The sequence below is a fragment of the Rattus rattus genome, chromosome 1 (assembly GCF_011064425.1).
Source record: "Rattus rattus isolate New Zealand chromosome 1, Rrattus_CSIRO_v1, whole genome shotgun sequence".
In the NCBI taxonomy this organism is placed as follows: domain Eukaryota; kingdom Metazoa; phylum Chordata; class Mammalia; order Rodentia; family Muridae; genus Rattus; species Rattus rattus.
In genome coordinates this window covers 163,982,155-164,126,333 of record NC_046154.1, presented here as the reverse complement: position 1 = coordinate 164,126,333, position 144,179 = coordinate 163,982,155, and the positions used below count along the sequence as shown (strand labels likewise).

The 144,179-nt window shown below is 48.2% G+C and overlaps 1 protein-coding gene across 1 annotated transcript; it reads right to left on the bottom strand.

Moving 5' to 3' along the window:
• Positions 1-53,269: 53,269 nt before the first annotated feature.
• Positions 53,270-123,162, bottom strand: Nuak1 (NUAK family kinase 1). The gene is made up of 7 exons (XM_032910486.1): positions 122,564-123,162; positions 90,531-90,651; positions 74,342-74,493; positions 72,366-72,431; positions 60,729-60,848; positions 58,108-58,240; positions 53,270-55,950 (listed from the first exon to the last, which is right to left on the bottom strand). Exons 1-7 carry the CDS (start codon positions 122,804-122,806, stop codon positions 54,800-54,802), a joined length of 1,986 nt encoding a protein of 661 aa, XP_032766377.1. The 5' UTR covers positions 122,807-123,162; the 3' UTR covers positions 53,270-54,799.
• Positions 123,163-144,179: the final 21,017 nt, after the last annotated feature.

Sequence of the window (144,179 nt, the reverse complement as noted above, 5' to 3'; positions counted from 1 at the left end):
CTTAACCCTGACACAACAGTGTTGAGAAATGGGGCCTTTAAGAGAAAGGACTCTGCTTCACAGCAGCGTGCACAAGCTATAACATTGCATGCCCTAACCTTTCAAAGTATCGGGAGGGGTAGCTCAATGGCTTGGAGCTCTTGCTGTTCTCAGTGCCCATGTTGGATGGCTCACAAATACCTATACTCCAGTTGCAGGAGATCAAGTGACATATTCTGGCCTCCTCGGATATCCACATACATGATATCCCCCGCCACACACAATTTTTTTTAAAAGTGATTGAAATGGTATATTTTATACTATGTAAGGCTTGTTTTGGTTTGTTTTGTCCTTATAATAGTTTTCCCCCACACTGAACGTTGAGTTCAACAAACAAACACAACAAAGTAACCTATGTTGGGTAAAACAGGAGTTTATCTGATGGGAATGGTGGTCACTATGGTGGTTGCATAAAGAAATGCTCAGGTATTCTGTGCCTGGTTTGGTTCCAAGTAAAAGAAAAACAACTTCAGCAATAAAAGACCATGATACACGTACGTAAATAGTTTACTGGACATGATTGGTTCATAGGTATAAAATGATAAAATATACCAACACGTTTGTTTGCTAAACCAAAAACTTTTTTAAAAGATAAGATCTCTCTATGTAGCCTTGGCTGGCCTAGAACTCGATGTGTAGCCGTGGATGGCCTCGAACTTACAAAAACACTGCATGCCAAAAACAAGTCTTTCCAAAGGCTTCCAACACTTCGCTGCTTCTCTGCCTCAAACCACGATGATAACATGCTCACCTTCTGAAACTGCAATCCTCGATTAAATGCTTTCCTTTGTAAGAGTTGACTTGGTCATGGCATCTCTTCACAATAATAGAACAATGACTAAGCAAATCGATGGCCCTGTTCGGCCTCACCAACACTAGGCATTTCCAGTGCAGAGGGAGCACAGGGTATATTCCCACCCTTAACCCAGCCACTGTCCCTTTCTCAGTTTGTTTTTGATTCCCCCACTGCCAGAGCAGGGGCAGAGAGAGTTTGTATTCAGTTAGCACCAATGTACCTGACACTGTTGGATGGAGACACCCCAGTGGTTATTAGACACTCTGGATACTTTGCTGTACGTGGCCAAGGCAATCCACCAACACACACTGATTGCCGTCTCTCCCTACATCCCCTCCCTGTTCCTCAAGGTTCCATAGGAGGGATGGCTCATTCTGGGATAGCCTGACATGAATCCTCTATCCCTTGTCTTCCACTGTGGCCCCCGCTCTGTAATCCTGACACGCCTTTCCAGCCAGCTACCCGCCTTTATAGTCCCCAGCCAACAATCCTTGGGTCTCCTAAGACACCCAAGCACTCCACATGTCTGCTCCGAGTATGCTCGGAGCCAAACTAGTCAAGATCTGCAGCCTCCGAGCTTGCACAGTGTGTCTCGCATGAGTGTTGAGAAACCACACTTGCTGCTTTGTCTTAGCCCAAGAAAAGGGACAGGAGGTGACTTAGGGTTCCTTACACGGAACAGTGGTCCTCAAGGGCAACACCACCTCTCTCTCCCTTCCTAGGATCCTTTGGAAATGTCAGGAGATAAACTTTCATTGTCACACCAGGAGATCTAGGTGGATGAAGGACAAGGTTATTGTTAAATATCCCACAACACTCAGCACAGTTGATGGGGCTTTAATATTCATCCCTAAACCCGCACTCTGGAAACTCAGACCCTAATGGCAGAGTGTTGAGGTCTTCAGGCAATGAAGGCTGTGAGGGTTCCGCCAATGTCAATAGATGAGTGTGGCTCTGTTGAAAGTGAGGTTTTTCCTCTAGAGTGGGATTTGCCCCGGGGTCTCTTGTCCTTCTCTCCCACTGCCCTTCCACCTCCCCCCATAGAGCAATGTAGCTAAAGGACCCCCCTCAAGTTACTAGCACCTTGACATTGGAGTCAATGGTTTCTATTCTTCTGAAGTTGTCAGGTTGTCGTACGCTGTTATGGATGAAGATGACTGACTGTCCTTCCTGATGAAGAACCATTGAGTCTTCAACATTGACAGGGAGGGGCAAAGCTGAGAACCTCAAGACGACAGCTTCTTGGAATATGATGAGGAGAAGAGGGGAGAGGTGCCTAAGACCATCGGACCTCAGCCAAGAACAGAAAATGGTCCATCGGAACGTCTGCATTTCTTTCCATTAAGAATGTCTGATAGAAGGGGTTGGGGATTTAGCTCAGTGGTAGAGCACTTGCCTAGCAAGCGCAAGGCCCTGGATTTGGTCCTCAGCTCCAGAAAAAAAAAAAGAGAGAGAAAGAGAATGTCTGATAGATGTGACCCCAAGCAGAATTAGCAACAGCTTTGGGCATCTACAGGAACTCTTTCCTGGGCTTTGTTCTCACTGTGATGCCTGGCTATGGAGGCTGGCTTTCTTCCTGTCCAACACATCTATCAGTCCCTATGTAGGACATAGTACAGAAAAGGATTCCAATCATCTCTCTTTGTTGTTGTATATGCATGTGTGTACATTGTCTGTGCTTGAATATTCTCATGTAGGTAGGCACATGTGTATGGACTAGTACATATGGGTATACATCCGTGTGGAGACCAGAGGTTGACCTTTCTACATTATAGACTGAGACATATTCTCTCACTGAATTCAAAGCTAACTTCCTCACTCAGTCTGGCTATCCAGCCTGCCCCAGAGACACTCTATCTCCCTCCAGTGTGCTAGGTTCGAGCCTTCCACCAACACTGATCGCTGGCCACATCTGAACTTGCATGTGGCAAACAACACAACTGTAGTGAGATGAGAGAGGATATATGTGCACGGGAGAACCACTGGACCCAGTTGCTGGCATGTTCAACTTGCAGGGATTTTTTGAGTGAAGATTGTCTTAGTGGAGGATGCTCCTGACAGATTCTTTCGTTGTTCTGTGTCTAGCGCTTGGCACCAGAAAATCCAAAAGCTGTCAAGAGGGGTGGACTTTGGCATCTTCTCCCTTGATCTGAGAACAGGACACGGGCACAGAGATCAGACCCAACCACAGGCCAGTGATCTAACCAGTCATGCCTCTACCATGAAACCACAGCAAAAATTTTGAACAGTGCCGCTGGTGGGGCTTCCTGGTTGGTGAACATATACTCTAACTCCATAGAGCATAGGCTTCCGTGCTTACGAGCCCTCCAGGCCTTGCAGTATATAATGACACGATAGGATGTGATGTGATCATGATATGATATGATAAATAAAATAATAATTAAAATGATCACTAAAAAATGCAATGGTTTCTGAGTGCTCTGACCTTCTCTGGTGTTGCCCTAGCCCTTGGCCCCTCAGGATGGTCCTTGGAAGTAGAGCGTAAGAATATTCAAAGTAGGGGTTGGGGATTTAGCTCAGTGGTAGAGCGCTTGCTTAGCAAGCACAAGGCCCTGGGTTCGGTCCCCAGCTCTGGAAAAAAGGAAAAGAAAAAAAAAGAATATACAAAGTCAAAGACACAGATTCTGAGAGTCAGGTAAGAAGCAGAAACAGACAAGTTTGTTGTGGATTTAGGGAGTAACTTTATACCCTCTGCTCTGGCCCCATTGGCTGATGACCACTCACCCCATGCAGTTGGCACCATCTGATTGGTTGTTCCGGTCACGTGCCCTGTCATTTGTCTCCGGGTATCAGGCAGGCTTTAGGGTTTGCAGGCACAGAAGCTACCATTACACTTGCGTGGGCCAGTGTGGGCCTCCAGTCAGGGTTTGCTGACTCACTCCTCCTACACTCTGCCTAATTACCAAACCTGGAGGGAGCGGTGGTGATGGGAGACGATGCATTCGCACCCGAGTTTGACAACAGTGCAAGACGTGACCCTGAGAGCAGCTAAGGGCAGCCGCTGAGGATGTTGTCCTTTTCGGAGTCTGAGGCCGATTCCAGGTGGTCGTTACCTGACTCCAAGCATTTATAGCTGGTGTCTCTGTTAGTCACGATTACGTGTCTCTGGCCAAAATACCTGACTGACGGGGGGGGGGGGGGATCCAGACTTAAGTGAGGGAAGATTCACTCTGGCTCACAGCATGAAAAGGATCCCCCCCCCCCCGGAGCTGGGGACCAAACCCAGGGCCTTGCGGTTGCTAGGCAAGCGCTCTACCACTGAGCTAAATCCCCAACCCCCATGAAAAGGATTTTAATCTTCACAGAGGGGAGGATGTGAAGGTGGTGACATGGTGGCAGAAGGTCACATGGAAATGACCCAGGAAGCAGACTGGACACCAGAATGTGATGTTTGGCTAAAACCTTTAGTGGCCCATCCCTAGAGTTCCTGTCTTTAAACCAGGCCCCACCTCCAGAAGGTTCCACAGCATCCCCAAACAGAAGACAAGCATTCCAAACATGAGCCTATGGGGAATATTTTTTTTTTATTAAGGCCGAAAAACATTCCGTTCTCTAAAGGCTCCTCGAAATGCAGAATGCAGTCAAACATGAAGATTCTCATCGCCTTAAGAGCCCAAAGTTCAAAGTATCTCTTGAGACTCAAGGCAAACTCTTAACTGCGAGCCCCAGTAAAATCCAATATACGATTGGAATGTATATTGGAACTATACAATGGAACGTTCCAAAAGGGGGCGGGAGGGGAGGCAGGGGAATCACAAGGAAAGATTGGACCAAGGCTGAATCCCAGCAGGGGAAACATCAGATCCTGCGGTTCCCTGTTCAGCATCTGGGGCACACAGGGTCCTGATGCGAGCTCCAACAGGCTTGGGCAGCCCCACTCTACAGGACCGCCACCTGCAGTACACATGGTCTTTCTTTGAGACTGGCTCTGCCTCAGTCGGGAAGCTTTTCCCTGCAGACATCCCACATGCCCGGCATCTCCAACACTGGGGTGCTTCCAGAGCAATGCGGGTTACACATCCAGTTTCATAGAGGTCCGGTTCAGGTAGTCTCTCACAACTATCCAGTCCTGCTACACACTGCCTGACCTCACACTTTGTTTTTTTTTTTTTTTTTGTTTTTTGTTTTTTTTTTTTCCAAAATCTTGATGGTTATTTCCGTGACTGCATGCGTGCCTGGAAGACCAGTGCCACATGAATAGCCTTGTGTTTGGCCGCCAGTTTGAATGTAGCCACGCCCCCTTGGGCCATGGCTGTCTCTGAATGCCTGTGCGGCTGAACCTGGAAAGCAGTTCCCTAAGGATCCTTAGTCAAGGGGAGCATCCCTGCAATTACGAAAGTCTTTCCAATAAGAGTGCATTTTCAGGGCCCGGAGCCTTGCCCTCCAGACAGCTCTCCTATTGTCCCAGTGTAAAGTGGTCTGGTTCCTTTTAACACTGTTAATCTCTTGACGGGCGGAGGCTACTTCGTCTACACTTGCTTTGTGCACAGGTTTCCATTCACTGGGACTCCCAGACTGAGTATTTAGTAGATCTTTCTCTTCAGCTTTTAGCTCTGAATTCTCACTGCAGACCTGGCGAGAAATAGCCAGCAATAACCATGCTACATACAGGCTGAGCACGATTCTGTCGTGAAATGTCCCTCATTTACATAAATTACCCTACTACTATTAAAGCCCGCCTTTCTCAAATTTGCTGAACACAGACAAGCTATAGGAAGTTCTGCGATGGAATGTAGCATATCCAATTCCCTGGAGACTCACTTCCTTCTGAAACCTCAGGAGACAGACCTCCACCGTCCACATCTTTTTCAGCTTTCTGACCTTCCATATGTACATCAGAGTCACCATTAAGAAGAGATTACAAGGCTCTGGCATTTCTCCACCCTGTATCTCCAAGCCCTTCCGCATTCCCCCTACAAACCACTCCCAAAGGCTTACAAACCACATGCCCAGGTTTGATCTCAGTGACCTATCACATCTCTATTACCAATGTTCTGTATCCGTTGCTTTTGTGTCACTGTGACTGACAGAGACAACCCCGGGGAGGGGAGGTCTGTAGTTCAAGAAGTTTGTAATCCGTTTGAAAGGACACGACAAAGTGACTTGGCCCATGGTGGTAGCAGTGTGAGTAGCAACTGTCTACATGGTGGCAGACAAGGAAGCAGGAAAGACACTAGAATGAGGGGGTGGGCGGTAACCCTCAAAGGCCCATCCTGGGGGTCTGCCAGCCAGACCATCTCCTACAGGCTCCATGGCGTCCAAAAGACACATTCCTGGGAGATAAATTAAATTTAAACCATTACTGTGTCAAACCTGACATCCATTGTGGGGAGACTGGCTTTAAAATGTGTTCCTGGGCTGGAGAGATGGCTCAGCCATTAAAGGCTAGGCTCACAACCAAAAAAATAATGTGTTCCTGCATGTATAGTGGTATCGTTATAAGACAATCACTATACCCATTTAACAGATGGGAATGTAGATCGAAGAAGCTTGAACATTCTCAAGGTCGCATAGTAGAATGCAGTGGAGCCCAAATCCGCATGGATTTGCTTAAGGGTGACATACAGTTCAGCCCGTTGCCAGGGTTCCTCTCCCTGAGCGTGCGAATGAGACCTTTAGTGTTGGGAAATACAGATTCCTGTCCTTCCTTCCCAGGCATTCCCAGCCCTGCCTGATCACCACAAACCTGAGACATTTATTTAAAATGGGATTTTGCATGCCCCTCCTTCGAAAAGCCTAGTGTAGACAACTTGGGGCAGGTCCTGAGGATTCGTACATCTGACATGAGCTCCAGGTGATTATGAGACTCGGGCAAGCTTTGCAGATTGCCGTGTGCCTGCTCTTCCGGCCTCCTTATTTGGGTTATGATTATTACTCCGCCCTAGAGCCCAACCCTTTTGCTATGTCCTAGCACTGGGAGCATCTTATTAAGGAACATTCTTGCGCAGATGTTCTACACGGCTGGATGTAGCTGCTTCCTAGTCATTCTGCTGGGATTCTATCTGTCGCTTGGGGAATATCAATGGATCCACCAATACGACTCCAACTCCAAGTCCAGAAATGGACTCCTCCGAGCCCCTTGTTCTCGGGTCTTCTTTCTCTAGCCCACTACCCGCCAACCACCCCAGTCTTTGACATATCTACTCCATTTCCTTACTGATTCCACATTTATTCATGGTCACTGACTGACGAGTTCTGGTACTGTTCGTTTGTGTTTTGCTTTGCTTTTGATATAGAGTCTAACTCTAGAGCCTAGGCTAGTCTGGAAATCACAGTGTAGCTCAGGTTGTCCCCAAGCTCTTCATCTTCCTGCTTTGGTATCCCAGGTGCTGGGGTTGGAGGCATAAGCTGCATCAGACCCTCATCTTCATTCTGTTTTAGTATCAATACTTATATCAATACTTTCCCTTCCCATTCCCCATCCCCTTGACCTATAAAAACTACAAAAAAAAAAAAAAAAAAAAAAAAAAAAAGCTACAATTACGTCCCCTCTGGAGTGCTTTTTAGGAATGTTGCAAGCAGTGGGGATTCACTCCCCTTTCCTAAATATGGGTTCGCATTCCTGACTATTTCAACTCGCAGAGCATACAGAAGTCAAACCACATGATTTCTGAGAGCAGTTCCTAAAAGGCAGTTCAAAAACCACCTCGCCCATGATGCTGCTCACTCCGCATCTCCAAGCTGCCGTGCGAGCAGCTTCTTCCCTAGAGCGTCCTGCCGGATGAAATCTGAAGCTAGTCTCCACCCAAAGACCAATTAGAATGACCCAATACTTGCAGAGAGAAAGAGAGAGATGTCCACCAAGCCCTCACCAACGCTAGCCCTTCAATGTCCAGGCTATGCCTACATGGAAAGTACTAGACCAGCCCTATCCACATCCTCCATCTAAAGAAAAGAGAAGATAATAAAATCGTGGTTTTAGGCCAGAAGATTATCGCGTGGGTTTTAATGCAGCAATAGGCCCCCTTAGGTTGAATACATTTAAAAAGGTTTTCTTTGAGCTAAGACGGATTCATGAAGGGGGCTGCGCTCAGAAATAAATAAATAAATAAATAAATAAATAAATAAATAAATAAGCAAGCGAGCTCTGCGTCACAGCATAGGTTGTCAGCTGACCAAAATAAAAAGCACAGATAACTTGACCAATTACCGCAAGGTGTTTCTCGTTGGGGGCGTGGCCTGATGGGCGTGGCCTGTCGCTGGCTGCAATCTAGCTACTCTTAAAAAGTTGCACTCCTAAATTAGTTCCTATTTATTTCCTACTAAGTTAGGTTGCAGTTTGTAAACTTAGGCTGACCTCATGGCCGCCTGCTTCCCGATAGCTCACTGAAGCAGAGAGTAAGTATTTAGAAGCTTTTGACTGCCTGAATGGCGCTACATAAATCTAATCATTAAAAAACAATCAAATAGATTAGGTCTTGTCTGAATTTGGAAAGACCTGGGGTGGGCAGATACTCTCCTAGCAGCAACTGCCTTAAGCTGGCAGGATGTAGGGGGAGAGGGAGGGTGTGGAGAGGAGGAGGGAGGGAAAGGATGTGGCGAACTAATGTGACAAAGCTCGTCCTCACGTGGCTTTAGACGGGGTTTCTTAGATATTTTCTACTTGCGACCCCTTTGTACCTGAAGGTATGTACCCTGGGTATGTAGGTACATGAAACAGATATACAGTCAAACATCTTAACAAAAGGAATCTTAAACCAATGACTTCATGTACATGAGTTTGCCACTCATTAACGATGAAGGCAAATTTGCATGCTAACGAGATGAATGTGCTTTTTTTTTTACTTTTGCATAAATCTGAATATTTAATACTGTGGGATGCAGGGTTACCTCCCATGTTTTTCAGAATTGGTTGACATTTCGATTTTATAATTATCAACGCTGAGAACGTCGCTTGATATAAATACAGAGTATAAAATGTTTAAGACCATCTTGGGAGTCAAAATCTCAAGCTACCTGCAAGCAAATCTTCTTCTCAATGAAACTCAGATTAGCAATCCGAAGGGCAATTTTTAAAGTCAAACACTCCAGCACAACACGGTCGAGAGGCAGGCTGATTTGATGGCCATGCACTGAGTAGCAATGGCGGAGAGCACTGAAAGTCCTTGCCTGCCATCACTAAGTGGTTCTTTTGGCCAATGGTTGAAAATAACATGGCTGGAGAGATGGCTCAGCGGTTAGGAGCACTGACTGCTCTTCCAGAGGTCCTGAGTTCAAATCCCAGCAACCACACGGTGGCTTACAACCATCTGTAATCCGATCCGATGCCTTCTTCTGGTGTGTCTGAAGGCATGAACAGTGTACTTATACACATACATAAAATAAATAAATAAATCTTTAAAAAAAAAAAGAAAAGAAAAGAACGGACATTGCAAGGCATAACATAAAATGTCTCCAATCTGAGCAGAGGTCTTGCAGGCAGTGTTTGCTGATGCTCTGCGGTCTGGTGGCACATACAGTACAGTGTTCCTGCTGCATGTTCAGACCCAAAGCTGCAAGAAAGTCTAAAATGCAATGTGGGCGAGCCTTGCCCAATGCACCTGAGATTCACTGCATGCTTCATTTTGAATTAATTTGCAATTGACAAACCTTCCACAATTAGCACTTTTTATAATCACACAGATGCCATATGGAGTCAGGTCCCGTGGTTTCCTAAGCTAGGTTTTACACGAACTGTGGCTTATTTTCTCATCGTATTAAAATATCACTGGGTGACTGTTTGGTCTCACAGAGTGTTGCAGGGGTGGTCAAGAGGACACGAAATGAATTGCAGTACATGGGACGGGTGAAGTAAGGAGTGTATTAGGAGAGCTGTCAAAACCGTGAGGACAAAGATACAGAGAAACAGCAGAATGGTGAGGGCTTCGAGGTGAGTACAGCCCTGGTGCCAGAGACAATGGCATGGTCTCTGAATTCTCTCTCCAGAGACCAAATGGAAGAAGTAGGAGTCTGGCCGGGGCACAGGGCCATTTCACAGCAAGAGCAGCAGCCACTCTCTCCGATTCCCAGTCAGGAATCAGGGAAGGGAATGGGAACAGAATGGGTTAGGCCGACACCCACTCTGATGCTAACTCAATCCTCAGGTGAGAGCCCTGGCACCAGGGTGTCTGTGATTAGGGACTCAGGGACAACTGGGAGTGGGAACTCTTGGTGTTTGTGAGAGAAAACACGAGCAGAAGCTGGACCTAATACTACTTTCTTACAGTGACAGTCCTGTCATCCTGGGGACCAACTTCCAACTTCCATCCCTTTGAACGTTTTCACCAAAGTCACACGGGAAGAAGGCCATGCTGCCCTAGGGCAGGATAACCCTGAAGGCTGTGCTGTGCTGGATCTCAGAGCCCAGAGGAGCATTAAACTCCAGTTGTCCGTGGGCAGTCGTACTAATTCGCTCTTCAATGGCTTCTTTCTTCCTTGCCTCATGTTCTTTTCTTTTACGTTTCCTCTCCCAAATAAACAGCGTGTGTTCTGTGGGGCTCCTGTGAGGAAGACAGAAAGCACCACGCGGCGATACCACAGGCTAGGTGGGTGGAAACTTGAGCAGACAAAGGCAAGGCCTTGGCTAAGGGACACAGCGAAGAAGTGGGTGTACAGAATTACGCTGTGCCCTCAGGAAAGCAGATCCGGCTGCCTCAGGAAGCTGCCAAACAGCAACATCTCTGCTGTCACTGCTGCCGATTAGACTATGTCCCCACAACCTGCGTGTACTCAGTGTCAGGAGTGGGGGAGCTCAGAGAGAGGTATCCGAATTGAGGGCCTCTACCATGAAGGAATCAACAACATCTCCTCAGAGAGAGTGAGCTCTCGGCCTGTCTGAACCCTGAACTGGACCAGTTTCTAGAAGTGTAAGCTGTTTACACAGCCTGGCCATCCCTAGTATTTTGCTTCTTTCACACTTGCTAATTCCCCCCCTTCACTGCCATGCCCTGAAAACCTCATCAGAATCTGGTAGATGCTCGCACCGAGCTCTTGGGCCTCCCAGCCTCCAGATTTAAGAGCCTAAGTAGATGGCTTTCACCAAAATACCCAGTGTCCAGCATTCTGTGATAGCAACAGAAGGTGAGCGAAGATAACCACAAATGTGGTAACCTCTCCTGCAAACAGTTTTGGTGTGTATGTATGCGTATATATTTATGTGTGTGTGCATGTCTGTGTCTGAGTGTCTGTCTGTCTGTCTGTCTGTCTGTCTGTCTGTCTGTCTCTCTCTCTCTCTCTCTCTCTGTGTGTGTGTGTGTGTGTGTGTGTGTGTAGATGTTGAATGTCTTTCTCTACTACTATCGCCCTTATTTTTGAGGCAGGAGTTCTCGATGAACACAGAGCTCATCGAGTGGGTAACCAGTAAGCTCCTGGAGTCCACCTGTCTACTCCCCCCAGTGCTGTAATTAGGGACACATACTACTCTACCCAGCTTTTCCGTGGGTCTTACGAGTTCAAACTCAGGTCCTTATATATTGCAGCAGGCACTTAACCGACTAAGCCATTGCACTTCCCAGCCCTAAAAAAAAAAATCTTAATGAAATGATTCTCCACTCGAAGGAAGGATTTCTCCTGATGCCTTATGTCCTAGAGCTTCCTCCTATGAAGGAAAGCCACCTGGGAACAGTCCCCATGGTGGAATTCCAGGATCAAAAACAAAACAAAAAGCCCCACAGGATCTACAAGTGTTTGTCTAAAGACCACCCCACCACCACCACCAAGCATCTCTCCAGCAGACACATCCATGGTGTTTAGTGTGAACAAGGGCCATTTCTTTCGTTTCTCTATGACTCCTCTGGAAATCTATGTTCTAACAGTACTGCCTGTGGTGGTTTGAATAGGCTTGGCTCCCATAGATTCATGTGTTTGAATGCTTGGCCTCAGGGAATGGCACTATTAGTGGGGAGAGTCCTTATTGGAGGAAGTGTGGCCCTGTTAGAGGAAGTGCGTCACTGTGGGGGTGGGCTTTGAGATCTTAAATGCTCAAGCTATGCCCAGTGTGAAGCACATCCATTCTCCTCCTGGCTGACTTCAGATTAAGGTGGAGAATTCTTGGCTCCTCCAGAGCCGGGTCTGCCTGAATGCTGCCATCATTGATGATAATGGACTGAACTTCTGAAACTGTAAGCCAGCCCCAGTGAAACGTTTGCCTTTAGAAGAGTTGCAGTGGACATGGTTCACAGCAATAAAACCCTAAGACACTGCCTTTCAAATCGCTTCAGAATACAGTGCCTAACAGGAAGGTGTACCTAGGTTCTACTCATCAATAGCTCATCCCCTCCTCTCTTCCCACACTCTTTCACAACTCTGCGAATGGCCAAATAACCAATTCCATCAAACTAACGTTTTGCAGCCCACTTGCTCCTCATGATTATGTCTGTGAGGGTTATACCTCATTACAAAAACACTGCACTCTAATAGCAGTGGGGCCATAAACAGAGGCCCAACTCACATAAAACCATTATAATCATGGCCCAGATTTAATCACTGGCTAGTGGGCTCCCCTGTGGTTTGACCAAGAGCCAGGCAATAGTCAAATGATCAAACTTCAGATGCAGAGCCAAATTGGCTTATGTGTTAAACAGTGGCAAAGTCTTAGATTATAGTGGGGAGAACGGAGAGATGTGGACACACAGAGAGGTAGACTTCCACAATGTCAGAATTTCCCATCTGTGGCTTCCCTGGTTAATTGGTCCATAAAATAACCAGGCTTGTTAATGGATAATAGACTCATTTCTGAGAGGCCCCTGGATCAGGCAGTCACTCTGGGATGCTGGCTATGTATTTAAAGCCAAGACAGATCCTCAGGGTGACATGAAGGTAGGGCCACTGTGACCTTTGCCTTACTGATTACTTCCAGACACTCAGCTGCTTAGAAAAAGGACCCATGTCACTGGATCAGTCAAGAGGGAGGTCTGAAATTCTCACAGTCTGAGGATCCCTCTCTGAGGAAAACTTAAAACGACACTTCGTATAAAAACCAGTGCTATCACTACTGTGGTTTGAGTATCCACATTGAACCTAGTACTGCAGTGTCAGGCGGTGGAGCTCAGTGGGAGGTTTCTGGGTTGTGTGGGTTTTGCCCTCCACAGACACGCATGCAGGCAAAATGCCAGCCCACATGAAACAAGTAAGTCTTTAAAACAGAATAATAAGGTAGGGAGGCTGTCCCAATTAAGTAACTGTCCTTTTGAGAGACCACACTGGTCACTCAATCTCCATCATGTGGAGACAGAGTGCCGGGAAGGTCTTCTATGCTGGAGATCCAGGAGACTATGGCAGACCTGTACGGCCTGCTACCCATGCCTGCATGTTTAATGCAAAAGACCATCAAGGCAGCTTTGCTGTGAGTGTGCTCAAAGCACCTTTGAAATAATTCTCAGCGGGAACATTGGTAGACTCTGAATAGCAGTTTCAGCGAGAGAGAATAATTAGAAGTCTTCTGTCATCTGATGGGCAGTGTCTTAGGCTAGTACCTCCTCTCCAGTGTTTGCTCCAGAGAGAGATGCACTTCCCCTGCTCAGGGAGGGGTAAGATGGGAGGAGTCGGCACCTATATGCAGACCAATGGGACAATTCCCACTTGGATCTGAAGAGTATCTAAGCCCTGTGATTTGTGACTGAGGACCACAGTTCCTAGGGGAAAACATAGATCCACATGTTGCTAAAAAAAAATCCCAGAGCAAATGCAGGAAAGCCACTGCAACACGTCACCTGCACAATTTGGAAGCAAGACGCTAACATTGGATGGCATTCCTTCCATTTTCATCTGTAGAGCTTAAACAGACAGGAGCATGAAGCCTGAGAGCAAGAGAAGGGGACAGGGCAGGGCCAACTTTTCCATGTTGTCTTATCTGGAGGGACTGAGACAAGAGAGAATTTTACGAGAGTCATTTTCTCAAAACCACACTGCCAGATCTAGGCCTTGCCCTATCTGCTACTGCCTTTCCCAATTTTATCTCATCTTGGCTTTCTGGCCACAACCTCCCAAAAGCCCGCTCTCTCTGTTTCTTTTTCTTGCTGTGATAAAATACCAGAGCCAAGTCAACTTAACAAAGAAAATGTTTAATTTGGCTTATAGTTTTAGATGGTTGAGTCCATGATGGCAAAGTGGAGGAACAGCTAGAAACTCACATCTTGAACTCCAACCTTGAGGCAGAAAATAAAGCACTGGGAATCTCATGAGTCTTTTGAAGTTCCAAAGCCTGTCTTCAGTGACACACTTCCTCCGACAAGGCCACGCCTCCTGATCCTTCCCAAACAGTTCCACCTGCTTGGGACCAAGTATCCAAATAAATGAACTTATGGGGCCACTCTCATTCAAACCACCATACTCAGGAAGGCTGAAATGATCCTTAATGTGTCCTGGTCAGCTCTGCAATGAGCTACAGAAACGTCTTCAGTGGTCTTACCCAATACACAGAGATTCAAACACATATATACATAAACTCACATGTTATATGCATGTACATACAAACTATATTCTCAGGTACACACATGCAGATGCCCCATGTGAAGGCACATGCTCACCTTCATATACTGTGGGCATCAAGTCCAGACCCTGTCTAACTACACAACACTGTCCCTGAGAAGAATGCCTATAGGCCTACACTGAGCTGTGCCATCCGACTGCCAACTCCTGCTTCCTATAACCCTCAGAAATTTCCTCCATGATCCAGATCTATCTTGTTTCTTTTCAGTTTATAACCTCTTGGTGTCCTGAGATTAACAGTTGGAATATAATCTGTCACTAACATCTATATAACATCTGTAGAAAGGACATAACATAACCCAGTGGAAAGACAATGGAACTTGCTCAGTGTTCCCATAGGTGAACAAGGAACAAACACACATAGAAAGCCCCCCTCTACCTTCACTATGCTACATGCAAAATCCCCAAGAAAATAGGACTAGATCAGATGTAGCAGTATATTAAAGAAATGCCGGAATCCTGAAGTAAGGCACACGTAGCTATAATTTGTTGCATTAACTAATTTATTGTATTATTGGAACACTCACTCTTTGCCAGTATGGAGCTGGCTCAAATACAGAGCAATAGAACACAGAGGCGTAGGATTCAATGAAGCCTGCCAATGTACGCATGGAAGCGGACTTCAGAGACAGGCCTTTCGTAGGGGTGGGCTCTGTGATAAAGGAGTCCATTCCCATTAGAAGAGGGAAGGAAAGGGTTAAAGAGACGTCTTAGCCATTAAAAGCTAAGGCTTGCAGGAAGAAGAGGGGAGAAAAGATCCGCCAATATCACCAGTGTTCATAAAACTGTGAAAGTAAATGCTACTTCCTACCATTCAAAACGTTAAACCTTAGAGTTCAAGACAAAAGACAAAACTCCACACTCCACACTAGCACACTCGGCAGCAGTATGGCCAGTGGGTGTGGCTCTCCTCCTCAACACCGATCACAAGAACTGTCAGATTGTGTTCTGGGTCTCCCTTCTAGCAGTGTGCTGGGAATTTTTTTTTTTTTATGGTGGTAAGCTGTGGTGGTTTGCATATGCTTGGCTCGAGGAGTGGCACTATTAGGAGATGTGGCCCTGTTGGAGGAAGTGTGTCACTTCGGGAATGTGCAGTGAGACCTTCCTCCTAACCACATGGGAGTCAGTCTTCTCCTAGCAGCCTTCAGATGAAGATGTAGAACTCTCAGCTCCTCCTGCACCAGGCCTGCCTGGATGCTGCCATGCTCCCCCACTTGATGATAATGGACTGAGCCTCTGAACCTATAAGCCAGCTCCAATTAAATGTTGTCCTTATAGGAGTTGCATTGGTCATGGTGTCTCTTCACAGCAGTAAAACCCTAACTAAGACATAAGTCAAAAATGCCTTGAGAAAGAAGGCTTTCTACAGCAAGCCATAAAACTCAGGAACCAGAGAAGGGAAGACTGACAAACTACTACACCAACATTTAAAATCCTATCAAATTAAAGCTAACTCAGGGAGTGAAACGGTGAAGTGTTTTCCAGGAGGGAGCTCATTAATAATCATGGTTTAGATATTTACCGTAAGCGGAAGTTGGGCTCCGATGTCCTAAATAGGACAGAAGGGATGGGAAGATAACTCAGTTGGCAAAGTGCTTGCCTTGCAACCATAAAGATCTGAGCTCCAGTCTGAGAGTACACAGCTATCCATGCTGACTGATGCAGTCCTGTAACCCCAACATGGAGAAGAAGATAGGTAGACCTCCGGGCTTGATGATCAGGCAACCTAGCCTGCTAGGTGAATATTGAGCCAATGAGAGAGCATATCTCAAACCACAAGACGAAGACTGGGGAGCTCTCTCAGCGGGTAACACTGCTTGCTGCACAAGCCTGGTAACCTGAGTTTGGTCCCCAAAACCAATATTAAAGTCAGACTCGCTGGCACATGCCTACTCCCCACACTTTCCTAGAGAGACGGAAGGCAGAGATAGAAGAATCCTCTGAGAGTGTATGGGTTAACTAGCCTGGAGCATAGAACACAGTGGCAAGAAAAACCCTGCTGTAAACAAAATAGAAGGTGAGAGCAAACACAAGGGTTTATCCTAGGACCTCCAAATGCTGTCTGTGGTATATGGGTACCCTCGTACATGAACATACACAGATACGCATGCGCACACACCATACCCCCTACACACACATGTGTGTACACATACCATAACACACATAAACACACATACACACACATACTCACACAAACACACACATACACATACACATACACACACTCACACACACACACACACACATACACACACACACACACACACACACACACACACACACACACACACACATACACACACACACACACACACACACACACACACACACACACACACACACACACACACACACACCCACACATACACACACACACACACACACACACACACACAAACACACACCACACAGAGGGTGAGAGACAGAGAGACAGAGAGACTGAGAGACAGAGAGACAGAGAGAGATAGAGGGAGAGAATGAATACTGGGAAAGAACAGAGAGCCCAGAAGTAAACACACACACACACACACACACACACACACACACACACACACACACACACACACACACACAGTCATAAACACACTCATACATACACAGTGTGGGGACAGCAGTACCTGCCTCAATCGTAATAGCAGGACTGAGTCAAGAAGTTGCAACTACAGTTAAGGGCCCACAGTACGACCAGGCCTTGACAATACATGAATACCTACCCCTTAGTACATCATCACACTGACGTTTTTAACGGCCCCAGTGAAGGTAACTGCCTTGCATAAGGTCATGTTTTGTGTATGAAGAAACTGGGACCCAGAGAAATGAGGCAGCTAACGCAATGTCACAGAGCTCTTGCAAACAGAGATGGCAACCTGGATTTCTTCTACCTTCATAATAGCACCAGGTCGGCTGTCAGGCTTCTAGTGTTTTGTAAGAGTAGTGACGCTTACCCCAGGGTTACATAACAGCCCAGAATGAACCTGATTCCATCTCCAACACAGTCTCAGGACTTACTGAGCCAGGCCCCCTCCTCAAGTGCACCGTCTAGAGGCTTCCATCTTCCCCTGCCCGTGAGACAGATAGCAGCGGCTATTTCATCTGAGCAATAAATCTAGGATGATTTAAAAGCAAAAACAAACGAACAACAACAACAAAAAAACCTGAGCTGGAACCCCCATGCTGGAGACTCTAGGCAAAGAATGAGGGTCGAAAGAAGAGAGACAAGTACCACACACAGAGGGCTCATTGAAGCTCGGTGCCACACACAGTAGGGCTCACTGAAACTCGGTGCCACGCACAGTAGGGCTCACTGAGACTCGGTGCCACGCACAGTAGGGCTCACTGAGACTTGGTGCCACGCACAGTAGGGCTCACTGAGACTCGGTGCCACGCACAGTAGGGCTCACTGAGACTCGGTGCCACGCACAGAAGGGCTCACTGAGACTCGGTGCCACGCACAGTAGGGCTCACTGAGACTCGGTGCCACGCACAGTAGGGCCCACTGAGACTCGGTGCCACGCACAGTAGGGCCCACTGAGACTCGGTGCCACGCACAGTAGGGCTCACTGAGACTCGGTGCCACACACAGTAGGGCTCACTGAGACTCAGTGCCAGAAGCAGAGCAGACATTTAAGGTCAGGATTGGCAAACTTGCTTGTAGCTATGTGTGTAGTCTGATTTCTCTCTGACAACTCGGATTTTCAGCAAAAGCTCAAACACATGCAAACATCAGCTAACCCAGACTTACTATGTGGCAGGAGAAATTCTAGGAACTTCCACAACAAGCCCATAATAATGGTCCTAATCTTCTAGTTCAGGAAACTAAGGCATAGAGAGATTAGTTAAGTGGCCGGGTCTCAGAACTCGTAGGTGGCAGACAGGCAAGTCTGACCTCAGAGGCTCTGGTCACACTCTCTACTCTGCATTGTCTCCCAAATGTGCAAGGCGAAGGGAAGCACATTCAGAACAGAGAAGGAACTGGAAGCCGGACTTAGGAGGCTAACTTCCAGCCAACAATTCTAATCACAATTCTAGAGTAAAATCCCCCAGTCCAGTAGCCTCCACAAGCAAGGCCCCCACCCCCATGGCGGAGACACACAATGGTGGATATCTTAGTTGGGGTTTTACTGCTGTGAGCAGACACCTTGACCAAGTCAACTCTTATAAGGACATTTAATTGGGGCTGGCTTACAGGTTCTGAGGTTCAGTCCATTATCATCAAGGCGGGAGCATGGCAGCATCCAGGCAGGCATGGTGCAGGAGGAGCTGAGAATTCTGCATCTTCATCTGAAGGCTGCTAGGAGAAGACTGACTTCCAGGCAGCTAGGATGAGGGTCTTAAAACCCACACCCACAGTGACACACGGACTCCAACAAGGTCACGCCTACTCCAACAGGCCACACACCTCTAACAGTGCCACTCCCTGGCCTGAGAGAGCACAAACCGCTACAGTGGGGAAGAGAACCAAACAAAGGGATCCATTTCACCTCTGAGGTGCTGACTCAAGCTTCGGGTATAGGCTGAGGAAGAACAGGAGACGAAGCAGGAGGGTCTGCAGAGCTGAACAGTCCTGACCAAGACATGGCCTGCCTCGTCATTTCTGTTGTGGTTTTGAGAGGTGGCCGGAGGAAGAAGGCATTACCCCTGTCATGGCTGGAGAGCATCACTCTGGTTTCTAACAACAACAGAATCTCTGCTCCAGGATACAGTGTCTCTCATCACAGATGCAGTACTGCAGGGGCAGGGGCAAGGACAGGGGCAGGGGTCAGGGGGTAGAGGTTGGGAGTCAGGATGGGGGTGGGGATGGGTTCTGTCCTGTGAGGCTTGGCTGCTCTGGAGGACTGCAGGTTTAGAGCAATGGCAGGTTTAGCCTTGCAGGGGGTGAAGTGGGTTAGGGACCTTCCTCAGGTGATTAACCTATGGAGGAGAGGAAGGAAGGCGCAAAAGGAAGGCAGAGGTGCCAGGCTTTCAGTCTAGCATAACTGTAATTTTGTACCGTTATGGATCACAATGTAAATAGTTACCTTAGGGACCGACAAGTGGGAAGTCAGCGGTTGGGGAAGGGGCAGTTGGTTGTTTTGTTTCCAGCAAAAGCAGTCTCTAAACGGGCATTAGAAAATGATCTTGGAAATATCGAGAACACTCAGGGAGGCCTGAGCCTGTGGTGTTGCAAGTCATTGGTAGAGAGTGTGCTGACCAGACTCTAGGCCCCGGATTTCCCAGCACCATAAAATTAATAATAATAATAATAATAATAATAATAATAATAATAATAATAATATAGTAATAATAATAATAATAAGTGTTTCCAAAGGAACACGCAGATCTAGCGGACTTGGGCTGCTTGGGAGATGGAGTGAATTTTGAGCCAGTCTTACCTGGATCTCAATGTTTGGGAGCCATTGTTCTGGCTGTGACTGACTGCTTCCACTGCCTCCCCAGTCAGAGCTCTTAAAGCAGCGGTTCTCTACCCGAGGGTAGGGGTCCCATTGGCAACCCACGATCTCCAAAACTATTTATGTTATGATCCATAGCAGTACAAAATCACAGTTATGAGGGAGCCACAAAAATAATTTTAGGGTTGGGGGTCACCACACCATGTGGAACTGCATTAGAGGGTCCCAGCATTAGGGAGGTTGAGAACCGCTGGTCCAGAGGGATCGGTCCTAATATGTGCTGGGTTTGTATGGTCTGATTCCACTATGTTCTTGTCTGCTTGGCAGTGGGACTCAAGGGGATGGTCTCACTTCTGCTTCACTAGCCTGGGGGGGGGGAACACAGGGAGAACTAAAAATACAGAAGTCGGCTGGGGGTCAGCTGTCAGCTCTACTGCGCGGTTGCCTAAGTGGAGAAGAGGGCAACTGTCCTCACTTTGCAGATTCCTCAGACCTCACCCTCACCCCACACCCACAGATGTCTAATAGAATGTGTTGTGAAAGAGTTATTAATATTGTTACTGTTACAGAATACATGGAATAACTTAAAAGAGGAAAGATATATTTGGGTTTATGGTTTTAGAGACTTCAGGACATGGTACAGCAAAACACAACATGAGCAATTCTGTTATGGGGGCTCTGGGAAAGCCTGCATCCTTCAGACAGCCCATGGTGGAAGGAGAGAGAAGGAGAGATGAATGAACAAATTCAGGTCCTGCTCCTAATTCAGCCAATCAAATCGGGGTTTCCTCATCTCATGGGGAATAACCCAATGGGCAAAATATATGAAGTATATCACCCTCTGGTACTTTGGCCTCTGGAAAAGTGGGACAAAACTTCTCCCATTTTCTTCATGAAAACAGGAAAACCACGAGGGGAGTGTCTTCTAAAGTCCTGTTGGGTCAAAGCTTCCAACTGCTCATGGTTGAGTAAAGATTCCTACCGACCTCACCACACGCTGATGAGAGCAAATGTCCCTTATTGGCTGAGACCTCCTCTCAGAACTGGCCCACAAGAATGTCCTGTGGGGCTGGCACTGTGTGCAGTCAGCATTCTTTACATATCTCTCTGGCTTAGTCCAGTTAACTCTACCCCAACTCCTTTGAAGGGAAAAGTTTATAATTTTAGCTACAATTTTCCCCCCTACCCGTAACAAAATGAAGATTCAGTAACAAAATGAATCTTTAGCCACTCCATACTAAGACACAGTGATCGGGAAACTTAGCTGCTACCAGAAACCTCTGAATGACATCTAGGAGCCCTGGAGAACCGGGGTACCCTAATAGTGTGTCCTGCCAGCAGCCAGACTCCCCCCCTCCTCTTTCTCTTCCCCCTCTTCTCCTCCTCCTTTTTTTTTCTCTTCCTCTCCTGCTCCAAGGAAGATACGTAAGTTACCTTTGATGAAACAAAATATCTTCCGAAGAACAACGTAACTGCTAGCTCACAAGTTGAGGTCCAGCTTATCAAGGAAGGGAGGATGTGGTGTGGTGGTATGTTGATGTATGCTGGCCATGTTGCATGCACATTCGGGAAGCAAAAAAAGATGAACATTCTCGTGGAGAGAGGTCATGAGATGAAGCCGAAAGTTCACCCAGGGAGATGATGGAGCCTGGCTGTCAGCAGGTTTGTCTGGGTCATTTGCTCAGGAAGCAATGGAAGCTCACAGATACACAGATGAATGAGAGATTCTCATTGACTGTATTCATCCCCTCTTCTCCCCAGGACAACTAGCAAACTATACTAGGAGTATTGAATTAGCCACAACTTAAAGCAGATGCCGCATGCTTGGGCTGAAAAGTCTGTTAATGGCTTCCCGCTGCACTTAAAAGATCCCCTTATCTTGGTAAGGGGACCCCTGCGGCCGTATCAAGCACACCTGCAATTCTGAAGTTTCCTTCTTGCATAGCTGAGGTCCGAACAGGTGTCTCTGGTCAAAGGGGCAGCGCCCCTCCAAGCCCGAGATTTAGCTTCCCTCCTTCTGCAGCTCTGTCACCTCAAACACACCGATTCTAGTGGAACCATATTGGAGAAAGAACATGCTGTGCTGTGACGGGGGCAGGGAGGGAGTACCATTGGCTTAGAAGCCAATCACATAGCCATATATGGATGCAAGGAATGATGGGAAATATGACTTTGTGTCTAGGAGGGTGAGGACAGCTAACAGGTTCTGTCCTCTGGTTGTGACTTCTCTCACAATGAGGTTCTTGTTTACATCTCCACTCCCACCCCCACCCCCACCCCCACCCCAACTTCACTCAGGCACCAGCTTGCTTCCACTTCTTAAATACACAACCTTGACCTTCTGCACGTTCACCTCCCGTAGAAACTGTGTACTTGTTGATCCTTATCCAAGGGGGCTATGAGTGACTGTTCTCCCAGCCAAGCAACCACCATCTTGGGGAGCCCCCTTTACAAAGGGATTGTTCCAGCTGGGCTCATTCACTCTTCCTGTTCTGTCGTGGAAGGTTGGGGAGGGTCTCATCTGAGTATCTAGCTGCTGTCACCACCTACTGTAGTATGGAACTCTATCTTCATTGCCCACCCAGACCTTCATTGTGGCCTGGGGAGTGAGGCTACAGTATTTAGGTAGCAGAGGGACCACGGCATAAGACTGGGAGTTTTATCCATGTCTGGATAAATCCACACCCTTGTAAGTAAGCCACCGACTATGCTCGGAAAGGAAGCCAGATAAGGTCACTGATTCACGAAGTGAATACCGTAGTGGAGTTTTGCCTTGATCTGTCATTCATTGTGACCTTAGGAGAAGGAGTGGACATTGTTTAAGTCCTCCCTGGGAAGGAATTTTAACAACAGAGGCTCTTCCCCAAACCCAGCAAGAGATAACTTCTTATAAACATGGCCCCCACACCTCAACTTTCTTTTCTTTTTCTGTTTCTTTTTTTGGGGGGATGGCTATATTTTTTATTTTTCTCTCACATATTACATCCCAACTGGAGCTTTCTATCCATTCCCCCTCCCTAGTCTCCCCCAACTTCCAAACCTACCCTTTACCCCAGATCCACCCCCCTCTGCCTCCGCTCAGAAAGGTGCACACCTCCCAGGGTCATCCACCAGACATGGCATAAGAAGGTGCAATGAGACCAAGTGACACACCATCACGTCCAGGCTGGAAGAAGCAACCTAGCAGGAGGAGAAGGGTCCCACAAGCACCAGACCTCAACTTCCTACCCTTTCCTGTCCCCTTATCCCACCGTGTTCTCCTTTAAAACAGTCAGAATTGCACACAATTGTATCATTTGTCCCGTTATTGTCTGTCCCACCTGTTAGGTGCAAACATCACAAGCATGGAAATGTGGTATTGTCCTACACCAGAGTACACAGTAGGGATTCCATAGAGAAGTAATGAACAACATCAGAAAAGACTAACCCCAGGGTTTCACCCAGCCAGCATTCTCCCAGGGCAGCCTAGAGCAAGAGTCAGGAGCAAGCTTTGCAACCAACCGGCCCAGGTCCAAATTCATTTCCATGTGCCCTAAGAGAGTAAGTTACTTCTTAAATCTCGATAATCATAACTGAAAGAGGAGGGTTTTTCTTAAATCAGCCTCCTTTGTTGTGGAGGTTAGGAGTGATGTCAGTGGACTTTTTAAGAGTTCCAACAAACCAATGGCAGCTGCCTGGAGCTGTAGGTATAGGCAGACTGAGTAGGTTTTCTTCAGTAAAGACTTGCACTGTACCAAGTCTCCAGCTAGTGGCAGTCCTGAGTGACTATAGCCATTGCACTGGCGTCATGAGACGCCATTACTTTCATTCTTATAGAGCAACCCACAGAGTCTATGCTGCTGTGGTAATAAAAATATACCATGGGATGCTGACCTAAATATGAATTTCAAACAAACAAACAAACAAAAAAGGAATTTTCTCTCAATTTAAGTATATCCCATGCACTATTTTACACAGTGACTTGGGCCTTTTTTTTTTTTAATGGTGTAAAATGAGAAAGTACGTTTTACACTGAAATGTGTATTGTACCCCCCTAATAGGAGCCACTCCTCACCACAGAGAGCGGAACTGATAAACTACAATCCCTGCCTTTCTGAAGAGACTTCGGCGATATTAGCAACTGACCTGACATCTCACTCCACTGGGACTGGCTCAACCACAAATGCTTCTCCTCTGTCACAGTGGCTAGGAAGGGGAAACAGCACAGATTCCCTTCTACTGACGTACAGACAAGGGAAATGTGGCCTAAATCCACTGTGGAATACTGCTTAGCTCTAATTAAATCATCAATTTGCAGGGAAATAGATGGGACGAGAAGCTCTTCTGTGGGGTGAGATGATCCAGACCCAGAAAGACAAAGGCCACGTGTTCTTTCTCATCTGTGGTCCCTAGCACAGAATCTTCAAATATATATATATATATAACCTGCAGTAGCCATAGAAACAAGGACATTGAAAGGGAACTGTGGGGGGGGCATGAGAGTGTGGGGACGGGGTAGTGCAGAAGGGAATAGCGTGATATAAGTGAGATAAAGGAGGAAGGGAAACTTCAATTGGGGGGACAGAGGGAGGGCAATTCAGGAGAGAGAGAGGAAGGAGGGAAAGTAACACTAAGGATGTCTGAAAAGGTCTCATTTTCAATAATACTTGAAAATAATATTCCGGGTTTTTTTTTTTTTGTTTACTCCAAATTACATGTAAGTGTATATGTATAACTATACATACAAAATGTAAATGACATTAAGACCCTTGGGCTGACAGAGTTTCCCTGTAGACTACCTAACAAAAGGCTCCGTGCCAGCTGTGAGAAACTCCCTGTTGAATGGTTGGTCAGGTGAGTCCAAGGGACCTGAACCAATCGCATCACCGTTGCCTCTGGCTGTCTTCCAGAGGTTGAAGCTAACCTCTTGCTGAAGACATCAGCACTGTGGACAAGGAACTCAGAGGATACAAGCTGGATCTGACCTGGAAGCCTCTTCCCTGAAGATTCGTTTTCATAGTCATGTCAGGGAGGTGCTGTGTAAGACAGCAAGAGAGGGAAGCAGCCACTAGTCTCCCCCAGTTATGAACCACAACGACAAGCATGGCCGTATGCTCTTAAAGAAGCAAGAATAGCACTCCTATCTTGGCAGCAGTCAACAGCTCTCCCTTAGACATTTGACAGCAGGGAAGCACGCACAGCACTGGAAAGAAAGTCAACTGCCTGGGGCAAGCGGGATCCTGAATCTTAGAGAACCTACAACTGCCGCTTTACTAACCCAGCCTCATTTCTAACCGCATTCTAAAGACTGAGAGAGAGAGAGAGAGAGAGAGAGAGAGAGAGAGAGAGAGAGAGAGAGAGAGAGAGAGAAGTAGCTCTCGCCCCTCATTAAAGAAGCTTCTCTTTGCAGCAGACAGAAACAATTATCATAAGAGTCAGGATACATAGAAGAGTATGGATGGGTACCCAACCCCAACAGGTACAGGTAGAACACAATTCCTACACCAAAGGCTGGGAGAATATAGCAGAACAGGGAGGGGAGCAGGAAGATGGTAAAACCCTAAGCACCAGTAATCCTGCTGTGAGGGTGTCTCCTCTGAATGACATGGAAACTTCTCCAACATCGCCTCAACAATATGACTACCTCAACGAGACCGGAGCAAGAACAACACCAATAAACACATTAACACGGAAGGAGGAAATATCCTGGGGCTCCGCCCATAGACAAAAACAAAACAACACAACGACAACCAAACGACAGAGAGCGAAGGGATTCTGAGAGCAGGGCAAACAGCCATTTTTCAGGAAGGAGCCCCTGATTCAGTTGTACAATACCAAGTGGTCAGTCCTGAAATGATGGAGATACAAGTATCACTGACCAGACTCAGCAGGGTGTCTGTGTGTGTGTGTGTGTGTGTGTGTGTGTGTGTGTGTGTGTGACAAAAACAAGAAAGAGGAAGTCAAGAATGTTAGCAGGAGACATGGGAGGAGCTGGAAGACGAAAAGAGAATGGAGGGAAATGTTGAAAGTATACGTTAATAAAAAGAGCATCTTTCTTACCCTGGATGTACTGTAAATAGTAACCAATGTCAGAGCCCTTACTGTGCGTCTTCTGTTTTATTTGCCCAATAGACTACGATCACAGAAATAAAACCACCAGTACCTCTCTCAAGATATATAAAGAATAAGTCATGAGAGCAAATGCCTTCGCAATGTTGTTGTGAATATTATGAGTTGAGAGTTGTGGGTTTTTCCTGCCGCGTGAACGTCTATGGAAAGGCAAGCGCCAACGAGAGTTTGAAGACAGTCTCCACAGAGACAGTCAGGTGTAAAAGCAGTTGTGGTGGCAGGCACTGATCTGATGTGGCCATTTCCTTTTGTTTATGATTAACTATTCTCGTTCAGAACTCTGAGAACTGTTCCAGTGTAAACGCACTGGGACACAATGGAAACCTGGTGCATAAAACAAGATTTTCTTGCCTCTTGTTTACAAAGAAAGAGTGTGGAGTCACACTGACTGTGTTCAAGTACTCATTCTGTTCCTGCTGTATCACCCAAATTAGCCTGCCCTAGACTTAGCGTCTTCATCTCTAAATTGAAGAATGATAATAGTAATTCCCACCTCGTAACTACCCCCTGTTCCTAAACCTCTCAGGGTTGTAATGAAGCTCAAGTGAACGGCAACATATAAAAGCATAGAACGACACATGCATGAGGAAGGCCTTGGAAACATTCCAGTTAACAGCGCTAGCTGGATGCCATGGGTGTCAATAGACATCCATGTGTCTGTATATGTGCGTCTATGCATAGTGTGCTTGTGCATGCGTACATGTGTGTGTGTGTGTGTGTGTGTGTGTGTGTGTGTGTGTGCATGTGTGAAAACACAAAATTCCTAGAAAGTAAGCCAGGATTCATTCTGGGTAATAGGATCACAAAAAGTTTCCTATTTTTTTCCTTTTGTTTATAGTCATGAGCTACTTCATGAGGGCCCTGCGTGGCTTGCTTTATGAGTTTTTAAATGCTGTTACATTAGAAATATTGAGTTGTTTTTTTTTTCCCGGAGCTGGGGACCGAACCCAGGGCCTTGCGCTTCCTAGGCAAGCGCTCTACCACTGAGCTAAATCCCCAACCCCGAAATATTGAGTTTTTGACATCCTTACAACTGCCTTGCCACACAGTGGTCTAAAAAGATTTGATTGGCAGCCAGCTAACCAAAGAGCATTCTCATCCCAGGGGTAGGGTTCGGACTTTAAGGTTCAGGACACCTGCAAGTGGCTGAGCTGAGCAGTGGCTATCGCTGCTTAGATGGCCTTAGTGACGCACTATAACCTTCACACATAGGTGTTCCTAAAGGGATGTATTATATACATTTCTGCATCAGTATTTGTGGGGAGATGGGCTAATTATACTGGTAGCCTAGCAAGGATATACTTTCATCAGAAAACAAGGGGTGGATATGTTGAATAGATATCATAAGACGGAGAATGCCTCAGCTGTTGAGAGCTATTCCACAGGACCCAAATTCAGTTACCAGTTCACACACTGGGCAACCCACAACTGCCCATAACTCCAGCTACAAGGCATTGACAGTCTGCTTCGGGCCTCCGTGAGCATTCGTACACACACGTGGCCTTCACTCACACAGACACATGCTTTGAGTGTACATTAAAAAAATAAATATTTTAAAAGATACATTCTATACATGTATACATTTTTCAAAGAATAAATATAAAATAAAAGCAAACCAGAAGAATGTCTTCACTTTGTGAGACTGAATGCTATCTGTTCTCAGAAGTCTCGCTTCCTCTCCTTTGCAGGGTATCATAAATATCGAAGGACAAAATGTCGCTCAATCATGATACCTGAAGTGGTCTGTAAGGAACATAGGCTTCCCGTAACCTCCAGCACTTCCAATCACCTCTAGTTGACTTGTAACAGGATGAATGTTGCAAAGAGCTTGTCAAGAAACTTCTAGCATAACACTAAATTGCTTGTAAGTCTGTGCCATGCCTAGTGATAGCACTGGCTGTTTAAGCAAGAACCTCTTCAAGAAAGCACCTCTCCTCAAAAGCTCGCAGCATGCTGGGTTGATCTGATATGCCTCTCATATCACTGGGTCCTTTCCTAGTCCACAAGAAGGGCCAAGGTTGCGCTGAGGACACTTCATTTTGTTTGCACACCCAGCAAAGCACAGGGAGCCAGACATGCACGATCGCAAAGCATTTCAGCCCCACAGAAACGCAAACATTTCCCTTTTCTGACGCAGGTGTTCTCCTGCCAGGTTACTGAGGAGTGGCTAATGGACGAGAATTGGCGAAGCTCTTGGCAAACTTGATAAAAGAGATTGTAAAAGATCCATAACTCCACCGAGCGAGCATCTCAGGCCTTGGGCCAAAGCAACTTCACCGCTGCCCGCCCTCATCTCCCACAGGCCCTGACTTCAGGAGACTGAGCAGGCCCTCTGCAAGCTTGACCAACAGCTGGGTCCTTTGCAACCTGCCCAGGATGATATTTCTCAAACTACTTACTGTGTGGCCTGGGGAAGGGGAAAATTCTGGTGCTGAGGCAAACTGGAAAGAAAAACAAATCTGAAGCCTGAGAAGGAGACTATCAGTGAGTTCTTGGCACCTCTGTCACTATCACCATCATCATCACCATCATCATCACCATCACCATCACCATCACCTTCACCATCACCATCACCATCATCATCACCATCACCTTCACCATCACCTTCACCTTCACCATCACCTTCACCATCGCCATCACCTTCACCATCGCCATCATCTTCACAATCACCATCACCATCACCATCACCATTACCATCACCTTCACCATCATCACCTTCACCATCACTTTTACTATCACCAGCTTCACCTTCACCTTCACCATCAATCATCACCTTCACCTTTACCATCACCATCATCTTCACCATCACCATCGTCTTCACCATCATCACCATCACTTTCACTATCACCTTCACCATCACCATCATCTTCACCATCACCATCACCATCATCATCACCATCATCATCACTTTCACTATCACCTTCACCATCACCACCATCACCTTCACCATCACCATCACCATCACCTTCACAGTCACCACACTCCTTTGGGAAATGTCACACATCTGCGTGATGCCAGGCACTGGGAACCCAGCAGGGGTCACACAGAAGAAGTTTCTGCCCTTTGAACACCTCCATCCCTGTGATCCCAGCATTCAGTGGGGTGAGTATAGGAAGACTGTGAGTCCGTTGCCTGCGCTACACAGTCAGATCTTGTTTTCCCCTTTTAAATCAGATATTTGTGTCTGATACTAAAGGGATAAAATGAGGTTGGATGTTGGGTAAACTTAACTCCTGAGAACTGAAGAGAAAGTTCCTCAGAGGTCAGAGTCAAGCAACGAAAGAACAACCTCTGCACAAAACAGGGAGCAGCGCGCATAGAGGCTGTGGATGGAGAACCGGGTAGGGAAGCAGAGGGGTGAAAGGCACTCCAGCCAGGCCTCTGTGTTGTGGGCCAGGGAGAGCATGAGGTGAGAGACAGGATAAGGCAGCCCACATAGGACTTGTGCGCCATGTTGAAGAGGTTGGGTCTTGCTCATGCCTGCCCTTTGTTGAGCATCTATCATGTTCTAGGCATTTACAAACACTGTTTTCATCCCCACGATAACCACACAAGATGGCTGACGTTTTGTACATAGAAATGGATCGTGTTCTAAGGCTTGGTGTTTCCGTCAACGGACGCTTTATTGGACAATACTCATATGGTATAGTAAAGAGATTTCTGGAAAAAAGTTGGTGTGTGGGGAAAAATATTTTAAAAAGAAAAGATAAATAAACGATCTTATTCAAACTGAGGAAATTCTGGCCCCTTTCTTGTCCTGCTAGATGGAGTCATAAGCTAAATGCAAATACTATACCATTTCACTTTTTTAATGGCTACTCCATGTTTTTAAAAAGAATTTATTCCATCTTTTATTTGTTGAGATTGTAACGGACAGTCTCACCAATGTGGCGGAACACACACTGAACAAGGACAGCAACAAACAGGCTAAATACGCAGGGAAGGCCTCAATGCAAGATGTCAGCCATTTTGTGTGGTTACCATGGGGACAGAAAACAGAGCACTAGGGCTGAGGCAGAAAGTCTTCCCCAGAAGAACACATCACATGGCTACTCCATACCAAATGGTCAGTCCGGAAAACCAACATATAAGTAACTCAAGTAACTCATACAGACTGAGTGGGCTGTCTTTAGGAAGATGTATGTATTTGCATTTATTCTCTCTCTCTCTCTCTCTCTCTCTCTCTCTCTCTCTCTCTCTCTCTCTCTCTCTCTGTGTGTGTGTGTGTGTGTGTGTGTGTGTGTGTGTGTGTGTGTGTGTGTAAACCAACATATAAGTAACTCATACAGTCTGAGGGGCTGTCTTTAGGAAGATATATATGTATTTGCATTTATTCTCTCTCTCTCTCTCTCTCTCTCTCTGTGTGTGTGTGTGTGTGTGTGTGTGTGTGTGTGTGTGTGTGTGTGTGTGTGTTTCATGTGTGAGTACATGTGTTTTGCAGTGCATGGATGTGTTTGCATGTGGAGGTTGAGAAAAACCTCTGGTGTTGTCCCTTGGGTGCTGCCCGCCTTGTTTTTAAGGCAGGATCTCTCGCCGCCCTGGTAAGCTAGAGGGACTGTCCAGCAAGTTCCACAGGAAGAGTCTCCACTGTGGCTCTCCACCACGGCTTCCCGGCACTGAATTACTATGCTTTTGTCACACCTGTCACCTTAGCTTGTATTCTGGGGATCTAATCAAGGTCCTCATGCTTCTGCAATAAGCAGTTTACCAACTAAACTATATTTCCAGCCTATACCAAGTCATTTTATAAGTGTGAGATCTGGGGATCCACAGATTTGGATTTCTCTAGAGGATCTTGTTCCCAATAGGAGTATATACAGAGAATCAGAAATATGGGTTCTGAGAAGGTTTTCTTTCTTTTTTAAATTCACTTTACATCTGATCACTGTCCCCTCTCTAAGCCTCTCACACACAGCCCTTCCCTCCATCCTCCTCCTCTGAGAGGATGGAGGTCCTCCTTGGGTTTCCCCCAGCCTGGCACATCAAGTCTCTGCAGGGCTGGGCACATCCTCTCCCACTGAAGCCAGACAAGGAAGCCCAATTAGGGGAGCATATTTCACAGACAGGCAACAGCTGGTGCTCACTGGGGAGACAGGAGAGAGGGCCAGAGGACCAGGAGAATGAATGAAAATCTATAGCTGGCCGGGGTGGGAAGAGGGGGTATCTCAAAGACATGCTGGAGACCTGTGATGGGGAAGGCTCCCAGGAATCCATGGCGGTGACCTTAGCTGAGACTCACAGCAGTGGGGCTATGGAACCTGAAGAAGCCATATCCGATAGGCAGGCAGGAACCTCATTGGACTGAGCCATAGGTACATCAACCCATCCATAAAACTTCTGACTCCAAATTTATTGTCTACAAGAAATGAAGGGACGGGGCATAGAGCAGAGACTGAGGGAATGACCAATGAATAACTGGCCCAACCTGAGAAGCTTATCAATATTGGTAAGGTCTATGGCTCTGATTCTGAACACCAACTCTCCCACCTTGATTATAGCATTTGCTCACTGGAATCTCTAATTGGCTACCAGAGTCATCATAAAAATCCCGAAAATACAACTTGTATTTTATGTTATGTAACAAAAATATTTATTATCCAAGTAGTCATACTTAGCACGAAAAGAAAATTATTACTTAACAAATACATTGTTCAGAAGGCAATGGAGAAAACATGGAGAAAAAAGAAGTGACAGACTGAGAAGTCTGTGGCCCTGCTCCTGTCTGCCCTATTTGCTTTCCCTAAAGGCAGACGAGTGTGGGAGACAAGTTGGTCAACTCCGTAAAAGGAACAACTCCATTTCCCTCAGAAATAGCCCCAGGCCAACTCCTGAGGAAGAGGCGTTGATTTCCACTGAGTCTATGTGGACTGAGCTTTGCAGAGAGCACCTTGGAAGACCAGATGGTTGCCTAACATCTTCAGATTTAGAAATACTCCTACCAAGACTCATTAAAGTGAGCTTGTGACCAGTAGGGAATAGCTGAAGAGAAAGCCACCAGATCACTTCATCCTGCTCAGAACTGGGCAGAGTGGGAAGGGCAGACTCGGCCAGAGCACACAGCCTATGGGACATCTGCAAACTCGAGAAAGGAAGACTGGACTCTCACTGTATTACCTGTGTCCTCAGCTTCATAGTTCAATACCCTGATCTCTTTTATTGCTTCTCCAGGGTCCACCACCCACCTGGCCGTCCAGTAAGCACCTTATAAGGGTTGACTTGATACAATTCAAGACAACTGATTGGTTTTATACAAGAAAACACTATTCAACGATGTTTATGGGGTTAAGATAGACGTGAACAGCCAGGCTTCAAATCCTGGCTCTCGTCCCCTCCTTGCGTGGCCCCGCTCCCATCAATGTTCCCATTCCCTTATCTGTAAAGTAAGTAAATTCTAAGCAAGAAATCTGAGGCCCTGTTCGTGGAAAGACAATTGCCGACATTTCAAAAGATACATCAGTGGATTAAATGTGCACATCTCCTCCCGGGTGTGCACGCCAGAGAAAGTCTCTCTCCCTGTGACTATGATACTGAGAAATGCTGGAGAAGCAAGTGAGTGAAAGGGAACCGATGCGGTGTGGGGGCTGCATCTAAGTGCTGGGGGGCAAAGTGGGCAGACACAGAGCCTGAGAATAGAACGTAAAAAGTCACACTCACGTGCAAACAAATAAGAATCCCTAATAAGATCTCCAGCTAAACTTGTTGTGTTTTATAAAAACGAAAAAGAAGCCAGGGATATGTTTGGTGGAAGCACTGTATGGTGTGGGGGAAGGGTGCCTCTGAGGGTCAAATGCTGAGCGATCCCTTCCCCCTGAGGTACCAGCTGGACAACAGTATAGTAATAGAATAGAGTTTATTTAAGGTATGGGGAGAGGAGTTGAGGGGGCAGAGTCAGAAAAAAAGGCAGAAAAGAGAGCAGAGAGACAGAAGAGAGAGAGAGAGAGAGAGAGAGAGAGAGAGAGAGAATAGAGAGAGAGAGAGAGAGAGAGATGAACATGAGAGAGGAGGAAGGAGATGAGAGAGAATATAGAGGAGGAGGCAGAACATGGGGGGGGGGGAAAAAAGAGAAACAGAGGAAAAGAGAAGAGGAAGAGAAAGAGGAGGAGGGGCAAGCAGCCCTTTTATAGTGAGTCAGGCTGTTGCCAGGTAACTGCGGGGCGGAGTCTAGACAGAAAGCCAACAAAACCCATGCCAAGATACCTACCTACTCTTGCCTGTTAGCTTGCTAAGACTATGACAGTTCTACTCCCCTCGGTGGGCAGACATGGAGAAGCATATGTCTTATCCATCACTGAGGGGGTGCAAATGATAGAAGCCCTGAGAGTGCATTCACTACGTTTCTGACTCTGACAGAAACAACTTACAGGAGGGAGGATTTGCTTCGCCTCCCAGTTTGAGAAAGAAATAAGACAGATAATAATAAAATAAAATAAACATATTTGAGTGACGGCTAAGGTTTCACCTACCTTTTAAGTTTTAAATAAAGTTGGAGAAGACCATAGGCTGACCTTTTGTTCCCAGAACACTCAGTATATTTCTATAATTGATGCTCGTTGAATGTGTATTAAATACATGTGTGTCATCTATGGATTGCATTTGATTATTACGAACAAGGCCAAACTAATTTTTCTCATCAAGAAAAAATATAAATAAAACAACAAACTAAAGAGTCTAGTGTTGGGGTGTGCTGATGTATGCCTATACTCCCAGAGTTTGGAAGATCATGGCAGGAGACTGTGAGTTCTGGTCTAGCCCAAGCTACACACAGAGTAAAACGTGAAAAAATCCAAATGGACAACAAAGAAGAGTTCATCCCTCTCCCTTTAAGAGCAGTTCCCCAAGCTTTAAGATACAGAAAGTAGGGCCAAGTCTGGAGTCTAACTGCCAGCATGCATGCAAATTCCCAGCCATATGACCTTGAACTTGCTTGGTCTCTGGCTTATGTATCAGTTTTCTACCATGGTAACAGGAGAATAACAATAGCTTCCATCTCTTAGGGCCAGTTGTACATCGTTAAAGATGCAATGTGCTGGTCAGTTTTATCGCCCTTGCAAACAAATAACCTGAGAAAGACAACTTGTAGAGGGGAGTTATTTGTTCGGCTCTCTGAGATGTTTCAGTCGGTGGCCATCTGGCTCCACGGTGAGTCAGAACGCCATGGCGGTAAAAACATGTGGCAGAGCGTGTTCACCTCATGATGGGGAAAGAGAGGACGGAAGGAGGGATGGAAGGAAAAAGGGAAGGAGGGAGAGGGGGAGGGAGGGAGGAAGGGAGAGACAGAGAGAGGCCAAAAGTACATACGCTCAATAACCGTATCTATTTAACTAACCCTCATCTCCTGTTCTCCATCATCTTGCAACCATGATGGATTCATCCAGGGATATTAATTGAGGATTATGTCAGAATGATGGAGTCCTTGTGGATTATGTCAGAGTCTAAGGGCTCCCCAGAAGCCTATCAGCTCACAACCAAGCCCTAACCTGAGCCTATAGAGATACAACATTCAAACCCTCACATATAGGGACTGGGTTTGGATCAAGGGGTAGCCCTGATGGTGTGTTATCATCCATCCATCCTCCTCCCATTATTAATAATACTATTTCAACTCATAATGACAGAAATTGGGATCATCCACATCTGTATTTCGTAATGTATGGGACAATCTCTCTCACTGTCTCTGCCTTCAGTGCCCATTTATCATCTCGAAAATAAAATCAGAGGTGTCCGCCACAGTACCTCAGAGGTTAGCGAAGGCTAGGTGGATGGTTCAGTGGGCAAAACTCTTGCCACACAAGCACAAAGACGTGCTTTCGGGTCCCCAAAGTCTACAGAAAGTTGGTGTAGTAGCATGCATCCATAACCCTGGCGCTCCTATGGGGAGAGGGGGAAACCAAGCCAAGAGAATCTCCAGGAGTTCAGGGGCCAAGTAGCCTGGGGCACATAACAGAGAACAAGAAGAGGCCATGGTTCAAAGGAAACAGAAGTCAAGAACCAACATGTGTGGCTGCCCTCTGCCTTCCTCAATAGGTATGCCATGGTGTGCACTCACACATGCATACGCACAAACATATGTCATATGTGTCAGGTACCCACCAGATAGGAGGTGTGCAACAGTATGTGTGTGTAATCCTATACTCCACTGTATAGCCTTAGGTGTGTGCAGCAAGTGTCAAATATTTACACATTCAACAGTTTGTATTCTGCACATTACCGCACAGAAGAGGCTCATCGCCGAGACACTTGGTGATTGGGTTTTCCCTACTGTAGCTTAAAACTCCCTCTGCCCGGTGAGTCCCCTCTGCTCTCCTTACTGGCTTGGATTAGACCGTCTCTGGAAGTCTGATTCGGGAATAAGATCCACACTGGGGTGTATTTTCTTCTGTCTCTTATGCCTGACTCAAAGCTGGGAAGAGCAAGGGGATGAGAAGGGAAGTAAGTCAAGGACGCTAAGTGAGCCCAGAACAGAGTGTACCAGGTAGGTCCCCCCGCTCACCCACAGCTGCGATGTGTGCCCTGTGTGTCCACGTAGAATCCTAGGCGGGCAAGACCGAATTTCTTTGCATTTCTTTTCTGCATGGGTAATTAAAAGTTATTTCATGGGCTGGAGAGATGGCTCAGTGGTTAAGAACACTGACTGCTCTTCCAGAGGTCCTGAGTTCAATTCCCAGCAACCACATGGTGACTCACAACCATTTATAATGGGATCCAATGCCCTCTTCTGGTGCGTCTGAAGACAGTGTATGGGTATGAATAAAATAAATCTTTTTTTAAAAAGTTGTTTCGCATTGTTTGCACTTGAGGGCCATGCTGGGTGCAGCAGTCTGACAAACTTTTCGTGTCTGAGCAGCAACAGTAGACGGTGTGTCCTGATGTTCTTCCCAGTCTTCTATTTGTATTTAAAAAACTGCCAGAGCAAAGTGCTACAAATTCACAGGCTTTAACACAGCAGTGAGCCAGTGAGATGGCTCGGCCTGATGACTAAGTTCTATCCAAGAGCCCACAGTGGAAGGAGATAACTAAGTCTCAAGAGCTGTTCTCTGGCCTTTACATGTGTGCTATCATGGCCTTGCACACACACACACACACACACACACACACACACACACACACACACACACACACACAGGCTCACACACACACACATACACACACAGGCTCACATACATACACACACACACACACACACACACACACTCACACATACACACACACAGGCTCACACACATGCACACACACACATAGGCTCCACACAGGCTCACACATACTACACACACACACACACACACAGAGGCTCACACACATACACACACACAGGCTCACACACATGCTACACACACACATAAGCTCACATACATGCTACACACACACAGGCTCACAGACATGCTACACACACACACTCACACAGGCTCACACACAGGCTCACACACATGCTACACACACACATACACACACACATAGGCTCACACACATGCTGCACACACACACACACACACACACACACACACACACACACACACATGCATATTTGATACCTCCCAGGTCTGCAGTTCACAAATCTAATTCAATCTGACTAAATCATGTGCTCCACATCTCTTAAGGCTAAAGTCAAGATGTAGTAACAGCTTATTCTAGTTTGCCTTCCATTGCTATGATGGAAGATGTAGTAACAGCTTATTCTAGTTTGCCTTCCATTGCTATGATGGACACCATGAACTAAAGCAGCTTGGGATGGAAAGGGTTTATTTCACCTTGCGTCTTACAGTCCATCGGGGAAGGAACTCCAGTTGAGAACCCGGAGACAGGAGCAGAAGCATGGGCAACAGAGTAGTAGTGCGGCTCACTGGTTTGCTCCCCATGGCTCGCTCAGCTGCCTTTATGATATACCCCAGGACCATCTGGTCAATGGACTGGACATCCCCTTATCAATCTCAATCGAGAAAAGGCCCCCACAGACTTCCCACGGGTCAATCTGACGGGTGCAATTCATTCCCCAGATTTTCCAACACGCAGCTACATTCACTCCAAGCCCTGGGGTAGAGCTCATGCCTAAGTTGATTGAATTATTAGCAGAATTCATTTCAAGACTGTAGAACTTGACACGCACGCCTCTTTGACTCTGGGGGGCCCCTGTGGTAGTTAGTGCGACTACGTGAATAGATGACTGTGACCGGCAAACCACACATCCGTGTGATTATTGTGAAGGAGACCGATGGATGCCAGTGTCTGGGAATAGACAAGACCAGCCCTGAACAGGGACAGAAAGCAACTTAAGGAAGGAAGAGTTTATCCTGAGTCATGGTTTGAGGGAACAGACCATCACAACAAGGAAGGCACGGCAGTAAGAAGAAGGAAGCCGGTCACACCGTGACCACGATCAGGAAGCAGAGAGAGAGAGAGAGAGAGAGAGAGAGAGAGAGAGAGAGAGAGAGAGAGAGAGAGAGAGAGAGAGAGAGAGAATGCTGGTGCCCAGCTCCTTTTCTCCCCCTTTCCTTTTTATTCAGTTCAGAAGTTCTGTCTACAGGGTGGCGCCACCCACATTCAGTCTTTCCTTAGTTGAACCCTTCTGGAGAATCCTCACTCACAGACGAAGAGGTGCATGTCCTACGTGACTCCTATGAGAGTCAAGTTGACAGTGAGAATAACCAGGTCAGCCTGAATCAGCCGGTAACTTTGATAGGCTGTAAATGAGTCGCCACCTTGCTTTGCAAAGTGTGATTTGACTTTTCTCTCGTTGCTAAATCTGGTAGTAACCTCTAGTAGATGTTCTTAAAGTCCAACCTACCAGAATGTGCCAGAGGGAGAGGCGAGAGATGGCACAGCGGAAACTCAACTCGGAGAGTCTTTGATATCAAGTGGAAGCTGCTGTGGGAGTCAAGGAGGTGCTGAGAGCTACGGGGAAGACGGCCAGTGATGGGGGCTGGGAGTGGAAGTGAGTCTAGGAGCAAGGTGGGTTCCTCACGAATGTCTCTGTTCCTAGCATTTGGTACAAACCAACAGAATGAGAAACCGAAAAGGAGAAACAGGTGTGGTGGGTGGGAAGAGAGTGATTGACCTTGGGACACCTGAAGATAATTGGAATAGAGATTCATCCCCATGCCCAGCAAAGCAGCAGAGGGAATTTGAGGAAATGGAAGGTTTAGTTAAAAAGGAAAGCAAGGAGAGAGGAAGAGGAAGCCACAGAGTAGAAAGTACCCGGAGGGAGCAAATGCGAGGAGGGGCATCCCCACCGACAGCCTGCAAAGGGATCAGAGTCTGGCCACCTCTGCACCAAGCACATGATCACAAGCTCCTCTCTGCCTCAGAATCATCCGCCCCAGCTTCAGCTTCCAAGGCACGGGCTGCAGGCATCCTCGTGAGTCTGCAGCCCTTTGCGGGCCTGCTGTCCCCATTTTGCAGCAATAAAGCAACCCGGCGATATTATGAGACTCCAGATGGCACTCTGGGCTTCCTGCCCACATGCCTTATGCTTCCTCAACCCAAGAAGGGCACCGCCACCTGGGGCCCTCTCTCTTTCTTCCACACACGGCCCACTGCAGCGTCTCTCTTCCTCTTCGTCAGCACACACTTCCTCTCCCTCCTCACACCTCTGTCCTAGAATATCTTGGAAAGGTCACAGGCTGTGGAATCCCATAGACCTAGGCTAGTTGTTTGGCTTTTCTGAAGTTCCAAATACTTCATGACATGCAGAATGCAATATGTAACAGCCTAATTGAGCACTTGGCACGAAGTAAAAGCCACATTGGCATTAGTCTGGGCACACAGAACTGCAAACATCTTTTCAGAATCAATCTGTCCAAAGTTGGGGGAGATGGGTACGATGTCAGTCAAAAAGAAAGAGCTGTTTTTGCCACTTAATTGTGTAATTTTAGGCCAGTTAGTCATGTGACTTCTTTGAGCCCTGGTTTCTTCATGTATAAAAATGAGGCTACAACTCGATTATCCCTTATTCAAAATGCTTAAGACCAGAAACATTGAACTGTAGACTTTTACAAATATTTTAGATTTTACATAAACATAGTGAGCTATCACTGGGAAGGGACCCAAGTCAGCACATGGGGTCGTCACACCAGCCTGAAAATAAGCTTACACTCAATGGCCTTGTCTCCTAGGGAAACTCGTCACATGAGCCTTCTTGATAAACCTTGCCCAAGTTGTGTCCCCAAGTGTCATGTCTTTGTTCCTGATGACCTGGCCTTAAACTTGACCTTCCCTAATATGCTCAACGTGTGACTTTCATTCTATTCGGATCCTTTGAATGTCCTTCCTATGTCTAAAGAAGTCACCCATCTCAAGATGCTTACTACGAGGTGGAGGTTACTATGGAAACCCTATCCTAGGAGTACAGACATGTGGCCAAATCTTCTCCAATTAGACAAACCCTGGCCTAGCTCTGACATGATTCAGATCCTACATGCAATCCATTCTAGGAAAGTCAGTTTTCAGAGTCAGCCCCGACAAATGTGCATTATTAATGTTCAGTCCTCACCACCCCATCACATGTTGGCAGTGCATGGGACAAAGTCTGTAACCACTAGTGCTGGATGTGAGGTCTCCCTATCAATTCTATAGTTGGGTTTTGGTTCTATACCTGGAGTCTCAATGACTTGTCCTGATGCAAGGTTCCATGTTTATAATGAGCCTTAATAATTTCCGTCTCTGTTGAAAGGGCCTGACATTTTCTCCCAGTATTTGAGGCTAAGAACTTTGACTGGCACAGCCAGTGAAGTGATCTCTCTCTTGGACCATGAACAGAATGAGAGCAGAAGCCACATTTGCCTTCATTAGCATTGAGTTTCTTTACCTTTATCTCGTGTGCTCAGGATCTAGGTCAGTTATGAATCCTTCTGTTGCAAGATGACAGATGACCAAATCCAACAAATGGAATCCAAATAAGGGAATGTCCTCTGCCCCAGGAAGCCTTGGTGCTCACTTTAGACAGATGGACTCAGAGAGACAACAAGGTTTGCACTACACGCTGCTCCCAGGCCTGGTGTTCAGCTCACTCTCTCTTTGACTCTCGTTCAACTCATCTCTTTTCGGCTCTCGAGGATAAAATCTCAAAGTGACTCTAGGTTGCCTTCATTTTCATTGAAATATAGAGAAAGAAAATGAAAGAAGGGAGGGGCAAGGCTGAGGAGAAGAAAAGAAGGAGAGAGAAGAAAGAAGGATGACCATTGTAAGTCTCTCTGGCTCCCCGACTTCAGTCATATGTGACTTTCCTCATTACACGATGCAGACCTCTGTAAAACCTTATCATTCTCAAATAGGACTTACGCTTCGGGAGCTGCAGGAAGTTGTCGTTAAGACCTCTTACAGGGACATGAATAAAGGTGAGAGAAGCAGGCTGTGCAATGGTAGAGGTTGCAAGAGACAACGATACATACTGCTAGTGCTGACCTTCCCAACTCGCCCTACCCCAGGCCTGGAACTGAACCATCCCGACGAGCCAACAATATTATTCCAAAAATCAAAAAAAGAAAACCTGCCAGACATTCCTGACATGTTACTTTTATCGAATCATTATCTAGTTGCAACCTTAGAAATAAAATCATGGACAGGCAGGAAATGTGGTGATTTCATTAATCCATCTAGCGCTAATTTTAGGCCTGTTCATTCCAGGAGCAATAAACCTCACCACAGATCATCATTTGATTCGTGCTTCTCCTTAAAAGCCCTTTCTCTGCAGTTCGGTTGCCCAGAAGTTGTGCAGAGCGTTAAGAGTCTATCTCCACAGCCTTGGGTTAGTCATCTCCTGGTCTTCCAGGCGGTAGCTGGCCTGACTTCCTTGTTGACTCTCATTCCAATCAACAGACCATGATGGGGAAGAAATCAGCCCAGAGCTGGCAGCCAACATCTGGATGACATGCATAGAGTCCAAATGGCCTTGGACACAAACCCCAGTGCTCTGTGGAGGGCTCGCGCATGCAGAATGCTTAATCGAGAGCAGCAGAAATTAAGGCAGAAACCATTTGGTCATAGCAAGCAAGTTTCCATGCTGGGATGACAAAATAAATTAGGACCAGAAACTCAGGAGGTAGGAAGCTCAAGTTTAAATTCCGACTGTGTACTTACCAGCTAAATAACTTGAATTCATGACGTTCCTTCTCCCAGCATCCCTTTCTTCACCATTTCCTAAGAAGTCAATGTTGTTTTCCATTCTTTTTTTTTCTTTTTTCTTTTTTTTCAGAGCTGGGAACCAAACCCAGGGCCTTGTGCTTGCTAGCTAGGCAAGCGCTCTACCACTGAGCTAAATCCCCAACCCGTTGTTTTCCATTCTTAATCCTCGATAATATTCACAGGGATGTGATGGTCCTTCTTACTGCCGTCTTCTTGGTTATTGTAAAATTATAAAAGGTGCTATCTTTTATCCCCACTAGATCTGGCAACACAGTGCCCCAAGATATCTGGTAGCTATCTTGCCAGAAACACACATCCCAACTCCATGACGACCCAGTGTCTCTGTCGCCACACACTCTCCCAAAGTCAAATCGCCACAAGAAAGAATACACAACCCAAAAACCTTTGATCCCATTGATAAGATATAATTGCCCACCTAAACATACAAAGCCCTGTACACATCCATCCCTTGAGAACATTCATAACAACCTGTAAAGGTACAGCATGGAATCTTAACATCAGCCTCCATGTCCTCTCAGCAACTTCTCCTGCAATCTCCTCCAGTTTCCTGTCCTTTCCATTCCAGTCTCCTCCTCTTCCCTCAAACTTTTCTCCCACCCATCCTTCCTTCTTGCCCAATCACAGGCCTCATTCTATCTTGTACCTGCCTCACCTGTATGATGTAATCCCACACTTCTTAATCTCAATTACCAACTTGGTCAAATCCAGACTTTAATAATCCATTTCTTCTAGGGGAAGCACTGTTTGCCCATGCAGGGGACCTGTGTTCCAACCCCTCTTTTATTATATATTTTAATTAGTTCACAAAGGGCTTCCATAAGGGTTTTTCATACATTCCTAGTTTTGGTTACCTTCCTGCCCTCCTCCTACCCCTTATTCATGAACCTTTAATCTCCAGCATCACCCCTCCATCTTCAAGTCAGGTGACTACATCTTCAACTAGATTAAAAGCAATGCCAATACCCAAGTAGACACCATCTATAGAAGCCTGTTCTAAATACAAAAATCCAAATCAAACATAAATAAAAAATAAGAAAGTTATGGCAACACTAATAATAAGTGTTAATGGCTATTTTATTACTTTACTTCATTCTAAGTAGTATTATTAAGGGAAAGAAGGATAATTTATGGTATTGAAGTTCTTATGTCAACAGGACACCATGACCATGGTCAATAATGCCCTTAACAAATGAGCTTAAGCATACATATGGAAGACTTTGATTAAACAAATGTAGACATGGGCAAGTCTACAGGAACAGGTGCTCCAAAAGGTCTTCTTTGTGTTTACAGACTTGGCCAAATTTTGAAAATGTATAGTAGACCCAAACAGTGCTATCAACTATCCTGACTTCATTAATATTAATTAGAACAACTGATCCAAAACCACATGAATATTTTCTACTCTACATGAACCATCCACCAAGGTAAATCAGACAGTAAGCATTAAACTAGTTCCACAAAGCTAGAAGGGTTGAAAGTAAAAATATGTGTGTTCTCTGACTATAGTCAAATTGAGTTAAAAATCACAAACAGAAAGTTGTCTGGTGGAAAAACACTAAATATGTTTAAATTAGACTGTATAATTATAAATAACCCAATAAGTGAGTTTAGATAGTTGGAAATAAAAGTATAGCATATCAAAACTTTTTAATTAGGGTGTTAGCAGTTACCAAAGTACACAGCTTTCATTGTTGATGTGTAAAGAGAATAAATGATCAAAAGTCATGGTCTAAGTGTCTAAAATTCTGAGGCAAAAAGGAGCAAATTAAACCTAAAGTAAGTAGGGAAAATAACCAAAATCAGATTATCAACACCACCCCCAAAAACACAAAACAGAATTTAAGGACAGATATATCTGAAACTTTATTCTTTGAGAAAAAAAATTAAACAAAAAAAAAGATGGACTATTAGGAAGACAGTCAGGGAGAGGGGAGAATAAGAAGACAGAAAAAGTAAGACTAAAAGAAAAATCATCGCTAGGGATTCTCTAAAACTTAAACCAACAAACCAGTGAGCTATTAGGGAACAAATGGCACACACACACAAAAAAACTGATTAACCTGGATGTTATGAACTACTTCCTTGAAAAAGATAGGTTTCCCAAAGTAACTCAAGAAGCCAAAAATCTACGTAACTTTGTGTTGGGTGAAGAAATTAAACTCCTAATTTGAAACTCGTTTATATAAAGGAAACTCCAAGTTCAAGTGGCTTCGCTGGTATGTTAGTTAGTTATCTCACTGATAAAAACCAAACCAAACCAAAGCCTGGCCAAAGCAGCTTAAGAAAGGGGGAGCTTCTTCTGGCTGACAAGGGCATACAACCAATCAAGGAAAGGACCTCAGGGGCTGGTGTTGGAAGTGTCCCATCACGTTGCAGCCACAGTTGGGGAAGAAAGGGTACCGCTTGCTTTTCTCATTACTCAGAGCAGTTACAGGTGGGTCTTCTGACTTCATTAAGCCTAACCTAGAAAAATATGTCAAAGTCATTCTCAGACACTAGTGCAATCTACATAATCTCTTACCCGAAAGCCTGGAGGCTTGCCTCCATTGTGGTCCTCTTAGCAATCAACACCGACTATCATGGCTGATGAGCTACGTCAGATATTTAATGAAGGCATGACAGCTGTCCTACACAAAACTTTCAGAAAGGAGGAGACTATGTCCCAACGTATTTTATGACCAACATTTCCTGATTAATAAAACCAGATGAAGACATACAAAGAAAGAATGAGAAAAATGGAAAGACAGAGAGGAGTTGAGAGGGGGAAGTGGAAAGGAAAAGGGAGGTGAAAACTAGAAGGAAATTTTCTGTCAGATTTTTCAGCCTATTAAAATTCATAAATACAGAGGAAGGACAATATAAAACAGATATGGTGTAAATTATACCAGGAAGGCAAGGTTGGTTTAACATTTAAGAATCAAATGAAGCTGTCATCATTTGAAGAGAGTCAAGGAGGAAAAAAAACACAATTAGCTTAATAAATTCAAGAAAAATACTTGCCAAATTTATAACCCAATTATAATAATAAAGACAGAACGCTGCCCAGCAGTCTAGGGGGTGAAGGAAGCACGCTCAGTCTAGCTGAAGACATAGAGAGCTAGCGGGTTTAATAACGAAAGTCTAGATGCTATCCCTTTAGTTCAGAAACAGTCAGAGACTTTTTGTCTCAATCCCAACATTATACCAGAGGCTTTAGAACAGATTTGACTGCTCTGTTTGCTGCTGCATCTTCTGCACCCGTAGCAGGGCATGAGACGACCATTGATTATATTAACAAAAAGGGACAAGACGTGCTTCCTTTCGAAAGAGTTTCTGATGCTAGAGTCAACAGGAAACAATGTTAGGAAACATATCAAATACATCTAGATGGTGAAAACCCCCAAGACACAGTGTGGCTATTTCTCTGTGAGTCTGTATCACTCGGAAAGGTAACTTTGTGTCTGGAGCTTGCTCAGAGTGAAGCCCAGGGCTCCAGCATGACTGGACAAGTACTCTGTAAAGATACTGTACCCCTGACCCACGCACCTGCCTGGCGTTTGTGAAAACCAACACAATAGCAGAGGACACGCAGATGCAGTGGCCCATTCTTTTAGATTTCCAGAACCGCCTGTTTGGGGTTCTATTAAAATTGGCTCTGATGGGAAGATTTTCACCACAGAAATTGGTAAAAGCCATTGTTCTCTTCAAAGGTTTCTTCTTGACTCGTGTTAGGTGGACGTAATTTAAATATCCCTGTTTCAGCGAAGCCCCTCTCTTTACCCAGGAGGAAATGAAGTCCATAAAGGCTAAAACAGGATTGAGGTCACAAACAGTAAACTGGCCAATACTTGACTCTTCTGCCCGGGCATCCATGTTGGGTCGCATGCCATGACTTCTTTGAGTTTGAAAGGATAATTCTCAAAGGAGTCACTGGGTCAGACAATGGGTCCAGCGCCACCAGAGAAGGGCAGGTTGTTCCTTCGAGGTTCACGCTAAGGAAGTCACATGGAGATGACATCCAAGCAAGGCAAAAGTTCAGGGCCAAGGAAAGGCAGAGATGGTTTGGCAGGAGGGGAGTGGGAAAGGGGTACGGTGTGGAGGTTCTAGGCATTGACTGTGAGCATTGTGGTTGGCAAGGACTATGAAGCAGGATCCTGGGAAATCAGCCCAAGTGGAAAGTTACAGGCCAGGAAGACCTCAGGTAGAACCCCAATGATGTATAACTCCTGGATCCTTAGAGGATGATTCGGCTTTTTGATATGTTCACTCTGGAATCTAAATCTCTGTGTAGAACCAACTCAGCCTCGTGGGCAACACGAGTCACCAGTCCAAACACCCAAAGTGCTTGAGTGTGTGCTTATTGATCGTTTCTCTAAAGAAGCAGTTCGTTCCCCACCTCCTTACTTCATCATCACATGTTGTCTGAGAAGCCAGCTCAGGCTGGGCCCAATTCCAGGGGCCCTCTGTACTTCACAGAGATGGAACCCACAACCAGAACCCCTTTGGAGCAAACCAGCTGGCTAGCTCCGAGGTCTGCATCTGGCTTCCAGCTTTGCGCGCATGCTTTGTCTGGGCTCCAGAGACGGACGGCCGACGCTTCTGGAATGCTCTAGGCATTGCTGAGTCAGATGTTTTTCAGCTTCAGTGATTCACAAATTCCGACGTGCAGAACATTCCTGGAGCAGCTATTTTTCCGAAGCCCCCTTTCTTTTGCTGCCTCGAAAGTGCAGTGTCCTCTGGGCCCGGTTTCATCTGAGAGTAAGACCTGACTTGAGAGAATGCTTGTGCTGACTCCAGCTCTACCCCAGGGCTCTGAAGACGTTCTGCCCTGATGTCCACACGACGGAAGTCACTTTTGCAGCACTTGATGCCAGGCTGGTCTGTGAAAGCACACTCAGGCATCTTGAGCTTCTACATGACTCCAGGCAGCTTGTTGTAAGTTCTGGGGTCTCTAGGACCTCTGGTGGGCCAGCCACACAGGAAGCAGTACACGAAAGCCTGTCTACCTGCCAGTGCTGACAGTTGTGAATGGCACTTGGCCACCAAAGGCCTCCTGTCCCCACCCTGGAGTTCTGAGCAACTCGGCAAAGAGAATGGTGGATCCCTCTATCCTGCTCTATGCTAGAAGAGTTAGGGCATTTGTATCATCCTACGTTTCCCATCTCTTGAGACTGGATGTTCTAGAACTTGACATCAATGAAGAACTGGGCAGGGTTGTTCTCTTCTTCGTATTTGAACAGGACACTGACCTTGGCCTGTGTCTTCCTTCCTGATGACATCTAGCTGGGTTCCTGCAGGGATCTAACTGTGTGTGTGTGAGTACGGTGCTAAGGAGTCTGAGTTCCAGATGAATTGTTGTAAGTGACCAATGGAGCAAAGGGTGTAAGCTCAGAAGCCAGGCAGCCAGGCCCATGTTGGAACTGAGCTTCATAGTTTCACAGTTGGGTGAGTTAGGCAAGCTATTGTCATTTTCCCCCCAGTCTCTTCCTCTATGATAAGAAAGATAAGGGAACATGGGAAGCATTAAAAGATGACAGACGGCGGTTGGGGATTTAGCTCAGTGGTAGAGCGCTTGCCTAGCAAACACAAGGCCCTGGGTTCGGTCCCCAGCTTTGAAAAAAAAAAAAACAGACATGAAGGATGAGAACATAGGCTACTTCATAATTTCTTGGTTAACACTGTAATTCTCCTCCTTGCTGGGAGCTCCTCATAGGGAGAAGAAATGAGTTGTAATGGAAATGCTGCCGTGAATTCACCTGACCCAATTTACGCTCTGCTTTTAAACGACTAGCTACTCAAAGACTATCCATGATGGCATGCTGGGGTCAGGTGACTGAGTTCTAACCGATGGGAGGGGTGGGCTTAAAACCTGTATACCCTATCAGGCCCGGTATTTGCAGATGCTCACCTCTGCACTCTCCCTCATCTGTATAGTCAGGAATAAAGAGCTCCAGGATGTCAAAGCCATAGGGTGGATGCAAGAGTCTTAGCTTGGAGATGGAATAGAAGAACAACTGCCCAATCTGTGCTGGCCAGACAGGCAGATCCAAGTATCTTGAGCCACTGACCTGTCAGGGGCTACTTGTTACTTAGGCGTAACATAGTTTATTCCAGACTAATTCAGGAACAAAACCAGGCAGAGAGCAGACCAAGGAGCTAGTTGGTCAATATACAGTGAATAGTCTGAAAGAGAGGCTGATGTACATTTCGATGTGAGTTGCTCCTCTTCCAGGCTTGTGTTGAATTGCTAGTCCCCAGTTGGTGGCACTATCTGGGTAGCTGGGCTTAGCAAGAAGAACTAGATCAACGGGAGACATACCTTTGAAGATTATCCCCAGTCCCTGGTCCCTTCCTCTCTGCTTCCTGTCTGCCAGGGGAGGGGGAGAGGTCAGCATCCTTTCCTCTATGACTGACTGGAACTCTACGCTAAAATACACAATTCTCTTCTTAAAATTGTCCTGCCAGGATTGGGCCATCGCTGTGGAAGGCTAGTGTACCCGGGCAGTGTACTTTTTCACCAAGAGGAAAGTAATTGTGGGAACCATCAAACAAAACTGACCACTAACTTCTTGCACCTGTTTCTTTTGGACCCAGATAGCTATGCTGGCATGGGGCAGGCCTAGGGACAGGAAAACCTGAGCGTGTAGACCATAGCGTTCAGACGTAGACTCCCAGCCAGTCCACTTCCACACCCAGAGTGTCGCACGATCCTGTGAATTAAAAACATCTCCATACGTTTCAGTAAGTGGCGGTCAATTTCTGTAGCAGAACAATATTCTCATTCTAAGCAGCACTTCACAGCATGTGTTGTGTCTGGGCACCTCCTGCAGAAGGATGCAGTCATTTGTAATGAAGGAAACACAAAATCATAAATGATCACAGCCAGCCCTTGTTAGGATATGGACACACATGTTTAAACAAACACTACAGTCCCTAGCCCATGGTTGTCCTATGCCAATGGGCCAGAAACTAATGCTTTGTTGTTTTTTGAAGACCCCAGGCCCTTTGCACATCTACTATCCTCTGTTTGGAATAAATATGAATGCTCATACTTCCAATGGCTAGCTCTTTTAGTTCTGTCTTCTTCTGCAAGTGTCTATGTTACCCAAAAGAGTTGATGTTTCACCGGGGTCACCCTGCATTTCCTCACTAGGTGGGTTGTTTATGTCACTTCTGCTCCAGCCTCTAAGTCGTGTGCATCCCACCCCTTCTCTGTGGGTACAGATTCACATATTTCCAAAAGGTCCCACTCCTGAGTAAGTTCCAACTTAGCTCCTCCCTCTGCAGTGTCCGCCGTTTGTTAATGGAGTCAGGGCCTGCAGCAAGAAGCAAGAATCATCGGGGCAAACGCTCCCTGAGAATGTCCTATTTTAAAACTCCCTGGAGGGCTGGGGTGTATGCAGAACAGCAATCATTAACCAAGAGCTTATGAAGCGGTAGTCTGCATTCCCATCATTCATGCTTGTCATGCCCTGGTACTGCTAGAATATCTCCAGTGTGACTTGAAAATATGTTACATGAAGAAGAGATGGATAAAGGCTGACGGATACTGCTCCACCAAGAAGGGTCTGTTGTTTCCCATGGAGTTTCACACTCAATATAACTTCATAAGAGCTACCTCACCCTTCCTCTACAGCTGTCAGAGCTGTGCAAGAAAGCTCTCAGTAAAGCCAATGGAGACCAGGGAGATGGTTCTGTGGGTAAAATGCTTATCCTGCAAGCAGCGGACCTAAATTCAAGATCCAGAATCCATGTTGGAAAAAAGGCCAGGTGTTGATGACATGTTTACTATCCCAGCACTGGGGAGGGGCAGGCAGAAGGATCCCTGGGGCTCACTGGTCAGCAGCTGAGTCTAACCAGATTCCTTCGGACCAGCAAGAGACCTTTGTCTCAAAAAACTAAGGAGGGTGATGTTTCAAACATGACATCCAAGATTATCCTCTGGTTTTCACATACGGAAGGAAGGAAGGAAGGAAGGAAGGAAGTCAGGTAGGCAGAAAGAAAGGAAGAAAGAAATTAAGAAATTAAGAAATTAAGAAAGAAAGAGAAAGAAAGAAAGAAAGAAAGAAAGAAAGAAAGAAAGAAAGAAAGAAAGAAAGAAAGAAAGAAAGAAAGAGAGAAAGAAAGGAAAAGTCAGGTAGGCAGGCAGGCAGGCAGACAGAATGAATGAATGAATGAATGAATGAATGAATGAATGAATGAATGAACGAACTTAGAAAACTTGAGGCCCAAGGAGCAGTAGGTAGCACTTTGACTCAGGAGCAATTATCAAGTCCTGACTGGAGTTGGAATTTCTCCATGATAGCCTGACCTGAGAGGTGTGGTGGTTTGGATGAGAATGAGCCCTATAGGCACATACGTTTGAATCCTTGCTCTCTAGTTTGTGGAACTGTTTGGGAAGGATTAGGATGTATGGCCTTGTTGTGGGAGGTGTGTCAGTGTCTTGAGCTTTATTTACAAGTTTCAGGTCAGGTGTGAGCTCTCAGCTACTGCTCCATTACCATGCCTAAAGTGTGCCACACCTCCTACCAGGATGATCAGGGACCCTCCCTCTGAAACTATAAGCCAGCCCTCAACTGAATGCTTCTTCTATAAGCTATCTTGCTCATGGGGCCTCCTCAGAGCAACAGAAAGAGAACGGAAGACAAGAGGCAACAGTATATTCTAAGTCTGCTAGGCTAGAAGCATCCATTTATCCACCTCTATGATACCCAACACCCACTCAGCTTAGCCAGTGAAGTCCCACCCAGTACAACACAGGATGCTAATACAGTTAAATGCAGCTAATCTTGAACTTCAGGTGATATATTTTAAAAGATACAAACATGGCCCAAACACTGAAGATTATCCTGGTGTTTATCTGGAGCTCAAATTCAATTGGGCATCCTGTTTGTTTTTATCATGCGCTTGTATACACAAGTGTGTGCGCATGAATACAAACGTGTTAACCGCTCTGTTTGCCAAGCGCGATGGTTCTACCTGAGGTTCTTCCTGGTCAGGAAGCCTCTCTTATATGCCCAACACTGCTCTTGGGCTCTCTAAATGTTCTATACTCAGGTAGGATTTAACCGCCATTTAATTTTATGGCCAGGATCCAGGAACTCCTCAGTTTGCCTGATTATTCATCTCTCTTTCCAAGAGTAGTCAGATGGGGCACAGGGGTGGTGGCTGCTCGTGGAAGACACCATGACAAGACAGGACTCACCAGATGCCATAAGCTGGGCAGTGGCCTTCCCATTAAAAAACAGTAGCCATTGACCTTGGCCCTGAGCCACCACATTAGCTGTGTGACACTGAGGTACAGGAAGACTGAAGCACAGAGAAGAGGTAGCACAGTGGTTAGCCCTTGGTGACATCTCCACCCCAGTTGGAAGAAACCTGGCTGTCAATCTCCTATAGAAAACGATGGCTAATATGTGGATTTGGAGCCTGTGGCCCTGGGAAGGTGGGCTGCACAATTAGGGAAGAGATAAACAAGTGACAGCCACGCCCAAATCCTCCAGAGCATCAGAAAAGCTGCAACAGCAACTGCTGTGCAAAGTCACTTTCCTCGATTGAATCTCATGCCAACTGTGACGTGCAGAACCCTGAGGCTCGCCCGCCAGTGAGAGACGCTGCTCCAACAGCGACTGAGGTAGCTCTTGAGAAACAGCAGCCAAGGCTGTCCTCTGGCCTTCACACACACACACACACACACACACACACACACACACACACACACACTCACTCATACACACACATACACATACACACTATACACACTTACACACACTCACACACACATACATATACTCACTCTACACACACTCACTCATACACACACTTACACACACTCTCTCACACACTTACACACACTCACACACACACACTCACTCATACACACACACACTCACTCATACACACACACTCACACAAACACACACACTCACTCACACACACACACTCACACATACACACACACACACTCACTCATACACATACACACTCATACATACACACTCATACACACACTCATACACACACTCACACACACACACTCATAAACACACACACACTCATACACACACACACTCACTCACACACACACACACTCATACACACACACACTCATACACATACACTCACACACACTCACTCATACACACACACTCATACACATACACACTCATACACACACACTCACACACACAGACACTCACACACTCACTCATACACACAATCACACATATACTTACATACACACACTCACACATACACACTCACACAGACACACACTCACATACACACACAGACACACAGACACACACTCATACACACATTCAAATACATTCACACTTACATACTTGCTCACTCACACAGTCCCTCACTCACACACTTGCACACACACACTTGCTCACACTTATTTACACACTCACACACTCCAATGCACGGAAACACAGGAAAACAAGCCCACTTATCCCAGGTCCCACTCATAGGCCTCAGTTCCAATGCAGTGAAAGCCAATGTCCCCTGGGTGCTTAGACCAGTATGGGCATGGCCCCTGGCACCTGTCCCTTATGTGTTACTCATTTGACTAAGGAAAAACAACCAAGGAAACAAGGCCCCAGTTAAGTTCATCGCAATTTATTTAATTTAAAATAAAAACAGAAACAAAAATGACAAAAAAGATCATTTTCCAATGAGAAATGAACACTTTGGGTAATTAGCCAGCTTTTCGCTTCCTCTCCTGTAGGCTGTTCTCAGACCAATCAATTTACTGGAGCCCATAAGGCACGCTGCACCAATAAAATTACACCAATATATTATTATAATACCTTTGAAATGCCTTTCAGACCAATAAATAAAAAAGACAAATTCAAATTAAAAAGTCAACTTTTTATTACCAAAAAAAATATAGAAATTAAATAAAAGTCACAACATGGATTTAAAAAAAAATGTGCAGTCAAGTTTCTCTCGCTCTCCTGCCCCCTTTTCTTTTTCTTTTTTTTTTTTTTCCTTTTTCCTCTTTTTTTTTTTTCCTCTTCTTCTTCCTAGGAATGATACCATGCCAGTAAACCCCTACAGAACATTTCCAGTTTGGCAACAAGCAGTCAGTCCACCATTCACATTTGTACTCAAGACAGCAGGCCTGGGCATGAGGCGCCTGAATTTCACCCTGCAGCGTGCTCGTCTGATAAAGAGCGCCCGGTAACAGAGACTAAAATTCAGAGGGAACTGAGAACTGTCATGTTGCCTAGGGTCTTGAAGCACTTTCTTAAAAACTGATTGTGCCTTGAAATTTACCTGTAAAACAAAGTACGGTTCCACCCCCTTTGGCAGACGTGTAAACGAAGACAATGAAAGGGCCCCAGAAGCAAAGGAAGGCCCAGGAGAACTCACGGAGACTCTCCCACTCTGCCCATGGGGTCATCCGTGTCTCTCCCTGGTGACTCCATGGAAGCTGAGTCAAGCATCCCTTCTTTGGCTGAGGATTAGCTGACAGGGGCAACAGGGCTTCACTGGGAAACTGCTTCTGTAGGGCTTTATTCTCCATTCTAACTCTTTCCCTGCAGGGACAGTCAGCATCTCGGCTAGATGCAGGGGTCAGAACCGAGCGGGGCCTTAAGAAACCACTCGGCCACGTCTCCAGCCTCTACATGTGGGAGGCAGCTCTCACAGCCACTGCAAGCACCTGAGACCTCCAGATCAAGGCAGACCTGGACTCGACTCAGTGTCAGCCCTGGAACGGAGGACACACCGGAGCCTCTCTTCTGGCTGTGAAACATTTGGTTCTCCTTTCCCAATCCCTTGTCTTTGAGAGTTCCACCAAAAGAGAACACACGGGTGACCCTGGCGATCGAGAAGGAGAGAAAGCAGAAGGGGGTGGTTTTCCTAACGAAGTCATCTGAACGGTGGGGAAATACTAAACAGCACTATCAGCTGGCCAAGGGGGAAAATCCGATTAGCCAGTAATGGCTGGTATACCTGAGACCAGCTGCCTGCTCAGGGGCCAGCAGTGTAGCAGCAGGGGCTGTTCACAAGAGGAGGCAGGAAGGCGGAGGATTCGGAGGCTGCCGTCTACAGCCAACGCTACCAAGGCCAATTCTCCACCTGTAGATTTTTCTCCCTTTCAGCCCCTGCCAGAGTTCAGGTGGGAGGTGAAACCAAAGGAAAGGAATCGAAGGGCATCCCACCACATCCTGCTCAGCTCAGCCCAAAGGAAAGCGCAGGCCCAAACCCAGAGATGCGGAACAGCTTCCTCCCTCGGAGAGAGCAACATCTCCCTGACAACTGTCCTCAGTGCTGTGACATATTTCGGTTTTCCCAAGATGCATCCTCCCCCACCCCTTTTCTGAGAAGGAGGATTCCGACTTGACTGAGCCAGTGGATTCCGAGGTCAGCCCAGAAAGACCATTTCACCCACCCCGCCCCACCCCCAGCGTCCCCAGGGTCCCCTCCGTGGGGATGACGTCACCTGTAACCTTAGTATTCGGAGATTAGATAACTAGCCGGAACATTTTTAAGCATCCTGCCGCCCCCACACACCTCCTTTCTGACTCCTCCAGAGCCATCTGGATGGTTCCCGAGGAAGCGTCCCCAAGCCTCCCCACAACGCTCTGCTCTTTCAACATCTTATTCCATGGATGGATGGAAGGATGGACGGAACTTGTTTTCTCTCCCAAAACGAGGACAATCAAAACCACGAGACAGAACTAGCCTGAGGAGACTCGACCTTCTGTCAAACCGGACTTTTCCTCAGCCACGTACTTCACCTACACACCAGCTCCCCAGAGGCAACTTGTCTACGGTTAAGGCTCCACACTTGTGGGTGAATGGGGCCTACAGCTGAGCCAGGGATGTCTTGGAGACTGAATAGCATCACGTCCAACTAAAGCATTTGTGCAGGTGAGAAGCCAAGAGGCAGGGTTCCAGTTAATACTGAGACATCTAAGAAAGTGACGTCGCCCCTTGCCGGCCTGCCTCGCGGTCCATTCAACTGTGCAAAGACCCCAGCAGCTCTTTTGCCCTGTCCTGCACCAAGCCCTGGCCTCTCACACTGCCAAGTATCTTCTTGCTCACCTTCAGAAGGTCCCACCAAAGAAGAAGGCAAGAGAGAGGAGGAAGAAGAGGCAGATCCCGGGAAAACAGAAAGTTAACAGCCACCAGACTATTCCCCTATCAGAGTTCAATGCATTCACTTTCTACTCAAGGCCCAGGAGCAAATTAACACGTCATGCTGTGCCAGGAAAGAGTTAACCTTTTTTCTTTTAAACAGGGTGCTTTCACCTAACTCCCAGGGCCTAGCAATGGCAGGTCATGCTGTTGCCCCCATTCCTGATTCCCTGGCAGTTACTGGTACTCGATCACTGCTCCCTGGTGTGCCTAGTCCACTAAATTCAGACCACAGTGCAGACATTACCAGTTGATCCCCAATTCACACTCAGGTTGCTGGCATCTTGCTAGCCCCTACATAGCCAGACCAGGCTCGCTAACCCATTCACCCAAGGCAGATGGTCTCAGTCTTTCTTGCCCTCCTCCAGAAACATCTAGATGACTTCTAGGAAACCCGCCCCCTTACCCATAATGCCCCTTCCCGTTTCAGGCTGGCCAACACCACCTTCCCTGTGAGATGCCATATGGGAATGCCAGTTAGGACCCACGTTCTGACTGGCGGCTGGCAGAACCAGTAAAGAACAGTTTCCGTCCCTTTTAGGTGCTGACTCAAGGCTGCGAAAGCTGGCCTGGGGGGCCAGACGTTACTAGTCTTTTCCCAGTTGGTTGCCATGACCAGCAAAGAGGTAACCAGCCTGCAGGCTGAGTTCTGTTCCCCTCGTCCCTTGGGCTCTCCCACCCACCCAGCCCGGCCTGGCCCAGCCCCGGAGGGCTAGTTGAGCTTGCTGCAGATCTCCAGAGCCTTCTTATACACCTGAGTGACGTCGTCCATATCAGCAAGAAGGGAGAAGCTACTGTCCGCCAGCCGGTTCCGGTACCGCTTCAGGTACTGGGGCCGGGGCCGGTTGTGGGGAGTCTCAAAGTCCTGAAGCTGGAGGAAGTTTTCCGCCGAGACGCAGCTGCGGATGCGCTGGCGGGCCGGCCGATTCTCCTGGAGATCTAACAAGTCGAAAGAGTCGCTGGACAGGACGCTGTCGTCGCTGATGATACTGGACGGGCGACTGTAGCTCCGAGAGATGCCATCGGAGGGGACACCGGGCGGCGACAAGGATTCCAGTGTGGGCATTTCGGGGCCGGTGAGGGCAGGGTCTGTGGCGCCATCCGAGTACCTGCTGCTGTGTTTCAAGATGCCCTTCCTCCGGCAGGACAGGCTGTGGGACGTTCCCCTGGCTGGGTCTGGGGGAGGGGAGGGGAGGCCACCGCTGATGATCACATTGTTACTGTCCAGCAGCTCTGAGGACTCGCTGCGCTCCGGGGACGAGTAGTAACCAGATTCTCTCTGCTGGGTCTTTTTCAAGATGCCTTTCTTGGGCATGGTGGCAGACTGTTTGAGGCCGAGCTTCCCTGAGCTTCCCTGAGCCTCGGGGGAGCCGGGGAGGGGGATGGCAGTCCGGCACAAGTCTTGCTCCATTTTGAAAGGGGAAGGTAAGGTGGGGCCCACGATGCCTTCGATGAAGCCAGTGCTGTGGGAGCGATGTTCACTGTTGCTCCTCTTTTTCAGGATGCCCTTGGGCCTCTTGGAACTCAGCTTGGATGGGCTTTCAGGCACGGAGTCCTGGCCAGACTGGGGAAAGTCGTTCTCTTTCTTGGACTTCTTCAGTGACCGTTGCCGCTCCAACACCACCTCCGAGGCCCCGGGCTTGGCCTTCATCTTGGCGTCAGCCTCAGCCTGCAGCCCGGTGGAGCGGTGATGCCAATCAATGATCCGAGCCAAGAGCGGAGACTCGGAGTCGGGGAGGGCATCGCAGTCACAGACGCTGCTCTTGTAGCCCCAGTTCACCCACCAGTGGTTGGCGATGTCCTCGATGGTGGCCCGGCGGTCAGGATTCACCATCAGCATCCACCGGATGAGTCCCCGAGCATCTAAGGGGTGAAAGACAAAGAGAATCAGGCTCTGTGTGGGAGCTTTTGGTGGGGTGACTTTCCACAAACGCCTAGAGCCGTGCTCACTCCAGGCAAAAAGAAAGAAAGGCAAAGGATCCATTTGTAGTGTTCCAGCTTTGTGCTCAAGCAGAAAGCCAAAGTCTTTAGACTGTACAGCAAACACCTAACCAAGGCTCAGAGCCACGAGATACAGAGCTTTCCTGCTTTTCATGGTACACACAGGTACACACGTAACACACAGGTAACACACGTGTGTTAGCTGGTGCATATGGACATCTGTGTGTATGTGGACACCACAGAAAAACTTCAGGAATCCTTCCTCAAGGCCCCCTCAACCCTTTCCTTTTAAGACAGGGTCTTGCACTGTCTGTCAGCCGGTTCCTGTACCGCTTCAGTTATTAGGACATGTGCGGTGCGTTCTTAGGACCAAACTCATGTTTTCACGACTACAGGGCAAGCATCTCTCCTCTGTGCTACCTCCCCAGCCACGACCTGGTTTTCCACAAATATAGAGATGTCCTGGAACTACTGACCTCCCTGTCATCCCAGATGTGCATCAAGTACAGAAGGCCAGGTAGTAGAGGAAGAATTCAGGCTAAATCTCACTATTGCTTTGGTCAATAGCATTCTTACCAAAACAAAAAACAGGTGTTCATCGGTAGCCTTGTAGGGACGCATAAACACACGGTGTCAGTCCCTTGGAAAAGGTGCCGGAGGCAGAGTACTAGAGGCAGAGGTGCTCATCTGTGTCAGTGTGGCTCTTACCTGACACACCTGGGCAGGGAAAACTGCCATAGCCATGGCTGGCCCCACTCTCAAGGCCTTAGCCACGCCCAGCAAGAGCCACGCCCAGTGAGCTCACCTCCTGTTGTTGTCTGATGTAATCGTTATTGGTATCCACCAAACTGAGAGCTGATCTTTATCTGCCTTCCAGGTGGCCACAACCTCTCTTTCTCTCTCTCTCTCTCTCTCTCTCTCTCTCTCTCTCTCTCTCTCTCTCTCTCTCTCTCTCTCGTGTGTGTGTGTGTGTGTGTGTGTGTGTGAGAGAGAGAGAGAGAGAGAGAGAGACAAGAGACAGAGAGAGAGAGAGAGAGAGAGAGAGAGAGAGAGAGAGAGAGAGAGAGAGAGAGAGAGAGAAGAGAGGGGAGGGGGGGAGATCTGGGAAAAGCTCCAAGAATGCTGAGGAAGCCACCATAGGAGCCATCTTCACAGCTGAGAAAGTGACTCAGTACCAAGCTGTTCCCTGTACCTTACCTATCCTGGGAGGATGCCTTCTCCCCTCAGCCACTTAGAAAGGCTGATAAGAGCTGGTGGAGCCTAGCAATGGGGACAGAATGATCACTCCTGCGGAGGGACATGACAATTGGTCACTCGGTAAGGATTTCCTGGACTCGTACAATGTGCCAGGAATTTTACTGCACCGGTTAGTGAGTAAAAGGTCACCACCAATCTATTGTCTGTCTGTCTGTCTATCATCTATCTGTTATTTATCTATCTATCTATCATCTATTTTTTATCTATCATCTATCATCTGTCTACCACCTACCGACCTATCCACCCCTGTTAGTCTACATTGTCAAGTTTCCCTAAACTTGTTCGTAAGCCCCAAGTCAATCCCACAGCTCTTTTGCAAGCATCCTGTGTGCACGGAGCACTGAAGAGGGCACGTCTGGCTCTCTGGCTGGGCTGTCAGACTGGAAATAAGCAGCCCTTTCTCCATCTGTCTGCTTGTGTTCTTCCTGCTAGACACCTGCCATTTAAACTGGCCCCACACACCAGTCAGAAGTTCTCTATACTGCCCTCGAGTGTAAGAAGACCATGGTGGACCTTCAGGAGAAAATGTGTGGCAGATAAACTTCATTCTGACATGAGTCATCGGCCACTGTGTTTGAGGTTTGAGGGACGTTGAAGAAAAAAAGCCTTTCCAGAGCTGTAGTTCATAGCGGAGAGCTGGCTGGCCACATTTTATGCAGCATACAAAAGCAAGAGAGGCTTTTGTCTGTCCCGGAGATCATCTCACCTAAAACGATAGCTTTCCAAGAGCTGAAGAGAGACGTGAGGAGGAGTAGGTGACGCCTTGTAAATCTAATGTGAGCTGGGGCAGACAAACCAAGCATTCTCGCATTGGACACGCACCTGAGGGTTGTGTGGGCTCCCGGTACTCTCCACTGCTGATCTGTCGGATGAGGTTTTTGTGATCAAAGCCATCGAAGGGCATCGTTCCATAAATGAGAGTGTAAAGCAAGACGCCCAGGGCCCAGCTGTCCACCTGGAGCAGAGAGACAGGACACTTAGGAGAGAGGATACAGACCCCAGATGCTTTCCAAACCACTGACTTCGCCGTGTGTAAGCATCTACCCATAGCGCTCCCAGGTATCTGAACCTGGAAGGCAGATCCTCCAACAGCCTCACAATGAACAACGCAAGTCTACCCTATTTAAGAACACTCTGACGTGCTTACTGCCCCAGGGCCTCAGAATGATCCCATGAGGCAGGTAGAGTTTGAATTATTTCCAGCTCAATTTGAAAAGTGAGAATAGCAGAGAGAGGTTGGGAGGGGAGAACATCACTAAATCTCTTCCCCCAGAAAAGCCCTTTCCAGGAAATGCAGGTAGAGCTGAGGTGCAAGAACCATATCCTCCCTTCACCTCCTCAGAAGGCTCAGGGGTTTCAAAGTCAAATCCTACCAGTGCTGGGCCGATAAGAAATACAGAGACAAAACCTGAAAGATCTTGGGGTGTGGATGAGGAAAGCTGGGGACAGAGACAAACGGCAGAGTGCACTCCCCTATCTCAGACAGGCAATTTCTTCATCCCCATAGTACCAGCGCTTCTACAGAGAAGTCAGTGATATGACTTGCCTGTGGAGTCTCCCAGCTATCAGACATTTGTTCAGTGTTTTTTTGTTGTTGTTGTTTGCTTTGGTTTTTTATGGAAATGGACGAGGCCAAATGAAGTGTGTTTGCTGAGTAGACCTGAATGCCAGGGTGCGTGCGACCCCAGACACTAACCACCGAAGACCAGACGGGCATTCAACGATAAACTTACAGGGCGGATTCTAACGTTTTTCCAGGTCGATCCCTAAGCTCATCCCTTAGATCTTAGCTTTCGAAGGTCTTCTCTTTACGGTAATTGTTAGTGACTCCAGGTCCCCTTCCCTTTGTCCCAGCTCTGCCACCAAACACTCTCAGATGGATAAATATTTGGAAGGAAACACTTCTACCCACCAAGCAGCTGCTATTCAAAGGGGAAGGGGCAGATGAACTCCTGGAAGGAGAAGTTCTTCTTTTAAGAGAGCAGTTCCTAACTCATAGTTTTACAGTTAGTTTTGGGTGTTTGTTTGTTTGTTTGTTTGTTTTGTCAATTTGACACAAGGTCACCCAGAAAGAGGGAACTTCAGGTGAGAAAAAGTCTCCATTAGATTGGCCTGTAGATGACTCTATGGGCATTTTCCTGGTTAAAGTGACAGTGCCAAGCCTTGGAAGGTGGCCTGGGTTCTATATGGACTCAGGCTAAGTGAGCCTAAGTCTTCCATAGCAGTATTCCTCCACAGTCTCTGCCTCAGCTCCTGCTGCCCGGTTCCTGCCTTGAGGTCCTGCCCTGATTCCCCTCTCTGTAGACGTGAGCTGTAAGATAAAGTAAACCCTCTCCTGCTCCAGGCTGCTTTCAGCCAATGGTGTTCATTATAAATACAGTATATTTACATATATTACCATATAAAATGAACTAGGACAGATGTATAGCACTGGCTGTGGAAGGTCTCTAAGGCGTAACAGAACACATTTGTCATAAAAGAGAAGATGCCGTAAAAATTTATTCTCTTAAATATAAACACCATCACAAATATGGGCAAAAGAGATATACACTGATAAGAGTTTTGCTTATTCTGCTTATTTTGATAAAATGGGGGGAATTTAAGTGCCTAAAGCCAGGGAAATTATTTAAAAAAGTATAATAGTATATGCATAAAAACAAGATGATGTGTGGTCATTACAAATCCTATGTTAACAACAAAATAATTGACTGACAGAAGACCTCTGTGTGTGTATGTGTGTGCATGTTTGTGTATATGTTTGTGTGTGCATGTGTGTGTGTACGAGTGTGTGTATGTGCATGCATGTGTGCATGTTTGTGTATATGTGTGTGTGCATATTGTGTGCGTGTGTGTGCATGTATGTACATGTGTGTACATGTTTGTGTATATGCATGTGTGTGCATGTATGTATGTGTGTGTGCATGTGTGTCCATGTGTGTATATGTGTATATGTGTGCTCATGTGTGCATGTATGTGTGTATGTGTGTGTATGTGTGACATAGACAGGGCACATAGCTTGCCCTTTACTGAGTTGATCTCAGTTATTGTCAGATGATCTCAATCATTTCTAAAGTGTTACCTTTGAAAATTCTAAACCAAAAAAAGAAGAAAGAAAGGAAGGAAGGAAGGAAGGGAAGGAGGGAGAGAGGGAAGGGGAGGAGGGAGGAGGGAGGGAGAGGGAGGGGGAGGAGGGAGAGAGAGAGGGATTCCTAAGCAGCTGCCCTGTCATAGAAACAGACAACTTTATCTCCTGTTCTCCAAGGCTTACTAAGTCTTCGCACATCTTCTCCCTGGTCTCTATATTAATGTTCCTATAAATCAAATGAGGGCAAGTTTTCTTTGGCTTCTGGGGGTTTTAAGAACTTCCCAAGATCTAGTTCTTGCCCCCCTCCTCCTCCTTGTCCCTGAAGCTCTCTGATTCCCTACACCAGCAGTCTGCTCACCTCTGGTCCCCGGTAAGGCCTGCCATTGACAATCTCGGGTGATGCATAGAGAGGGCTCCCACAAAATGTTTGCAAGAACTTGTCCTTCTGGTACAGGTTGGAAAGCCCAAAGTCAGCGATCTGTAAAGAGAAGAGACCCATGGAGATCTGTTAGAGAGAAGTTGCTAGTGTCTGCAGACAGATTTGAACTGCCCGGGGCGAATGAGAACACTTGGGCCGCCACTGTCTGTCTAGTCCAATTTCTGCATCAAACGAATGTCTCCCACGACCGTCAAGAGCATCCAATACCGGTATAGCTAAATTATAAAACATCAAAGTCCTTAATGACCCACTTCCTCCCCAAACTAAACCACCAACTGGGGACCAAGTGTTCAAAAACAGGAGCCTTAGAGGGACATTCCTCATGTAAACCAAAACATCCCAATAACAATGGCTTCCACGAAAACCACCGCTTGATGCTTCCTACAAGCACTAAAGTGCAGAGGAGACCTTATTTACGGATTGTGTTCCAAGGCTGCAAAGAGATGCTTGAAACTTCCAAGAGCACTGTCTTCTCTATCTGCTATGGTTTTTCTTTTTTTTTTCTAAACATGTCTAGGGTAATTTACAAATCAAAACAGTAAGAGATTAGCAATAATAACAACAAAATGAAACAATTATAACAACTTACTTCATTGCGATTAAATTGGCAGGCAGTATCCTTGTCCCTGCCCTTTGTGTCAGAAGTAAGTAAAATAAGGTCACCTGAACTCAGGTAGTATGGTAGACAGTTTGATAAATGGGCACTAGTAACAGTTGGGTGGGTAGCATATACAACTCGGATACGCTGGACAAATAGATGATTCCCTTCCCATCAAGACGGACAGTGCAAGACTATGTCACACCACTCAGAATGACACACAATCTAAATTGTATGAATTGCTTCTAGAATGTTTCGTGAGATATTTTGGTTCGTGGTGAGTAATGGGCCATGGAAGTTGAAATCTCGGGTTAGAGGAAGTGGAATTTTTGAATCCATTTGGTTTACTATATTGAAGACTAAGCCCACTGGGCATATTGGGCAAGCGCTCTACCACAGAGCCACTTTCTCTAGCCCTTGCCTTCCCTTTCCTGTAGCACCAGGGACTAAACATGGGTCCTCAGCCCCTGCAATATTATTGTTAATTGGAGACAGGATTTCAGTAAGTTAGGAAAGCCTTGATCTAACTCTGTAGGCCAGGCAGAATCTGGCGACTCTCCTGCTTCAGCCTCTCGACCCGCTGGGACTACAGGTGTGTCACCAGTCCTGACTACAGGCAACTAGTGAGAAACTATTCATGTCACTACACTCACAGTGGCATGCGTGTCACATCGCGGGGAACCGTGACTTATGCCACCACCACTGCCATTGCCACCTTTTCTTCATATTATGTGCAAGATCAGACGCACAGAGCACCGAATATTGACCCATTACATTTTAACCTAAACTCTCCCGCTCACCATCTGTGTGACACCAAGATCACGGAGACAGCCATGATAGCCTCACAGAAAACAGAAACCCACGAGCTCTGCGTGTCCTGTCTCGCACACGTATCATAATAAGAAGAAAACCATCAATTGCAATAAGGTGGACCATGCAAACCACAGCCCCCAGCACGCACATCGTGTAATGTTTGACCTAACCTCACTTTCCATATTGCACTCACTGTCTTAAGTTTTGTAAAGGGCCTTATGTCACACCCTTTAGAGCAATGCTGCTGTACCTGCCCATACATAGCATATGCACACACATAGAAACGTAGACATACATGCATCTACGTCTGCCTTCTCTACCAGACTCTGAGTCCCCTGTGTCCGGTTCCACATTTTTGTGCCACCCTCTCCTTAGCAGCTGCCCCTGGCCAAGAAATAACTTGTCACTGAACCAGGCATTTGAGTTTGAAAAGTACACGAAATGAATAGTTATATAAAATGATAATCCAAATCACCGTGTATCAGAAACTCCCAATTATCCAGTACTATTGAATTCTGTAATCCAATGTTATCAAAAAGAAAACTGCATTCATAAAAAATATAAATATATTTTGTGCCCAATGTCATAAGGACACCTAATTAAACTTAGATTTAAATCTTTTTAATGCTCAAAACGGTCAACTTTATGTTATGTCAACTTTACCACAATGTTTGAAGAACCCCGCTTAACAAACAAGAGAACAGATTCGGGAGTTGAAGGGACGTGAGCATTGGGCAGCCGTGCGCATGCGTGACTCTCGCACTTTGAGCACTGCCCTGGGAGGGTCTGTGGAGAGCATCAGTCCCAGCCAGCCTTGTAAGGTGAAGCCCCTGTGTGCTACACTATCCCCGGCCCGATTTCCACTCCAGTGTTAACTATCCACATGCCTGGGGACCCTCTGGGGCTGAATGCCACAGAAGCTGTTTTGAATGAAGCCCCTCGAATAAGCCTATTTTTGTTTAAAAAGAAAAAAGTCATCCTTGGATGAATGGAATGTCATTCAAAGCAGCTGGGCACAGCCACCCTCAGAAAAGGCATTCCTGGGGCTCAGATTGCACTTAGGCTCTGAATCCCACTTGCTTATCAAGGCCCCAGACTGCCTTGCAGGAAGTTGGTGGGAAGCTTTTCAAAGCTCGCCCTGTCCATCAAAAGAGTGGACCAGCTTCAGCTCTCCCTCTGGCTAAGGCTGCAGCTCTGCTCAGTCACAGCACCAGAGAATGCACTCAACAGTGCCCGTACCTTCTGGGGTGTTGGAGCTTTCAAACGCATGTGTGCAAGCACACCCATGGCACGTGCACACAGTGGACAGCCCCAGGAGTGTGCACCCGGGGTTGGGTGTCTCTGCCTGCTACGCCGGCAGTCTAGAGAAGTGTGTTTATGTCTCAGCCCACTCCTGTCCTCCCAGACTGATGCTTATCAGCCTCCCTGTAAAACTGTCATTGCTGCGGACACAAGATTAATAGAAATCCAGATTAGCCCGTGTTCTTGGCACTTGGACGGAAAAGCAATATTCATCAACACACACGCGGCGTTCTCAGACTCTGAGTCGCTTAGCTCTAGCATTTTCAGTGCCACATGGAGCTTCTGTCAAGTGTTTCTAGGTTAGGAGACACCACGGGGTCTGAATCCACTATTGCTAAGTGGGGAGATACGATAGGGTAGGAATCCACTCAGAAGCCTCGGTTCTCTCATCTGTAAAATGGGGATGAACATCTCCTCCGCTCCTGTGGGGTCATGACAATTAAATGTCATAGAACACATACAGAGTACATATACGACAGCAATGGCACGTTTGTCTCTAAACCCGGAGAAGCGACTCAGAAAACGCGTCTTTATGATGCCAGGGATGGTCAATAGAGAACGGAAGGTCAAGGAGCCAGTTCTGCGAGTGAATGAGTATGAATCACAAAATGAAGAAGTTATTCTCTTCTTTGGCATGAGTCAGGGAGGTGGTAGGCCACATGGGTCTAATTAAAGCATCTCCACATTTACCAGAGAGAACCAACTGGCCTTGGGCTCACAAACCAACATCAAACAACAGCAAAAAAGCAAGGTGGCTCTTTGGTTCGTATTATGTCACTCTCGAGCTTTTCTATGGTTCATGGCACTAGCTTTCCACCAAGCGCCATCACTTAAGGCTTCCTTCCTAAATAAATACTACTCTACAAAGAGACCCAAACTAAATACAAGCACCAGCAACCTAAGAAAAGGCAAAAGGCATAAGAGTGCATGGGGGAAAAAACAAAAACGAAATATGTAAGGGCTAAATTTAAACACAACTATGTAAAAATCATTGTGCCTTAGAACCGATCTCTGGTGGAAGAGACCTGAATGGCAGGAAAGGAAGCTGGTGAAAGCTCAGGGCCCTAAGAAGATTTGCTGACGACCACAAAGAAAAACAACAAGATACGTGGGGTCTCCCCAGACAAGATACATGGGGTCTCCACAGACAAGATACATGGGGTCTCCACAGACAAGATACATGGGGTCTCCACAGACAAGATACATGGGGTCTCCACAGACAAGATACATGGGGTCTCCCCAGACAAGATACATGCGGTCTCCCCAGCTGCCCAACTCTGTAAAATAACGCTTCCAGCCATCAGTCAACTCCATTTCTTACAGAACTCTAATGGAGGCAGCCAGTCAGTCTAGGCCTACTCCTATCTGGTCCTCCAGCCTGTATCATCAGCATCACCTCATAGCAATAGAAGACATAGAAGACATCTTCCATCTCCTCCCCAGGCCCTTAAGAGTAGCTCTTCCTGACAGGCTGTTAAGCTTTGGAGAAAGAGGCCGCACTGGGTTCTGGGGCTGGGGGTTGTTTGTTTCTTTGGTTGGTCTTTTGATTGTTAATTTGTTGTTGATGATGACTGTTGTCCTGCCCCATATTGCATCAGACCCACCCTCTGATCTCACACTATAGATCCTGCAGCTCAGCCTTCACTCCAAAAGTCATCAGAGGACATAAATCTTATGAGTTCAATTTGGACCGTCTGTGTAACTGTGTAACGCCTTTCGAAGGGTGTGTGCCCTGCTGAGTGAAAAATCAGAGTTAAAAGGATAGATTTGGGGGGGTGGGGGAATCACTCAGATGTCAGCAGGATTAACCCCACTTCAACCCAGGCGAACCCTGGAGGCATGTGTGATATAAGCCAGGCACAAAAAAAGACACTCACCGTCTGATTCTATTATATACGGTCCCTAGAGTAGACAGATCATAGGAAGGAGAACGGTAGTGATGGCCAGGGCCTGGGGACAGGAGAGGCCAGAACGGAATGGGCAGGGAGAGCTGGGTGTGGAGTAGGGCTGCAGCTGGGGGCTGGGCCTCTACAATGCTGAGACTGCTCCCTGCCTCTGTGCTAGACACCCAAGTACAGCAGGCTTTAGATTACACACACTGTGCGTATTTTGGCATCCTCCAAAAAGCACTAACCCCAAGGTCGCTTCGGATAAGAAGCTCCCATGATGGCAAAGGGGGTACCAGTTTGTTGACTTTAACTGCTTCCAAAGGAGGCTTATGACAAGGACAATTAGGAGCGTCTGCCACTCCCTGGCAGTGTCTAAGAGGAAGGGCCCTGCACTCAAAGATCAGAGGCTTGGGAGTCATAAGAATCGGGGCCGGACTTTGACTTTGTCATTACTAGGTAATAATTGGTGGGTGCCACCAAGCCGCTCAACTTGTCTATCTGCACAGTGGTCTCAGAACTCTCCTCTACAAAGTCGTTAAAAGGACGGGAGACTACGAATTACAGGCATCTCCATTAACACCCGGAGGCCATCTCAGACGGGAAAGCCAACCTCTGAGCCAAGGGAAGTGATCTTGACCTAGGTATGAAAGGGGCATGTCCAGTGTGAGGGGCAGCATCACAGGGAGGAGGAGAAACCAAGGCAGGTAGAACTTCTGTATGCTAGTTCTAATCCCGCCTCGATCTCCTTCCAGTTCTGAGGCATGCCAGTCAGTCTAGCCTTATTCCTGCCTGGTCCTTGAGCCGGCATCATCGGCATCTCAGAAGATCTCAGAGAGCAGAGCGGTTTCCCTTGTACTACAGCCCTCTTGAGCCTGAGACTATCGCCTGTAAAATGTGGCTGATGGTGACACCATGGTCCACTAGGTAGGGCTGTTGAGAAACCAGATTAACAGGCTCATGGGCAGTGTGAACCCCAGGTCTAGCATGTAGCGTGCTTTCAATAACAGAACTGTGACACTCCTACAACCATGAGTCTCGGTTGCTAGGAAACAGATCCACAACAGTACTGACGGGTGCTTCGAGAATCAAACTCAGTGGGCAAGAACTGTATTGATCACAGCAGCACAGCTACGAGCCAGGCACTGCCAAGGAGCCCTATAGACACCTCTGTAGCTGGGTCTCACAACAGCCCTCAGAGAAAAGTATCATCATCATCATCATCATCATCGCCTCAGATGAAGAAACTGAGGCAAGTGTCTTGCCCAAAGAGCCTGCCCAGAGCCACCCTGGCTGTAAAACTTCATGTCCAAGAGAGTTATTGTTCACAGGAAGTGAACTTTCTGTGACTACAGGAAGATAGCAATTCCATGCAGGAAAACACACTCCATCGCTCCTTTCCGGCCTTGGAGTTAATTACTGTGGCTTTGCCCAGGACAGTCACCGTCCCGTGCAGTCGGAAGGAAGGCAGCAAATAGAACAATAAGCCGTAGGGACGCAACTGGCTTTCATCTTCAGAAGAATTACTTCTCGAGACCAGTAATCCCCAATCACCGGGAGCAATCTGGGACGCTCTTAATAGAGGCTGTGGCAAGGGCTACCTTGCAAAGGACGCCAACACGCAGCCAGCGCTGCTTAGCTGCACACGTGTCTCCAGTATCCTATATGGCTGCTCTGCCCACAGCGACTTGCTCAGCTGGTCACCGCCTACTAGAAGCACTTGGAGATTCTCTCCCAGGGACAGCTGTCTGCAAGTCAACAGCACTCAAGATAAGAGACTGAGAAAGGCTCGTTGGATAACTGTCCCTCGGACAGAAGGCAAATCTTAGGGATGGCAGTGAAGAATGGCCTACAGTGGTGAGGGAAGAGGTTATAGACAGCCTCATTCCCGAAGAGGTACTTGGTCCCACCCTGGTAAGGGCATTCCAAAGACTAAAGGAGACGACACGTGGAAGGTCTGGCCCAGGCTCTGGCTTCCAGCAGGAGTTCGGCAAATGTACTTCCACTCTTCTGTTTCCCTTCCTCTGCAAGCTCATCCTGGGATCCCACCCCATCAGACCCTTCCCTGGCCTTCAGAACTCTGCCTGTCACCACTTCCCCCTCAAAGGCTTTCTGCTCCAGCTGCCTAGACAGACCCACCCCTTCCTGTTTAGCACGTCCAGATGGCACGGGGGCAGCTGGCCCGCCGAGGGATAAGGAAAACTTTCTGGAGGAAGACCCCCTAAAGGACAGACAGACAAGGGGGAGTGGACAGGGCATTCGGACAGAAGGAGCCGTGTGTTCCAAGGTCAGGAAGGCAGAGAAAGCTCTGTAGATTTGAGGAGTCCGAATGCAATGCAAAGGAACCTTCCTGGACCAAGCTCACCATCCCCACCATCCAGGCTCTATCCCCACCCTAACCAACATCCTTCACTGAACAAGTGGATTACACAGTCCTTTGTTCATTGGTCTCAGCCCCAAATTCACTGCGGGGAAGGGGGTACACCTTATCTTCTTTGTCTTCTTAACATTTTGTGGCTTGTTATCACTACTAGTTAAATGACCACCAGACTGGGAGCTCCGAGACAAGAGGGACCTGGCCATCAGACCAACACCCAGAACAGGACTACAGACGTAGCATCTGACACTTGGTTAAGTATTTTATGATTGAAGAAATACTAGATATTCAGCTCCTGAAAAGGATGGGAGAATGACTTCGGGCAGCACAGGTACTCTGTGATATAAATAGCCCCACACGTACACATGTGCACGCCGGATGGGTACATGAACTAGTTAACGGAAGACTACAAAGTTCTCACACTCCAAAGCCCAGAGGTCCATGATCCCGAGCTTCGCCTGGCTAAGCTGCCAAGATTTCTATCTCATCTTGTCACTGCCATTCATAGCGTCTCTCTTATCCACAGCAGCCATTGTCACAGGGGCAGCGGAACATCTCCCCTCTGTTCCTCTCCCCTGAGCGCTGGGAGCTCAGCAGATTCCCAGCCCTCCGAGAGGAGGTCAGCTGACCCGGGGCCGCCTGGCCCTCTTCCGGGGAGGCTCTTTTACAGGAGCCTTCTCTGGGAATGGTCAGCATTCCATTCTCCCAGAGGGTGGGAGGTGAAGCTGGCCCGTTTTCATTAATTGCAAATTAATGCTAGGCTGGGTGCTATTTTAGTCCGCCCGGCTTCCACAGAGGACGGAATGCGATCCGAGGCAGCACATCGCACTCATTCCTTCTGCCGTTGGACTGCAGGAATATTTTTAGAAGCCGCACCCTCATGCCGTGGCCAGATAAATAATTCCCGAAACCAGATGTGCACTTTGCAAATCAGCATAAGGCACAGAAGGGAAGAGGAACCGGTCACGTGGCTCATACCAAAGCTGCAGCAACATCTACGGCGTTTAAGCCAGAAGCATCTTTAGAGACTTCCCCCGGCCACAGGAGAGGTGGACCCACAACCTGACAAGCACTCCTCCTGCTTTTAGGACGGAAGATTGTGCCACTCGCATCCCATTGGTTGGTAGTACCTCAGTACCCACCGTCCCCCTTGGCCAGGCAGTGAGGGCCTTTCATTCACGCAGAGACCAGCTTGTGGCCATGTGTCTGACTGCTTCTGTCAGCAACCGTCCCTTCTAAATATGCTTCCTCAGAGTGCTGAGTCAGGAAGAGTGGAGCCCATACAGCCGGAAGGCAAATCAACCCCAGCTGAAACGCGCTTTTAAAAACCCTTGGATGTGGGTGCAAGAGGATGCAGTCTGCCCGGAAGTCAAACACGGGAGTTTTAACCGTGGTTCGGCACTCCTTTGCCCACAAATCAAACAGATCTAAGTGTGCCAGGCACCACGGGGTGCTCTGGGAAAGGAGAGACGGAACAAACTACTGATCTCAGGCCCTTAGACATTATAGGTTGGAAAACGACTCTCTCTCTCTCTCTCTCTCTCTCTCTCTCTCTCTCTCTCTCTCTCTCTCTCTCTGTGTGTGTGTGTGTGTGTGTGTGTGTGTGTGTTTGCACATGCACGTGCACGCCTGTCCCCACCCTGGGAAGTGTCACCAGCAGGAGCAGAGATGCCTAAGAAAAAAGACAAAGAAAAATAAATACATGACCAGCGTTGACTTTTGTAAAGTACTACGCGCCCTACTTGGCTGCAAACCCAGAGGATCCCAGGTGGAAAACTTGGTCCCCAGGAGCTGCCGCGGGAAAGTCGCTGCTCCGTTGCATTTCCGAACGAGCTGTCCTTCCGGGCTGCTGCCCCATTGTCCCCTATACAATTCCTCTCTGAATTCTGGCCATTCTTCTGCTCCTTTAGGGAATTCTATGACTCCACAGGAAGCTATGCACCTTATCAGTTCTGGGACTACACCATGGGACCAAGAGGTCATACTGTACCACAGAACCCGATCCCCAGGCGAGAGGCTCACATTCCAGACCCTGCGAAGACTACATTTAGTACTGAGGGTTCCCGGCGACAGGTGGCAGGAAGAATCTGGACAGAGCCTCAGGGAGATCAATAGATGGTGTAAAACCCTTAGAAGGCAAGGGTGCAAATTTACAGCAGGCCCGACCACCACCCCCAGAACCATTTTCCCAGCAGCTGGCTATCCGTGCACTCCTCCTTCCACTTAGGCAAGACCTTGGGATGAACACAGCTAAGCGCCATCTCCTCTGACTGCATTTTTAGCTATTTTCCCATCTGTTGCCAATGCCTACAACTGGGGGATTGCCCACACAAACTCTTAGAAAAAGATTAACTGGAGAAAATAAACAAACAGTAGACAGCACTTCTTCCTACTTAACAGGCGAGGCTAAGTTCAATGGGTAAGAAACTTATCCTAAGCCCTGACATCGGCAGGAAACAGAGCTGCAGCACAAACCTGGGCTACCCAGCTCCTGAGTCTCTAGCCCTAGACGGGACTCATTTGTAGACAGTTGATTCCGACGGTTTAATTCTGAACACAGAGAATATCTTGTAAAGGCTCTAGAGTACGTCTGTGGCTGTTGCTATTACCTATTGTGTAACGGAAGGAACTGGTGTGTGTGTGTGTGTGTGTGTGTGTGTGTGTGTGTGTGTGTGTTCAATGTCAAGGAGCTGGGAAGCCCTACAGCCAGCCCATAAGTTAGCTTGACTTTTTGGGGTTTTTTCTCTCTCTGTCAATACTGGGGCTGAACCAAGAGCTTCCTACATGCTTAGCAAGTATTCTGAACTCTGAAACACAATCCCAATTCATAATTTTTGAACTTGATAGTCAGTGCTCCTTCTAGAATCATCCAGCCACTCGTCAGAAAGGGATTTGAGATTTCACTTCCTGTTCCTAAGGAGAACTGTTTCAACCCATCATTTTCACCAGACTCTACAGACTGGACAGAAATATGTAACTGAGGTCAACTCTTCTGTGAGTAGCAAGGCCATGGGGATGTGTCTCTCACAGACTGCTCAAGGGATGCTCATGACTAATGGTTGACAGCCACGTTCTAGAAACCCTAAAACAGCTCTATCCTTCCAAGCAAGGATGTGGTCCATCACACATCCACTGACTGACAGCAGCGGGTGCAACAAAAGAGGAAGACGTGAGAATGTTGCTAGGCCTTGTCTAGGGAGCAGGGTCCCGTTGGAGGGTTTCGGAAGTGTTGGGAGTCCTGAGGCCATTTCATAACGAAACCCGCACAGTAAGCTCCGTTTATTTTGAAATGGTGTTTGCTTATTTTGCGGCCGTGGTCTAAGGGACATTCAGAGTGCACCCAAGAAGGCCCTTGAACCCTGGAGAGCTTCCTTCAGCTCCAGCAGCCTCCAGAAATAAATGCAAACTCCATCCCTCGCCCTTTAAGATTGATTTTTATTTCTAATGATGTGTGTGTGGTATGCGGACCTGTGCACATGTGCGTGCAGGCGTCCTCAGAGGCGGCCAGAAGAGGGTGTAGGGTCCCCTGGAGCTAGAGTTATGGGTGCTCGTGAGCAGCCCAACATGAACGCTATGAACTAAACTCGGGTTCTCTAGAAGAGCGGCAAATGGTCTTAATCGCTGGGCCATCTCTCCAAGTCCCAATTCAACCTTTCTGAACGACCATTCTTTTTATCCAGCTCTCAATTCCAGAGCTGGTTCAAGTGTGAGACGGTGAGGCAGAGATGTGGGGTGGGAAGTCACGGCGGCATAGTGGCTAGGGAAAGGCTTCTAAGTTGGGTGTGAATTGTTTGTAGGGAAAGGCTTCTATGTTGGGTATGAATTATTTGTAGGGAAAGGCTTCTAAGTTGGGTGTGAATTGTTTGTAGGGAAAGGCTTCTATGTTGGGTGTGAATTGTTTGTAGGGAAAGGCTTCTATGTTGGGTGTGAATTGTTTGCCCGTAGTCACAGCACTTAAGGAAATAGAGCGATCGAGGAGGACCGCCTGTTCAAGGTCATCCTCAGCTACATCACAAGTTTGAAACCAGCCTGGCCTATGGCCTACATGAGACGCCACCTCAAAGACAGAAAAGTGGGGAGGCTTCTAGGTTTAAAATATTCCCGGGCCCTTCTAGCACATTCTGCAGAGTGGTATGAACTTACCTTTATATGCCAGCCACTGTTATTACGGATGTGCTATCTAATTTGTCTGTGCCTCAGTTTCCCTATGGGTGCATGAGTTATAAGATGAAGAGTGCCCATCTCTTATGCTGTCTGAAAGAGTCATGTATGAAAGTATCAAGCCCATGGGGACTGAAATACACATGAAATACGAGTGTTACTTTTATGGTAAGAATTCCAGATTGTGAACTTTCTGAGGGCAGAGACTGAGTGTCAGTCATTGTCCCAGCAGGGAGAAGAGAGACTGGTAGGCTATAGGGGACTCCTTAATGCCTGCTGAAGTAAACTGTTTGGATGAGCCTTTTGCTGGCAGTCTTTCCCAGAGCCTGTCTACCAGCAGAGGGAGAGGCTGCTTCAGATCCGGCCACGCCCACCAGCCACGCCCACCCACCATACCCAGGCCCCCATCTGAGTTTTACCTTAATATTACAGTTGTCATCAAGCAGTATGTTCTCCAGCTTCAAGTCCCGGTGGACCACGCCATTCTGCAATGACAAAACGGAGGAGTTGAACGGGAGTGTGTGAAATGACAGACAAGAGAACTCTGGGGAGGGGGGAGGGGAGGCCGGGCACAGGGAACAAGTCTGACAGATGAAAGAAATGCACCAGCCAGCCCCGGTGGTCTTCACCTCTATCCTTCAGTCCTGCTCTCACTGCCAGGACGCTCCCCAGACAGCAACCAGCGACAGGAGAGCATTAGTCACTTGCTGTGCGGTTAAAGGAAAAATGACTGGAATTTACCCCCCCCCCCCAGAGCCTGTAAACCAGCAGGGGGATTCTTTGTGGGAATGTAATTCCACTGTGTCTGAGACAGGGTCTCTCAGATACAGCAGACATCTCAGCTGGTGACTCGGAGCATAGGGCTCCAGGGACAGCCTGCCTGCCTGCCTGCCTGTCTGTCTGTCTGTCTGCATCCCTCGTGCTGGAAAGAGGCCTGACCCAGTCTCCTAAGCTTTGTCTTAAATACTTCCTAAGCAGCCAGCTGGAAAGACTTGAAAGCCCCTCTCCACTCTGCAGGACTCAGGGCTGATGAAAAGGGTTTGCAGGCCAAGGAGACCAGAGCCACTGGGAACTGTTATACTGTGTGACCTTTTCATTCAGGCAAACGCTGGCCAATCGGGAGGCTGGACTTGAGAGCAGCCCCGCCAGCTGACGGGAAAGGACACCAAGGACACCGATGGGCTGGGGAGAAGGTTCTGTCCAGCTGTAACACCAAGCCTGCTCATGTCTCTTAGGGGTGGGTGGGCAGAGTCAACTGAAAGACGTGCTTGGGGGCTGTGTCGGCTGTACATGGGGGAGTGGGTTCCCAGCATCACGCTGCATACATGGCTTCTGTGGAGAAAGCTACTGTGTTGAGCAAACGGGCGAGCATGCCTGTAGCTGGCTCTTTGAGTTTGTTTTCTTTTCCGTGTGACGGCTTCTAACATCTCCGCAGCCACCAAGTGGAGAGAGGTGACGTGTATTCGTAATCGTACTACTGTTTTTGCTAATCCGAGCTCTCGGGAGGCATCCGGAGACTCAGAAACGCCCCCCAAAACACATATCCCAGAGGAGGGATATGGAGAAGAGGAAGGATTCTGTTTGGCTTTAAATGAAATACTGCGAGAAGCCGGTTTCACATGGTCGCATTCCTGGCTGACATAAGAAGATGGAGTGAGTCTAGGAACATCCCATTCATACAAATTCACACACTCCAGATAACGGAAGGAGTCTGTGCTGCTTTCCAGCATTACTCGAGGAGGAGTCACAGAAGGCTTCGTGGTCTGATTGGGACTGTCTTTCGGGCACACAGAGAGGTCAACCAAAGGTTGTGGGTGTGCACATCCATCACCCTAACACGGATCTACAGAGACAGCCAGATCCTGACGGCTCACTGGCAAGCCAGCCCAGTGGAACTAACTGGTAAGCGCCAGGTTCACGAGAGACCCTGTCTCTAAAACGATGGTGGGAAGTGATAGGGACACCTGACAATGACCTCAGGCCTCTACATACACATGCACAAATACACACACACACACACACACACATGCACACACACATGCAGGCAAACACATGCATGCAATCACACATGTACACACATGCACACATGCACACACACACACACACATGGGATTTGGATGCACATGCACATCTGTAACGCACACAATGCACACACACATGTAGGCACACACACACATAGGCAAACAAATACATGCAATCACACATACACACACACATGCTCACACATGTGCATGCACACACACGTGGACATGCACATGCATACATGCGCGCACACACACACACACACACACACACACACACGCACACACACAAGCATGGGATTTGAATAGGGGAATTTTCTCACCCTAGTCTGTAACGTCTCCACACATGTCACATGAACTAACCGAGGCCGTACCTTGTGACAGTAATGCACGGCAGACACGATCTGCCGGAAGAAGTGCCTGGTCTCCCTCTCGCTGAGGCGTCTCCGCTCGCTGATGTAGTCATACAGCTCTCCTTTGCTGGCATATTCCATGATGATCACAATCTTATCTTTGTTCTCAAACACTGTGGGGGCGGGGAGAGAAATAAACAAACACTCCGTCATCCAGCCGGACCAATGACGACCGCAGAGATGGAACAGGGAAGACCGCACGGAGACGCCACTGAGCCGGATGGAGCTCAGGGAACAGGTTGCAAAGCTATGCATTCAACATCAGGGGTGCTCGGGACAATGGTAGCTTCTCTCTGTCCCTGCACCCGCCTTGAACAGTTGAGCGAAACATACCAGGACCTCACTCCCATTAATAAAATCACCTCTCTCCAGTCCCCTCCCACCCCTGCGTCCTGGTTCTCTGTAGAGAGAAGAGAATTAGCAAACACAAGTATAGGGCTGTGGAGACAGCTCAGGAGGTAAAGCGCTAGCTGCCCAGATATGAGGACCTGAGTTCTGAAAACCAAGCAAAAGCCAAACACAGCAGCATGACATGTCTGTGATTTCAGTGCTCCCATGCGTGATCCTAGTGCTCCCATGTATGGTCCCAGTGCTCCCATGGGTGAGTGCTCCCATGGGTGATCCCAGTGCTCCCATGTGTCATCTCAGTGCTCCCATACATGATCTCAGTGCTCCCATTCATGATCCTAGTGCTCCCATGCGTGATCCTAGTGCTCCCATGGGTGACCCCAGTGCTCCCATGGGTGACCCCAGTGCTCCCATGGGTGATCCCAGTGCTCCCATGTGTCATCTCAGTGCTCCCATTCGTGATCCCAGTGCTCCTATGCGGGGACTGAGAGGTAGAGACAAGGAGAGTCCCAGAAGCTCCATGAGCCAGACTGGCTTACACAGCACCAAATAAAGGAGTGTTAGGGACAAGGTGGATCTGGAGGGCTGACAGCAGAGGTTGTTCATTGACCTCCACGTCCATGATGGCTCACATGCACACACATGCACTTCCTAGATGCACACACACGCGCGCGCGCGCACACACACACACACACACACACACACAGCTGCTGCTGCTATTGCTCCTCCCCCTCCCCCTGCCCCTCCCCTTCCCCTGTCTCTCCCCTGCCCCTGCCCCTGCCCCTGCCCCTGCCCCTGCTATTCATCAACCATCTGATGCAGACAGGGTACCATATCACTGACAGAGCTTCTCTGGCCTCCGTCCTTTTTATCTCTTTGCTCATTTGTACTCGACAGTTTCAAACACACCTTAATGTATTTCATCACATCTACACAAGCTGATGGCCCTTCTTAGACCTGCTTCACTCATTTCGAACTTACAACTTACCCCCAGGGAATATGTGAGATTTTACCAGTCAAAAAGGAACCTGATGCGGATGGCCCTGGAGGTCGTGAGACCTGCAGAGCCTGCAGCCAGTTACTACTTCCAGGATCAAGTGAGGGTGCACTCAAGGAGGAGGTGTCCTAAACAGCTAACCAGAACCAACTTAGCTCTGGGTCTGGGAGAGCCCCAGAGCCAAACCTGGAATGGAATCAGGACCCCTGCAGCCCTCTGGAGCTCGGTGTCCCTGCCTGCAGCCCAGTCCTTTCTCACCCGGCCTCCATGATGTTTGTCAGGGCCCTCTCGCCAACTCTGTTCTCCAGCTGTTACGATCAAACTCGGGGTCCCAAACTGACAGCCAAGGCCAACACAGGGGCAGAAGAGAAAAGGCAAGGAAGAGAGAAGGTTCTAGGTGCTCAATCCCACTTCAGCCACTCACTCCACTGCCACAGAGCCTTAATTCAGGCTGTCATGTAAGGTGCCTTTAACTGTCTGGAAATACATCCTTCCTAGAAGCTACAGAGGGAACCCCGGACCCTCCTGCCCATGTCTACTTTATCAGTTCCACTGTTCCCGCCTACTTCCATGTCCAACGGTACAGAAAGAGCTGTCAGTCATACATGTTACTCACGTTTACACACGTGCTGCTCTCTCCACCTCCCTGCTTTCCCCTCCCCCCGCCCACCCCTACCTACCCTGGACAGGTGTTCATCAACAGAGCCTTCACTCACACATATCTGCACGTCACATGCCTTCAGCCTCCTACTTCCTGGTCCATCCATGCCTCGTCGTAACTTATTTCCTGGTTACATACCCATTTTCCCTCTGCCTGGACGCAGAGTTTGGGCTGGGAGAGCTAAAACCTAGCCTTCTGTCCTCTCTGTGTGACTCTAGGAAGGTGCTTACCTTCCCTGTGTTTCTGTTACATCAAATACAAAAATGGGAATGATGTTAGAATATCGCATTTCAACGGGTTTCGTAGGACTGTTGGGGGAACGGATTGATTACAGGATGGCTTAGAACGAAGCCTGAATGCACAGCCTTCAATAAAAATGAAGATATTACTTATATTATTATATTATTGGACCCCCAGGGTCTGGCACCGAGGCAAACATGCACATTCGATAAGCCACTGAGTTGAACTGGAACCTGACTGCGGCCTGGGCTCCCTGCCCTCCCACACCTTGTCACTGGCAGCCAGAAAGTCACCCTCCCCCCAGTTCCTTTTGGCTCCTTCCAGTCCAGTGACTCTCTCTGATAAAATGAAGGGGAAGGCGATAGGAAGGGAGAGGGAGGGAGAGGGGACAGCCAGATAAAACTGGCTGCTCGGGAGTCTGCTGGCCTCTCTGTACCCAGCCACTTGGGCTCCTACCAGGATTTCTTTCTGGGTTAGACTTTTCATTAATTTAAACTCTGGGAAGTAGGAAGGCCTTGGGGCATACGGCTCAGGCTGCAAATGTCAGGGAGTGATATATATGCCCTCAGGAAGCCATTGGGTGTTTTTTTGTTTTGTTTTGTTTTGTTTTGTTTTGGTAGGGAGAAGGAAGAAAAAGTACACACACACACACACACACACACACACACACACACACACACACACAAATAAACAAGCACCTCACATCCCAGACTCTGGAGCATCCTTAAAGGAGATCAAAACTCATCTGAATACCAGGGGCACACCTCCCCGCAGACAGGACCATCAGAGGCTGGCTCCTCCCTTTTCAACTGTACGTTTCTGCTGGCCTCAGCGTGACGGGTGCTTCTAAGCAACTTCTGCTGGCACAGCACTGACACTCTGGGTCCATGCACCTGCGTCCATGCACCTGCGTCACCCCTCACCGGCTTCCCTGTCACCTCACTACCAAATGCCTGAGAGGAAGAACAGCTGCAAACAACCCTGCTTCCTGGAGCACGCAGATCCTGCAAGGTACTCTGGGAAAGAAAAAAAAAAGACTTGGTGACTAAACGGATGAACTATTTGGAAAATGCTCACACCTGGACTTGGCGGCCTTTGGACAGCAGGCTTTTCTCTCAGGCTCTGCTGGTGAACCGGGGCACTTCCATGTCCCTACTCATACGCAGAGGAAGGAGTGCAGGAAACAGGGGATTCAGATACTGCGATGCTATCTGAATAAGACTACCCCTTGCTGTCATGGGCCGTCAGGGGGCTCTCCTGGGCCTGCAGACACCATCTCCTGTGGGCAGGCCAGGTTCACAGGGGGACACCATGAGAATTCTGCATTTGGAGACCCTCTATAGGAGGCTGGGAGACCAGGTTACAGCAACAGTGGCACTAAGTGGGCCTACTAGCCCCTGTGCTCAGAGGCATTCTATGAATGGTATCATGTGGGTGTGGCCCTTTAAGCCGTTTTATTCTGTACGAATGAACAGCTGATACCCCAAGGTTTAGAACAGTCTCCATGATTAGAAAGCCCAGGCAGGACTGCGCTAGGCTACACAATCAGCCTTCAGGATCAAAACTCAGTCTCTGTTACCGTCCATACGCACCAATCCCTCTGGCCTGACTCTCATCACACGATGAGGCTGACAGAGTTTGGGGGTCAGGATCGGTGAACTGACCTTAACACTGTGTCTCAGTGCTTGAATAATTTTACCCCATTAGGGCAAGATGGCCCTAAGACTTTCCTTGCCAATGTGTTTCTTTGTACCACATCACAGCTACCCCAGACGCTCAGGGTCTTCGAACAGGAAGGAACCACAGATCACCTTACTTTGTCCAGCATAGCCCGGTATTCATGGTGGCTAAGGTTAAGGTCTTGGGAGTCAGTACTGAGGAATGACTGTCTTCTGCGTTCTAGGCCTGAGGCTTCTTACCCACGAATAAGGTCACTAACGGAGAGGCGGTAGGCATCTCTGTGACCATTCTTCTCACAAAATGGGCTGTTCCCCTTGAGCGCTTTTTACAACTGGTTATTTATAAGCCCAGAAATCTTGTCTGTGTTTATGTTATTAGTCACTGAGCAAAAGCCTATTTTCCATCACTTGAGAAGGGTTTCCTTTCTGAAAAATGAAAGCCTGTGTCTCTTGGCCAGACACTTTTACCCAGAAGCCGGGTGGCTCCAAGATGGTAAGGAAAACTGTGGCCCTTGACATGCCTGCCAGGCCTACCAGGAAACTGCAGGCCCTGAATAGAAACTTAGCTCAGATTGAGTCAGCCCACTGCACCGTGCCAGGACCCTGCGCTGCCCAGCCTGGGTTTCAGTAAAGCAACAGAGTCGAAGAAAGCACCTACTATGTGGATGGCATTGTGGGTAATTAAAAAAAGATGTGGCCAAGTCAAGAGAGGGAGTGAAGACAGACAGATGCCCCGAAAAAGGGCAGCCTGGGCAGCCAGGCAGGTAAAGAAACGTCGCCAAGGCAACAGAAAAGAGAGAAATGGAGGGCAGAGTAGCATCTGGAACCCTGGACCTCTGAAACAGCCCAAGACTCACCCCCTCCTTCCCTCTCTCTTCACCAGAGACTGCATGTCACAGACCCAGCACTGACAGGTCATAGTGATCCTGTGAAACCAGTACAGGGACCAAGGGTATGGCTTCCATGGGTTCTGGAATATCTGCATCTACACAGGGACATTCACGGGGACCCCAGTCTGTGTTCACTTAGGTTTCATATACATCTGGCACAAAACGGCTGAAGGCGTTGGCGCTGGTTAGTTGACACAAAGTCAAGAGACACCAGAGAGGGACCCTCAGTCGAGCAATTGCCTTCATCCTATTGGTCTGTGGGTGTCTGTGGGTGTGTCTGTGGGTGTGTCTGTGGGTGTGTCTGTGGGTGTGTCTGTGGGTGTGTCTGAGGTAGGTGTGTGGGTGTGTCTGTGGGTGTGTCTGTGGGTGTGTCTGTGGGTGTGTCTGTGGGTGTGTCTATAGGTGTGTGGGTGTGTCTATAGGTATGTCTGTGGGTGTGCCTGTGGGAGTGTCTGTAGATGTGTCTGTGGAAGTGTCTATGGGTGTGTCTGAGGGTGTGTCCTGTGGGGTGTGTGGGTGTGTCTGTGTGTGTGTGGGTGTGTGTGGGTGTGTCTGTAGGTGTGTCTGTGGTGTGTGGGTGTGTCTATAGGTATATCTGTGGGTGTGTCTGTAGGTGTCTGTGGGAGTGTCTATGGGTGTGTCTGTGGGTGTGTCTGGGTGTGTCTGAGGGTGTGTCTGAGGGTGTGTCTGTGGGTGTGTCTGTGGGTGTGTCTGAGGGTGTGTCTGTGGGTGTGTCTGAGGAGTGTCTGTGGGTGTGTCTGAGGATGTGTCTGTGGGTGTGTCTGTAGGTGTCTGTGGGAGTGTCTATGGGTGTGTCTGTGGGTGTGTCTGATGGGTGTGTCTGTGGGTGTGTCTGAGGGTGTGTCTGAGGGTGTGTCTAGGTGTCTGTGGTTGTGTCTATAGGTATATCTGTGGGTGTGTATTTGTGGGAGTGTCTGCGAGTGTCTGTGGTTGTCTCTGTTGGTGTTCTGTGGGGTCATTTTCTTTTTAGGTGATATAGAAATGTGAGTGGTGTCACCCCTGGGAAGGTAGTCCTGGGCTGAGAGAGAGCCTGAAAGCAAGCCAGTGAGCAGCACTCCTCCATGGCCTCTGCTTCAGTTCTGTCTCCAGGTTCCTGCCATGAGCGCCTGTCCTGGCTTCCTCCATGACAGACTATAACATGTGAGCTGAAGTAAGTGCTTTTCTTCCCTTCTGTTTGTTTGCCTTGTTTGTCATGTTGTCCACCGTCCAGAGTTAAAACAATAACCCCGTGTTTTTAATACTGTAGGCGTGAAACAAAGTTTCACGGTGTGAGACTTTCCATGTGTGTTCTCTCACACTGATGCTCATCTTAGACTTCGAGTTTCTGAATCAGAGACACTCAAACTGTGTCAACACCGTCCCGCCTCATGATTGGAGAACCATTACTCCCTCCAACGCGCAACACTACCAACTCCAGTCGCCCCACTCAGAGCTAAACGCCCCACCCAGACACTAAACAGCTCCCTGGCTTATAAACAAAGCATAGTAAGTTGACTATAAGCCAGTCAGGAGGATGGGTTTTGCTTCTTTTGAAGTTCTTAAACAATGGACTGTATAGGGTGTATTCTTTTGTGTGACTTCAATAACCACAAACACTGAGAATAATCCGTTCTGCTCTGTGTCACTGAAGAGGCTTCGTTCATGCTGGGAACGCTTTACCATACAGGCGTTGTGCCGGCTTATTCATTCTACCTTAGAAAAGCATTGAGCCATTTCTGGCTGAGGATCCTCATGAGCAGAGTTTCTGGGAACATTTATTATTGCTGCTGTCTCTCTGATAACTGATTTTATTTTTCTGTGTATGAGTATTTTGCCTACATAGATGTATATCCACTGGGTTTGTGCCTGGTGCACTCAGGGCTGAGAAGAGGGCATCGGCTCCCTTGGAACTGGAGTTATGATTAGTTACGAACCACCATATGTGTGCTGGGAACGGAACCTAGGTCCTCTGCAAGAACAAGTACAATTACCTATTGAGCTGTCCCCCCGGCTCAGTTGGAAACATTCTTGCATATCACATGCCTTTTGCTTTGCTGCAGACCTATGTGCACTGTTGTTAGACGGATACCCAATAAGACTTTGAATCCGAATTTGTGAGACTAGAAAAACTATTCATGGTTTTACTATGACTCTTCCCCCAACCCCCTGCCTCCATTCATTCATTCTTCCTCCTGTCTCCATTCATTCATTCATTCATTCTTCCTCCTGTCTCCATTCATTCATTCATTCATTCTTCCTCCTGTCTCCATTCATTCATTCATTCTTCCTCCTGTCTCCATTCATTCATTCATTCTCTCTCCACCTCCATTCATTCATTCCCCCACCTCTATTCATTCATTCATTCCCTCACCTCCATTCATTCATTCATTCCCCCCACCTCCATTCATCTTCCCACACTGTCCTCAGCAAAGTTTCCTCTTGATGGAGTCTAACTCTCAGCCTTTCCTGAACACCATTTATCAGTGTATGAACTCTCTGGACGCTCTGCTATGTGTTAAAGCTCATCAAACAATATAAATCATAACCTCTGCCTTCAAGAAGTCATGTCCTACTTGGAAATGAAGGAGCCTAGCAAATAATCCACACATCAAACTGTACAGCTCGGACTCCAAGCATCCAGAGGACGGGGAGGAAGGACCAGTGAGGTAAAGCTGCAAGAGTCCGAGAAGTTTCCTAGGAAAACAGGCATGGAACCCAGCAGGCCAAATGCCTGGGGGTTTGCTTTAATTGGGTACCACTGCTACTGTTCTGCCTCACCACAGAGCATCCAGGCAGTGCCCTTTCTTCTATCAGCGTCTTGCAACTTCCCAGAAACCAATTTAGACCACTTTTCTCTCGTGTTCTGTTTATTTTCTATTTCAGGGGAGAGAGGCGAGGACTGGTTGCTATAGCAACAGCTGCATCTCCACATTAAACCTTAGTTTTATCAGATGCCCGCTCTGACACTTCACTTCCAACTTCTGATCTTCTGACTTTTACAGCCACGCTCATGACAAAGCTCCTAACGATTCCCCTCTGCTGCCCTCCCCCTCCCCAAGGTCAATAACACTGCTTGTATAGCCTGAGGGAGCACATAACCTAAAAACCCTGGCCTGGGAGAAACACCGAGGAGGAGGGCATCCTGGGATTTTAACCATCCACAGGCCATTTGGGAGACAAGTACACCAGGCCTCTTAGCAGGAAAGTAAAGTGGGGATCAATTTACAGGATGCTCTAGGTGGAGGCAGATGGTTCTGGAAAATGGAAAATCTCTTCCCGTGGAAATGGAGGGTAGCTTTTTGGATCACATGGACTCCCAAGGGAGGAAGACTCTTTGCTGGTTTTAAGCAAAAGGAGAAAGGGCTTAGGAGGGGGCTGGCCAGAGTTCTCAGCATGGGTTGGATTCTCTCTGTCCAGGGTACCTCCGCTCATGCCAGACAGTGAGTGTTTCCATTGATGTCCTCAAACTGCCAGAAGCACCTTTGCGCTCCCAGGGGGACTCACTTTCATTAAAGATGAGGACGATTCTCACAGGAACCCCCAGCCTGCCTTTCATTTCAGAAACCCAAGAATATCTTCTTGAAAGAGTCGGCTGCCACCTAATTAGTCATTGGGTCAGTCAGTACCAGATTAATTCTTCAAAAGTATATTCCTAAGAACTAAATTGCAAATACCTCGGGGGCCCATGGCTTTACAAAATATTCCTGTGAAGTCTGCAAGGCGCCCGCCCCTGGTAAGGGTGAGAAAATACAGCTAGACTAACAGTTCCCATTGTCCACGGGGTGGTCAGAGCTGAATCACGGGCAGGCACTACCCAGTTTGGACAATGGAAGGCTTCTTGGCTCATACTTGTCTTACAATACACCAACACGGGGGATGTTGGCTGGAATGCTTAAGGAGAACCATACCCAGCCTGGCCACCCACCCAGTCCAAAGGCCGTCACAGAAGCCAGAGGGAATCAAAGCATAACTGGCTGTACTGGTGTATCAGGAGACTGGGGTTACAGAGACCTGGGCTCCGAAAAAAAAAATCAAACAACTAGGAAATAAAACAAGGTATGGGCTCTGTCTGAGGAAGAGAAAACACAGCAGGGTCACTGAAATTTTCTTCCCTTATGTCAGAGTTATACATGCTGGGGAGAGGGATAACATCAAACTCTGGGAGGGCAGAGGAGAAGGCTAAGATAGAGAGAAGAGAGGTCTCGAGGGCACCAGGCTGGACTAGGCACTGGACTTCAGCTCCCTAAACTGCTCCTGGGGGGGGGGGGTATCTCCATGGCAACTTAGCTGGGCCCTAAGCTGGACCGGGCTCCATATGTACCATCACATGCGCACGTGTGCACACATGCACATAAACACACCAAAGAAAGAGAGGGTGGTGGGGGGGTAAGGTGGGGTGGGGTGGGGAGTGCATACCAGTCACCAGGAGACTTTGAGTTTCAGTCAGCCATTATCCCTGCTAATGATCTGAACGCTCACAACCAACCACCCCAAGTAGAAGGAAAGGCCCCAGACTGACAGTCCGTTTCCTTAAACAAGCATGGACCCAGCAGTACGCAGGATACAGAGACAGCTCACCCCAGCCACCTGGCCAAGGAAGAAAAGACAGGTCAGTACCCTCCCTCTGTGCAGCTAAGGAGTGACCCTCGGAGCAGGGCCGAGCCTTTCTGCAGAGCTTGCCACTCCCGATTTTGGCCTCATTGTAAAGACTGTGACAGCGCACGCCACTGCCACCACGGACAGCAAGCCTTGTGGTGTAAGAAGAAGGAAGATGAGAGAGGGTACAGCCATATCTGCCCTGGGGTGCGTGTGTGTGTGTGTGTGTGTGTGTGTGTGTGTGTGTGTGTGTGTGTGTGTGTGTGTGTGTGTGTGTGTAAGAGAAAGAGGAAGGAAAGACACAAAATGAACAAACAGACAGACAGACAGACAGATGGACAGATAGGTGAACAGAGACAGGAGGTGAGAGGGCAATGATACAGGGAGTGAGTTCACTCGTACAGACATTAGACTCCAGTGACCCCCTGCAAAGTTAAGTGCAACCCTTTCCCTTCCGTCTCTCTCTTATCAAAGATGTTTCCGATAGGACACATGTATGTGCGTGTGTCTATGTGTGGCTATGAGCTCATGAGTGTGGTACCTGCCGAGAGGAGGATGTCGGATCCCCTGGAGTTGGAGTTATAAAAGGTTATGAGCTACTCTGTGGAGGTGCTGGGAACCAGGCCCTTGGCGACAGTGGGAAATGTTCCTAACCACTGAGCCGTCTCTTTATCCCTATACCCAGCTCTCTTAACCAGGGACCCTGTCTCAGTCCCTGGTTGCCAGTTGGCCATCAGAGTTAGAGTACAGTGAGATTGATACAACAACAACAACAACCACAACACAAGTAACAGTTAAAGAATGAGTTCTCTGTCAGAATTCATGGAGGCACTGGGGAAAAGCACAAACCCTCCAGTCAAGTGGGCTTAGACTTCTGCAGGTAGAAGTTAAAGGTCTCCAGTCTTCCTTCAGGCAGTCACATATAAGGCTGCTCTTGGGGGTTCTCGACCCTTCCTTCCTAAATGCGTGCTCTTGAGGATATAAGCAAATGATTAAATGACTCCAGTTCATCTCAAAAGTCCCTGTATTGAACACAATATAGTCTCATTTATTCTTTGAAAAAAATCAGCCTCCAGTATAAGTGGCATTATTTAAAGCACTAGAAAATATTGAATTGCAGGAAACTCAGGAGGGCGAGGCAAGGCAATCAGGGAGAAACATTTGTTTTTTGTTTGTTTTATTTCTAATCTCCGGCCTCTAGAAAAAAAAAATGGCTTGGATGTAATCAAATGAAAATAATACACTCGAAGGCCAAGGAGCTAATTTCACAGGAAACATTTAAAATGTGGTCGCACCGACATACAGCTGAGACGCTCGCTCCTGCAGTTAAAGCGAGGCGTGCCCTGGGGGACTTGTGAACAGAGATGGACCATGCAGTTGGGCCCAGCCTGCAAGGATTTCACTTGGAACTTGTGGGGCTGGCAGCAACGGAGTGAAATAAATCAGCACTCAGCAACTCGCCATAGGTTCAAAAGACCAAACAGAAGGCCACGTGCCGCGTTGCCACGCTCAACAGCCTCATGGTGCTCTGAGGTCCCTGGGGAGGGTGGCATCCACGTGGCTTAGAAGTCAACCCAAGACTAAAAGTGTCACTCACTGCTCTTTGGTCACTGCGGCCTTTTGTGACTCTTTGATGACAGATGATTATATCAAGACTGGTTTCAAGAGTAATGTTTGTCGTCCTCTTGGTTTCAGGGGTCACTCCATGTTTCTCAACCTGACCAATTCGATCAGAAGCCTTGGGGTTGTGGGGTTTGGGGTTGTCGTGACATGAGAGTCACAAATTTGCCATGGGAATATCCACATGCACCTAATATGAAGAACCATGGCCTGGGGAGTATGGCCTCAGCCCACCGCCCACCCGGTAAGTTTCTATCCAACCAGAAGGGCATCTCATGTCTCCCTAGATAGTATAGCCGTAGTAACCAGAGGAAGAGACAGCTCAGTGGGTAAAGTGCTTGCCACAGAAGCATGAAAACTGAAGTCTGAATTTCCAAAACCTATGTAAAGACAAGTTGGCATAGGTCCTGCCTGTAATCCCAGTATACAAGAAACAGAAATAGGCTCAAATAAGGGGGTTCTGAGTTTGAATGACAGACCCCACCTCAATATATGAGGTGGAAAGCAATCAAGGATAACTAACATCAACCTAGGAACACACACATATACACACACATACACATGCATGCACACACACAAACACATACATGTACACACATACATGCACACACACATACACATATATGCACACACAGAAACACATGCATGTACATATATACACATACATGCACACACAAACATACATGTACACACACATACTCCTACACAAATGCAAACACACACACACACACACGCTACACACACAATACAATAAAAAGCAATTCTCCAGTGTTTACTAAGCAGACTCCAACACATGTCTAGCAGTTCATTTGCACGTGTAATCCTATATGGACAGTGACTTCATCCAAAGTGCCTTATGGTAGGAACACAGAGAACACAGGCCCCAACATCTTCTCCAGAACAGCAGACAAGAGCTCATAAGCAGGGCAAGAGATTGGCACATTTATCAAAAGTTTAACTATTTCGTTCCTTCTTTTTTTGTTAAGTATAACGATCATTTTTTAAACACTCTTATAAAGAGAATGATCAGCTGGGCAGTGGCGGCGCTAGAGAGGCAGAGGCAGGTAGATCTCCATGAGTTCGAGGCCAGCCTGGTCTACAAAGAGATCTAAGACACTCAGGACCCTCTCTTGAAAAACCAAATATAGGTAGACAGACAGACAGACAGACAGACAGATCTATCATGGTGATGAATACTGATAAGCCTTTCTGTGTTTCAGGAAGCCAGGATTCCCCTGATCTAAGATGAAAGGAACGAAGGCCATCCCTCTCCAGCACATGGAAATACAAAGAGTAAAGTGATGCAATCAAACAAGGCCAGGAAGCGAGGCTTCCAGAACCCCAGACGGCACACACATGCAGACTCAGGCTGCTGCACGGCCCCCACACCCCACCCTTTTTTTGCTACGACCAGATGGGAGGCTGGATTCTCAAGCCTTGTGCTGTGCAGTAAAGATATTAGTCTCCAGAGGGTTTGCGGACAGGGTTTCCTAGGCTTTCAAAGGGGAAGTGGGGGTGAGACATGCCGCCTTTGAAGTCTGAACTCAGTACTGAAATCAGAACCGCAGACAAAGGTCATTTTTATCTCTCCCATTCTGGGCGACCGAGTTGGACATTCCTGTACTTCCCTTCTCTGCTGCTTTCCATATTGTCAACTGCCTCCCTGCTGAGAGAATAGGATTCCTCCGAGTGGGAACCAGGGGTCCGCCCTGAGATGCTGCCTGAGGTTTCCCTCTAAGATTAGATTCCACCAGCATCACACAGCTAGAAAGCACACGCTTCTTCCCTTATTAATCCAGCAGTAGAAGCTTGTGGTGGTTTGGATCTACACACAGTTGACAAATTTGAGGGCAAATCACCCTCACCGGAAGGTCAACAGGACAGTTCACCCCAGAGGCTGCTTCCCAGAAAGACACGCTTGAAAGCAATCACGTTTAAGTACCGGCGAATAGCGGAACTGAATGAAGTTATCATTTCGTGGGCCTGAGAGTAAACAGCTTAGAAACCACCTGGCCTGGGAGCCCGCAGGGGTGGGCCACAAGCTTCTTCTCGAGATGGTGAGCAGAAATGTTGCTGAGCATATATCCATTTGCACTCCCTTCACCTGCAAAGCCCAGCTCTCTCAAGGGTGTAGACCCTGCTCCATGAGGCCTCCTCTCAAAAACTGATCAGAATTCACTCAGCTCCTTTGCTCTTCTGTTTAAGGATGATGGGGCCTTGGGCACAGTGGGTTCTTGAGCACGCCATTTTCCTCTGAGACTACAATGCTCTGATATCGCCCTTAGAGCCAAACAAGACGCTCCTTCCCTCGGGAGAATCCAAAGCTCACTCAACGGGGATAGACAGAGTATTGTTTTATCATGCTGAAGCCAGTGGTGTTGGTGGATCTCTCTGGGTGTGCACACAGACACACGCACATGCAGATGTGTGCACAGGTTGGTTCTAAAGGTCCTTATTGAAGAAGAAACTGTTAAGCATTCTTCTAGCACCAATTCACTTGGCGAATGCCCAAATGACCACTTAGGCGAGCCACTAAGCAAACGAACGCGTTGTCCACACTCCGCACAGCTTCCTGGTTCGCCTGTCATCCTCTCAGTCCGTGCGTCGCAGAAGACTGGCACACAATCTCCCAGCCGTGCAAACCCTCACCTCTGCCCTCTGCTGCCACTACCCTTCTCTGCCAAACTTCAGGCCTGAACGGGTAGCAAGGTCAGGGAAAAAAGGCCAGTTGGAGTGGCCACAGAGCCAGCAGGGCTAGGCATGAGGTCAGAAAGCAGAGTGAAGGCACTACTGAAGAAAAATGCAGTCGGGGGACCCAGTGTTAGGGCCACCAGACAGTGGCGTGACCAGCTAGATTGTGTCCCCTGCTCGAAGCTCAGGTTGAAGTCCTAAGGTACTCTGTACATCAAGATGCAGCTCCATCTGCATGTCCTCTCAGGGATAATTAAGTTTAAATGAGGCCATTAGCACGAACCCTAATCCAGCTAGAAGACTGCACCTGCATGGGATATAGGGAAGGCTTTTTGAAGGTGACCTGAGATGGTGGCCTTCTAGATGCCCAAGGGAGAAGCTTGAGACAGCCCTGGGAAGGAGCCTCAATGCCGTCAGCTCGAGCTTCAACGTCCGGTCTTAAGAACTAAAGGAAACGGTTTTTTCCTTTTCAAAGCTATCGCCCTGAAAAGCTGCATTATGATAGCAAAATAGTACACCCAACAAATCATTATTACCCTTCCAGGGTCTCAGTGTCCACATCTGCAAAATGGGCACACCTGACCTGCCCAGCTCACAGATCTGGAGTGGGGATCCACGGAGAAATCTATGGTGCCCAAGCTTGCGGAGCCTGCAGACTGCCTGGCCCTAGTGTGTTCCACTCTGTGGTTCCAGATAAGGACCTAACACTCGTCTCTACTCATCTCTAAATGACGCTGAGACTGCTGACCCTGTCACAGCACCTCAAAGGCCACCGCAAGAGGTGTATGTGACTGAGTGAGTGAATATTTCCCTTTAAAAAAAACAAAGCACATTCTCAGGCAGTAGAGATGGCTCAGCGGTTAGGCACACCGCTCTGGCAGAGGACGCAAGTCTGACCCCCAATACCCATGTAGGAGCTCGAGATCACCTGTAACTCCAGCTCCAGGGGACCTGACACCCTACTTTGGCCTCCAGGGGTACTGCTTTCCCAGGCATATATCATGCAAATAAAGTCATGTGATTAAAAACTAAAATAGGAAAAGTTTTAAACCCCATCTCGAAGAATATTTGAAAAAAGAAAAAAAAGACTGAAAGGGCAGAAAAGGTGTTGCCAATGTTGACTTTCAGAGGAGGAGTAACAAAGAGAAAAGAACATAGTGATAGATTTTTAAAAATGATAATAATAAAAATAAACTAAACAAATCTGGGGCCACCTCCTTATTTCCTTTACCTGATACACTTTTATGGATCGAAAATTAAAAGAAAGCTCATTTTTAAAAGAAGTTCACTTTTCTGACTTAACCATATATTTAAAAAGTATTCTGGGGAGGTCAAGGTGATGGCATGTACCTTTAATACCAACCCTCGGGAGGCAGAGACAGGAGGATTTCTGTGAGATCCAGACAAGTGAGACCCTGTCTCAACGCCCCTCCCCCAAAACTAATAATATATTTATATTGATATACAAACATATTTTTAAATGAATTTAAATTTTATTCACATACATTTATATATAATAAGGAAACATTTGGACACAGTTTGTTTTAAAGCAATACTTTTTCATAAGAAAATAATCAGAAATGAATATATACATGGAGGTCAATAAAGCCTTGTGTATAACAGTCAGAAATCTGGAGTAACAGTAATGTTCAGCAAAAAAAAAAAAGTTAGACTCAATAAATTATGGTATGCCTCTGGTAAATGAAATACTATAAAGCCTTGTAAAATGTCCTTATGGGAAGTCTTTACTGGCACAGATATACATGGTATAAAATGAGAAAAGCTAGCAAAAGAGCCTGAGTAGTATAACTGAACCCTGAATTTTTTAAACCACATAAATATATAGAGAAATTGGTTTTTCTTTTAAAAAAAAAAATCTTTTACCAGCTTTCCCCTGCCTGCCCTGTATTTTAGGAACACCGGCTATTAGCTGGACTCCATGTGGCAAGGCTCGGTGGCCTTCGTTCTCAGTGCCTCCTCATCTGCGTTTACTTCCGATTCAAAGAGAATCACCTGGAAGACCCGTTCATCCCAGCGTGGCTATCAGGTTTGAGGGCTGGTGCTGGCAATGTGTCCACAGTTGCTGGTCACCCAGCAAGCAGCCTTTTTTTTTTTTTTTTTTTTAAGAAACCTGTCTTTCTCAATGACTGGCTTTCAGTAAGACAGGTTACTTAGCAACAGCAAAAGCCAAGAGGGAAGATGGCGGCGGCCAGAGATGTTTTATGACTCAGATGAGCTGCCCTATGTGTATCTGGTTGCATTCAGCGTAACCAGATAGGAGATAATGCTTGGCTATTTTTATTTTTAGATCATGAAGCGAAATATTTGGCTCCTGCCCAGAAGGGCAATTACCTCAAAGTCTTGGCGAGGCCCCTGTGGTATGTGAAGCGGTAACGAATACAGAAGTAGAGGAAAGAGAGCCACTGACCTTCATAAATACTGATGATATGAGGATGGTTGAGGGATGACATGATCTCAATCTCTCGTCTGATGTGAACCATGTCTAGCTCATCCTTGATTTTGTCCTTACGGATGGATTTTATAGCAACCTATAAAGTCAGGAAATGAAACGTTACTCAGAGAACTCAACAGAAGCAAATCAGCCATTGTTGGTGGGGGTGGAAGACAAATACAGATGTTGCTTGTTGGCCAAAATGACAACCACCACGACAGCTCCAGAACAACACCTGCAGTGGCTCCCATCTATAAACAGCCCAGGGGTTGGGTCTTCGTCCTCTTCTTCTTCTTTAAGCAGTGGCTGTGTAACTAGTTCATTTATCGGTCCTTTAGGGGAAAGAGGGGGCAGAGTTGAGGTGACCCACAGGGCGACCGTGAAGATGCAGCCCAGCCCCTGCTTACACGTGTGTCAATCCTTCCTCCAACTTCCTGACTGAGGAGCATTCCAGTACAAAGCATCTGACAGACACCTTCAGAGACAAACCAGGACAAAGCAAACAGTGGGACAGCCTCCCTGTGTGCCCAGCCCATCAATTCCAAAAGCACCAAGTGCCCACGAACCCAAACTTGTTGAGGACAGCCAGGGCCAGTCCGCAGACTCCTCAGACAGGAAGAGAAGCCATTAGACAGCAGCAGCAGCCTTACGAGGAAATGTACTTTTGGATCTGTCTCTGTTCTCAAACGAGTTGGCAAGGGACAAAAAACAGGGAACCTACCAACCGCTCGGATGCCACACTATAAGCCTGCTCAGTTCCCCAAACGTGCCCTCCCTGGCCCACTTTCCTCACATGCACATCCTATCCTAGGTGAGAGGCAGCTAGCCCACCCCTCTAGGTAATAAGGCATGGTGTTATCTGCAAAAGAACAAGTCCGCATGAGACTCGGGTCTCACGACCGACTACATCTTGACAGGTGCTATCACAAGGTGGCTCCCAGCCCACCACAGCAGGAATGGACCCCACCCCTGAGCATCTTCAACTCCTCCTGCCCTGCGCAGCTCCCGTCAACTATAAATAGAAAAAATACTGTAATGAAAGCACGTCTACCTGAGATCTCTCTCTGTCTCTCTCTGTCTCTGTCTGTCTCTGTCTCTCTCTCTCTCTCTCTCTCTCTCTCTCTCACACACACAGACACTCATGCACACACATACCACACATGTATATACATCATACATGCACACACACACACACACACACATGCACACACATAAACTCATAAACATAAACTCATGTACACACATACCACACATACACACACATACCACACATGTATATACATCATACATGCACACACACACACACACACACACACACATGCACACACATGCACACATGTATATACATCATACATGCACACACACACACACACACACACACACACACTCATGCACACACATACCACACATGCACACACATGGATACACATCATACATGCACACGTGCACACACACTAAAATAAATGAATAAATAAAAGTATTTCTAAAAGGAGGGAGCAGAAGTAGAATGATGCTGCCCGACAACCGTGTGAAGATGATCCCTGAACTCTCTGACATCCTGTCCCCTTTCGGTGGTCAAAAGCGGCTAAGACATAGTGCACAGGAAGCACAGCTGGGGGCCCCATCCTCCTTAGCTCCCGGAGGACCCTGGAGCTGGTTAAAGGAAACTGCACTGAGAAGAATGAGCTGTGCGGCTCCAGGGCCTCTCGTAATTACAGTGCCAGGCTCAGAGCTACCCGGGGCCCTCATGACAGCCCCATTCAGTATGCAGCCAGAAGAGCCCCCTCTTCTTAAGTCAGATGGAAAACCAGGACCGAGAAGCTCTATCTTGGCTGGGTGAGGCCTATATCCTGGGAGCTGATTTCTGGATGAAGCAGACAGTGAACACACACAGGCCCTGGAGGACGTGGGTGGCTGCTGGACCGACTTCTACATTCCTTCAAAAGACTAAAGACGGGCCAAGGTCAGAAACCACCCCTCTGGGTGCGCTGCAAGCTGAGCTTGGCGTCAAGGAAGCCCAATGGTCAAATCGCCATAGCGATACATTCCTTCGTCATCCAGGGTCAGAGAGCTAAGGACAGTCTAACACGTGAGAAAATGAGCCCACTGTCCACTCCCTGCAGGAGTCCAGCGATGTGACCAAGAGCCTCCTGGTGCCCCTGCCAAGGCATGCTTCCAGCTGGGCATTAAAGGAAAGTGCCCGCATTCTCATCAAAGCCCGCTCAGCACTGCAGAAACTCAAAGGGCGCCACAATCGTTAAAAACCACGGTGACTGTCCCTCCAACCAAAAACCTCTCTGGGAATGCACTGCATCTCCCATTGAAAATACCAGGGGCCCATTTCTGTTCCCGTTACCAAGTCAGGGGAAACAAAAGCCGGGAACCACTGAACGGAGTGTAACTGCCAAAGCAGAGGCCGGCCTCCGCTGTGGAGATGACCCTTCCAAGGTCAGCCAGCCAGCTAATGGCAAACCAAGAAACGGTCCCAAGAATCCTAAGAGTCAGCACTCGTTAAGCATCTAACTTGCAAGACGGGTTCTGTGAAGAGCTCTGTGGGCTGTGGTACAGCATCCTTCTCGTGCCAGCCTCTGCTGTGTGCCTTCCCTCCAACCGGCACAGCCACGTCACTCTCTCTAGACCCTTCCCACTCCTCCCCCTTCAGGACGTTAGATAACAACCGATGTCCTCTTTCTTCTTGTTTGCTGCACACCAGGCCTATTTGTGTAGGACCCAGACATCCAGAAAGGGCGTCTTTAAAAGGTTGTTAAGAACAGAGGCTCATAACCACAAACCCTCAGTGGGTATCTGCCTCTAGCAGCCGAAGGATACCGCTGGACCAGTGCACAGATACTGTGGGGTGAAGGTTAGAAACATGGCTCCGTGCCCTGACTAAAACCATTCGCTAGCTGTGTGGCCTTAAGTGGTTGCATAAGCTCTCCATGCCCCAGTTTCTTCCTCCATTAGTAAGGAACTAACGGAATCTGCCTCGTGGGCCCTGCAAATACTGCATGGCAGATGCTTGTGACCCTGCTCGGGCGAGGTTAGCCGCTTTAACTCAGAGCGAGCATTCCGTGAGTAGTGCCTTCCTCTCTTCCTCAAAGCAAACCTGAATTCCTGCTGGTTCCTCAAGACACAGCAAGTGGAGCGCTTACACATGGAGGTCACATCTGTTTGCCTCAATGCACAGGCGGGACCAGAGAGCACCTGGTCTCGTGACGTAATCTCGCCTCAAACTACTGGGAAGTTCAAACTAACTGAAGCCGCCATTGTTGCTGGTACGGTTGGTGTCTGCCGTCCTTAGATTCAAACAAGGCAGGAAGGTAAACAACCTGAACCCCAAAAGCAACCCCAGGACCAGCCCAACTCCCTTCTTCTGAATCCCCATCAGCTAAACACAGAAATGCAATGTGCGGGCCCTGACTTCAGCCTTCATGACTGGAGCTGTTCTTTTTTTTTTTTCTTTTTTCTTTTTGAGCACCTGTCCCTGACGAGGGGAGGACACACATCCACCGTGTCCTCAAGGCAAGAGACAGCAGGGAAACACAAGCAATGAGCAACAACTATAACAAGAAATGATGTCACTCCTCCCGTGGCCAAGCCATCGAAGAACTATGCAGCCTTGTGTGACATTACAGAGGAAAACCCCTTCTCTCTAGCACAAGGCTGAGGGTGAGCTTGGGGCAAGAGGCACAGGGGTGTGTGTGTGTGTGTGTGTGTGTGTGTGTGTGTGTGTGTGTGTGTGTGTGTGTGTGTGTAAAACACACTACAGCCACATTCATAAATGTTCCCCAGCTTGCAAGAGGCTCAGGTGTGTGTGTGTGTGTGTGTGTGTGTATGTGTGTGTGAGTGTGTGTGAGTGTGTGAGACACACTACAACCACATTCATAAATGTTCCCCAGCTTGCAAGAGGCTCAGGTGTGTGTGTTGTGGGTGTGGTGTGTGTGTGTGTGTGTGTTAAACACACTACAGTTCATAAATGTTCCCCAGTGTGTGTGTGTGTGTGTGTGTGTGTGTGTGTGTGTGTGTGTGTGTGTTAAACACACTACAGCCACATTCATAAATGTTCCCCAGCTTGCAAGAGGCTCAGGTGTGTGTGTGTGTGTGTGTGTGTGTGTGTAACACACTACAGCCACATTCATAAATGTTCCCCAGCTTGCAAGAGGCTCAGGTGTGTGTGTGTGTGTGTGTGTGTGTGTGTGTGTGTGTGAGTGTGTGTGTGTGTTAAACACACTACAGCCACATTCATAAATGTTCCCCAGCTTGCAAGAGGCTCAGGTGTGTGTGTGTGTGTGTGTGTGTGTGTGTGTGTGTGTGTGTGTGTGTGTGTGTGTGTGTGTGTGTGTGTGAAACACACTACAGCCACATTCATAAATGTTCCCCCTTGCAAGAGGCTTGTGTGTGTGTGTGTGTGTGTGTGTGTGTGTGTGTAACACACTACAGCCACATTCACAAATGTTCCCCAGCTTGCAAGGTGTGTGTGTGTGTGTGTGTGTGTGTGTGTGTGTGTGTGTGTGTGTGTGTGTGTGGACACACTACAACCACATTCATAAATGTTCCCCAGTCTAGACAACACTATGCCACATATAAAACAGCCTGCTTTTAAATAAGACCACCCTACAGTTTAATGCAGAAACCTTATGTAGTAGCAGCAGGCGTGGCCATGGAGCTGTGAATTCTGCCCGGTGCTGACTTTGGAGTCGGCAGACTTCCTTTCTTTGGCTAATCACCACATGCCACCTGCTCTGTAGCCTGCAGGGCATCCTCTTTCAAGATGGCTGCTCAATGGATGCTGAGATCCTGGTGACAAGTAGGACAACAGCATGAGAAAGAAGGACAGAGGCCGGTTTGCTCAGGCTTGTTCCTGGAGGGGTGTAGCTTTGGGTAATCCCAGAACCCACAACTCTTTCTGTCCTCATCTGTAAATGGGGTTGAAGAGCTTGCGCTGATTGGGAGTGTCTACAAAGCAGGCCCGGCTGAAGGTTTCTGAGATGCAGGTTCTGACCCATGGTCAAGGAGTCGTTAGCAGCAGCAAGACACAGCATGGGCTGTTCCTCCCCGTTCTCCTCACCCTCATACAGCGGCAAACACAGATGGGAGACGAAATAAATTTCCAGAGAGACCGTGGAAAGGTTGCAAGTGTACCAGGGCATGAAGGAGACACTGCTCTAACCCAGGTAGTGAGGGTCCTCTGGTTTCCCAGTCCCCTCACAGGAATGCATAGCCATGCACTGCCCTATATTGGCCCGCAGAGACTATTCTGAAACAGAACCTCCTCAATACGACACGCTTGGGCTTCTTGTTAAGTTCTGGATCTAGAAGTGTGGGGTAGAACCTGGGATTCGGCATTTGTAGTGAGCGTCTTAGTAACGCAGTGATGCTATCCAAGAGACCACAGGTTTGGGGAGCCTGCTCTGACCGTGGTCCGGGCACAGGAACATTCGTAATAGCTAAGATTTTTTTCTCTCTTTTGCTGTATTGGAGATTGAAACTGGGGCCTCAGGCACACTAAGTAAGCACTCTCTCTGAGCTGCATGATGCACTCTGTTTTATTTATTCTTAAAGACACAGGCTCTCCCTGACTTGCCAAGACTGGCCTGGAAATAGGTCCATGGCTCAAACGGGTCTTAAACTTGTCAAGTGCCAACCTCAGCCTCCTGGGTGACTAGGACGCAGGTCTATGCCATCAGGCTAAACTCATGACGGTGTTCCCAGTGAGAGCAATAACGGACGTTCAGCACGTGTCCACAGAACTAACTTCACTCAGTCCTAAGTACATTTTATAGTGAGACGCTGAGCCCGGGGGCTGTGGATACAGGAAGGATCGAGTATGGTTGAGGGTCAAAGATGGCGGTGCATGTCTTTAATCCCAGCACTCCACAGCAGAGGCAGGAGGATCCCTGTGAGTTCAAGGCTGGCCTTATCTATATAGTGAGTTAGGGAGTTAATTACAGGCCAATCAGGGCTACATGCTTTTCTCAAAACGTAGAAACGACCCAAACCGAACTAACAACAAAGTCAGAACATTGATACTAGCAAGTGAGTGTTGAAGAATCCCAAGGTCTTCAGGGAACAGGAAGATGTGGCCCCTCGGAGATGAGGGAGAAGTGCTATGCGGTGAGGACTCTGAAGGGAGAGGGACTGGGGCAGTGAGCCTCCCAGGAACATGCAGGTCATAAGCATCACTTAGAACAACAGTGCATCTAATCCCAGCAACGCCCACTGGCAGCCATCTGGCCTGCCGTTCACGAGGTGTGAGCTCATGCCTGCCACGTTCCTGTTTCACGTATCACCGAAGGAGCTGCAGGCTACTTAACCAGAGGCAGCCGAGGAGTGAGCGTGGTCTTCCCTCCTTACCAAGAGCCCAGGCTCCCCAGCAGGGAAGCAGGCAGCCCAGTGGTAGAGGGCGGTGTCTGGGATTGTCACCCTGAGCTCGCTCGCTCGACAGACTTTAGGGCAGAACCCTGCTCCATATGGGCCACACACACCCCAGATTCCCCAGATCACCAGAGGGCCTTGATTCAGAAACCCCTGCCTGGATCCCGGTAATGCCACCCAGAAGCCTATGTTGCAACCCAAACCCTAATCGATTCAGTGACCCTACGCTCTGTGTGGAGCAACCGGCTGCCAGGATTCAACAGGCCACATAGGGCCTGTGCCAACCCTGCCCGGGGCAGGGGGCTCCTCGGCCTTCTCCCCAGCTTGTGTATTCATGTTCCTACATGGGTGTTTTTGCAGACAAGGGATAGAGGAAAGCCAAGAATTGTATGTGTGTGTGTGTGCCTTGAGGCAGCCCACCCCTGCAAGAAGTTCTGAGAAATACAGGCCTGTTCTCCGCCCTGCCTTTCCTAAAACTGCCATTAGAAACAAAATAATTCCTTGGGTGATTTCAGTTTTTCTCCTGCTATGAAAAAACAATGTGGTTTAGCTCCAGATTCTAAACAGTGAAAGTGTGGTCTGGCCTGGGCCAGCTCAGAGCAATTACTGGGGACATCTTTGTCTACTCAGTCACCCTTCCCTGCTCTGTGTCCACCCAGACCCACCTTTGCCCCCCCTCCATGGGCTGTGCTAAGAATGTCCAACACTGCAAGAAGGGGAACTAAGGACCAAGAAATCTCTGGGCAGATTTACACTTCCACTGTTGTGTCAGGGTTTATGAACACAAGCTAGCGGCCATGCCTGACCTGGGAGGAACCAAGGAGGGCAAAAAAGGAAGCACTCGGGAAGATGGTGTTGAGCAATGGTGCCAACCGTCAGTAAGGAGTCGGCCTCGAAAGGGCAGGCAGGGTCTCTGAACCAGTGATCTGTCAACGCAGTGAGTGGGGACAGGGCAGGGAGGCCTGGAATCACAGGGGTTTGGGTTTTTTGGTTTGGGGGTTGGGCGTTTTAGAGGGATTGGGGGGCAATGAAGGAGAAGCGTGTTTGTTTTAAGAATAGGTCTAACCATGCTTCCTTAGCTGGCCTGGCACCCACTATATCAAAGACTTCCTATCTCAGGCGAGTTTATTATATTCCAGGGTTTAAGCATTGTAATCTCGCTAGGCTCGCGCCTTTCATCCCAGCACTCTGGAGGCAGATGCCGGCAGATCTCCACGAGTTCGAGGCCAGCCAAGGCCACACAGAGAAACCCCATCTGGGAAAGAACAAACTGAACCAAAGAATGGTCAGCCTAAGTGGCCAACCCGTTGGCTCTTATTGTTCTTTAACTTAAATATGGCGTAGTCACGCTACATACCAAATAACTGACAGAAGCAATGAGCTACCTGTGTACACAGAGGGCAATTAAAGGGGGGAGTTGCTTCCTGCAGGAAGCCCGTGGCCGGGATAATTTACCCCTGGCCTATGGAAACATTTCACTTGTCCTGGCTCAAGGTGAGCCCGTGGATGACGCAAGGCCACAGAAGGCAAAGCGGATGGGTGACTTCACGGTCTGCACACAGCCTGGGGCGTTTAATAACCCGCTGTTAACAACAGAGAGGCTAACTCAGACATTGTCAGACACACAAAAGCACTCGAAATGCAAGGCTGGGAGCTGTGCCTAGAATCACCGAACCCCTGTTTATTTTTAGCTCTGCACATTTCTGAAAGCCAAACACGCTGTGGCACAATTGGCTTACGTTAGTGAATATGTGTGGTATGTATGTATGCGTGCATGGGGGTGGGGGCACATGGGAGACGGGCACATGCATGCGTGCGCGGGCCAGAGGTTGCTGCTGTCTTCCTGGGCCGCTCTCCTGCATACACACTGTGGCAGGGTCTCTCCCTTGAACCTGGAGCCCATGGCATAAGCTAACCCAGTTTGCCTATTCTGAAGATCTACCTCTGCCCGCTGTGTGTTGGGGTTACAGGTGGACCAGGACACCCACACAGCCTTCTGTACGGGTGCTGGGGACCCTAATTCAGTTTCTCACGCTCGCACAGCAAATCCCACTTGCACCCACTCATCCATTCCCCAGCCCACGAAGTGTAGCTGGTTTTCCCCCAGCTGACAACCGTCTTAAGAAGCCGGTAGAAGGCATGAGCCTGAGGCTAGGTGAGCCAATAAACTGGAAGACCTCCGCCCAATTTCTGATTCCCCTGCTGCTCTGTAGAGCAGGGCTGTAGTCAGCCAAGGCTGGACCCCTTGTATTTATGGACCTCTGAACTCAAGAAAGTTCTAGGTGGAAGAGCTGCGAAGCCAGAATCAGTACTTGGGCCCGTGAGTACGTCCAGGAACGTGCTGGGGCGTCCTAGGGTGACAGAGTCACATGCTGTGTCCCCATCTGAAGATGAGGCTGACCTCAGGTCTAACCTCTGGAAGCCACTCTGGGGATCGCATCAGGTTGTGCAGAGGATGGAGAAGGGGAGAAGCAAGGAGTAAGTGTTCCATGCCCACCTCCCTACTGCACGGGGAGGAAACTGAGTCCCAGGGGAGGTTAAGTCTAAGGCGAGGTTCCCAAACCTCACAATAATAGGCTACGAGAGACGACAGACTAACAATGTGAGCACCCAGTCCTGACGTAGAGCCCTGCGCACAAAGACGCGTTCACATTTACAGGTGAGGCAGCCTCCCGCGGCAGGACGCTTGCATTATTGATAAACTGGGAAAGGGAATGACAGCTCTGTCTGAGCACACTGGCAAAATATGAGTTGTTTCACAGTCTGATGCAGGCTTTTAACCTGCCCCTAATGCCAGGGCAGTGCCCTCAGAGCTGTGGGAGCGATGGTTTGGTTGAGGGGTTTTTTTTTGTTTGTTTGTTTGTTTTTAATTTTTAGTTGAGGGTTCCAAACCTTGCTCTAATTTCTGAGGCCTGATTTGTTGTCAGAGGTGAAGGGTACTGGGGGTGGGACTGGGGTGGGACTGGGGTGAGGCTGGGGTGGGGCTGGAGGCTGGGGTGGGGCTGGAGTGGGACTGGGGCTTGGGATGGAGTGAGGTTGGCCTGGGGTGAGTGTGGGGTGGGCTGAGGTGGGGTGGGGTGAGGATGGGCTGGGGCTGGAGCTGGGGGTGGGATTAAGATAGGGGTGGGGCCCATCCTTGCCTAATTAACTGCAAATGCTACTTTTCTCTTTTTTTCTTTACTTTTTTATTTATTTCTTATTTTGTAAACTTATTTTTCCCCATTTTTATTAAATTGGGTATTTCTTATGTACATTTCAAATGTTATTCCCTTTCCTGGTTTCTAGGTCATCAGCCCCCTAACCCCTCCCCCTTCCCTTCTATATGGGTGTTCCCCTCCCTATCCATCCCCCATTATCGCCCCCCCCAACAATCCCATACACTCACTGGGGGCGCCAACCTTGGCAGGACCAAGGGCTTCCCCTTCCACTGGTGCCCCAACAAGGCTATTCTCTGCTACATATGCAGTTGGAGCCCTGGGTCAGTCCATGTATAGTCTTTGGGTAGTGGCTTAGTCCTGGAAGCTCTGATTGATTGGCATTGTTGTTCATATGGGGTCTCAAGCCCCTTCAAGCTCTTTCAGTCCTTTCTCTGATTCCCCCAAAAATGCTACTTTTCAATATGAACTTGGGACAGCTACTGAATCAGTGACCTTGGAAACCATGGGCAAAAGACGCAAAAGACCAAAGAGGCCAAGTTCAATTTCCAAAGAGAAAGGAAATTAGTCTACTGAACCGACCCTGGCTGCGGGGTCTGAATAAAGTCCTTAGGTTCTGAGGTTGGTGAAATACAACAGGCAGAGGCAGGGGACTGACACAGGAAGCTACAGCAGAGCTGGCCCATGCCTTGGTCTGGATGCTGGGCAAAGTGAGCTGCAGATGCTGCACGGTGGAACACAGGACAGAAGAGTGCTTCCAGAGACAGGAAGCCCACTCCTTCCAGCAAAGCCTTGCTTTCTGTCTTTATCGTGGACGGTCTCGCTGATAAGCAAAGGAACAATTTGTCAGAAGCTATTTTTTTTTTTTTTGATTCTTTTTTTCAGAGCTGGGGACCGAACCCAGGGCCTTGCGCTTCCTAGGCAAGCGCTCTACCACTGAGCTAAATCCCCAACCCCCAGAAGCTATTTTTAATCCTGACAGAAACCCCTGCTATTCGGAACCATTATGAATGACAGCTACGGCAGGCAAGGTCATAGTGTAGTGGGGGTGAAGATGTCACCAGCTTCCTCTGTCACCTCAGCCTCACCCTCCGGCCCCAGCTCCTTTGCTCCCTGCAAAGAGAGACCCTTGCTGCTCCATATTGAGAACAAATGGGCTCATCCCAGCTCATGCCCCTTACAGAAAGGTCTTTGGGTTCCTCAGCTTACCCAGAAATGCTGGTGGCAGCAAAAAGCCAGTCCCAAGCAGTGACAATGTGACCTCCACGGAGTGCACTCCTCTGGGGCTGGCATTTCCTGAAGTCCTATCCCGTGGAGACTTAACCAGAAACTACACCCTTCTGCCCATCCCTGAGAAAATTGAGGAAGGGATCTGTAATTTTCCTGGGGACTCAAGGAATGACCCAGGTGGAAGAGCGTGACCACGTCTCTCTGGACGCCTGCAACTGTCTTTTCCATTTTGTCAAGTACCCTCCAACTGTCCTGGGACACAGCCCTGTGTTGGACACCGGGTCCCCTCTCTCCCTTCACCTCCCTCACCACTAAATAAACTCTATTCACACTGAAGCCAGATGTGACAGTTTGTATATGCTTGACCCAGAGAGGAGCACTATTAGAGGGTGTGGCCTTGTTGGAGTGGGTGTGTCAATGTGGGCATGGGCTTTAAGACCCTCATCCTGGCTGCCTGGAAGCCAGTATTCTGCTAGTGGCCTTCAGATGAGGATGTAGAGCTCTTGTCTTTGCCTGCACCATGCCTGCCTGGATGCTGCCATGCTCCCACCTTGATGATAATGGACTGAACCTCTGAACCTGTAAGCCAGCCCCAATTAAATGTTGTCCTTATAAAACTTGCCTTGGTCACCGTGTCTGTGCACAGCAGTAAAACCCTAACTAAGAAACCACCTCTACAGCCTATCCAAACCAAAATAGAGCTCATCCAGGATGGAGCAGGTACCCAGTGGGTAGTCCGTAAAAGAGTTGCCATGAACATGTACTTTAAGAATTTTAGAAGACAGGTTAAAACACACAAAGCCCCAGCCGGTCACCTCATTCCTTCAACCCAACCGCAGCCACCTGCCACTGAGTCTTCCGTGAGGTGTCTCTGAGGCACTGAACACCCAGTTGCTCCCAAATCACTTGACTGTGAACTTCCCATCTTTCCAATGGAGATGAGAAAAGACCATGCTTGGTGGGGGGAAACGCTAAGGTGACTCTCAGTGATTAGGAACAGTGATCACAGTAATTACAGTTATCATGGCCTTAGTATATGCCTGACCCCGGGTCCCACTCAGTTAAACCTCTCAGCCTCTTGCCCATTGAAGTCTTGCAGCCACATTATGCTTCCTCGGTGAACGCAAACAAAGCCTGAGGAAGGGAACTGCTGGTACAGTTAGAGACAACTGGTAAAGAGCAGAAATGTATGTTGCTAAGGCCAGGGGCCATATTCTTAAACAGTGACCCTACGATTGGCACAATTCCTGCTGACAAGTAGCAGGTGGTCGGTAAGTGAGCTCAGTCAGAATGTTTGGATGTAAAGACAGACCCGCCTGAAGCCTTTGTCCCAGCTCATGTTGAGGCCACTTCTGTCTTAAAATACGTATCCGTGGGCACCCCTTTCCACCACCCATCTGGCTGGAGAAGGCAGGTGGGCACAGTCGCAAGCAGAAAGGGAGACGTGGGCGTCACGTCTCCACAACACAACGGCAATGAGCCCATCCCCTCGGCAAGCTACTGTGGGACACTGCTCTAGATGAAGCACTGGCCCACTTCTGCACAGTGGCCTAGGCCGTCCCTTCAGGTGGCTCACTCACTCTCACGCTCTGTAGCACACCAGGCCAGTCTGTGTTAGAATGGACTGGGACAGTTTCACTTGCCCGGTACTGGCAACAATACCACCTATAGAACTCATCCAGATTTGTCAAACTTCCTCTCATCCATACCTCTGAGGACCACTTCCATAGGATACTCCTGTGGGTTTTCCTTAAGGAAGAAAGATCAGAAACAGTGCAAGATTCTACATTCCCTGCCAAATCTCTTTCCTACAAATGTCTGCCCATCTTTAGGCTACCCACATCACAGCTTAAATATAATCTAACAAAAAGAGAGGGGATATTCATGGTCAATACCTCTGGCACAGCAAGCAAACTACTAGAAGGAACATCTTTGTTTTGACTCCTGCCTCCTTAAAGTCTATAAAAGAGTCTGGAACTTTCTATCAAAGAATGAGTTGGGATGGGTCAGTCAGGATGGCTACCCCATGTCTTCATTTTTACAAGAATCAAAACCTTTCCTATTCAACCCCGCTGTCACCAACCTGGCCCAAGGACTAACTAGCATTTGCTGGAGTCAGTCTTCCCAGATCCCTGGGCGGTCTCCATTCATTGCTTTTGTCCTTGTGATTAAGGCCATGTTGTATAAACAACCCACTGAGGATACATCGGCCCACTGTGCCTTACGGCCCCTTCATGAGATCGGCTATTCTACAGGAGGACAGTCTAAAGAAGGGTCACCTCATGCTTCCACAGGTCACCCGCCAGCATTACGGTTCCAACCCAGATCCTTGGACTCTGTGGCCAGTGTTGCTTCCCCTGGGTCACATGTGTCCCGTGGTATTTTATCCAGTCTACAGAGCCACCTGGTAAAGGGGGTATTGGCATTCTATAACACTTCTTTTCTCTGGAGACCAGGACTCAGAGGAAGGGGTCAGGCTATCAAACCGTTCTTAGGTTGCGATGGTCTGGTCAGGGAGCTAAGCAGTACACTTCAGAGTGTGGAGCCACATGGAGACACTCTATCCTGAGCATTGCCTTTGTGGCCGTGCTTTCTAAGAACCAGGCCACCACAGCACAACTGTTAAACCCAGACACCAAGGGCCAGAGACAGCCCAGCGGAGCCCCAGCAAGCTGCGCTCAGATGTACCAAACACACAAATACCAATGTTCCCCCAGATGTTCTCCATGTAAAACATTTGGTTTGAGACATAGCTCTTCTCTCCCCCTCAAACGCTTACATTTGTTTAATGGACTCATACAGTTGGGCTAAAACATCCTGGAGCAGACATCTGAAGCCAGCCTGTCTCTGATGTGAACACCCCATCTGCAGAGAAGATGAAGAAGTAAATAAGACAGTTCTTCCCGAGAGCTGGGCTCTAAGCAGGTCATAAAATGCAAGCTATGTACGGAGAATAATGCAAGTGCCTTTCAAGGGTATTTCTGAGTCCATCTCAGAATTAATCTAAGACTGATGCTCCAACAGAGACTAGTCGGGCAAGCTAACAAGGACAAATTCTGTTTATCACTCCCTCAAAACAACGGCAGTTCAAAATTCTGTCAGTTAAGCATCCCAGACGATGGAAGTAGGGGAAAGACTATTTTTTTCTGGTTTCAATTTTGCCAACAATCATGGCTCCTTTATTCACAAACTACTTATCCTGTAACCCACAGTCTAAGTAAGACACAAGTAACAAATAGAGAAAAGGAAACACACATGACCTGGAGTCACGTGACCCAAGCTCAGCCACATGCTAACCAGCTGATGACCCCAGGAGCCCTGTTCACCACACGTTGGCTCACCCAGTGATTCAGAAACACCAAACTTCATTAGATTCACTCTCAGAACTGACACGGATCTGACGACTAAACAAAGAATAGAAAATGTCCACCCAAAGAAATGTCCCAGTATCCATGCACTGGGCCCCTGTGGACAACAGTTTTCTCAATAATGCCATTCCAAAAGGTTTAGTCACAGCCAACAATGTAGAGAAGCTGGAAAGTGTGATCAGACACAGCATTTCTGACAGAATCAAGACATGGCAGCTACAGGAATAAGGAGATGCTCAGTAAGTAAACTGTTTGCCACACAAGCATGAAGAAGACCTGAGTTCAGATCCCCCAGAGCCCACGTTAAGAAGATGGGCACAGTGGTTTTGGTTCTGTAAGCCCAGGACTGTAGAGGTGGAGACAGGGGAATCCTGGGACTTGCTGATGGAATAGCTTAGCCTAGTCTGTGAGTTCTGGGCTCATCGAGACACTGTCTCCAAAAGTAAGGAGGAGAGATCTAGAAAGAGAAATCAGCAGTTAGGAGCAAATACTGCTTTTGCAGAGGACCTGAATTCTGATCCAGGCACTCGTGTCAGAGAGCTCATACCCCGCTGTAACTCCAGCTCCAGGCACTGGATGCCTCCAGCCTTCTTGGTTACCTGCACTTGCATGCACACACACACACACACACACACACACACACACACACACACACACACACACATCCACACACCCACACATGAGCGTACATACAGAAAAAAAGCCCACGCATGAAACTTGAGACCTATCAGCTAACTTCCCTTTGAATCCCTAACTTCTCTGCCCCATGAACATTCAGGGTCAGAGCTGACAATTTCTTTTCGTACAAGGAAAGGAAAATTTCACCTTTCAAACAGGTCACGAAAAAGGAAGAAAAGTGGACACAGGAGACAGATGAACTGTGAATAACAGACAGGAAGACAGATGAACTGGTTCCCCTGCCAAAGGCAAAAAATGACAGTTTTTTTTTTTTTTGTTTTTTTTTTTTTTTTTTTTTATTAACTTGAGTATTTCCTGACATTTCGAGGTGTTATTCCTTTCCGGTTTCCGTCCCTTCCCTCCCCCTTCCTTAGGGCCCCTCCCCCATTCTAGTTCACTGGGGGAGTCTGGACCCAGGGCTTCCCCTTCCACTGGTGCTCTTACTAGGATATTCATTGCTAATGAGGTCAGAGTCCAGGGTCAGTCCATAAGGTCTTTAGGTTGGCTTAGTCCCTGGAAGCTCTGGTTGCTTGGCATTGTTGTAATATGGGGTCTTTCAAGCCTTCAAAAATCCTGTCTCAGTTCACAATGTCTACAGTTTTGAAGAGACTCGGTTCATCTACAAGTGGGCTCCATCCTCCTGGAAGACACACGTGGACAGGCATGCATCCAGAATGCTCTATTATAATTACTATTTCCACATTAAACATCCGGTCCTCCAGCTCCTCCTACATCTCCTGGCCTGCAGCTCGGGGCAGGCCAAATGCTCAGGGGCTGTAAGGCTTCTCTGCATTCCTCATTCGCTTCCGCTAGGTTAGCACTGTGCCGGGTAAACGGCCTCAGACACTGCAGTCTATGTGCCATGAAACGCAGCATCCTCTACAGCCGGGAAATGGTTATGTGATCACCACTTCCCCCTCATAAGGCTAAAACGCTGATTTTAGACTTATGTCTAACCCCACAAGCAAAGGGCACTGAGCTAAGCATTAGAAAGCACCAGGGCCCCGTTTGTACAGCACTGAATGCGTTCCAAGCGAGCTTATGGCTATACTTATCAGTGCTGCTAGCAAACAGAACTATGAAGACATATGTCTAAGAACATTACGACAGGCTTCAAACACTGAACCTCAGAGGAAGATGTCAGAGGGCAAAGCGAGAAGGGGCTAAGAGAAAGGAAGCAGCTGCCACCTCCTTTGAGAGGCCGTTTCAGGCCACCCTACTAAAAGAAGTCCCTCCAGACATGCTTCTGCAGGCCCCCAGGGAATCAAATGTTTGCCGGATGGAATTATTTCCCTGAAATAAACAGACAGGCAAAGGTCACTACTTCTGGGGCCTAGAAAGAAAACAAGCCAGCTGCCGAATTACAGGCAGCCCATGATGCAACAGGGCAAAAGGTTCCTCCAGCCCAGGCCCTGTGGAATGGCTCAGACAACTAGGTCCCTATGGGGGAAACATATGGGAGGCAAATCCTGCTGGGAGCAAGACCCCAGTGCCACCAAACCTAGATGGGGACATCTTCAGGAGTTGCGGGCCCCTGAGCTTTGACACCCATGCTACAACTGGTATTTTCCAGTGGGGGGAGTGGGGGGGAAGGGCACAGTGATCTGGGGTCAGTCTTTACATGTGTAAGTTATATGCCTTTTGCACTAAACAGGGCTTGCACACAGTAGGCCTATAGGAATGTTCTCCAAATGAATTAATTATGTTTGAGGACAGACAGTGATCCAGAGGCCGAACACTGTAGGTTATAATGCCTATATGCATTATTTCCCTACACAAGCCCTTCCTAAATATACCTGAGCGTGTCTCTCAGCAAGAGGAAGGAAGAATGCATCCGGCGTTCCAGAGAGTTTACGTGAGTACAGAGGGCGTGAGTGGCGGTATCAGAGAGGTTCAGGATTACAGATCCACTCACAGGCATCTATGTATAAACAAGGGTCTCCCTTTTCTCTGCCTCAGGTCGCCCGGATGTCAAATAGGAGTCCCCATGCTGTGTTCTTAAGGTGCCCACGAGGATGATTGCAGACCAGGGACTTAGTGTGTTTGGAACGTCAATCACTCTTAAGTAGCTGTTCCTATTGTCACATCATGTTAGGATAACATGGAAAGAGAGGGCAGCTTCTATCCCGAGACAAGACCCAAGAACTCTGCTTGTTAGAAAACACAGACAGGGAAAAAAAAAAAAAAAAAAAAAAAAAAAAAAACCTGGGCTGTGTCCCCAGACAAGACAGTCAAGAGCTGTTCCTCGAAGCCCCAACAGTAGTCAGCTCCCTCCTCCTCCAATCACTTGAGTATCCTAATTAGCATGCAAACGCTACTAAGTGTCCCAGAGGCTACCCCAATCCTGCTAATCAGACTCTTATGGGCAGGGGTGGGGGTGGGGGGAATCACAGAGTCTGTGAATGATCACAGCTGCACCCTGTCCCCTGGCTTGTCCCTCCAAATTTAAAATAACTGTTTGAGATAAGCACCCTGATTAAGAGGAACCTCATCGGGATAGAGAGACGGCTCAGTGGTTAAGAGCACTGACTGCTCTTCCAGAGGTCCTGAGTTCAAATCCCAGCAACCACATAGTGGCTCACAACCATCTGTAATGAATGAGATCTGATACCCTCTTCTGCTGCGTCTGAAGAGAGTGACAGTGTACTTATATAATAAATAAAAGTCTTAGAAAAAAAAAGAAAAACTGTTAAGAGGAACCTCATCGCTGTGTCCCCGAAGGCTTGCACAGTGCCTGACACACAGGACAGAGTCAAAACTATCAGATAACTCCAGTCAATGGTAACCCTAGACGTATTCACTGAGTTGTTTTGGAAGGTGTGACACACACAGCACACCATATTGACACAGACATTGTCTCCGTTATCTAAAAGTTCATGGAGTATATGTTCTTTGCAAAGCTCCCAGGCAGACATGGTTGGGGGGTGGATACAGCAGAGGGATGCTTACAAGGCAGTACCAGAAGTTATGGCCACCTGTCCCTACCTCATTACATAGAATTAAGTTTTGCCAAACAGAACCACCTGGGTTGGTAGACTTGACCTATCTTGTGCTATGTTACGGTAGACTCCAGACTTACAGGGCTACTAAAACGTGGCTTGTGCCACCAATAAACTGAATCTATCACTAATTAATTATTACTAATTATTAATTAATTATAACTAATTAATCTATTATTAACTAATTAATCTATTATTATCTTAATAATAGCCACAGGTATCCCCATTTGGCAGTGCTGGTCTAGGGCAAACAAGAAAGGAAAGGAAACAAGCTGTAAGCACCGTGGGCAAAGGGAAGACGGCACACCGCGTGCTATCAAATGCTTCTCACCCACTTCCGGGACGGCCCGACGCTCGCTGGCAGAGTCAGGTGCGAGGCACTGTGCTCCGGCTGCAGTTTCTACAGCTCGTGATCACTTGGAAGTGGTAAGCAGCCCAGCCGAGCCCCAGGGACGGAAGCCAAGAACACCCCACTGCTAGCCAAAGCTGACGGAGATCTCTTTCTCCCCTGTCATTCTACTGATGACCCTACTGATGGCCACTGGGTCCTTGGGGAGCGCATCTCACTGGGGCCAGGATACTGGGCAGATTTTATGAGTTTTCTTTGTGTTAAGCCTAAGCACAAATACAAGACTCTTTAAATGCCTCCAGAATATTGGTGGCCGATCCAAACATCTCATCAAATTAGAGCTCATTGTGGGGCTGGAAGGAATGTCAGACTGCTGCGACCAGAGAAATGCTAAATATTTGTTATAATTTTTTTCCTACGTGAGCTGTTTTAAAAAGCAATTGCTTTTTCTACTTGAATGGGGGGGGCAGGAGGGAGGGTCTGTTTTGTTTGGTTTTTTATTGTGTTTTTTTTTTTTTTTTGTTTTGTTTTTGTTTTTGTTTTTGTTTTTGTTTTTTGTTTTGGTTTGCTCTGTTTGTGGTTGCAAATGGCGTCACCAGATAAGGCAGCAAAAAAAGGCCGGACCCACTCCTTCTTTAGCCAGCAGTGGCTGCTGCACCTCCATTGATAAAAACGGGAGTTTTCAAAATAAATAAAAGTAACTTTTAAAACCTTTCAAAAAAAACAGTGTTTTGTCTGGGCTTGAACAGCTTCATGTTTTTCTTCTTTGGTTTCACTTAGTTCCAGAACATTTATATCCTGGGATTTATTTTTCCCGGTGCCAGGCATTGAACTCTGGGATTTGCAACTGCTAAGCCAGTGGTCTACCACCCAGCTATAGCCCCAGCCTTTCCTGGACCTTTTATTCTGAGCCAGAGTAGCACTGAATAGCCCAGGTAGGCCTTGGATTTACAGTCCTCCGGCCTGGATCTCCCAAATAGCTTGGATTATAATCCAGGCCTGGCTTTGAGATTTCACTAGCAAAACAGATCCTGCAATAACACACACACGGGTTGCCCATACTTCTCGGCCACATGGGATGCGTTAGAAAAGAGGGCTGGTGAGAGACTCTGTGCAGAGGAGTGTGTCTCATGCTGGAGGAGGATGAGCAGAGGGGACGCTGGCTCCTGCTGCTTTGATGTGATATGTGAGTGGGCTAAAAGCCCCACAGCATTTGGCCAGTGATAAAGGCTGGTTTCATCCATCTCAACGTCACCGTACCACTGTAGCTGGGGGCAGGGCCTGACCTCACCCGTCCTTCACAAATAGAGACCGGGACTCCCTAACTCATGATGGCCTCACCTGAGAATTCCAGCTCCGATTTGGGGAGAGTCATTCATCATCGGTCCCTCCCTCCGAGTCTCTTGCATCCCTGACTGCAAGAGGACCGTGACAGTCACACAGATTCAAAGACAAGAAAGCAAGGTCGAAATAAGCCACGGGCTGGGGATGTTGTTCAAAGGTGGAGAAGCTCTAGTCTAGCCTGCCCATGGCTCTGGGTCCCAAATCCAGTAACCTCCCCCTGTCATACACATAAAAAAAAAAGAGGAGAGAGGAGGGAGAAAGGAAGTAAGGAAATAAAATTTAAGGACTGAAGGGAAATGCAGTTTGTGTGTGTGTGGCACAGGCTTGTCACTCAAGGCTTCTTGACACCAGAATCTTCCCTCTGCCCTGGACCAGGCTACACATCCAAGAAAAGTGGCTATCACCTAGTGAGATTTCCATTTAGTCCCTGTCTCTCCAGAATTCCCGCCACCAGCTTGTGAGTGCCCCGCTCGATTCTCCTGAGACGCTCCCTGTTCTGAAGGCGTGGAGGGTGGCTCTGCCCGCCCAGGGCAAATGCTTCACCTAGGGCGAAGGCATCCATGTGCTGCACTCAGAACTCCCCAGACAAAGGTCTCTTAGCCCCTTCTGCCCACGGCTGGCTAGGTGAAGACGGTTTATGTACTTCTGAGTCTGTTAGGAAGTGCTGCCCGTGTAGAGGCCCTCTGCAAGCTTCTGGTTTGCTAGCACCTCCGTCCACTAACACTGCGCTCAGAGAAAGCCAAGGGAGTACGATGGATATCTCACAGGCAGTGGTGAGATCCTGAGAGACTGGATCAAAGGGGTCGGGGTCAGAGAATCAGTCCTCTTAAACGGACCAGCAAGGAGAGATTGGGATGGAGTGTAAAGATACGGATCTAGAGACAGCAAGGGTTAGACGCACATTCTAGAATCAAGAGATTCAGAGAGCTTGCCTCGGAGATGGCTCCCTCAGCCCTGGGGATTTCACCTATTTGCCACCAGCAACCGAGGAGCCAACCCATCCTTGGACATTTATGTTCACCACCCCAAATCACTCGCTAAAGCTAAAGGGGACCACCAGGGCGTCCACATATCCAAATTCAAAGGCAGGATAGCCACAGCCTCCAGTCTCACTCAGCTCAAACCAAAGACCCTCTGGGCTCGAAGAATATAAACAACAGTGACACTCTTTCCTGGCTCCTTAGCAGAATGTGAGCACAGCCCCGGTGAACCCCACCCAGTCCCGGTCCACACTTACGAGCTGGGCATCATTCTCAGCAGATGTCCCGTCGATAATTCTAGGTCAACAGAGGCGGTGCGTCCCACTATGGACATGTCATCACACTGAGGGGACGTGGAGGGCATGATCTCAGCGTAGACCTACTAAGAAAGCCATTCTGTCTCTGCCCTTCCATTTGCAGGTGAAGCAAAGGCGCTATTAGGGCACCTACTGTGTGCACTAAATTGTATGCTGGCTGCCAAAGGTGTGGAGGCAGCTGGGACCTTATCTTACATTCCCTGAGAGCATTCCATTACCCCCCCCCAAAAAAACAGCTACACTCTAAGGGGTACAGATGTCCCTCAGAGCTCTACACTCATCTCCTTAACTTGCATGGCTGTTTCTACTTCACAGGCAAGGAAAGCGTATCCAGACTCTCTACAGGTTACCAAGTGCGCTTCTTATGACAATGAGATCATCGGCCTCCCTGCCACCATCTGAGCAGACTGGGTTCACACACTCTAGCTTCTGCAGTCAGAGGCCTGAGTGGGAGATGCGGCAGCGGCTCAGCCGTTAAGCGCACGGGCTGCTCTTCCAGAAGACCCGGGTTTAGTTCCCATCACCCACAGGAAGGCTCACAACCATCAATAACTGGAGCTCTAGGGGGATTCAGCGCCCTCTTTTGGCTTCTGCTGGTACTGCACACAGGTAGCATATAGGCATGCATGCAAGCCCTCCATATACACACATATATGTTTCTAATCTTTAAAAAACCGTTTTTAAAGGTCCCTGTAGTCCTTGAGCCACACTGTTGGTCAGACCCTGGGCACAGGCAGGTTGGGAAAGAGGACCATTGAAAGTATTAAGTCCTTTTCTAAATTGCCATCCAAAAGAATAGAAGTTGAACCACCGAGTCCCAACTCTGCCCCCTCACAAAAGGAGCCAATAAAATCTCCCATGGCCTCTTCTCAATGCCTTCCCGATAGGAGTCTCAGCATCACTAGCTAAAGTAAATGGAGGGCTGGAGAGATGGCTCAGCGGTTAAGAGCACTGACTGCTCTTCCAGAAGTCCTGAGTTCAAATCCCAGCAACCACATGGTGGCTCACAACCATCTGTAATGGGATCTGATGCCCCCTTCTGGTGTGTCTGGACAGCTACAGCGTACTCATATACAAAATAAATAAATAAATCCTTAAAGTAAATGGAGTGGGATTCTTCTCTGGAGCCGAAAGGCTGGCCATGGTGGCATTTTTTCCCAGACACCCACTAACTAACCACAATCCAGTCAGTTTAGAGCTCCCCAAGTGCTTGGTTTACAAGCCGGGGAGAGCGTTTTGGAAACCTCAAAGATGACTTCTACACCTAAAGCCCGCACGCTCCACGGAGCTGATGAGTGGAGCTCCTCAGATGGGCTGGGGCGGCAGAAGGCTGCGACCTCCAGAGGAAGCCTGGCAGCTGCAGGAGCCGCCCAGACAAGGGGCGTGCAGAGCTCGCAAGGAGTGAATAACGGAGAAGATGGAAGAATGCTGTAGACAATTCAGCCTCCTCTCTCCAGCCGCACAGAAGCAGAATGCAGGGCCATGCTGCAGTCCTGAAGGATCCACTCTGTGCATGGTGGCGAGAGGAGGGTGATGAGGCCCCAGGGGAACCTCCTGCTGCCTCTGGCCTTCCCAGACTGTCCCTTCTCAGGACTGTTGATACAAGACTCCTGCAGTTCTTCGTTCATTCATTCTTGCAGGATGCCTACCGCACATACGCCATCGGTTAGACAGCATCCTGCCTCTGCCTGGTGGATGACAAACAAGAGGCTCTCTCCACACCAACGTCCAACCTACAAACGCTGAGCTGGGGCAGAGGAACAGGGAAGGAATCTCAATGGCCGCAGCGAGTGGTTCTTGAGTCCCGGGAACCCAGGAAGGATTTTGACAGAGAGTCAGCGGCCAAGCCAAAGCCTTTGGTTTTCCACAACAGCCGCTCCCAGGTAATAACAGTTTCAAGATCCTGCTGTCATGAGCCCTGGGATCAGGGATGTGCACCACCACACCCAGCTCAACCCGTTTTCAATACAAAGCTTCAACCCAGACCTTACCGGTAACCTAGCATGCCCCAGGTCCTACAAGGCAAGCTTCCAAGTCCCACCCATGATGTTGATTCTAAACAATAAGATACTGGGAGGGGCTTTCGATAACCACGTGCAGCTCTCCCAGGAGCCTGCAGCTACTGAGAAGAAGGCCGGGTGTGGACCTAAGTCTGTCTACCGCACGGCTGGGATTTCCTACTCAACCCCTTAATGGGCGTCTCTAGTGATCGCAGATGAATTACTTGCTATACTCTAAATTCTAGGTAAATGCTAGGTATCTCGGTGGCACGAGTTAACCACAATATCCCCACAGCATTGGTTGGGCCCACTTTCAGTACACCTGAAACACTCCAGGTGACGACTGTTAAGGGAAGGAAGAAAGGCCCATGAGTTCCACATCAGCCAGGGCAGAGAAGCAATCAGGCTGGATCAGCTACAACTGCTTCCTGGGTTCTCCAAGCAGGGATGTGCATGCCCTGCAGGCGCAGGGTGCCAGGCAAGTGAATAGAAGGTGTCTCTTAGAATGGCACTACCCTGGAGGTGTGGATGGCACCGTCACCGTGCCACACAGTAGGCTTAGCTGCATCATCTCACTGAATCCTCTGAAAATGCCATCAGATAAGACCCATCCTGAGGTCCTGCTGAGTAAGAGAGAAGCAGAGTAGAGTAAGCACCAAGGTCACCTTGCTGTTGAGGACTGAGGTGAGATATGGGGGAAAAGGATGCAGACAGTCTGGCTCCAAGATGTGTGTGTGTGTGTGTGTGTGTGTGTGTGTGTGTGTGTGTATACGTGTGTATGTGTATATGTGTGTATATGTGTGTATGTGTGTATCTATGTGTATGTGTATGTGGGTGTGTATATGTGTGTATGTGTATAGTATATGTATGTGTGTATGTGCGCATATATGTGTGTCTGTGTATATATGTGTGTGTATGTGGGTATATGTGTATATGTATGTGTGTATGTGTATGTGCATATAGGTATATGTATATGTATTGTATGTGTATGTATGTGTGTCTATATGTGTATATATGTGTATATAAATGTATATGTGTATGTATGTGTGTATATGTCTGTATGTGTGTATGTGTGTATATGTCTGTATGTGTGTATGTGTGTATATGTCTGTATGTGTGTATGTGTGTATATGTCTGTATGTGTGTATGTGTGTATATGTCTGTATATGTACGTGTATGTGTATATGTATGTGTGTATGTGTGTATGTACATATGTGTATGTGTATATGTATGTGTGTATGTGTACATATGTGTGCATGTATATATGTGTGTGTATGTATGTGTGTATGTACATATATGTATATGTGTATATGTATGTGTATACATATATGTGTATATGTATGTGTGTATGTACATATGTGTATGTGTATATGTATGTGTGTATGTGCACATATGTGTGTAGGTATATATGTATGTATGTGTGTATATGTGTATATGGGTATGTGCCTATATGTATGTGTATTGTGTGTATATATGTATATGTGTGCCTCTGTGTGTGTGTGTGTGTGTGTGTGTGTGTGTGTGTGTGTGTGTGTCCCAAGGCAAGCAGGATGCCACCGTCCACTTTTTCGATAAAATGAGAGTCTTGCAGGTTTGACATCTCAGACAACTGACAGACATGGCTTTCCCCAGTCATCACCACCCCCTACCCCAAAGTCCCATGTTTTCTGAACAGCAGTTTTCTTGAAATGCGACCCACACATCCTTCAATTCCCTCATTTTAAAGTACACAATTCAGGGCTTTTTTTTTTTTTTTTTTGTCTATTCTTAAAGTTTGTGCAATTATCATTACCATTGTAAAATATTTTCATAACCCCCCAAATAAACATGCCAGCTAATGTACTCTCCTTTCCCTGCCAAGCCCACCGGCCCTGACAGTCCCTAATCTTCCGTCCCTGTGGACTGGCTCACTTTGGAGATTTCACAGCCATAGGGTCATGTGTTGCAGGGTGGGCTTCCTCAACTGGCTTCTTTCACTTAGCACGGTGTGTCCGCAGCTGCTCCACACTGCAGCATGAAGCCCTTTGTTTCTTTTCATTGCTGAATTCCACAAATACTCAGTAGGTGGGATTACTCAAGAGATCACAAGACTATCCTATGTAAAGTGAAGGTACACATTGTATGCACCCATTCATGGGGTGGGGACCTTTTGTGTGCCTTCCACTTAGGGCAGCGTAGGGATGATGCTGTCCCAACCCTTTGTGGACACGCTTTATGCAGACATGTGTTTATGTTTCTCCTGGGCAGACCTGGGAGTGAAATCGCCCAGCCCCAGTTTTTACACACAGTCAAAAGTTTACTGAGGAATCTCGCCGCGAAGCCAACATCTGGCTGCTCCTGGGCTGTTTCCAGGGAATTTTATCAATTCAGCCAGACTCCACTCACGGGTGGGTCATCTGGCCCGGCCCCTCCTCTCCTGGGGCCTCGGGTCTTCTCGATGCTGCACTTGCCAGTGTCGTCTGGACCCGTGCGGTGATAAATGCATTCCGCTTTAAAGCGGATACTTCACAAATCATAACTTACAGATGCTCCGAGACTTTCATGTGGGGAAGACGAATGAGAGCTCGGCTGTCTGACTCTGGAGCCGCCGAGGATAGGAAGCCGCAGCCAGGAACCCGACAAAGCCCTGGATATACGTCTCTCCCTGACGAATGCGGGAGCAAATGTAACAGCAAAGGAATTTGCGGGGAGGGGTCTGCCTGTCTTTGCAGACTTCTCTGCTCAACCATTCATCTCCGTCCTGTGACTCCTTGCCAACTAATGCAAACGTTCCTCGGGGTCAGGGGAGATAAGCCTCAGTCCTACACCTCTCTGGTATTCCTTGTTCCATCCCATAAGTCTTGGTGGGGGGGGGGCGCTCCTTAGAGCTCGGCTCTCAGCGAGGCCTCTCTGGTGGGCGGCAGTGTGAGACAGGTTCAAGGCAGTTAGACGGGTGTAACACAGACAAGAAAACCTTGACTGGACTGCGTATTTCTTGCCACATCCTGGCAAGAAATCCTGGCACAACGTTGATGTTCTTTTCCCTACAAGCTAAGAAAATGAACTTGTTTACCCACTGAAACACCCCCCCTCTCCACGCCTGGTATTCAGAAACGGGGCTATTTGGGGCACAAAGAATGCAGTGCAGTGTGTGTGTCCAGGTGAGGCGTCCAAGAAGCAGCACCTCACCATGGTTGGGCCCATCTCTCTCCCAAGATGTTTCCAATTCTTATCTCCTCAACACCAAACTCTCCTGAAATTCTCTACTCCGTGCTAACACCCCAACACTCCAGGTCTCCAGGCATGCATGCAATCCTTCTGTGACCTGTATCAGCTTACTTCCAAAAGAGCTATTGGCCAAGGCGTCTGGGTACAAACACTGCTCTCACTGCTGAAGCTGGATAACCTCACTAGGCCTTGCCTCCTCCTTCCATTAAATGCGGTGGTAAGATGTGTAGGGGGAGTTCATCGGTCAGTACATTCCTGGCACCCCCCAGGATACAGAAGTACTAACTGCTACGATTACCAATTCTCATTGCCCCAACTACCTGACCAATCATGCATCCCGCTACACTCCAGAATAAACCTCGAATTCCACAGCATGCCATCTGCCCACCTGACCCTGGGACGCTCCCGGGTCCCAGGCTCCTGAAACCCAAATCCAGGGACGGCTTTTGCAGCACTTGGCTTTCCCTCCTCTGAGCTGGTAGCGTGTATCAGCTAAGTACGTCAGTGAGGGACCTGTGCAGGGCGGGTCCTCTCCTTCCATTCACTCCTTACCAGCCTTGCCTTCTGTTGCCAACAAATTCCAGTGCTTTCTGAGGCCACGGGTGCTAACTTATTATCTCTACCCCTTCATTGATAGTCCTTTGCTCTGTGACTCTGCCTTTGGGGACATCCTAGAAGACAGCTGTCACAGCCCTGCCTCTGCATTCACTTCCTGAACTACAGTGAGATCCCGCCTCATAAAAGAGTCAGCCCACAGCAGATCTGGTACCACTGGCAGAGAGGAATGTCCTGAGTCCCCAGCTGTGTGACATAAAGAAGACTACTGATGTCTCCAGCAGTTTCCCAATAGACAGGCTTACGAGATGCTGTCCAGCTGTGATTCTCAACTCTTCACCGACTGATCCGTTATTTTCTCTAAGGGGTGAGGGTCAAATTAGGGAACACGTCTCTAAAGTTCTAGGCTCAATACGACACACCCCGTGATTTCACAAACACCAGCTGGTGGCATCTGGGAGGTAGCTCGGTTGATCCACTACCTGTGCAGATAGGAGGACCTGAGTTTGATCCCCAGGTTGGACACACTCTTGCGATTACAGCACTAGAGAGGTAGAGTCAGGGAAGACCCTGGGGCTGGCCAGTCAGTCCACCAGTCTGTCAGCTCCAGGCCAGTGAGAGGTACCCTCAGACAACAACGTGACTAGCACCAAAGAAATGACAGGGGTTTCCTCCATTCTCCCCAGCTTCACCCAGGTGAACATGCAAAGCCACATATACACTGTACACACAGACATATGGACAAAACACACACACACACACACACACACACTTACATAACTTCTCTCCCTCTCATACATACTCTCACACCGAGAGACACATGGAGACATACACATTCACACCAAGAGACACACAGGGAGACATACACACCTCTTTCTTGCACATTCTCTTACACCTGCGTGCGCACACATGCTGTCATATTCTCTTACACAGACTCTCAAACACGCTTTTACAAATTCTCTCTTACATATTCTCTTTCTCTCACACACATTCTTACCAATTATCCTCTCTCTCTCTCTCTCTCTCTCTCTCTCACACACACACACACACACACACACACACTCTGTCACACACACATATATGCACACATACATGTTCATAATCTTTCTCACACACACTCTTGTCACACACATATGTGCACACATATACTTTCATAATCTCTCTTTCTCATACACGCACATACACACACATTCTTACATACACACACACACACATTCTCTCTCTCTCTCTCTCTCTCTCTCTCTCTCTCTCTCTCTCTCTCTCTCTCTCTCTCCTGGATGCACCAGCAGGAACGAACGCTTCTGCCTGGGATCAACTCATTATAATGAACTGAGCTCCATTGAGTTTGCTCATCCCCTGAAATGCTGATGGCCCCCCCGGGGATGGGATGCCTGGCCTAGGCTCAGTTTCCTCTGTCTCTTCTGGCAGACAGGAAGTTCCTTCTCACACCTGGCCCCACACTGAACATGGTGAACGTGTGTGGTGGACAGTCTGAAATCTCAGTCCCACCACCTAACAGAATTCATTCACTATTTTCAGGTAGGCTTCACTGCTGCTACTGTATGTCCCAGAGGAACAAGGACCGTGTCTTTAAACAAAGAACGGCATCCCCGAATCAGGTTTCTTCGCCTAAGCTCAGTGACTTCGGGTGTGAAAAAGTCACTTAAAATTTCTGGGACAGGTTGGGATGACACATTGGCCAAGATCTCTGATGCTCTGGAAACTGGGCTGGAAATGTAGCTCTAACAGGGCCCCTCAGCCACTGTGCCCACACGTAGCCTGGTTTGGTAGGCCAACTTGTTCATACAGCTCTCAGGTGCGCAGTTTGTCATTGCTGGGCTCAGGGAGTCGCTTTCGGCGAGAGTTTACACTCGTGACTTTCACTCTAGTCAACTCCCCAAAAGCTGTCTGTGTTTGGGCTCAGTTTGTTGTTTGGCTGCGTTGTGTTTGTTTTAGCAATGCTTTGTGTGCCCTAAAGGTCCGAGAAATTGGCTCCCAGAAAGTACATGCCCTACCATGACCCAGAAGTTCATCCCACAGCCTGTCCAAAATTTCACCCAAACAAAGGTTGTGCAAGAAAGGGGGCCCAAATTCAACCCTGTAGAAACACATTCAGATCCTATCTGAATCTGGTCGACTATCTTGCCCTCCCTAATTAATCTAATTACCCTGGCCAAGTGAGTAGCTCCTTTGGCCCCCCTCCCCCAAAGATCTAAGGCTAATTGCCCAGTTCAACCTGTCTCTCGGACAGCCTTAAAATCTAGATGAAATCAGAAAGGAGAATACGAAAGACAATCCACCAGGAGGAAACACTGGAATGTTTCATTTTCCCCCTTTGATACTTGATATTGGTTACTTCTGCATCTCCCAAAATCCAAGACGTTGGTACTGTGGGCATCTTACTTTCCCAGCTGGGAAAACGGCTTCACAGATAAATAGCTTCCCTAAGGCTTCAATGCCAGTAAGGGCTCGGTCAAGGTTTTGAATGTCGGCCAGGGCTCTGAGCTTTACCGTAGGACTGTCCCAACATTGGGCTTATTGTCTTGAACAGCTGTGAGTCCCTGTCCCCCATGCTTAAGCTGTGGCTGCGAGACCACATTTGGGGATGAAGAAAAGGAGAGGCGTGGACCATGCAGAGGATTGAACCCGCTGGCTACAAGCTCCTGACTGTAAGTCTCTTCAAGGAGTTGAAGGTAATGCTGTCTATGCCCTGTTGAGCTACAATGACCCTCCTCTGTGAGCAGGACCCCTACTTCAGGTAAGAATGCTAATTTCCCAAGCATTTCTGATTGGTTGATTTGCACTGACACCCAGCACCTGATTCAGGATACAAGAACAGGTGAGCAGCCCTGCTCCCCCTGGGAGCTGCTCTCAAAGGGGCTGGATTAAAGCATCAATCAGACATCCACCCAAAGACAGAGCAGGCAGAATTAAGTCAGTGTTTTCTGAGCCTCCTCAAATGGATCGCAAGTCGAGGATGTCACACTCATCTCATTTTTTTTTTTTTTTTTTTTTTTGCTGCTCTTGACACTGAGTCACCAAGCACTGAATGGGCAAGCACAATGCTGACCAATATTTTTCTGTCTTGTTTTGGTTTTGCTCCTATTATCTTCAATTCAGCCAGACGTGGGGAATTTTCCACCTGACAATTTTCATTCTTCACTTGAGCTTGTCTGCCATCTGTGAACAGTGCATTCATCAGAGGAGGGTGTAGGCCCCAGGAGGACTCCATCCCCTTCCTGCCCCCACCCCCGCCCCCAGACCTCAGGTTCCTATCTGTTAAAAGCAAGGCGTTCAGTAGAGGGTCTTGCTAACGTTCTCGACTTAGCTCTCAAGGAGAAAACAAACCCATGGAGAAGCGAAGCCGTTTGGTAACTCTCAGTTCCTGGGCCTGAATTCTACTGCCAGCTCCAAAATCTTTACATAATTTTTGAATAAAACGAGAGATTTTTGCTGAAATTAATAGCACAATGGGAGGGAGAGCCAGACAATACCAGCTGACTGGTCTTGCAGAAGAGAAATGAGCCTCCGTCGTTCTCTCGGCGCCCCCTAGTGGCCGTGAGGCTAAATCCTGGCGGAATGTTTCCAGACACCCACCAAAAGAGGAAGGCAGGCGCCTGCCTATGAATGCTAGTCTAACCCAGCCTGTGGATCAGACATGTAGAAGAACGCCTGACTGGAAGCCACAATGGAGCTCAGCGGGCAAGCATATGCCCCCAAAGACTCAAAGCCCCGCTCAGTGGACTCACGAGCGCTTAGGTGTGAGGGTCCCCACTACGGATTCCAGAACCGCCCTCCTCCGCACTCGACCCCTCACATTCTTGCATCTTCAACCTGCACCTCAGACTGCGTCTGTTTTTCATTATCCCGCTTTCCAACTTCCCAGCGCGATTCTTCAGCCGCTATTAAGGCAATAAGGGAAAGGAGCTACACTAAGTTTTTGCTTATTCAACAGCCAGCCTGGGGAATATCACCTCGGAAGGAAAACGTGAATGAAGCGTGCTTCTCAGACTCTTCCATCATCAGAGAATACCTTTGCAAACACACACACACACACACACACACACACACACACACACACACACACACACACACACACAGAATTCTCAGCCTCTAAAGCAAAGGGCACCTGCACGCCGTTGCTCCACAACTTGCCATAGAATTCATGTATGACAGAGCAGTTGATTTTAAGAACACAAATCCCTCTCTCCAACGCCTTGATAGCAGACTTTTTAAAAGTGATAAAGCACATCAACCTGGACCGTAAGTCTGAGAAAGGGAGGGGGGGTTATACAGCTGGTCACATATTTGAGATTACGAGAGCAAACCTTGCTGGCTGCAGTCAGTTTCCACAGAACCATCTCTATACAAATATAAAATCAGACCAATGTGCTGACAGTTTGCTGTGCCCTTCCCTGTAGCCACTGGTAGGGTTTATAAGCAACAGCATCCTCCCCCACCCCCAACCGTACCCCCAAAACTGCACACGAGGAGCGTCATAGTTTCTGACTTTGGCCCTAAATCGATTGAAGTACATCTGATAGGCTTTAAATCAAAGAACCACGTTCATTTCTGCCACACAAAACTCTTTTCTGCAAAAGTCAGTCACTTTGAACCCAACTCTAGCCACAAGCAGTGCAGATTTCAAGGGCCTGATCTGCACAGGGGAAAAAACGACAACAGTCCAAAGTTGGGACAATACTGAGCCCCCGAGGCACCCCGGCAGAACTTCAGCTGTTGGGGAGGGGGGCTCGCCAGACCCCTTGAACAATTTAGTGGTCCTGCAGCCAGGACCTGGTAAGGCAAGGGAGCCTGCTGCAAACCAGCTCTGTGTCTGAATGGCCACCCCTACCCTGGATATGTCATGCTTGCCAGAGGCCGGAATGCAAACTGTCAGAAAACCTCAGACATTCAGTAGTGCCATTTAGGTTTGATAGACAGGAGGAGTCTGTCGTCTTTTGCAGCAAGAGCAGCATCGGGGTAATCAAGCATCCCAGTGAAAAGACGCAGAGAAGTGGGACTGTGGGTGGATGGGAAAGAAGCGAGGGTCCGGAGCAACTACAGGACACAAGGCTTGAGAGTCCAGCTTCACCGCTGAGCATACAAATAAGGAACTCCGGGGCAAGGTCTGAAGGTGTGTCTTTGGGGAAGACCCCTAAAGTTGCGAAATGTTGGCGAATCCTAATCACTACTTTGCTAGCTGGGGTTAGAAAGGGGGGAGGGGGAGAAGCCCCCAAAATAAGTGCAGACAGGATGTAACAAGTGTTTTCCGAGATATACACCTGAGTCACGGGGTGCTGAAAGGAGCGTGAGGAGTCTGACTAGGGGACTCCTGCCAAGGCACCCCTTGGTGGAGAGATCCCCGGTGATGTGGTGTCCACAGACCGTCTCCCCCCGGTCTTGGTCCACCACGGAACTAGCCCGATCCCCTCCAGGGATTTCCCTTACTCACCACTCGGCCTGAAAACCTCTCGGTGGCTCTCTTGACTTTGCCGTAGGTACCTTTGCCCAGGGTCTCTTGCAGCTCATAGCGATGCTTCAAGTTGTGTTTGTGGTGATGTCGCTTCACCCCGTGCGGCTTCCTGGGTTCCACTGGGGCAGCAGTCGCCCCGGCCACCACCTCCCGCGGAGAGCCGGGCAAACCCGTCTCCACAGCAGGGCCATCCCCTGCCGCAGACACTGCCGCCCCTTCCATGACCAAGCGCCGGGCAAGCCGAGCTGGAGAGGGCAGGACCCGGCACGGGGGCTCGGGGTGGTCCCTGCCGAGGGAAACCGGGGTGCGTTCAAGGTCGCCCCCGCAGCAGCATTGCTGAGACGACCCGACCTGGCTCTGGCTGCCGCCGGGGCACTAGCGGCGGCGGCGACTGCACATCTGGCGTCCCGGGCGCGCACGCTCGGCGCACCGCCCCCTGGCCGGCCGCGGCAATCTGCGGAGCGTCCGGCGAGGTGGCAGCGGTGTCGGGGGAGGCGGTAGTGTTGGCGAGAAGGAGGGGAGAGGGTGGCTCCGAGCGCTGGAGGGGAGTGTTATGTGGGGCGCCGCGCCCCCCGCCCCCGCGCCGGGAGAACGTGCAGACGGGGCGGGGCGAGAGGGGAGCGCGGGGCGGGCTCCCGGGTGTCCCCACCTCCGCGCTGGGCCACCGCGCAGGGAGGGGGCGGGTTGCGTGTCGTCGTTCACTCTTTGTGCGGCGCGGCGCAGGCCCGGGCGGCGGCCAGGCCGCTTTGTCCTCGCCGGGTGGGGACGCAAGGTCCCGGGTGGGGTCGAGGTGAAGGGGGGCGGTCGTCAGTGCGCTTGTCCCCTCCCTGAGAGTCCCGCACTCACCCTCCGGAGCTACTGCGGGCGTTCCGCAGCTAGCTTGGGCCTATCGGCCTCGGATAAAGCTCACGGGGCCCTGAGGCCGCAGAGGCGACAACGCACAGAGCCAGGCGCACGCTCTGTGGCCAGGGGCTGCAGCCTCCCGGGCCACCCTTCTTCATGTTTGTTCTGGTGTGGCAGAGGCCGCCAGGCCCGCGGGAGCTGGGGGAGGCCGGGGAAAGGAGGCCCAGAGGTGTTGGGTTACCGGCGGTGAGTCACGGTCCCCTCCAGCAGCAGAGGCCCTGCAAGCCCCCAGCTCCGGCACGGTCAGGGCAGCGCCCTCCAGGAGCAACCGCAGGGCCTGGAAAGTCCCCAGGAGGGATGCTTCGGGACCCCCGGCTCTCTCGGGGGAAAAAGGCGGAGTCAGGAACGAAGGGAGGCTCGAAGGAGGAACCCGGCCCTTCGCCAGGGCGCCGATCTCCCGGTAAAGTCCGGGAGTCCGACAGGGACAACCACCGAAGAAACCAGATGTAAGGGCCTGGATGGACCTGGGTCCCCTGAGCTGCCCAACACCATAGAAAGACCCCTTTCTGAGGCGGACAAACCATGGCTGGGATAAGCCAGGGCCTAGGCCTACTGAGCTATTCCTTGTCCAAGCCAGAGGCCACTTGCTGGCCTCTTGACCCCCTCAGGCGATGGAAATTTTCCTTTGACTAAAAAGGCTAGATCTCACCCCACCAGGTGAAGGTCAGGCAGGAAGGCCTCCCAGCAAGGGTGCCCTGGTTCTCCTAAGATGAAGGGAAGAAAAAATAAGGCATTGAGGGGGAAAAAAATTAAAGGTATCTTGAGACATTTTTCAAAGTAAGTTCACATAAATTACATTGTTCCAGACTAGGGTGGGAAGACCTAACAGGAAGAGCGTCTGGTGTATTCCGGCAAGCACTGGAGCTTCCTTCTGCAGCTCTCGGGTTCCTCCCACCCTCCGAATTCCTTCTGTCTTCACTCCTGTCCACTTATCACCTTACACTGGACTCAGGCAACAGCCTGCCTGCAGGAGACCCTCCCCCCTCCCAACCCCCCAAGCCCCTGCTGTCAGAGTCGTGGCCTGAAATACACCTCTGTACCCATTATCGGCCCTCACTCCTCTGCTCCGTTCTGGACTTGATAGTGGTCTTATCTCCAAACGTTATTTACTTGTCTTACTGATGCCTGAAACCCCTCTGCCCGTCTCTGCCTACCTTAAAAGCACTCACATAAGACAAAACTCAAAGGCCATGTTTATTCCTATCTGTTCGTTCCACCGGCCTTTTCAGGGACTCCCTGCGCCCCACCCCCACCCCCAATTCCTGAAACTGCACTGCTGTTAAACAGCCTGTAGACATCCATCCGTGTAGATTGAAAGAGAAGTTAGTGGCCTGCAACTAACTTGAGTGAGTGAGTGAGTTAGTTAGTTAGTTAGTTAGTTAGTTAGTTAGTTAGTTAGTTAGTTAGTTAGTGTCCCCGACCCCCAACTGGATTGGCTGGGTGACTTAACCTCTTAAGAGTTTCATTTGCTCTTCTTAGAATATGCATTGGTAGGTCTAATTGGTTTTAATTTTGGTTTGGTTTTCAGGTAAACAAGATTGTGTCTACATTAGTCATTAAACTGCCAAGTGTTCTGGCCCCTTCTCTCCCCCAGGATGTGGTAGGAAATGATGACCCCACTCCCTCCCTCGGGGTCATATCTGGCTGTATAACTTGCCTAGGCTGAAAGATTCCGTGCAAGCATGATCTGTGTCTTCCACCCGGGAACTTAGCTACAGAATAAGTTGCCATGTCCTCAGTCCTCGTCTTGACAAGCAGTGCAGAGTGGGAGCAAGCTGAGACCCCCCCTGGAAAGGGGACAGAAGTCCCCAGGAAGGCTGAATTGGAAAGCAATGGGAGCAAATATTCTTCTGATGTCTTCAGCTAGTGAGATGATAGGTGTTTGATAGGGCAGCACAGCCTGTCCGGGCAGGGCTGCTCTTGAGTGCAAGGGGCCTCGTCCCTATCTGTGGATGGACAGAACCTACCATATGCAGGTGACCATTTTATAACAGCAAATTCTGCTGGCAGAGGTAGCTGCTGTAATTTCTCTTTTCGTTTGGGGCGGGCACGTCAGAAGGGTTTAGAACGTGGCTGACATCTCTTAGCTTGTACTGAGTAACATCAACACTGAGACTTAATCCCTACCTGTCACCCCTCTGCTCATGCCCAGCTACCCCTCCTTAAGTGGGAAGGAAGCAAGACCCACGTACAGTGTGTGGCACATGGTCCTGTCCCAGCACTGGGAACTCCTGCTCAGTCTGAATTCCTGTACTAGTGATAATTGGAACACAAAACATCCATGTGGCTATGTGTGTGGGTTTTTTTAATTACATGTATGTGTTCTGTGTGTATGTGTGCAAGCATACAGATAAAAGGGCAACTTTGAGATGTCACCATTCTCCCTCAGACTTCGACCATCGGGCCTTGCTCGGCTGAGCCATTGCCAGCCCACATGTGTTTATTTTACACAGAGAGACTACCTCCTCTAACTTTGAATGGGTGGCCAGGGAGACTGCAGGCTCAGCAGAGCCCAGGCTCCTCCAATCAGAGCTTGAGTTCTAGAGTCAAACAAACTAGGTTCAGATCCTGAACCGGAATTCATCGTGATTGCCTGCTGGCTATTTCCTCCTCTCTTTGTGTCACTGCTCTGCTCTGTCAGTGGTGGTGGGAACAACTGCGTCCCGCCAGTGGTCCGGTGGTAGCAGTGTGTGTGTTCCTCAAAGTTGCTGTGGGTTCCTGAGGTATCGAATGCATCCTCAGTAGACGGTGGCTAATACTGTCCGGTTCACTTGTGCTTCTCTCGAGGCTCCTACCAGAGTTCTGAGGAATTATCAGCCGCTTGATCACACCGCCTGATAGCTTCTGGCTCCGAGCTGGATCCTGGACAGATGTTGTAACATCTGTACTCAGAAGCATCCACACCAGCTCGCAATTTCTAGTAAGCACAAGGTTTCTCGCTGGCCCTGTGTTATATCGCTGTTGTCAAAGCAACTTGAAGGAAAGTGTTCTGTTCGCCTTCTTGAAAGAGCTTTGTTCGGAAAGCGGGTGTGTGGGGGGGGGGGAATGGGGTTCCCATTTCACTGTTGAGAAAAATGAATGTCAACAAAAGTTGGCTACATTACATGTTCCCAAACAATAACAGTTTAAGTCGGGATTTGAATCCAGCCCCGTCTAACAAAGGCTCCAAGCTGCCTGCGGTCTAACTCACCAACTCACGTGGACTGTTAACTGGTCTGTATCAGTAGAAGTTCAAGTTACCTAAAATCACGATATTTCTAATGGACATCCAACTTGGAAATAACCATTTGAGAACAAGTTCGTTCTCACTGTGGCAGAAGAAATCTGACTGTCCACCAGGAACTCACACTTCCCCCACAATGAACTGTCACCTCTAGGTTCCCAGTTCCCAGGTTCTGGGAGGTTGTGGGATCTTTGGGAGGTTAGCCCCAGCTGGAAGAAATGGGTCACTGCAGGGAGGATCTGATAAGTCATTATAGTCTTGTCCCAGATCATCTCTGCTTCCTGCTCCCCGGAGGTACGAGTAATCCCTAACCGCATACTCCTACTGCCATGAACTCTGCCATGCCTTCCCCACCACCAGGGACTGAAACCTCAAACTATGAGCCCAAAGAAATCAGAGTTCTCCTTAAGTTGCTTCTTACCAGAGGTAGTGAGATTTTTACCAATCTGTTTATTTGGCATTGCATGTATGAGTGATCTATTCAGGGAGGCATTGGGCAGTTTTATTGAAATGGTACAAAAATTCATTCAGCAAGACCCTTTCCCTACTCCATGGCCAGCTTTGGGTCTAACAATGAGTAGGACAGCTCAGACTTGGTTCCTTTTCTCGCAGCTACCAGTCTAGAGTAGCAAACACAGTTACAGCCTCCAGCCACCCAACTTGGGGAGTACTCATGCTACTTGAATATGGGATAGACCAAAGCAAGTATTGGCTCATGAATTGACACCGAGAGCCCTAATTCGTTCCCTCTGTTAAATGGCTTTGGAGCCCATAGCCATGACAACTGAGGGCACAGGCTTCAGGATCAAAAGCGGCCGAGTTCAAGCCCTAGCCAGGTGGTCCTGAGCCGCCTTCTCTCTATTTTTGACTCTCATCTTTAAAGTAGAGGTGTTTTCAAGGTTTTAGTTGAGGAGTCATAGAGTTTGGCCAAGTGTCCCCTAAAGGTGGATATGGAAGAGTTTAGTTCCCAGGGTGGGATGGGTGGGTAGTCCTCTTTAAGGTGTGATGGCAGACAAGAGGCTAGCGGGGCTGTCCTCCACCCAGCAGCTGACTCAGACAGATGCAGACACCCACAGCCAAACAGTGGATGGAGTTTGGGGACTCTTAATGGAAGAACAGAAGAAAGGATTGCTGCCTCTGAGGGGGTAGGAACTCCACAGGAAGACCAACACAGTCAACTAACCTGGTCCTGTGAGGCTCTCAGACAATGAACCAGGAACTAAGGAACAGACCTAGGCCTCCCCGCACGTATGTAGCAGATGAACGCAACCATAATATTTCACTTCTGTACTCGTAACTTTAAATCCTACCTTCTTTTTCTCATCTTCATGTGGATCCCAAACAACAGGAGCGGGGCCATCCCAAAAGCTATTGCCTGTATGTGGGATATGTCCTACCTGGGCTGCCTTGTCTGGCCTCAGTGGGAGAAGAGCCTAGCCTGGCAGAGACTTGAAGTGCCAGGGTTGGGGGAATACCCAGACGGGCCTCCGTCTGCCCACAGGAGAAGGGGAGGGGGAAGAATTGTAGGAGGGGGTGACCGGGAGGGGGCAGTGGGTGGGATGTAAAGTGAATACTTAAAATAATAATAAATTTAATTTTTTTTCTGTTAAAAAAATCGGGTGGTTTCCAGTGGTGGTGTGCTCATGGAGGGAACTGTGGGCTTCTTCCTCATCCTTGACACTCTCAGCGAGACTGCCCTGCTCTACTGAATTCTCCCACAGACCGTGTGTCACCTGGACTCAGGCCCAAAGCAGTAGAGGCTGTGAGTCAGGAAATGAAACCTCCGAAATGGCGAGCGTAAATAAATGTCAATGATCCCATGCATTTGCGCCAACAGCAGAAAGCAGACGACAAGAATGATGAGTTAACGCAGAAAAACTAAAAGCAGCGAGAACAGTGAGACCCAGGCAGGAGCCCGCGATCCGCGTCAGATATCAATATTTTCTGCTGCTTTCCCACCGGGAATATGTTTTGTACGTGCGAACATAAAAGGCAAGATCTGTCCGTGGGGCTGATAGGTGCGGGTGGGAGAGGACGTGGATAGAGTTCCCCTAACCCCAAATCAGAAACTTTAGGGACAGTAGCATCATGGCACGGGTGGAGAATCCGGCAGCAGAACGCTCTGTGCGGTGTACTGCGTTATTTCTATGTTTACATAGTGTGTGTAAAGTAATAAATGAAACAAACGGATGTCCTGTCTACTCTCCTCAAGATACCGTCATGCAATGCGGGTGGGGCTAGGGGGTTGGGAAGGAGGCGGGGTTAGGGCTGGGAGGAGGCGGGTTAGGGCTGGGAAGGGGGTGGGGCTAGGGCTGGGAAGGGGGTGGAGCTAGGGGGCCTCAATGTCCCTGTCTTTTCCTTTCTTTAACCTTATATTGAAAAATAAAATTGGTCGTCTCAAGAAAAGGGAAATAAACGCAGAGCAGACAGTACCCATTGCCACTCCAGGAAGGATAGCAGTGGAGATTTGAAATAGGCATTGGAGGAGGTGCCGTGCCGCATAGGAGGAAAAGTGCAACTGGCTGCAATGAAAGAGGCCTGGGGCTTTACAGAGAAGGCAGGGTACAAGGGAGCAGATAAGGATGATAAGGAACAGGAAGGCTTTCTGATGAGGTGATACTGGAGCACAAGCCTCAAGGACATGGGCAAGTGGATAATCTCAAGTATCTAGAGGATAAGATCAACAGACTGGTATGAGCAAAGGCCCTGAGGCAGAAATAGAGTCAGCATGATCTAGGAAGAAAAAAAATAATAAAACAGGAGCAGAGTTGAGACCAGAGAGGGGACAGTGGACAGCATCCCTGTGGCTTCGTGGAATGACGTTAGCACTTTGGATTTCATCTTCTCAGGCAGACAGCCACTGACAATCCTGATTTCAGCCCCACGACCTCCTCCTCCCGCCAGAGCACCCTGCATTTTAGGGCACTTCTCCACGGCCCATGTTTGTGGCCTTTGCACATGCTGCGCTCAGTTCTGGGAAATGCCTCCTGTCCTCTCAATGACAAGCTCCCGCTCATCTCAGAAACTGGCAGAAGACGTCACCTCTCTGACCCTGCACCAGGCAGAACTAAGGCTTAGTTCTCTGTCCCCAGAGCATTCAGTTCCCGGGTCTATTATAGACCTTAGCTCATGACATTCCAATGGTCTATTGTGTGCCTGCCTGGCTGCCCCCAGCTGCCTGCCGCTCTGGAATGAGCAGGTTTAGTGAAGTCAAATAGAAATTCGGTGTGAGCTACATATAGAAACCCAGCCTTAAAAGGAAAAGGAACAAATTTCGATATTGTGTCTGATATTAGCAGATATAACAAAATATTACTTCAATATTTAATTTTTTAAGGCTGTTCATTAATGAAATAGCTTACATTCTTTTTTATGCCGTTTTCTCAAACCGATTGTATATATCAAGGTCATTTCAAGGCTAATGTTCAATAGTTACACTGGGATATGACCCTCTTCAAAGCAAGGAAATTACATTTACTGGAAAATGCTTGGTTGCTTCTGGTTTGTTTAATCTAAATTTTAGCTTTTATATAAAATTTTAGCTCATTATTCTCTACATAAATAATGTTTTTATTCTATATATAATAAATTATATATTTATATATCTATATATTATATATGATTCCATAATATATACATTTATACTATATATAAATTATATATTGTATATATAATATAAAAATGCTTGTGTCAGGTAGCCACATCTTAAGAACTCAATAGCTACATGTAGCTAGTGGTTACTAGATGTCAACATACAGACTTATGTCTTATTCTTATTTCCAGCAGGAGCATAGATCTGACTAGTACCAATTGGCTGCCTTACAAACATTGGTTGGTGGATGGATGGACAGACAGACGGACAGTCGGCTGGATGGGCAGATGGATGAATGGGAGTGACGTAGAGATTGATAGATGGAAGGAGTGGATGAATTTATTTTATTTCCTCCGTAAATTATTGCTGTATTACCTATCCTGGAAATGCATAGCCCGGGCAAAGATGTAAAGAGGAACTCCAGGAAAGATGGATCCATAGAAATCTCCACGGGGTTGTAATCTGACCATTTGGCCCAGAAAGTTTGTCAGAAGCTGGGTCCTGCCCTCTGATCCTCTCAGCTCAGTGACCCAGCCTTCCCCAGATGTCAACTTTTTTCCTTCCTGCCCAGGATGGCATCTCCTTCCCCTCCCTACCATCCCCCCATACACCTGCTCTCTGCCGTTCTCCCTCCCCCTAACATACCCCCTCCTCCTACCATTCCCCCTCTCCCACCACTCCCCCTCCCCTAACATACCCCCTCCCCCTACCATCCCTCCTCCTCCTACCATCCCCCTCTCTCTACCATTCCCCTCTCCCCACCATCCTTCCTCCCCCTACCATCCCCCTTCTACCTACCCTCCCCCTCCTCCTACCATCCCCCCTACCCCTATCATAAGCTTTGCTTCTTTGCCATCTTGAATCTATTACTACTCTACACGAACCCCTGGTGGCTGGTGCACAGTACGAGCTGGAATGGAAAAAGGACCAAATGGACAGTTTGAGTTCCACTTGCTAATTCTATGATCCAGGAAGCGGCTGACCCCTACAGCGGTAACAGGCTCTACAGGTGGCCGAGATAATCCAATACGGTTCATAACCACTTCATGGGGCTAATTAAGGTAAGGCCTGTGAAGTGAAGTGCACGGCAACTACTCCGTGAGCACTGACAGAATAGCACTCGCCGTTATTGCTAGTTACATAGTAAAGTTACAAACAAAAAACTAGGTCAGGAAAACTAGGCTGAGACGTGACTTTCCTCCACCCTTGCCCTAATGTGTTTACCTAGGCTGTTTTTGTTTGTGCTCGTTAGCCATGGGAGACAGGTCTCAGCCCCAATCGGCCGAGATCCATGGCGTCTCAGTGTCAGGCCCTGCATCCGATATGTTTACCGTCACCAGGGACTAAGGCCTTCAAAATGGGACATTCCAGGCCGGTCATCAGACGCCTGTGATGATGACAAAACTCTAGGCCCACCTGCTGCAGGAGAAGTCACTGCCGACTGCCCGAGATGGCCTGAGCCCGTCAGCTGTGCCCAAGCAGAGCCAGGCTACCCCGGGGCCAGCTGGCTGGGAATGTGCGAGATGCTTGCCCTGCAGATGAGTCGCAAGCCCCAGATTCCTCTTAAGAGCCTGCGCCCGCTCCCTCTCCTGACCTCACCCTTCAAAGCCCTTCATTTGCCGGGCATGTCTCCAATCTACCCCGTGCTGCGTGGGGAACGGACACCCCTGCCCATTCACACATCGAACACATAGTAGGGGTGTGGGTGGTGACGTTTATTCGCGGTGCCAGACTTGAGATGAAAAGACCGGATGGATCTCTGCCCTCTGGGGGTTCCTGACGCCTCCAGTGGAATTGTATTTTACAGTTTACAGGACACCTTACTACCAGTGATCTCTTAAGACTCGTTCGTGGTGGTATCTGACTGAGGATTTGCTATTTCTGTCGTCCCTGCTTCTCATAGACAAGCAAAAAGGCTGAGAGGCCACACTGAGGTCTTACAGCTTACGAATGAGCAGCCAGGGCTCAATTCTCCCCCTATCGCCTGACAGTGAGACATACATCTCTCTCACAGTCGTAGAAAAGTGTTCAAAACTCAGCTCCCATCGAATTGTATAATAGCGACTCCAGAAAGAAACTGCAGGGCAGATGGGAAACAACGGAGAAACTTCCAGAAACGTGATGGAGACCCTTGTCCCACTCATCTGGCCTTTCCTGTTTTCTTCAATACAAGTGCTTAAGGTTCATGAAACATCTGACCTCAGAACACAGCGTGCCCAAATTAGCAGGCTTTAAATAACAAACAAAAAACCTAAAAGCACTCACTAAGACAAACCACACATGCCCCTACCACGGGCCCAACACAGTCTATCCAGCCTGCCCCCATTATGATGTCTCCACCACTTCAAATCCAAATTCTCTCAGAGAAATTCGAATTCAGATGCCTTTACCAGGACAAATGTCTTCCCACAGCGCCACCCAGTGGCTGAGCCTTTTTACAACGCACATTCCCAACCACAGGGAGACCAGAGCTGAGTCCCGACACAAAACTAACAATAGTCAGAAATGAGCTGGCAAACGAGGAATGGGTGAGAATTCAGAGGAACCCCAGAGATGTGATGTTCTCAAGGCAGGGACAGGTAAGATTAGCTCCCCAGTTTTACAGTTAAGAGGGCTCACTACCTAACTATGCTAAAAATAAATAAATAAATAAAGGGGGGCGCTCTTTGCTAGCATAGGGGAAATGAGATCAAATAGGAACAATCTTTGCTGACTTCAGTACCGATTTCAGAGGCAGAAGCAAAAATGTACAGGAATCTAGCGACGACCATGTATTTAGGAGCATCTGTGGCTGCTTCCGAGCTGGGGAAACAGATGTGCATAGATTCACAGAGCCCGCATCTACGTCCATCACAGCGAGGGAGGAAATGTTTAGATCCTAGGAAGAAGGCTCAAAGAACTTGTGAAACCAGGGAGAGCAGTATGAAGTGAAGCACTAATGACCAGATTTGCCGAGTGGTAAGTAAAAAAAAAAAAAAGGTATACTCAGAACACCCCACCAATGGTGCAGGGGTGTATGTCGCATGTCCACTGTTAGCTCAGAGCCAAGTTAGAGTCATGGTCCGCTAACACTTTCCACCTTACCAATAACACAAACTGTTCGTGCTTCTAGAAGCAGGGACGTTAATAAGCCCTGGTGAGAGCAGTCTTGTTTGGGTCTCCAATACCCTTTTTATAATAAGTTAGAATACAATGAGAGTTTGACCTCTAGTTTAGAATACTATGAGTCAGAAAAATAAAGACAGGACGGAAAGCTCTGGCCCCACCTGGTCCCACCCAGCCCCGCCCAGCCCCGCCCAGCCCCGCCTGGCCCCTACCTTTGCAAAAAGAACAACTGTCTTGCCCTACTGTTCTTTTTAAAAAGAAGTTGCTTGCCCTGTTGAAGGAATCAGAGAAAGGACTGAAAGAGCTTGAAGAGGCTCGAGACCCCATATGAACAACAATGCCAAGCAACCAGAGCTTCCAGGGACTAAGCCACTACCTAAAGACTATACATGGACTGACCCTGGGCTCCAACCTCATAGGTAGCAATGAATATCCTAGTAAGAGCACCAGTGGAAGGGGAAGCCCTTGGTCCTGCCAAGACTGAACCCCCAGTGAACGGGATTGTTTGGGGGAGGGCGGCAATGGGGGGAGGCTGGGGAGGGGAACACCCATAAAGAAGGGGAGGGGGGGGGTTAGGGGATGTTTGCCCGGAAACCGGAAAGGAAATAACAATCGAAATGTAAATAAGAAATACCCAAGTTAATAAAGATGATGAAAAAAAAAAAAAAAAAAAAAAAAAGGTTGCTTGGATTCTTGGGGCCTTTGCTTTCCTGGAAAGGCATTCTGGGAAATCAACGTTTCTGTGGAGTATTTCTACCCAGAAGTCCTTTCTTCCTCGCTCAGCTCTCGCCCTGACTGCCTTAATAAACTTCAACTCAGTCTTCAGAGCCAGTACCAGCCACACCTATAAGACACACGCCGGGGAATGAGTAGACTCTGGCCCCAAAGATCGAGTCTCCAGGATGAACGGAAGGGGCCGTGGGCACCACCCCGGGTGGTCCAGGAGAAGAGGTGAGAAGCTCCTGCTGCAGCGGGAGGCTGAGAATCCTCTCTGCAGCACTAGCAACAGCACAGCAGTGACCCAGAGTTCGGATCCCTCGGTAACTTAATGCCGGGAAGGACTCACCAAAATGCCTGGGCTGAGGCTATACCACAAAGGACTCGTAGCCGGTGTACCTGCACATCCATTTTATTGCTGCACCATTCATAACAGTCAAGTTATGGAAACAAATAGCACCACAGAGACATGGGTCAAGCAAGCGTGGCATGCACGGCTGGAGCGTTGTTGGCCTCGTGGTTCTGAGCTCTTTGCGGAGGACTTAGGTTCAATTCCCAGCACCCACATGGTGGTTCACAACCGTCCATGACTCCAGTGGGATCTGATGCCCTCTTCAGACCTCTGAGGGCACCAGGCCTGCACACGATGCTCAGGCAAACGTATAAGAATTAAGTAATATTTTGTTTAAGGAAAATGTTGTGTTCACAGTGGGTTTTTTCAACCTTAAAAAAAAAATGAAATTATGTCCTGGAAAGAAAATGGCTGCAAACATCAGGGATTGTATATTGCGGTTTGCCCTGGAGTTATCTGTATTTTGATGCTAATTCCACTGCCCCCAGGACAGCTGCCTACTCAGGACTCAGGTGACTTCACCAGAACCTTCTCCCCATTGAATTTGTAAAATACAGGTGGGGGGCAGGTACAGGATAGAAGGAGGCCTGTCATGGATGAGAAGGAAGGATGGGCGGGAGAGAAGTTTGAAGGAAGAGGAGGAGACTGGAACGGAAAGGAGGAAGAGACAGGAGGGAGGAGAGAAGCTGTGGCGGGACAATATGGCGGGTGACATTAAGATTCCACGCTGGAGATGGCTCGGTGGTTAAGAGCACTGACTGCTCTTCCAGAGGTCCTGAGCTCAATTCCCAGCAACCACACGGTGGCTCACAACCATCTGTAATGGGGTCTGATGCCCTCTTCTGGTGTGCATGAAGACAGCGACAGTGCACTCACATAACATGAAATAAATACATCTTTAAAAACAAAAGATTCCACGCTGTACCTTTACAGGTTGTTACGAATGTTTTTAAGCGATGCATGTGTACTGGGCTTTGTATGTTTAGGTGGGCAATCATATCTTATCAATTGGGCCAAAGGTTGCTGTGTTGTGTGTTCTTTCATGTAGCGATTTAAGTGTAAGGGAGTGGGGGTGGCTGGTCTGGGCCGCCATGGAGTTGGGATGTGTGCTTCTGGTAAGATATCTTGGGGCACCCCGGTGCCGAACCTAGTGGGGATAAAAGACAAGCTTACTTTTTTTATTGTTTATATTTTTACAACAATAATTATAGTATGCCAGTCTCAGAAAGACAAATTTACATAGTCACATAAACTCGTGTGTGTGTGTGTGTGTGTGTGTGTGTGTGTGTGTGTGTGTGTGTGTGTGTATTCAGAGTAAAAGCAAAGTTGTCTAGAGGAACTAAAGGGACAAACGACAGGGACAAGGTGAGGAAAGGGAGGGCATGGAGCAGGCGCAGCATATGTTCAACATGCAATGTGTTCTGATAAGGATTTTTCGGTATTGGGAACTTTTGAGTGCTGGGGTTACTGGTCTGGCTGCCATCTCAGACCAACCGCATGACGGTGTAGCCCCAGAGCCTGCGGCTGCAGCTGTGTAACGTTGAAAGGGGAACAGCAATGCTAATGTGGAAGACACTGCAGAATGCCTCGAAGGAAAGCTGAGTCAAACCCCAAACCCTCCGAGTCTACTTGTGTGACCTTGGACAAATCGCCTAACTTCTTTGGGCCTCAGTTTCTGCATCCACAAAGTGGGAGTGATGGACCGGTACGATGGCAAAGCTCAAGTAACGAGGTTTATTATGGTTTCTGTTGCTGTGAGGCATTGCTTTCTCTGTAGGCATCCTGCAACTTCGAAGCCGGGCTTCAAGGAACCACTAGCTAAATGTGAATAAAGGACTATGTGCATGCTTGGATGGATGGATGGATGGATGGATGGATGGATGGATGGATGGATGGATGGATGGAGAGATAGATGAGTCAATGGATGGTTTAATGGATGGGTAGATGGATGGATGGATGGATGGAGGGATGAATGGATGGAGGGATGAATGGATGGAGAGAAAGATGAGTCAATGGATGGTTTGATGAATGGATAGATGGAGAGATGGATGGATAGATGGAGGGAGGGATGGAGAGATGGATAGATGGATGGATGGAGAGATAGATGAGTCAATGGATGGTTTGAAGGGTGGGTAGATGGATGGATAGAGAGATGGGAAGGTGAACTAGCAAGCAAAGAGAAATGTGCACCATTAGGAGAACTACACATTATGTCCAATTTGCAGATGAGCAAAGTTGAGGCCTGAGAACTTTCATCATCCATAGAAATTTGCCAAGAGCATAATTTTAGTTTCTTTGGAGGCCTCTGTTAGCCCAGCAATAATCAAGTAAAATCATCAGACTTATATGCTCTTGTCGGGGGCATCCATTGACAGGATGGGAGTCCAAAAGCAGCCACTTCCTGGTTCGATGTGAAGCTGCACACTCCAGGTGGGAATGTATTTTAAAGTCTTCTTTATTATTTATGTGGGGGGGAGCATGATTATATATGTGTGGGAGCATGATTATATGTGTGCGCATGATTACACATGTGTGGGAGCATGATCACATATGTGTGTGCATGATTACAAATGTGTGGGAGCATGCTTGCCATGGCATGCATAATGGAAGTCCAAGGACAGCTTTGTGGGGTCAGTTCTCTCCGTTCACCTTTATATGGATTCCAAGCACCAAACTAATGTCGCCAGTATTACTCAGAAATCACCTTTACCTGCAGAGCCATCTCACTGGGCCTGTATTTTAATAAGACTCAGGTAGATTCCCTGTTTTGCAAGCCAGGTAAGCTTGCAAAGTCAGTGTGGGAGACAGAAGGCTCTGCACCCCTGGCACATCAGTGCCTGATGGCAGCACAGGTGAAAGGCAGCCCCTTCAGAGGATGGGCTGCGAGAGTCCAGCCTGGACTGTGGCTCTGGTCTCATGAGTGATACCTCCAGATGATGGAGCTGCAGACGCCACGGTAAGCACCACAGAACCTATCTTATTTTAGCAGAAACATCTGGTAAGGTTCCTTCACAAACTGCCAGGTCAAAGCCTCAGGGATCTGAGGTGTGTAACAAGCCACTAGGGAGGCTCTGAAACTGGTATCTATTGCAAGAAATCTTTCCAGATCTCTCTCTCTCTCTCTCTCTCTCTCTCTCTCTCTCTCTCTCTCTCTCTCTCTCTCTCCTCTCACTCACACACACCATACACACACACGCAAACACACACACACACACACACACACACACACACACACACACACACGATCTTCTAACTTAGAAAAATCATGCACTAAAAAATCACCTAGGCTGTCTAAACAAAGCCGCCTCATTAATATGCACACACACACAAGCGTCCCTCTGTATTCTTCAGGGTTCCAAGACCTCCTACAGAGAACAAAGCCCCTCAAGCCATGCTCCAGTGACTTATGAAAAAAGGCACAGTCTGGATTTAGTCTACGTCCAGCCTCCGTATACTTGAAGTCGTCTCTAGATAACTTACGAGGTTTAATCAAACTAAGTAAACAGTCATTATAAAACAGTGTTTAGAGACTGATAACAGGGGGCTGGTCAGGCCTGATCATTTTTAAACATTTGGAGTCTATGGTCAGTTGACTCTGCAGATGTGCAGCCCACAGATTGAGGGCTGACTACATTCCTTTGGGACCAAAGGTTCTATCAGTCCATTAATATCTAGGAAGGCGCTAACAAGAACCCTGCACTCTAGGATCTTATCAGAGCAAAAGCAGAAAACCTCTGGCCTCCAAGGGGAAAGTAGGTGAGGAATGAGCATAGCCCTAGGCCCTACCTCTAGCTGGCTGCTCTCCTGGGGTCTTGAGCTCTATAATGAGGACTTTCATTCCTGTGATTGGCTTCACTAAGGTTCACACGCCTGCTGTGATTGGCCATATGCAAATAAGCGAGCCTACAATGTTGTTCCTACAGAGCTTGTCTAGTGTCCAGGCTATCTCTGCCTCCCCGTACATTTCTTGTTATGCTACAGTTGTTTCCAGAGGGAGGGTTTATAGAGCCGAACCTGGTTGCCTTAAAGATACAGAGGCTAAGAAGATTGAGGAATCCTTGTGTGGCACCAGGCAACCTGCTTACGCTGATGAACTTCAGGTTAAAAGTAGCGTGTCCTCAAAACCTATACAGCCCAGAGTAGGTGGTAAATAGTCTTTCTTCTCGGTTGATTTGTATCGTACTCGGACATCTCCTCCCTATTTCCACGCACCTCTGTCCTTTCCTGATTTTGGGGGGGACTATCTGCTTCTTTCTTTGTTCTTCTCCTAAGCGCTGGGCGCTGACTGAAGCCTCTACTTCTGGCTTTTTTCTCTGCACCTCCAGTGTCATGGTAGCCATTGACCAGGTTGGTACTAAGTAAATACGATCTAAGCTAAGTTGCCAACCAGAAATGTAATAACACACCAACAAGAGGAGGGAGCTAAAGGCTGGTTTGTTTTTCAAACAAGCACACCAGAACACAGAAATCCGAAATGAACAGACTCAGTTCAAAGTAGCCAGCAGAAAGCGGGGGACCGAAGAGGAGGGTTTGAGGGCAAGTCTTTTTAGTGTTCAGAAGTTGTTCAAACAGCCTCAGGGAAAGTCTATCTTCCTCCCAAAGGGGAAGAGATTACAGGAGAATGTTTTCGATTTCACGCAAGTTAACAAGCAGGTAAACACAGCCTTGAGCTGGGATGGCTGATGGCTACCAAAGAAGGAGAAGACGCCTGGAGGTAAATTGTTTTGCAGTTACCTCAAGGATGTAGGAGTCTTCCCGGTCTGTTCAGCTTTTTGAGGTTTTGTTTTGTTTTTAAGCATTTTGGTTATCGCTCGTGCTCACAGACAGCTGCAGGGGTCCCAGATAGCACAATCTTATACCGTCAGTTTAAAGGGAAGGGCGGAAGACCAGCCGAGGGAAGAGGGGCTCATAAGTACTTCTGGAGACGCCACACCGACAAGCACCTAGCCACACAGCTGCCCATCCAGGTAAGCAGGCAATGTGGCCTGCTCTGGCTTTAAATCCAAGACAGGAAAGGAGAAAAAGGTTAAGAGACAGCTGCTGGGGGTTGGGGATTTAGCTCAGTGGTAGAGCGCTTGCCTAGGGAAGCGCAAGGCCCTGGGTTCGTCCCCAGCTCCAAAAAAAAAAAAAAAAGAACCAAAAAAAGAGAGACAGCTGCTGGGGAAGGAACAGTGCTGCCCAGAGTTATGATTGTGTTCAAAACACAAATTCTGTTTGAGGCTGAGAAGGGGATCAGGCAGTGAGCCCCCTAAGCAACAAGCATGTACTGGGCACCAACTAGCTTCCAACCTCCTAGTGAATCCTTGGCACAGCACGCAGTGCCATCATTAATCACTGAGCAGCCACACTGTGAGACTCACCCCACAACCCCCACCTTGGAGGAAACTGAAATCTAGAAAGGTTCGATTGTACTCACTCCAGGGTGAAGCCCTTCATGAGTTCCAAGGGAGCCTTCCAACCCAAAGGAGAAGCTAGGGACATTCAGAGAAGGCTATCGGACTCTACCCAGGCTCATTCCCAAGGCAGAGGTTGACAGTCTTTTTCTGCTTTCCCGTTCCCTATGCCCCAAGCCATCGGAGTTTCAGAACAGCGTGTTAGAACTGTTGGTCCAGGGCCAGCGTCAGAGCTCAGCGATGGCTTGCAGATAAACACACTTGCTACCAAGTCTGCCCAGCTGAGTTTGATCCCCAGAATCTGCACTAAGGAGAGAACAGGTTCCAGCAAGTTGTTCTCTGATCGGGACACACAGGCGGTGACACACACGCGTTACCTAACATACAAATGTTAAGTATAACAATTTTCAAAATTAAAGCAATTTTAAAAGTCCCACAGGACTTGACCTACTCCAAACCTATGGCCACCTCTTCTCTGTGGTAACGTTACTGGAGCTGTTGCGGTTAGAGCCTGCACTCTGAAACTGTCCCGTCTTCAACACACCCATTAAAGAACCAATTGAAGAGGCAAAAAAAAAAAAAAAATTGTGAAAAGTGTAAAAAGGTTTATTTGGTGTGGCCACATTTGAAAAAGCACGAGGGGGCTTCCACCATGAGAGAGGAATAAAAAAAAATAAAGTCACTCATAGTAAGAAAAAAAAAAAAAAAAAAAAAAAAAAAAAGAAAAAGCACGAGCAGAGGTTTGGGAAGTGCCCAAGGCTGTCTCCCAGGTACTAGCATGAGATTTATGTTTAAGTGGAGGACAGAGGTACATTTCCTGAAGGAGGCTTGTTCAAAGTGTGGTCACTTCTGCCCTGTCATTATCTCCGCTTCCACTCTGACCTGCAAGATGTGTGACAGATTGTCAGAACTGTATGACATTCTGTCCTGGGAGAAAAGCTCCCCTTGGGCTGGCACTAGGCTTCAGCCTTCCCCTCCCTGTCACTATGGGGATCCTGGGGAATTCCCAACTCCTTGGGACCCTGTTATTTTAAGGGTCCCACAGCAAAAGGGAAGGGCACAATTGTTTCTCTTTAGAAAATCTTGGCTCCTGGCAGGGCAGTTACAGTTGTAACTACTTGGCACCCATGACAGTTATCAGCCCCTTTGTCCCCTCCTTAGGGGAGAGCTGAGGTTCTAAAAGGTCTTCACAAAACAAAGATGTAACCTTTTCTCTGTGCCAGTTTTCTTTTATTTCTTTCTGTTTGTGTGTGTGTGTGTGTGTGTGTGTGTGTGTGTGTGTGTGTGTGTGTGTGTGTGTGTGACGGTGATGGTGATGGTTATAAGACGGGCAGAGTCTCACCAAATAGCCCTTGTAGACCAGGCTAGCCTCAACTCACAAACATCTGCCTGTCTCTGCCTCCTGAGCACAAGAATTAAAAGTGTGCCCCACCAAGCCGTGTCGTTTCTCTGCCTTATGAGCAGTCTTGAATTTTAGCTGTGCGAATGCCCACTCAGAGTGAAGACTAGCTTCCTAGGCTCTCCTTGATGCTTCAGCTGTATGAACAGCTAAACAGCAAGGAGAAGGTGAAGTTCTAGGGCTGTGGACACTGAGACAAGAGTCAGATGGAGCAGCACCGGCTTATCATCCCAGAGCTGGGAGGCAGAGACAGGTGGATCCCAGTGGCTCCCTGGCAAGCCAGCCTGCCTGTATCGAGCAAGCCCCAGACAAGCGAGAGACTCTGTCTCGTGAAAGCGAAGTTCACAGAGTGCCCGAAGGAACACAGCAAAGTTTGTCCTCTGACCTGTGTGTACATGTGTGCATGTGTGTGCGTGAGCATACACACACACATACACATACACACACACACACACACACACACACACACACACACACACACACAGGCACCTGTGCATACATACACACAGACAATAGTAAATGAAAAATAAACTCATTTTAACCACTCTACCTGTGATCCTGGTCAATCCTGTGGGGATTTATTCTAAGATATCCCTCAGGTAAATTTGGGGGTAGCCACCCATGCTTTTCACTCCCTATTTTACCCATAAATATTAGCTCCCCTCTTGAAATTTTTCTTCCATAACCTTGACCTGGTAGCCCATCAAGCAAGGAGTCCATACCGACAGTCTTGGGTCAGCTTGTAGCTGCCCTCAGATACACCAGATGATGGATAGACCAGAAGACAGATGTCCCACCTCACCCAGATAACAGAAGCAAACAACACAATCTTGGAAGCTAAATGGATGGCTGTTGGTTTTAGCTACCATGTTTTAAAGTCCTTGGTCACAAGGCTCACTAACACTACAGGGAGCGGGAATCTGTACACAGTGGTGGGGACAGGGTCTGGGTGGGGTGGGGAATGGTGGACAGACTCACCTAGGGGTGAAGAAGAGAGACAGCCCACCTACTGCACTTGTGAAGGAAGCTACAGCGCTCAGCCCTGCCTCCTCCTCTCTGCTTATTCTGGGGGAGCAGGGGCGGGGGTCACTTGTCTGCCAAGACGGGAAAGGACCAGGACCATCTCTTCTCTCTTCGCTTCCCCTAAGCCGCACACTGTGAAAATAAACCACCACAAGTGAGCGAGACGCTCGTTCCTCAAACCTGAGCTGGGCCTTGCTGTACCAGGAAGTGACTATTGTGTGGCCTGGAATTAGAACATGGCAAAGGAATGTTCAGTGAAGAAAGCAAGGTACCAGGAAGTCTCTTGAGTAATGCCAAAGGAATGAAGCCAGCCCCTCTGGGGGGTGACATGGACCCTGGAGAGGACTTTGCATTTCCTTTTTTATTGTCATTAATGTATTTCATTATTCACTTTACATCCCGATCACAAACCCCTTCCTCCTGTCTTCCCAGTCCCACCACTACAAATCCCTTCCCCACTATCCTCTCTCCTTCTCCTTAAAGAGGGGAAGATCCTTGGGTACCCACCCCACCACATCAAGTCACAGCAGGACTAAGCACATCCTCTCCCACTGAGACCCAACCAGGCAGTCCTAGCTGGACTAGGGGAAGGGGATCACAGGCAGGCAACCGAGTCAAAGGCAGCCCCCACTCCAATTGTTAGGGGACCTACATGAAGAGCAAGCTGCACATCTGCTACCAATGTGGGGTGGGGTAGATCCAGCCCCTGGATGCTCCTAAGTTGGTGGTTCAGTCTCTGTGAGTCCCATGGGCCCAGGTTAGTTGACTCTGTTGGTCTTCTTGTGGTGTCCCTGGCATCTCCAGCTTGCTCAGATTTTGTCCCCAACTCTTCCACAAGACTCGTCTAGCTCTACCTGATGTCTGGCTTTGGGTCTCTGGATCTGTTCCCATCCACTGCGGGATGAAGCCTCTCAGGAGACAGTTATGCTAGATTCTTGTCTTCAACCACAGCAGAGTATCGTTGACAGTGTCAGGGGTGGGCTCTCTCACATGGGATGGGTCTCAAGTGGGGGCAGTCATTGGTTGGCTGTTCCCTCAGTCTCTCTGCTCCATCTTCATCCCTGCACATCTTGTAGGCAGGACAAATTTTAGGTCGAGGGTTTTGTGGGTGGGTTGGTGTCCCCCTCCCTCCACTGGAAGTTCCTCCTGGCTACAGGAGGTGGCCACCTCCGTCTCTATCTCCCACTGGTAGGAATATTTTCCAGGGTGAACCCTATAGACTCCCCATAGTCTTCCCTGTCACAGGTCTCCAGCTAGTCCCAGAGATGGCCCCACCGATTTCCATTCTCACTCCCAGCCTACTCCCGTCCTACTCACCCCACACCTGATCCCCCTGCTCTTCCCTTCCTCAACCCCCTCTCACCTGCTCCTCTCTTCATCCACCTCAGATGACTATTGTGCTTCCCCTTCTGAAATTCGAATCAAAACAACTCTGAGATGGAAATCTTTACACTGATCAGAATGGCTAAGGTCAAAACTTCAACAGCACATGTTGGCAAGGATGTGGATCAGGGGAACACTCCTACGTTGCTGCTGGGAGTGCAAACTAGTACAACCATTTTGAGAATCAGTTTGGCTGTTTCTCAGTAAATTGGGAATACTTCTACCTCAAGATCCAGCTATGCCACCCCTGAACATATACCCAAAAGATGACCCACTGTACCACAGGGACATTTGCACAACTATGTTCATAGCAGCTTTATTCATAATAGCCAGAAACTAGAAACAACCTAGATGTCCCTCAGCTGAAGAATGGATAAAGAAAATGGGGTATATCTACAAAATGGAATACTATTCAGCTGTTAAAAACAAGGACATGATGAAATTTGCAGGCAAATGGATGGAACTTGAGAACACCATCCCAGACCCAGAAAAACACACATGGTAT

Excerpts from the sequence above, each read along its gene's own strand:
- Nuak1 (XM_032910486.1), bottom strand. The coding sequence starts at position 122,806 with ATGGAAGGGGCGGCAGTGTCTGCGGCAGGGGATGGCCCTGCTGTGGAG. Across the intron at positions 90,652-122,563 it reads AGAGGTTTTCAGGCCGAGTG|GTTGCTATAAAATCCATCCG; the intron begins GTGAGTAAGGGA and ends CTGACTTTATAG. Across the intron at positions 55,951-58,107 it reads GGAGCCCACACAACCCTCAG|ATGCTCGGGGACTCATCCGG; the intron begins GTGCGTGTCCAA and ends TTCACCCCTTAG.